At 43.5% G+C, this 144,179-nt stretch overlaps 1 protein-coding gene and 2 non-coding genes across 3 annotated transcripts; 1 reads left to right on the plus strand and 2 right to left on the minus strand.

Annotated features, from left to right (window-relative positions):
* Window positions 1-19,672: 19,672 nt before the first annotated feature.
* LOC124803335 (serine-rich adhesin for platelets-like) lies at window positions 19,673-84,916 on the minus strand. Its single transcript, XM_047264519.1, has 4 exons — window positions 84,642-84,916; window positions 30,463-32,591; window positions 26,380-26,506; window positions 19,673-19,925 (listed from the first exon to the last, which is right to left on the minus strand). The coding sequence occupies exons 1-4, from the start codon at window positions 84,914-84,916 to the stop codon at window positions 19,757-19,759; spliced, it is 2,700 nt and encodes an 899-aa protein (XP_047120475.1). The 3' UTR covers window positions 19,673-19,756.
* On the minus strand, window positions 59,705-59,779 carry Trnas-cga. The gene has a single exon. It is a non-coding gene; the product is annotated as a tRNA-Ser (tRNA).
* Trnaa-cgc lies at window positions 67,569-67,641 on the plus strand. The gene has a single exon. It is a non-coding gene; the product is annotated as a tRNA-Ala (tRNA).
* Window positions 84,917-144,179: the final 59,263 nt, after the last annotated feature.

Raw genomic sequence — 144,179 nt, forward strand, 5'->3', positions numbered from 1 at the left:
TGAGTCGGGGTGCTTCTATGGTCCTGGCACCGCAGATTAACCGTAAGTTTTGGACACCATCGCTAGTTTAACCGGTTCATTTGATTTTCTATAACTGAAAGATAATTAAATTTCAGGATCTTTAACGAAAGCATATTTTAAATTCGAATTGTAAATGTCTATTTTTTAACATTTGAATATAGAAAAACATGCCGAGTAAGTGATATGTTTTTCAAATAGCTTCCATTTTTTGAACTATTTTTCAAAACTCCGTGATGGCCCGCCAGATTCATTCCAATTAAAAATTTTTTTTTATTTTTATGTGCCCCGGAAACAGCCACAAGTCTGTACAACGCTAAGCGCAAACCAGTACGCGCCGCGTGGCGCATGCTTTGACAAGGGCTGCAGCCCTCATGTTTAATTTTGTTATGGAATAATTTCTTTTAAATTTGAATGTATTTGTAATAAAGTGGTAAAACTCCATTTTAATAAGAACTCTGCTTGTATGAAAAAATTAAATTTCAGCCATTTTTCGTGCCTCTGGACAAGAACCTTTCCTCAAGAGAGACAAGTGACCGGAAAGAGAACGGCGTTTATGTACATTTCATTTCAAAACATTTTCGAGTATACGTGAATTATTTACGTATGTTCGTAATTGCCATGTTATTGGCGAAAAGCGCTCCTGAGCTCATTAGTTTTCGATATAAAGTTCATATAAAGTTCACTCCAATTTTTTTAAATTTATTTTATTTTTTTTTTATTTTTTATTTATTTATTAATATTTTGTTGTTGACCGTACCAGCCTCGACTTTTCAGTCACTATGAATAGCCCCTAATGTTTGTTGACTGATGACTGCATCAGAATACGGTATGGGTGCACATATCCTCCAGTGCCCTGTTAGATAACCGTATGACGAACTGTTACAAAATGAAGGCAACTAATATTCGAAAGGATTCATTAAAATTTATTCGGGGTGTGGAAGACTACGTACTTTTATCATTCGACCAGTACCTCTTTTAGGGTGCATGAATTATTTTCAAGGCTGAGAACTGGACATTTTCAACTGCTCCTCCACAACGTTTAATTACATTCTTGATTAATAATATATCACAATTTGAGAAGAGTAGTGATGGAGACAGTTACCATAATACAAGAAAAATTATTTAATGAAAATTAGTTTTTAATATACCACGTTGTGAATTGGATCAACCATTATAAAACGATTTCTCCTAGCCGCACAAAGATTCCTTACCCTAAATAGCCAGTCGTGAAAATTTGTAAATTTTTGATAGCTATGAAAATTCTTGTAAAATTTAAACCCAAAACATGGGTCGCATGCGATACGTAATTGATGTGCAAACAGTTCACCTCCTTACTGTTATCTATTGCACGTGACCCACGTTTTCCATTTTAAACCTTACAAGTATTTTCACAGCTATTAAAAATTCAAAACCACAAATTTTCAGGATTACCTCGATGGAGTTAGGAATGTGTATGGGGCTAAAAGAAATGTTTCATACTTTTTAGTCCAATTTAAAAAGTAATATATTAAAAGTTTATATTTATTTAAATAGTTATTTTCTACCTTTCTGACATGTGTGTGTGAAATTTCTCAACCAATTTCAGACAATTTGATCAGGTTACAACAAAGATGTGGTAAATTTCAGGTTTACTTTGTTTCTCTTGACTTGAGTCAACCAATATATTGCTTCCTCCTCCGTACATCCTTCGAAAAGACAGTGAAGATAAACATTGACAGAGATTCGAGCCACACAGAGGCTTACAAGCAACCGTTCTTCCCGCGAACAGTACGCGACTAGAACACGAAAAGGGGGAAATGGCAGTTTTACACGAAGTAACTTTCGCGACACACCAGAAAACAAAAGCTAGTTAATACTGAATTCTCATCCACTTCTGATCTATTTTGATAGTTTCAGGTCTCTAACTCGTCGGGAAGTTAGTTTAAAATCAGTTTTGATAGTTTAAGTTCTCTAGCTCATCGGGAAATTAGTTTAAAATCAATCGCAAACAGACTAGAAAGCGACCTCATAAAAATGTGGTAATAATCACCTGTAGTGCTCATTACTACAGATGTCAGAGGTTCAGAAACTAGTTCAGTATGCACTCACAAAAATATTTCATCATGCTCGCATTGATATGAAACATCTGTTAAGCAGGAAAGAAAATTTTTAATATAGCCTAAAGACTTTTTTTCTGGACAGCTCCAATTCCGTAGACGATTATTTCTTAAGAATTTGTAGTTTGTGTAGCCAAGGCAAAGTTTTTTTAAGTGTATCGCTAGTCATATGCGTAGTACTGAAGAGTAATATATTCGTTTCAATTAAAATGAAGTTAGTAAGGTATTTAGTAATCTAAGTAGCCATAGTCACGAACAAGTCATGTGTACATAATATTAGGAAAAACTCCGCTAACAGCTAGTAAAATTGCTGTTTATTAAAAAAACGATTGGTTTCGCGGCCTAAAGCAGCATCATCAGGGGCAACAGCGTTCAAATATCATAGGCATACCCGTCTAGTCAAAGTTTACTATTCAGAGAATATCGTCGATACTACGGCGAGCGTAAGGTAAAGAGGGCATCCTCCATTCTTAAAAATGTACCTGTGTCAGCGGGACGGCAGAGCAGCTCTGTGCAGGGAAAAGCAAAAGCGACCCGTACAAACGGCATAGAGAGACTCATACAGACACAATAATGCGGCAGGGGACTTAAACGGCACGCAGGTGACGCCATGCACTACCTGATATGTTCCAAAACGCCGCGCATAAAAACGGGATTGGGTAGCCCTTGGGCTAGGAACCATTTATATACCCAACAGAAGGATCGTCTTACTGTAACAATCCTACAGTATAGGTTCAAAGATTGAATATTACACGCTTTCTTGAGCTTGGGGTAATGGAGCAAATCGGTTGACCCTTTTTGCATTATATATGGCCTATACAGCGGCCAAAGGGCTTATGAGGCACAATTTAGTCCATGTGTGGTTTCTGAGAAAACCCGAAAAACATAGTTTTGGGTACCAAAACCGAATCGCAGATTCCAAGATGGCTATGCACAGCAAATTGCTGACATTCTTACTATATATTCCTAAGATCCCGATCTTGAATAAACTTGAAAATTGTCTTCGTACTTATATGCATTTGCGATATACAGAAGTTCAGAGTTACCCTACTTGTACACGTAAAATACGCATCTAAAATCCAGTGTCAGGCGAAAACGTAGTTCACAAAATAACGTACCACGGAGAAGTATGCTGCAAAGTGTCTCTGTCATCACAAAGAGTTTTGCAGACTCTTACTGTAATACTGAAGCACACGAAAAATCGCTGCGCACAAAATCCGGCTCGAGACGTAAAAATACTTTTGTGTTATTTCTACTTCATATAAGTAAAGTATCAAAATTTTACTGACCCATGAAGTTATTTTCATGTGAGTGGCAAAACCAGCTGTGGCAGGAAAAGAAGGGAACCAGGGGTAAAATGCCGCTATCGGAGCACAAAAAATCCGAATATGCCTGACTGAAAAGTAAGGTACCAGCTGCCTCATTATTCCTTCCTCAGCACTTTTATTTTTTCCAAAAATATTGGCATGCAAACATACTTGCACTTAATTTTCTGAAAGAGAAGGAAACGATAGCAGGGGGGAAAGAGACCGAAAAGTAATAAATACTGGATGATAGGAGACGTCGGTTGTGTTATGGAGGGAGTGAAGGAAACATTGGCAGTGTGTGAGAAAAGGAGAGACACAGTAGTAGTAGAAGATAGTCGACAGTGACAGAGCAGTACCCACAGAAGAAGAAATGGAGACAGTGCCAGTGGGAGAGGAATAAAGAGAAGGAGGAAGCGAAGAGGGTGAGTGACGGTGGTCACAAGAGACAGAATCTAAGCGAATGACGACGAGGAAGAGATTGTCAGTGACAGTGACAACAGACAACAGCAGTGGGATGGAATGAACGAGGTAGTTGCAATAAGACAGGACAAGAGGGAGACAATGACAGTAAGAGGAGACCAGTAATAATATGACAGAACGGAGACAGTAGCCCTGAGTCAGGAGACAGTGACAGACAGACACAAAGAGATAATGACCATGAGTCGGGCTGAATGAGTGAGTGAGAATGGGCAAGTGGGAGTGGATGTGTGTGAGCGACTTACAGCGATGGACTAGTGGGTGTGAGCGAGCTACGATTAGAAGAGCTTGTGGGAGTGAGATGTGAGCTGTACGTTAAAAAGAGTGCGAATATGTTTGCATGCCAAAATTTTTGGGAAAATTTTTAAAGGTGCAGAGGAAGATAGAATGAGGTAGCTGGTACCACACTTTTCACTTAGTCTGTTAAACAGGAGTATATTCAGCTATATTGTGCTCTGATATGAGCATTTTTTCGCTGGTTTATAACATCTATTGGCTATTCCAAGGAGTCCTGCCGTTCAGCGGTAGATGGCAATGGTATCGTTTACACAGTGCCAGGGGACTTAAATTCATCATAGTTCAGCGAGTTTGCGTGAAACATTTGTAAATTATACAGGTAAATCTTTCTCGTGAATCACTCCATCTATTAATGAAAACATATCAGAATTCGTGCGGTAGTTTCTCGAGCATGCAGACAGAAACAGCGAGGAGGTTCTTTAATTTATATTTGTATAGAAGAAGAAGAAGAAGAAGAAGAAGAAGAAGAGGGAGATAAATATGTACAATAAGTAAAATTTCGTTATTTACTAATCTTATGGTGATGTTTTTAATGGCCAAAGCATAGTTGACTGGTGGCTTACACAATCGTTCCACTTGCAAATACTGATTGTGCCAACAATCAGACCCGTCGGAGGTTCGAGTCTTCCCTTAGGCATTGGTGGGTATGTGTTGTCCTTAGTGTAAGTTAGTTTAAGTTAGATTAAGTAGTGTGTAAGCCAAGGGACCGATGACATCAGCAGTTTGGTCCAATAGAACTTACCACAAATTTCCAGTTTTCAACAATCAGACTCTGGACGACCCTGATACCTCTAATTAACCACGCAGCAGCAATTTTAAAATGTGTTGTGTGTTGTGAGATGGTTGAGCAGTATGTGTTGCTCTGTGACCACAGGTGAGCCGTGCCCGACGTCGCTGTTCCGCCTGCTGAAGCGCACGCCGTCTCTGGGCAGCCCCTCCCAGCCGCCGCCGCAGCCGCCCCCGAGACTGCCGCCGCTCACTGATGGAGGAGACGAGCACAGCTGCTCACAAGTCATGCTCAGCAGGGAACCCGCAGGTCAGTCGCCATTGCGCACAAGCAACGCCTGTTTGTTAACACCACGCCATCTTCAGAACTCGGTGGTGTTTGAGACGAGCCCAGCTAGACTGCCACTATCTGGTGACTTTGCGGCTCGATTACGAAGTGAGGAAATGTCATACAACAATTCCGTAGGTCCGCGGTTCAATCCTCGTCTATCCCACGAAAAATGACAACGGTTCACATTATAACTTAAACAGTAACTATCCTTATAAGTGGATGGTTAAGTCAGTTCAAAGGTTGGGATGTTAGGCTGTAGCCGATGGTGAAACTCATATAGGGACATGCGATAACACGACCTTGGTTCGCTGCCAGGCCACTTGGAGCGCTGCAAGTTTATCAGTCCACCAGCTCGCTTTCTTATTGGATGATTCTTCTAAGTCTTCATGTTTGTTTTCGTTTCGAAGTCAACAGAAGTTGGTGTCATCACATTGCGCTTCTTATCACGACTTCTCCCGTGTACTGCACACTTCGAACTGCGTTGTAAAAATGTTGCTCGTATTCTGATTGCGTTTCGGTCTCACCCGTAATATTGGACGGTTCAAATTATTCCATTTTTTTTTTCTTTTCATATTAAACAGAAGCTGCTCTCCTTGCATAGTGTTCTTTGGACTTAGGTGTACTTGTTACTACTTACGAATCTGTGTGAGAACTGTTCCATTTAAATGCATTGCAAGTATATTAATGTTGAAACTTCCTGGCAGATTAAAACTGTGTGCTGGACGGAGACTCGAACTCGGTACTTTTGCCAGTGCTCTACCAACTGAGCTACCCAAGCACGACTCATGCTCCGTCCTCATAGCTTTACTTCTGCCAGTATCTCGTCTCCTACCTTCCAACCTTTGCAGAAGCTCTCCTGCGAACCTTGCAGAACTAGCACTCCTGAAAGAAAGGATATTGCGGAGACAAGCCTTAGCCACAGCCCAGGGGATGTTTCCAGAATGAAATTTTCAGTCTGCAGCGAAGTGTGCGCTGATATGAAGCTTTCTGGCAGATTAAAACTGTGTGCCGGACCGAGACTCGAACTCGGGACCTTTGTCTTTCGCGGGCAAGTCTTCTACCAACTGAGCTACCCAAGCACGACTCACGACTCGTCCTCAGGTTCGCAGGAGAGCTTCTGTAAAGTTTGGGAGGTAGGACACGAGGTACTGGCAGAAGTAAAGCTGTGAGGACGGGCCGTGAGTCGTGCTTGGGTAGCTCAGTTGGTAGAGCACTTGCCCGCGAATAGAAAAGTCCCGAGTTCGCGTCTCGGTCCGACACACAGATTTAATCTTCCAGGAAGTTTCATATCAGCGCACACTCCGCTGCAGAGTGAAAATCTCATTCTAGATATACTAATTTTGATTGCGTCCATTCTCCGTACTTCCTCGCATTCAATGGAGAACTCCATGTAAGCAGGTTTTGACAGAACTACTATTCAAGTTTATTACATCTTGTCATGGGGTGAGGATATAAATCTGCTTCGATACGTTTCGTTTTTTGCTGCTGAGTGCCAAGCGTTACAGAATGGTTTGCAGAGAATGGGTGTACAGTAGATGTAGATGAGTACTACTATGCTTTGTAGTCATAGTGACTACACTACTCTTTCTTGTATATGCTAAAAATGCGGCGGTAGTTACGCAAATGTGTTCGTACTTCATTAACAGGCAACCCATACATTTTGCCTGAAGTCAACTAAAATTTGGATGGCATCCATTAAATGCAAGACTATGAAAACCGGATGAGAACAAAATTAAGGTAGAATACGAGAAATATACCTACAATGCATCTAAATCGAGCATATCACACACGGATTCGTAAGCAGTAAGAAAAAGACACGAAATGACGGACTACCATGCAACGAAATCAGATTATGTTTTATATGAAACAAAAACAAATGTGGAATCAATCATTTGCCCCAATCATTATTATTGATACGAGCAAAAATTAAACAGAACACTAACATTACATTTACAATGCAATTCAAAGAGTACAATACCCACAAGAAGGTCGTAATCAGGAGCGTAATTTCCACCCGCTAACGGCCACACGGTCGAAGTTGCACTACTGGGTTTTACAAATAAATAATTTTACAGTGAAAAGGCGACCACGATGTTACTTATTATCAGCTCTAGCTAGGAGATGTTAATCTTAGTTTTTGATTGAGATTTCTCCAATATATTATTTTTCAAAGTAAGAAAACCGTTTACAGTTACACACTTCCACATCAGACTACCAGGTCCACCTGTAAAGTATAAATGAAAAATATTAACATCTAGTACACTTATTTCACAAGAATACGGATTCTTGCGTCATATTTCCCGTGTTCGAAGTTCACTGCCAGACCACTACCAATGCTATTGTCGGTCTCTGTTTCCGTATCGTAATAGGTGTCTTGCCCTACTGACATTTCGGTGTTCTGTGGACCACACCATCTCCACCACTTTGTCGAACAAAGCAATGTGGTATTCAAAACTACCTTTGGGTTCGTGACAGCTTTGCGTCAGCAAGGGAACAAGATAAAAAGAACCGAATAACTGTTTGTTGTTTGACCAAGAACAGGTAATACATTGTTCACAATCTTAGGAAATTTAGGTATATGCACAGCCAGCTGCGATATACTCTGGATTTAACGATGGAACGGGTCTGAGTGCCTCAACTGGTCACATTATGCTTGTCTGCCGTCTCGGACGTGGAGGGATAGCTGTTTTATTGCAATAGGTTGTTGAACCAAACGGATATCTACCTGTTGTTGTTGTCTTCAGTTCTGAGACTGGTTTGATGCAGCTCTCCATGCTACTCTATCCTGTGCAAGCTTCTTCATCTCCCAGTACTTACTGCAACCTACATCCTTCTGAATCTGCTTAGTGTATTCATCCCTTGGTCTCCCTCTACGATTTTTACCCTCCACGCTGCCCTCCAGTGCTAAATTTGTGATCCCTTGGTGCCTCAGAACATATCCTACCAACCGGTCCCTTCTTCTTGTCAAGTTGTGCCACAAAATCCTCTTCTCCCCAATTCTATTCAATACCTCCTCATTAGTTATGTGATCTACCCATCTAATCTTCAGCATTCTTCTGTAGCACCACATTTCGAAAGCTTCTATTCTCTTCTTGTCCAAACTATTTATCGTCCATGTTTCACTTCCATACGTGGCTACACTCCATACAAATACTTTCAGAAACGACTTCCTGACACTTAAATCTATACTTGATGTTAACAAATTTCTCTTCCTCAGAAACGCTTTCCTTGCCATTGCCAGTCTACATTTTATATCCTCTCTACTTCGACCATCATCAGTTATTTTGCTCCCCAAATAGCAAAACTCCTTTACTACTTTGAGTGTCTCATTTCCTAATCTAATTCCCTCAGCATCACCCGACTTAATTCGACTACATTCTATTATCCTCGTTTTCCTTTTGTTGATGTTCATCTTATATCCTCCTTTCAAGACACTGTCCATTCCGTTCAATTGCTCTTCCAAGTACTTTGCTGTCTCTGACAGAATTCCAATGTCATCGGCGAACCTCAACGTTTTTATTTATTCTCCATGGACTTTAATACCTACTCCGAATTTATCTTTTGTTTCCTTTACTGCTTGCTCAATATACAAATTGAATAACATGGGGGACAGGCTACAACCCTGTCTCACTCCCTTCCCAACCGCTGCTTCCCTTTCATGCCCCTCGACTCTTATAACTGCCATCTGGTTTCTGTACAAATTGTAAATAGCCTTTCGCTCACTATATTTTACCCCTGCCACCTTTAGAATTTGAAAGAGAGTATTCCAATCAACATTGTCAAAAGCTTTCTTTAAGTCTACAAATGCTAGAAATGTAGGTTTGCCTTTCCTTAATCTATTTTCTAAGATAAGTCGTAGGGTCAGTATTGCCTCACGTGTTCAAACATTTCTGCGGAATCCAAATTGATCTTCGCCGAGGTCGGCTTCTACCAGTTTTTCCATTCGTCTGTAAAGAATTCGCGTTAGTATTTTGCAGCTGTGACTTATTAAACTGATAGTTCGATAATTTTCACATCTGTCAACACCTGCTTTCTTTGGGATTGGAATTATTATATTCTTCTTGAAGTCTGAGGGTATTTCGCCTGTCTCATACATCTTGCTCACCAGATGGTAGAGTTTTGTCAGGACTGGCTCTCTCAAGGCCGTCAGTAGTTCCAGTGGAATGTTTTCTACTCCCGGGGCCTCGTTTCGACTCAGGTCTTTCAGTGCTCTGTCAAACTCTTCACGCAGTATCGTATCTCCCATTTCATCTTCATCTACATCCTCTTCCATTTCCATAATATTGTCCTCAGGTACATCGCCCTTGTATAAACTCTCTATATACTCCTTCCACCTTTCTGCTTTCCCTTCTTTGCTTAGAACTAGGTTTCCATCTGAACCGTTGATATTCATACAAGTGGCTCTCTTTTGTCCAAAGGGGAGATCTACCTACGTATAGTTAAATACACAGTTGGCATTTACTTATACCCCATTCGTCGTTCGAAACTGTGCGTTGGAAAACAGGTTTCACTCCTGCTTCACAGACCGTAGTAAACGTAGTGATCCAATTTACTCCAGTCAAAGATATGTAGACTTTTTGCCTGTGTGGCTATGAAGTCCGTAATCATTGTGCAGCCTGTCAGGTTCCATCTCTGCAGAACGTAACAAACCTTTTTGTAATAATAATAACAATAATAATAATAATAAGCAGCTATTTCAATTCGTAGTGAGACAGTGGAGGTGCTATTAATTTTAAATTTCGTACTTTCGAAGTACCTGAGAAAACATCAAAGTGCGAATCTCGCTCTTCAGCGAATTTTGTGAGAAAAGCCACAGTCGTGAGCTAGCAGGAACAATCCAAACATAGCTGGTGCGAAAATTCAAAAATTCAAAATAATGGCAAGGCCGTATACAGCAAACAACGAATGGAGCAAAACGAAAAGCGCCGTTTACAATATATTGTGACCGACTGACTTCTGACTGTGCCGTAGATGATTAGAAAAATGTGGAAATAATATCTGTGTCTAGTGTAACTGTTTGTATACTCTGTAAATGTGTGCTAGTCCTAAAATGTCATTTCATGGTCAGCTTTGGTCGTTTATGAAGAGAATTTCAGGGTTCTTGGCCACGTGAATCAATGGGATCATGGAGCTAAAAATTAGTTTTCATATAAAATCTAATGGATATTTCTCTGAATGACTTTGTAGATCAGTGGCTAGCCTACATATTGCCAAATGTGAGCATTCAGAATACAGCCGGGAGCATTCGTCTTTACCCGGAATAGCTCATTTTGAAGAGTTTCCAATCGTTCAGACGAACGTCGGCGGCCGCTGAGCACACTTCGGAATCATACAAGACGGCTGGAAGTATGATGGGAAGCCGAACTGCTCGTTTTGTGTTATTTGATAGTAATCGCTGAAGAGCAGATACACTTGACAAAATAGATCACAACCCGCACTAGTAATGTCCGACCTCCAAGTTGCTGTCTTGTCCATGCTAGGCCCAAGATATCTGAGTTGGCGATTGTGGAACTTGGGCTGGGAACTGAACAGAATTACTTGGCTCTCGTTAAGATTAACTTTCACCATCCGGACTGTGCACCGTTGGGTGAGTTTGTCCAGATGTCTCTGGAACCGCCTAACAACGTATTTCAGTTTGAGGCAGCGCTTGAGTAGCGTAGTGTCATTGGCATAAAGGGCTATTTCCCCTCTGGCCTGCTTGGGTATGACACTGATGTAGATGTCAGACAGCATGGGTCCCAGAACCGAACCCTGCGGAACGCCAACCGTAATCTATTTTATGCTGCAGCATTGATTGCCATTCCTGGCGAATAATCTCCTCTCCCTCGAGAAAAAAAATCAGTCAGTTTCTGGATAACATCTACATCTATGTGATTGCTCTGCTATTCACAATAAAGTGCCTGGCAGAGGGTTCAATGAACCACCTTTAAGCTGCCTCTCTACCGTTCCACTTTCGAGCGGCATGCGGAAAAAGAACGAGCACTTAACTTTTTCAGTGGGAGCCCTGATTTCTCTTATTTTATCGTAATGATAATTTCTTTCCTATGTTGGTGGGTGCCGACAGAACGTTTTCGCAATCGGAATAGAAAACTGTTGATTGAAATTTCATGAGAAGATCCTGTCACAACGAAAAACACCTTTGTTTTAATGATTGCCACGCCAATTCACGTATCATGTCTGTGGCACTATCTCCCCTATTCCGCTATAATACAAAACGAGCTGCCCTTCTTAAAACTTTTTCGATGTCATCCGTCAGTTACACCTGCTGCAGATCCCACACCGCGGAGCAATACTCCAGGATATGGCGGACAAGCGTGGTGTAAGCAGTCCATTTAGTAGACCTGTTGCACCTTCGAAGTGTTCTGCCAATGAATCGCAGTCTTTGGTTTGCTCTAGCCACAACATTATCTATGTGATCGTTCCAATTTAGGTTACTTGTAATTGTAATCCCTAAGTATTTAGTTGAATTTACAGCCTTCAGATTTGCGTCACTTAACGCGTAATCGAAATTTAGCGGATTTCTTTTAGTACTCATGAGAGTAACTTCACACTTTTCTTTATCCAGGGTCAATTGCCCCTTTTCGCACCACACAGATATCTTATCTAAATCATTTTTTCAATTCGTTTTGGTCATCTGATGACTTTACAAGTCAGTAAATCTAATTTAAATATCAAGCCATCATGCCAAAAAGGATCAATAGCCTTTTCTGTATCTAGCAATACACGTCCAGTGTTCTCTTCTTGAGTAACTTGGACGTGGTGAGTGGCTCGCTCAGTTTAGTGGCTCTGCCCTTAAACACGTGGCTCCTGCATACAGCGACAGCTAGGGCACCGGCGTAAATCACAATCGACGGGAAGTCGATATCTCTACGCAATTTGTTCTGCCTAGCGAGGTCATTTCCTGGTCACTGCTGCTGCCCAGCGTGCATGCAATGCTTTACTTCTCCCAGCAGTCTGGTGGACTTCCTCACGGACGGTCCCCGTCTCTTTGCTTTCACTCGAGGATTGTTTTCGCGCCCACCTTCCATCATTTCATCTTGAGCATGTCTGGCCCATTTCTATTTCAGTGCCTTTGCTTGTTGTATTACATAGCTGACATAATCTATTCTTTTGCGCTCTCCTAAGATTACGGCTAGAGTTGAACATTCAAGTCTCTGCTTGGAATTCTCAGTTTTCCGTTGGTGAATGCACTTACTTTACATATTTCGCAGTTGCAACACAGTGGGCGACAAGTCTTCCTTTCACGTCCACTGGCATTTTGGACCTGTAGGCAATCGTATGTTTTACAAACGTACGCCATTCTAATTTTATACAGTGTAAAATGTCAGATTTAACATAGCCACTGTTGTTGAATATCTCATCAAGGTATGAGCGTTTTCATTAAGCCAAACAATTGGTTTTATTAAGCAAAATATTTTAGTTGTCCTACATTTATGAGAAAATAATATAGCGTACTGCTAGTACGAGCAATTGATGATGTTTTTCTTGAAGAAGTCCCTACTCTTATTACCGATGTGAGTGGTTCTTTACAGAGGAAAATTAAAAGCTTCTTCAACTCCTGTAATCCAATAGTCCTCAGTTGCATGTAATATTACGATATTTTGGTATTTATTACTTTGGAACCTTGTAATCACAACAGAATAAAACACGATTTTGGTACCATACGCTTTTCGTCTTTATTGTTTGCAAAGCATCTTTAGGGGCCTGTAATAATACATATTTTTCTTTATACAGTTTTACATTTAGAAGAGTTCCGGCGATTTTTGTTTTTCTGTGAGAGTCACAGATTTCGTGTTTGTTGATCTATGTGCTGTGTTCTTGTTCCTTTGTTATAGCGGTTCGTTTTCTGATAACTGCCATTTGAAATTTCGTATTTACGCTTCATATCGTTAAGAATTGAACACTTGTTTAGAAGTACTTTTTGAATGGTTTTGCCAACTGTTGATTGTTATTGCCAATTATTGAATGTATTTTTGTTGTATGTGTGATCTCTCTCTCTCTCTCTCTCTCTCTCTCTCTCTCTCTCTCTCTCTCTCTCTCTCTGTGTGTGTGTGTGTGTGTGTGTGTGTGTGTGTGTGTGTGTGTGTGTGTGTGTGTGTGTAAGGGAGAGGGAGAGGGAGATTGAGAGGGAGAGGGAGAGAGAATGTATTTGTTTTAATGTTGCAGCCTGTACAAACTGAATGCTTTTATCTTACCTTTCCACTTATTAAGTTTAGTAGAGAGTCTATATTGATGTGTGTCTGCTCGTTTATTACATGTTTGATCCCACTTTCTGGATGTGTTAGTTTCCCTGCATTTGTGTAAGGCATTTGTTGTGTTTGTTTATTCTGATTATTTTCATATTTTGTTCCATGTTTGCAGGATCGTGGTTGTGGTGTTTTAAGTGTTCTGCAAATGTGAAATGGCTTGTCTCGTACTTCAAACATCTGGTGTGTTCTTTGTACAGTGTTTTAAAATTCATGTGTGTCATTCCTATGTATAATGCATCACAACTCTGACTCTCAAGTATGTATATTACTAATCTCTGGAATTTGCCCCTCTTGCATGTTGGATGGGCAAAGTTTGTCTAGAGGGCTTGTACAATTTTATATGCTATGTGGAGGCCCTGTTCCTTTAGTATGGTCGCCACGCAGTGTGTTAATTAAATTTAAATTTGTAGTAAGTTCCTATGGGACCAAACTGCTGAGGTCATCGGTACCTAGGCTTACACACTAATTAATATAACTCAGACTAACTTACGCTAAGGACAACACACACACACACACACACACACACACACACACACACACACACACACACACACACATGCCCGAGGGAGGACTCTAACCTCCGACGGAGGGAACCGCGCGATCCGTGGCAAGGTGCCTTATCCCGCGCTGCTGCCCCTCGCGACAGTCTGTTAATGAACGTATGTCGGCAACTGAAGATGCATTGCAAATAATAAAGGCGAAACGCGTACAGCACCAAAATTGTGTTTTATTTAGTTGTGTTTAGACGGTCTCAAAGTAATAAATATCATCATACCGGAAAATTAAAAGAATGCAGTATGTTTATTTCTGTTTCTCTCATTATTGTATCCACCCGCTTTCGCAAGGTGCAAAGTACGAGCATCTGCGTCATCACGTAGCGACTTTGGAAGAACGGGTGTACTGACGTATCTGCGACATCTGTCAGATTTCGTGCGGACTTATAAGCTCACTGGAGTCCGTTGTGAAAGCCTTCCTTCAAGAGATAAATCCAATTCCTTTGATGTTTCCTCCAGCCCCATAAAAAATGTTGCAACACGTTAGACTAGCTATTTCTGCGCTGAGAGCAGGTGAGCCAACTAAATATTTTTTGCTCTTACGTTTCCACTTCAGCAAAATTTCCGAAACTTTTACTGGTAGATTTAATGAATCAGAAGGAGAGCGTAAAGCTATGTACCGTACTCAAACTGAAACCTGGAACTTTTCTCACTAGAGGATTGTAGATATTTCTGTTCGCAGACTGGTACAGTCATTTAAATATAGAAATTTTTATTTTTAATCGGAATGCACAACGTTTGAAACTACGTTTGCAGGTGCTCATCTAATTTGTTCTTGTAGATGGGGATAGTGAGAAAATGCTGTTGCATCCGCAAAAAAAAGAAATAAAGCACTTGGAACTAAAAGAAAAAGTGTGCAACTGTTAATGCAAATCCTCTGTGACTTTAGCCTGTTTCAGGTTAGAGAGTTTTCCTGCCACCTACTTGGGTGACATTCTCCAGGAACCTGTTCATTCTGAACGGGGCCGATTAATTTTTGTATCGAGAAAAGTGTTTCGAAGATATCAACTTCCTCATTCAGTCATCCATATTTACGTATTCCTTGAGTTCCTTAAATCAGTGTAGTTCAGCATCGGGAGAGTTCCCTCGATGTTGTCGTGCCGGATCTTACCATCTTTTTACCCCCATTAAGCTAAAATTCCCTGTCTAAGGACGACGCCGTAAAAAACCTTTTATAATTGAAACAAATTCTTTTTAAATAATTTTTCAGTTTTTTACTAACTGTCATACTTATTTTTATATGTTCAAGATTGGTCAGTTTCGATAATCTTCAAATACAATACTACACATTAAATCTCTATAAACGCCCGTCCAGGAATACATTTTGGAAACTGTAACGCTGTCGGAGAAGAAGTTTGTGATTGATACAATGGTTTAACAATCTAAATGCTCAACGCAGCATGATGTTTACAGGATCTGCAAGTTACCGGTGATGACTGAGACAAGTTAAGAATGAGCTAATAACAGTGATTGTATCAGGCAATAAAACTGTTAAAACATTACCAGTCATGAAATTTTCTATTGACAGTGCAATAAACTTCTCTCAAAATCAATTTAATGCGTCTATGTGCAATGGAATTTACATTGAAGCAGTGCGCATTATTAATTGTATCTTTTAAATAAGACTGCAGCTTCAAGTGGACGAAACCTTCACTCGCCCGTCCACACTGTGTCTGGCTTGACCCTTACAAGTGTTCACCGAGAAGCGTGAACTGTCGTGCTATTTCTCTTGTTGGCGACTCTATTGAGTGAGGTGGAGCACAGTCCCTTCAGAGCATGTCTGTCTTTGCGACATGCCCGTGCTGCTGGGTACAGCTTCCTCTCTCCATCCCCGACACCCTCTTACGAAACTATCAATGCAAAAGTGCATGATTAATAAGTGTCTACACATTCCAACGATTTGAAAAGCAGATGGGTTTAAGAACGGACAGATCTCTTTTCACAAAAAAGCGACGGGTAAAATTAGGGTATTTAACCAACTTTCGTAAACACTTTCAAAGCTTTTGACATTGCAAACTATGACCAGTAACAGCACGTAGTCATAAAATTAATGATAGTTTATACATAGTGTCAAAAACTACTTTAGGGAGACGAGAAAGAATGAAACAAACTTTAACAAATACGGAGGGTAATACAGTTGTTTGGGCGCTGAAGACCCGCAGTTGAGCGCCCCACAAACCAAACATCATCAATACAGCTGCCACTACCTTTGACGTTTTATGTAACGGACACTGCGTCTCTATCAGGAACGGTGTCCAGACAGGCGACAGCCACCTAATCGATATAAGTTACTCTCAGAGCTGCGAGGGGGGGGATGTGGAGTGAACACTATTTAGCTCGTCACTTATTCTATCCATTCCATTTTCTGATATACGTTGATCCACAGTTGGGAATATATGGGCCATTTAGCCCCGACCCATATATAAACTTTCTAGTATTCGTATGCGCATGCGCATTCAAGTAACTTCCCTTGTCTTGCGCATGTGCATAGGTAGCGGGTCTGGCATTTAAGTGAGCGACCATTTGTAGCTGCAATTTATGGCGGGTCATTTCCCATCGAACATAGGCCGGTGTGAGGTGGAACGTACACTATTAAGTTAAGTAATGGTTGTCACTTTGTACCTATGTGCTGTTTGTGTTTCCTTTTCTTTTTTGTTTATAAATGTATAACTATGGTGTTCTTTTAATCATTGACAAAGGTCTTCTTAGGCACTTGTGGGTTTTATTGTTGTTCTGAAAAAGGTGTAGTTATCTACGCCGAAACCTGGGTTAACACTAGGTGCTTTTTTCGCAATCGAGGCGGGTTTTTAGTTTTTTAATATATTTTAAATGTTTAATGGTACGCTGACGATGCCTTGGTTTTCCGGGGAACGCAATATGACTTACAATGGCTTTACCGCTTAGGTTATCTGCGTAAAGAGAGGCAGTGATAGCGATGAAGATACTGGCACGAAACTAGCGAAGTTTGAAAACATTTGAGTATATGCGGTTCTTTACTGTGCGAGCTGAAGAACAAGACCAGACAGGAAACGAGAATCAAGTTATGGGTGTACGTGATAGCGAGTGCTGGTTTGCAACAAAAACAACATTGAGTAGAACACACGGGGCACAAGCAAAACTCTTGAGACGATAAAGAAGATATTCTAGCGAGGGTAATGTATGAAACGAAGTTGAATATGAAAACAACAGAAAGTGATGAAACTATATAGCACAACTGGTAACGTGAACATGTGCGATGGGTCGACAGCACAACATGTCCGAAACTGGAGTTAAATTATAAACGAAATGGAAGAAGAGACATAGATAGGTCAGAAATTAGATGGAAAGATAATTTGTGGAGATGGAACAGGCTCCAAGCGTAGTACACGTGTAGAAAAGCGGAAGAGAAAGAGGAAGAAGAAACTGTTTGCATATTGTATTCCTCAGACGTAATTAATGGACTTGTCTTGTATTCGCCTCGCAGATAAGAAAACCGGCGAAGAACCACATGGAAGTGGACTAGGGCAGCAGTCCTGTGCTCACTTCACTGACTAGTCGAGTAGTTGTGTGACTGGATCAACCCCATCACTAGAGCTAGTGCTCTGTGCACTACCCCATGCAAAAATTTAATGATGGAACAGAAATTTTTTCCTTCCTTTGGCTGGCGCTGTCCGACTTTGCAGGACCAACTCGTAATGGTCCTAACACTTGTTTTCGAGCCAGGACGGCCTTCTTAACACAATATATTCACCTTAGCGACAGCAAGGTAGTCTATTTCATCTGTTTGCAAATTAGGTCAGCTCCGCCGTTTATGTTGTAACTGTTCGTGTGTTGTGCTGCTGAAGACATGAGCAGCCAAAGAGATATTTGGCTGTAAAATATAAAATTCTCTCACTTCATCGGCGAGAGAAGATCCTTGACAGCTGACAACATTGTTGCCAGCATCCAAACGTAAAGGACAAAAGGCTGTTGGCAACACTGACTTAAAACCATATTTACCTACAGCTGCAGCAAGCCCCCCTTTTAACTGCCAGGGCTCTTTTCCGGCCGGACGTACTGCAGAGGGTGCTGAGAAACTGCTGATCGGTATACTAGACTGTACTCATCAATCACGCGTGCGAACTGAAACTACACTACTGGCCATTAAAATTGCTACACCAAGAAGAAATGCAGATGATAAACTGGTATTCATTGGACAAATATATTATACTACAACTGACATGTGATTACATTTTCACGCAATTTGGGTGCATAGATCCTGAGAAATCAGTACCCAGAACAACCACCTCTGACCGTAATAATGGCCTTGATACGCCTGAGCATTGAGTCAAACAGAGCTTGGATGGCGTGCACAGGTACAGCTGCCCATGCAGTTTCAACACGATACCACAGTTCATCAAGAGTAGTGACTGGCGTATTGTGACGAGCCAGTTGCTCGGCCACCATTGACCAGACGTTTTCAATTGGTGAGAGATCTGGAGAATGTGCTGGACGGGGCAGCAGTCGAACATCTTCTGTATCCAGAAAGGCGCGTACAGGATCTGCAACATGCGGTCGTGCATAGTCCTGCTGAAATGTAGGGTTTCACAGGGATCGAATGAAGGATAGAGCCACGGGTCGTAACACATTTGAAATGTAACATCCATGGTTCAAAGTGCCGTCAGTGCGAACAAGAGGTGACCGAGACGTGTAACCGGTGGCACCCCATACCATCACGCCGGGTGATACGCCAGTATAGCGATGACGAATACACACTTCTAAGGTGCGTTCACCGCGATGTCGCCAAACACGGGTGCGACCATCATGATACTGTAAACAGAACCTGGATTCATGCGAAAAAATGACGTTTTGCCATTCGTGCGTCCAGGTTCGTCGTTGAGTACACCATCGCAGGCGCTCCTGTCTGTGATGCAGCGTCAAGGGTAACCGCAGCCATGGTCTCCGTGCTGATATTCCATGCTGCTGCAAACGTCGTCGAAGTGTTCGTGCAGATGGTTGTTGTCTTGCAAACGACACCATCTGTTGACTCAGGGATCGAGACGTGTCTGCATGATCCGTTACAACCATGCGGATAAGATGCCTGTCATCTCGACTGCTAGTGATACGAGGCCGTTGGGATCCAGCACGTCGTTCCATATTACCCTCCAGAACCCACCGATTCCATATTCTTCTAACAGTCATTGGATCTCGACCAACGCGAGCAGCCATGTCGCGATACGATAAATCGCAATCGAGATAGGCTACAATCCGACCTTTATCAAAGTCGGAAACGTGATGGTACGCATTTCTCCTCCTTACACGAGGTATCACAACAACGTTTCACCAGGGAACGCCGGTCAACTGCTGTTTTTGTATGAGAAATCGGTTGGAAACTTTCCTCATGTTAGCACATTGTAGGTGTCGCCACCGGCGCCAGCCTTGTGTGAATGCTCTGAAAAGCTAATCATTTGCATATCTTCCCGTCGGTTAAATTTCGCGTCTGTAGCACGTCATCTTCGTGGTGTAGCAATGGCCGGTAGTGTAGATACCTCCCTGCCGTCATACGCCCTACACCGTCCGAGCACGTCACAGGTTTTCATGGCAGGAAAGCGCTCAGAACGGTTAAAAAGAAAGCAAAGATGTCCATAGACAGAATTTTACTTTGTAATCGACTACAAATTTTCCCTGTACGTCGTCGGGCGCGGCGATGGAGACAAATAGTGATGCCGTGGCGCAGCTACTAAGACGCCCAGTAGACGGGGGTGCAGACGCCCCTGCGCCGCCTCTCGGCGCAGAACAGGGGGCGCAGCATCCCGCACAGCCACCAAACGCAGAACAGCCACAGCAACACCGCCACCAGGCCCGGCACGCAGCGGAGAAGCACCCTCTGCCACGTCCAACGACGCTGCCTGCGGATTGATGCTTAACTTAGGGCGCACGATGGCATTGTCGGTAGCTCCCAACCAGAACTAATGAAACATAATAAAAATGGTTGAAATGGCTTTGAGCACTATGGGACTTAACATCTGAGGGATAACGATATGTTTACGAAATGTGTATACATAAACATACAGATATAAATGTCCCCGTTCGTAGTCGCTAATTATAACAATATGTTTACTTTTGTGCTGTAACATATAGCTATAATGAGCGGTGGAAATATATTTGTGAACGCCGACCGTGTGCGGTTGTTTCTTGTTGGATCGTCTGATCAGTCGGAAGTTGCATTGCAGAGGAGGGTAAATGCCTATTCAAAATATAATTATTTTTGGATAGCTCAACATGAATTTCCTAAGGAACCGTAGTTTATCATGCATTTTTTTTTTTTGTCATCAGTCTACTGACTGGTTTGATGCGGCCCGCCACGAATTCCTTTCCTGTGCTACCCTCTTCATCTCAGAGTAGCACTTGCAACCTACGTCCTCAATTATTTGCTTGATGTATTCCAATCTCTGTCTTCCTCTACAGTTTTTGCCTTCTACAGCTCCCTCTAGTACCATGGAAGTCATTCCCTCATGTCTTAGCATATGTCCTATCATCCTGTCCCTTCTCCTTATCAGTGTTTTCCACATATTCCTTTCCTCTCCGATTCTGCGTAGAACCTCCTCATTCCTTACCTTATCAGTCCACCTAATTTTCAACATTCGTCTATAGCACCACATCTCAAATGCTTCGATTCTCTTCCGTTTTGCAACCTGCACAACGCAAGTAACGAGCAGCCGTTAGTGGCTCGCCATCACAGTTTTCTTTATCTTAAATATCTTTGTGACTAATGTCCTTTTGGCATAGTTATTATTTTATAAATGACATATAAGTACTGCCAGTCTGTCACGATGATTCCGTACTTATACCCTATCACACGTTTTTAGTCAAAATTCTGGGACCATGTTATAGAATATATACCATTCTTTGTTTTAAATTCTGAGGAAGACACTCCTAGCAGTGTTGAAACCAGGTTAATTTGTTAAAAATAGTGACCGAGGGCAGTTTTTCTTTCAGTTATAACTATTCACGGTCTCTGCTCGTGCAGCCATGTACAAAATTCTGCGTTACTGACTTAACTTTACCACCAAATTCTGTTGCTTTAACACCAATTTCTCTATTTTATCTCTTGTTCCTCCGTCTATTGAATCAAATACTTTCTTCGTATCAATGGATGATACTATTATGTGTTCGCTGGTTAAAACACAAAGGGGAAAAAATCGATAGGCGTGCCAATTCAAATTTCGCGCCAGTTGCATAAGAGTAGCGCTAGTAGCGCCATTATGAGGATTCAAATCAGGTTTTGCTTTTTAATACACTCTGTAACAGTCGTGAGCGTTAGTTACGTTTGAGATTGTACTTGGTGAGTTGGTGTTACTAAGGATTCCCTTAAGTCGACTAAGACGGCATTATCAGCGCCTCATTGAGTTTGAACGATAGCGTGTAATAGGGCTACAAGAAGCTGGTTGTTACTTCTGCGATACTGCAGAAAGACTTGGCAGGAATGTAGCCACTGTACGTGAGTACTGGCAGTGGTTGGTTGATTGGTTTTGGGGTTTGATGGGGGCTAAACATCGAGGTCATCAGTCCCCTGTTCCAAACAGACATACTTGTAAAAGGCCTATACAGTAAAAGCGTAACCTCTGCACCCAGAGGGAGGGAACACCAAGGGGTACAGAGCTAAAATGAACATCGCAATAACACAAAATAGAGGACACTTAAAAGGAGCAGAGCAAATAGTTGACTAGAGTAAAACACACTACAGTGGTTGATGGATTAGGTAAAAGGTCAACCACTCAACGACAAACGAAGAACCTCCAGCTCTAAAGCGTTGATAGAGGTACCAAGACAGCTTATTACCATGAAAGACACTATTTTGGTATCCACCTCACAATTAAAAGTCGCTGGAGTGGGTGTAGCCTGAGAAATCATGCGAGAGCGCCCACACTAGAGTGAATGATAAAACCCAGCTGCACGGATAAAACGTAAAACTGAGTCAACTTTAGAGGCATCGTCACCTAGAATTACAGGAAGTGCAGCTGGTAAATTAAAGGACTGCCGCAAGGGGGCTAAAAGGGGGCAGTCCATCAGAAGATGGACCACCGTCAGCCCTGCATCACAGCGACACTTGGGCGGGTTCTCACGGCGAAGGAGACACCTGTGGGTCAACTGCGCATGTCCAATTCGGAGACGGCAGAGAACAACTGAGTCCCTAGGCCTGCTCCTCAAGGATGAGTTCCATACGGCCGTGGACGACTTTATCATGCGGAGCTTATTTGGCGTGTTCAAGACAGACCATTCAGAGCTCCAGACATCGCGGACCTTGCGATGTAGGGCTGACCGGAGGTCTCTTTCCACGAGACCACGCTCCAGGGGTGGCGAAGTGGTGGCCTGCTTGGCCAACCGATCGACACGTTCGTTTCCTGGAATGCCGATGTGGCCCTGGGTCCACACAAACGTCGCTGAACTGACATTGGTGGTCACGAGAGTGTACGGTCATAAGAAGCCCGTTCTCCGGACGACCATGTGGCGCCACCGACAGGGTTTGGCGCATCGTATGGCATCTGCAGCTGCAATTTGAGCAGCAGTTGCCACAACAGTGATACAGCGAACTGTTACAGATAGGTTACTTGAAGAACAATTCCGAAACAGAAGCCCTATAGCGTGCATTCCACTAACCCCAAACCACCGCCATTTGCGACTTCAATGGAGCCAAGCGAGAGCTCGTTGGAGGGCAGAGTGGAGGCCTGTTGTGTCTCCTGATGAAAGCTGGTTCTGCCTCAGTGCCAGAGATGGCCGTGTGTTAGGAGGACGCCAGTCGAGAGCCTGCAACCAACCTGACTGCGTACTAGGCAAACTGGATCTATATCCGGATTTATGATCTGGAGTGCAATTTCGTACGACAGCAGGAGCACTCTCGTGGTTATCCCACGCATCCTGACTGGCAAACTGTACGTCAGTCTGGTGATTCAACTTGTTGTGCTATCATTCATGAACAGCCTTGCTGAGGGTATTTTCCAACAGGATAACGCTTGCCCACATACTGCTGTTGGAACCCAACGTGCTCTACAGATTGTCGACGTTTTTCTTGGCCTGCTCGATCACCAGACCTGTCCTCAATCGAGCACATATGGGACATCATCGGACGACAGCTGCAGCGTCATCCATAAACAGCAATAACCGTCCCTGTATTGACCGACTATGTGCGACAGGCGTGGAACTCCATCTCACAAACTGACATCTGGCACCTCTCTAACACAATTCATGCAAGTTTTCATGCTAGCATTCAAATTTTAGCTGTTACACCAGCTTTTAATGTACCAGCATTTCAGATGTGCTACAGCTTATCTTGCGGTTACATTAACCTACAATCTTGCAACAATAATCAGATAAATATGTTACCCAGACTAAAGTGCTCCCTAAATTTCATTACTCTACGTTAGTTATTTTTTGATGTTGCGATTTTCTTTCGTCAGTGTACATACGTCCTTGCATGTTTATAGTATATATCTGTCCGCAGCTAGTGGCCTTGGGGTAGGGTTCTCGCTTCTCGCGAACGGGGTCCTAGGTTCGATTCCCGGCGGGGTCAGGGATTTCCCCTGCCTCGAGATGACTGGGGTTGTTGTGTCATCTTCATCATCATCATCATCATCATCATTCATCCCCATTACGGTCGGAGGAAGGCAATGCAAAAACCACCTCCGCTAGGACATTGCCTTGTATGGTGGTGTGGGTTTCCCGCATCGTCCACTACGCTCCTCGGGGTATGGGACCCCATCATATCATGGATTATTCATGTGGTGTTACTATCGAAACTTATAGCTCTGATGCTGTTTCATTATTTGAAACGAAACTACTTGTTTTGTTTACCCCTATAGTTTTATAACCACTCTTTTTATCTCGTTGGTATAGCTGACACTTTATTGAGACTGATCTATTGTGGGAATGGTATATCTTTCATGCTTATTACTTCTCCGTTTTTGTACTAGTGTAAAAGTGATAATGGAGCACGTTCATCTCATAGCTGCTTTTCCGTTCTTACGTAGTACCAAGATATGCAGACATTGCGGTTTAGCTTTACCGTATACGTGACTCGGTGATTAGTATGTCATTAACTTTTCTACGTTACTTTATCTCGAAATATGTGTAGTCCTGAAGTCTGTTTATATCAATGTCTTCTAAAGAAAAATGGTATCTGCTTGTTCTTTCAGACCTGTGGATGGTTTTCCGAAAAACCGAAACTAATAATAAAATTTAATGTTCTGTATTGATTGCAATCTAGCAATTAAAATATTTTGTATAATTTGTTAAAGAAATTTTCTATAATAGTTAAGATACATTTTCCCTTTTGCTGCTAATGTCAGGAATTAGTAAGATTATTTTTGTTTGTGTTGATCAACTGTCACTCCTTGCACAAAAAGGCAATGCTCCCCAAGTGTTCCTGTATTTCACTACAAGTTCCTATTTGTGTGACTTCCCTAACACAATGAGTGACAGGAAAGTGAGCACGCAGAAGTGGAGGAAGAAACTGAGTGAAATTTCACGGACTGAGAGGGCGTGTGATGTTATTTCAGTGATTTTACTATATAGTCAAATCAACAAAGAACATGATAGTGTGAGTCCAATTGTCATTATGACATTTCACCGCTTCTGCCGCGGATGCTTGCATGATTCGGTTGGAAAGGGCGTCATAAAGACGTTACATTCTCTCCTGAGCCAACCTCGCTCACAACTGTTGTAACTGGCTCTTGATATTCTAGATATTACCTCTGGAACGGAGATGACATATGAACTGGTCCCACACATCTATTGAGGACAGATCTGTGGACCTTCTAGCCACAGGGGGACCTCAGTTCATATTAACAAGTGCCATGTCTGGACGAGCATTGAAGTATTGAATAACATCACCACGGCACTGTCGCATGATAGGTAATAGTTGAGCTGTTCCACCAGTTCCTTCAAACGCTACCAGTCGGGACCTGAAGACACAGTCAATGGTTCCTCACATCGTGACGCCGGGAGTAACACCGTTGTGCCTCTCCGATACATTGGTAGAGTTGGGCCTCTCCCCAGGTTTACGCCATACTCGCCTACGATGGTCATCCGGTGTTGTGGGGAACCGAAATTCATCGCTAAACACAATGCGACGCCACTCATCACCAGTGCATGCTGTCTGGTCGTAGCCCCACTCCAAATGCAGCCGTTTGTGTTGCTGTTTAATGGAAGCCTCTACATGGGACGGTAATTTCCTAGTCCAGACGCCGCTAATCTTTGGCCAGTGGTGGTGGATGTCATAGCACTAATATCGAGTCCATTACTTGTCCTCGGATGTCAGGTGCTCATGTGAAGGGCTTAGGTGTGTTTGGTGTGCAGTATGGTGATCTTCCATTGTAGTGGTCAGGCGTGGTCGACTGGAACCTTGATAACAGTCATGCCTTCTGTCATGTCCCCATGCTGTCCAACATCGAGCCATGATGACATCCGAAAGCCGCCCAGTCTGTATATTGCACTGTTCGGCCAGCCTGCCAAATGGAGACCTGCAGGGAGCCCCTTTCAAACTGTGTCAGGTGCGGACAACGCTGTCTCACATGAGTATGTGGCCTTTCGCTGTCCCTCACTGTGATCATTCAGCATCTGGCGCTGTTCATGCCCCTCATACTGCATAGTCTACAAGGCCCGGTAACCTCACTAAACGCGAACATTACTAATGCAATCTGGTGGCCGTTCTACCTTACACAGAGTATTGCAACACTAATAATTTAGATACTCACCGATGGCGTGTGTTGGTACGAATTTACATTGATATTCGAACGTGTCTTCTGAGCGCTGAACTCTTTTTGTCAGGCAGTAAATAATATCAACCGTCAACTGTCTCATCGAGCATCCGACATCATCTACTAAGTTCTCCACCAACTGGAGCACGATCAAAGTCACTTGCGCATCTGACACTCTTTACTCACTGAGACTGTTTTATGTCTTCCCACATTGTTAACATATTCAGTATTCCCGAATCACTGCAAATTTTGTGATTTTTCGTGTATTTTACGAAAACCAAATCAGTTGTGGCGTAATTTGTTGGATGCATTTAATGAACGTCTTGCGCACCTTAATTTCATCACTTGTCTCAATGTTAAGTATATTACCGACAATGAACCGGGGTGGGGAGGGGGTTGGGATAGGGCGAGATTGTAAAGACCAGTGATAAGAAGCTTCCAGACGTACATCAGTGCACACGTTCTTCTTAGGAGCTCAATTTCTCGAAATGGGACTGAGGAGCGAACACTTCGGCGTCAGAAGCTCTGGCTTGAGCAGGGCGTCCTGATCAGGATCACTCAAAAGTGTTAGAGGTAAGAAGAGCGAGGACTGACTACTGTAGCTTACTGTACGGTTGGAGACGTCTTTCCAGCGGCCTTCTTCTTCCTGGACAGCGGGCGGTCACAGAGGCAGGTCCAGTCCTCCAGCGCTGCTTTGCAGCAGACTGGAACGGATGGCACCGCGGCTGGACAAACTGAAAAAAAAAAAAAAGAATCACACACACACAGGCACCAGAGTAAGTCCCCTCCTCCCACTGATTATCCCCATATAGTTTGTTATCTCATTGACTTACATGCTTGCATTAATGTGACCGATATTAATTTTTTACCGGAGTGTTAGAGGAAAATTCCGCGTGAAGTGCTAAGCACTCCAAAACGTAACTTACTTCTGATAGATTTTTGGAAGTAAAGCACTGCCAGCATAGTTTCAAAAATGTCATTTTACGGTGTTTGATAATCGCAGTAGTACTAACAATGCACGTACAGATGGTTACAAGCGGAGAGGATGGTTGGCTGCTCTGTAACATTTGTTAGCACTGTCCTCTCGATTCACCTTCGCAGTGTATTTGTAGTGTACAGTGCAGAGTTGCTATACGTAATGCTAACGGCGCTGGATCATAAGAGACATTTTTTCAACTGCTCCAAATCCGTTATTGCCCTCTTACTGTTCCGACAGCCGTGCTTCGCATCGTACATCACACAGATAGATCCTTTCTCCTTCTGAAAAAAAAAACAAAAAAAACACTGTTCTGGGCTCAGGAATTTTCTATCTCACTCGGCGTAGGTAGATCACAGATTATGATCACTTGCAGGGGCGGTGACAGGGACCAGAGAAACGAATATCCCCTTCCTGTGGGAGATGATGATGGATTTCACAAACCGAACGGCTAACCAGACGCAAGGAGAAAGCGTGGCGAAATCATCCTTTCAGATAAAATTCCGAGAATGTTTTTATAAATGGCATTTCACCATTAATTGTGCCCATTTTCTCCGAATTTTTCAAAAGTAATGGTGTAGGGAATCGTCGACGGCAAGACTGGTGAAGTGAAACAGACTGTGTATCAACGTGGATGCATCAAAGAAAAAATGGAGAGAGCTTGACTGTCAAACGAGATGTCCACGTGTGTTAATCTACAAGGGGCGTTCAATAAGTAATGCAACACATGTTTTTCTGAAAGCAGGCTGGCTTTATTGAGGATTCCAATACACCATATTCCTCACTCTTTTGGTTACAAATTCCTACTTTTCAACATAATATCCGTCCAATGAGACGAACTTACGCCTACTTATTGTTTGCCTGCATGGTACGAGTCTACTAGTCGATGTCGGAGCCAAAATCTTCCTGCACCAATAATCTCCCCATCATCTACGTACTGCTTCCTGTGGAGTCCATCTTTCGTTGGCTGAAAGAGATGGGAGTCGGACGGTGCGATATCCGGGATGTTGGATCGATGAAACTATGTGACTTCCTCTAGTGTGTGCACATTTGGATGAGGCCTTGCGATGTCATGGAGAAGGAGGAATTCCTTTTTCATTTTTATGGCGACGAACCCGCTGAAATCGTTTCCTCAGTCTCCTGAGGATAGCACAATACACCTCAGAGTTCATCGTTAAACCATGATTGCGGACATCAAATAGAATAACCCCTCCAGAGTCCCAGAAGGCCATCGCCAAGAATTTATCGGCTGAGGGTGCGGCTTTGAATTTTTTCTTCGGAGAAGAGGTGGTGTCCCGCCACCCCATGTATTGCTGTTTTGTTTCCGATTGGAAGTGATGAACCCCATCTTTCATCGCCTGTGACAATGTTCGACAAGAAATTGTCACGATCAGCCTCGTAACCCACAAGCAATTCCGCACATATGTTCCTTCGTTGTTCTTATTGGTCTTCTATTAGGCGGCTAGGAACCCAATGGGCACACACCTTTGAGTACTCCAGTTGTGCATCGACGTGTTTGACTGTCATTCGTCGATCACCTCAAGTGCTGGTATCTGCACGTTCCAACATTGTAGGAGTCATATCTGCGTGCGGCTGACCTCCACGCGGGACATCGAACAGGTTTTCGCGGCTTTCTAGCGACGATGGCAGACCCCTCGCCCAACGGATCACCATGCTTTTGTTCATTGTCAGGTTTCCGTAGTCATTCTGCAAGCACCTATCAATATCTGCGATGCTCTGGTTTTCTTCCAAAAGAAATTCAAATGCAGCTCTCTGCTTGAAACGCACCTCCCTCACGAACGCCGTTTTGAAGATTACGTGTAGCGCCGCCATCCATCGGAACTTCGTGAAACTATAGTGGCTGATGAGGAAAAGAAATTCTGCATTTTTACGACCAAAATTGATCGACAAAAGAAGTGTTATGTTACTTACTGAACGGCCCTCGCAGAATGTAAGAAAGTAATTATAAGAAACGGATGATGTGTCAGGTTGAAAGCCATATTGACTGCTATTCGAGTATGACTCTTTGTTAAAACTTAGGAACAGTTTTTTCAGAGACCACTACCAGTCACAACGTTTCCTTAAGTCGGATAAATTATTCAATACTGCAACATGTTTCAAGGTATGACCTCATCATCCGACAGTCAATACAAAATTACACTACTGGCCATTAAAGCTGCTACACCACTAAGATGACGTGCTACAGACGGGAAATTTAACCTATAGGAAGAAGATGCTGTGATACGCAAATGATTAGCTTTTCAGAGCATTCACACAAGGTTGGCACCGGTGGCGACACCTACAAAGTGCTGACATGAGGAAAGTTTCCAGCCGATTTCTCATACACAAACAGCAGTTGACCGGCATTGCCTGGTGAAACGTTGTTGTGATGCCTCGTGTAAGGAGGAGAAAAGCGTACCATCACGTTTCCGACTTTGATAAAGGTCGGATTGTAGCCTATCGCGATTGCGGTTTTGTCGTATCGCGACATTGCTGCTCGCGTTGGTCGAGATCCAATGACTGTTAGCAGAATATGGAATCGGTGGGTTCAGGACGGTATTAAGGAACGCCGTGCTGGATCCAAACGGCCTCGTATCACTAGCAGTCGAGATGACAGGCATTTTATCCGCATGACTGTAACGGGTCGAGCAGCCACGTCTAGATCCCTGAGTCATCAGATGGGGACATTTGCAAGACAACAACCATCTGCACGAACAATTCGACGACGTTTGCAGCAGCATGGACAATCAGCTCGGAGACCATGGCTGCGGTTACCCTTAACGCTGCATCACAGACAGGAGCGCCTGCGATGGTGTGCTCAACGACGAGCCTGGGTGCACGAATGGCAAAACGTCATTTTTTCGGACGAAACCAGGTTCTTTTTTCGGTATCATGATGGTCGCATCCGTGTTTGGTGACATCGCACATTGCAAGCGTGTATTCGTCATCGCCATACTGGCGTATCACCCGGCGTGACGGTATGGGGTGCCACTGGTTACACGTCTCGGTCACCTCTTGTTCGTACTGACGGCACTTTGAACAGTGGACGTTACATTTCAGGTGTGTTACGACCCGTGGCTCTACCCTTCATTCGATCCCTGCGAAACTCTACATTTCAGCAGGATAATGCACGACCGCATGTCGCAGGTCCTGTACGGGCCTTTGTCGATAAAGAAAATGTTCGACTGCTGCCCTGGCCAGCACATTCTCCAGATCTCTCACCAATTGAAGACGTCTGGTCAATGGTGGCCGAGCAACTGGCTCGTCACGATACGCCAGTCACTACTCTTGATGAACTGTGGTATCGTGTTGAAGCTGCATGGGCAGCTGTACCTGTACACGCCATCCAATCTCTGTTTGACCCAATGGATAGGCGTATTAAGGCCGTTATTACGGTCAGAGGTGGTTGTTCTGGGCACTGATTTCTCAGGCTCTATGCGCCCAGACTTCGTGAAAATGTAATCACTTGTCAGTCCTAGTATAATATATTTGTCCAATGAATACGCGTTTATCATCTGCATTTCTTCGTGGTGTAGCAATTTTAATGGCCAGTAGTGTATTTAAAGTAAGCTAAATACGCAAAGATGTCGAAGTAGCTGTAATTTTTCTTGGCGTATGTTGAGGCCTGCTGTATTCATATGAAACGGCTGTCTCTTGGTATGTGGTAGCGGTCTCTGAAAAAATGAATCTACAAAACATGTGACAGGTACTTGCCTTCTCGGCGGCTCTTGATGTTGCCGTCCTTTGCAGGTGGAAGCGTCTCCTCCCCTCCTAGACACTCACAGTACAGTTCGACTTCCGGATCCCGTTTCTTGACAGCATCTCCTCTAGCGGTCGCCTTCGCTCGTGGTTCGCCACAGTAGCAGGTGTTTTCGCCTTGGGTTGTGTCCCTCGCTACTGCTGGCAGCGCGTTATCGACGTCCTCGTGGCTGGGGCAAGAGCACTCTTCCGAGCCACTGCCGTCCCCCATCCGTGTGTGCAGTGCTGCCTTGCGTTCGGCTCTGCATCGACAGCAACAGAAGTCGCTCGACGACGCTACCTGGTCGCCGACTGACCTCACGCCAGACACACATTCACACGGCCTGCTTTCGACAGAAGGTTTCAAAGATGGACTGGATGCGTGGTCTCCACCAACGCAACAGCAGTCAGCTTCGGAGTGATGTTCCTCCGTCCCCTTTCTGCTGCTTCTCCTTCGCGGTTGCGAAGATTGCTCGGAATCGTTACTGACAGTACGACTTGCGCTGCTCTTCCTGCCAGAATGGCGGGGGCTCGCAAGGAAGGCTCCTATTCCGTTACTACCACCGCCTTCATCGTCGTCTTCGTCGTCACGGCGGCGGCTCGACCACCTTCGCCGCTCCACCGAGTCGCCCTCCTCTATCTGGCTACTGCGGGAGCTCGATCTTTTCGTATCTCCTTCCGAGCCGGACTCCTCGGCATTACTCACCCGGCCAGTCGGTCTGCGGCTTTCTGCCCTGCTTTCTCTCGCCTCTGGAAGCTCCCTGTGTGTGCTGCCACGAGAGCTTCTCCGCTGTGAATGACGAGGCGCATCATCAACACTGTGCCTCGAACTCGTCCGTTCGTCCGCTTCAGTATCGACGCTAGAACTTCGACTTTTGCGCCTGGGCCAACCTGTTGGTCTCCTGGTGCTAATACTCCTAAGTGGAGCTGGCTCCTCATCCTCATGGTACACAGACCTAGCAGCAGAACTTCTTCGACTTTCAGACTGGCGAGGTGCTTCACTGGCTCTCCTTTCAGTACTTTTGCGTTCACCAGATCCACTGCGGTGTCTGGGACGTGTCCCCTCCTCTGATTCATAATCGTCAGAGTCAACGCCAGAGCTGTGGCTGCCGCTTCTGGCTTCCATCGACCAGCTTGCAGCTGGCTTCTCATCCTCATCGGACACGACGCCTGCAGCACTACTGCGCTTCCTGCCGAAAACAGAACTGTCTGCCCTCCCTGATGTCGACCGTCTGGTACTCCGCCTCTGTGATGGACGAGGTGCCAGCCGGGACTCACGGTAAGTAGATTTCGGAGCCGTACTGAAGCTCTTGCCGAAGATCGAGCCAAATTTCTGACTCAGTCCAGTCTTTCGAGGAGCTTGTGACTGCCGTTGTTCACTTTTCCTGCCACCGACAGCAGAAGCACGGGTTCCACTCATCCTACTTTCAACTGGAAGACCTGAAGTAGACCCCTTAAACCACCTGATGGTTCTCCTCGCCTGTCTGTCCTCGGCGTCTTCACCCATTCGAGTGCTTCTCCGTTGATCTCGTCGCATGATACTTTTTTTGGGTCTGGCCTCAGTCGTTCTTCTGGAAGCGCTCGCCCTTGGCCCTTCCTCAAATTCCTCCACCAGGCTATGGAACTTACTGCCTCTTGCACTGTGGCGTACTCCAGAGGCCCGCCGATCCTGGCTACCGCTGGCTTCTGTCTCTAAATCATCAGTATCTGTCACCTCCCGGACACTACGCGTCGCCCTGCGCAACATGGACTTGGCTGTTGCCCTCCTTTCGACAGGATCCTTGGCGCTCTCCTCCAAGGCGGCGTTGATTACGGCGAGCTTCTCGCCCTCGGACAGTGCACTGGCTCTGAGGATCGACTCCACCTCGGCTCGAGTCTCGTCTCTGTCTATCGGCTTATTTTGCAGCACATCGTCCACCTCCTCCCACACTTGTTCAAGAGGATCTTCCAACACTTCTTCGTCACTTTCCTCTGTACCACTTTCGTCGTCACTAGGTGATGAAGAGCCTGACAATGAAGAGCTTGCCGACGAAGATTCGAGGGATTCTTCATCATCATGGTCTCTAGCTGCTGGTGGTCCGATCGGTAAAGTCCTCGCTCTGCCCCTTAAATAGAAGAAGTCTGCTTTAGAGTAACAAACTGAATGGTTCAAATGGCTCTGAGCACTATGGGACTTAACTTCTGAGGTCATGAGTCCCCTAGAACTTAGAACTACTTAAACCTAACTAATCTAAAGACAGCACACACATCCATGCCCGAGGCAGGATTCGAACCTGCGACCGTAGAGGTCGATCGGTTCCGGACTGTAGCGCCTAGAACCACTCCGCCACTTCGGCCGGCCATTATAGCAACGGAAAAATTCCTATAAACTTATGAAGCTCTAACAAAAAGAACGCTCCGAAATAAATGGTGTGTGTCACTAAAAGTGGCAGATTTATCAGCAGGCTGAGTAGTCTGGAGCCTAGGGCGGCAGATTTTAGTGGTGGAAAATTTGAGATCAAAATATTTTTTTGCGTTTTACAGAAATTAAAGAGATTCGAATTTATATAACTAAATGTTATCACATCCACACAAACACTTCAATTTGCAATATGTTTCACCACTGAGATACATTTTTCTACAGTGTGCGCAATCGCGTATGGTTGCGGCGTTGGAACGAGTGCCATGACCGTTCGTTCTGGCTGAAGCCGAAGGCAGGGTCGTGCTGTTGCAAGCATATGCCGTGTGGTGGCACTGAGCTCGAGAGGGATAGTCGTAGACCGTCGATACAAAACCGAAAGTCCGGACCCGTATTTATTTCAAAAGATAAGTCGCCTCGGCTGATTGCGTCTTGCAATTTCTAATTCTATCTGGTCACGATACCTTGACGATGCGCTAAGTGGTTGCTGGGAAGAACGGCCTTGCCTCCACATTTAAGATGAAGGGAGATGTGCCGTGGCGCGCACAGCCACGCAAATACAACGGGCGGCTACCGCTGCAGAATAAGCCGCACCTGCAACGTAGTTCCGGCGCGTTCCGCCAGCCGGCACTAGAGGCGTTTCCCGCCAAATATGAAAGCAGCCGCGGAATACGCACGCGCGCGACCCCTTTTTCCGACGCGGATGGTAATACGATGACGTCACAATCCGCCAATCGGGTATCGTCAACGGCCTCCAATCCTCACGACAGAATCCGCGTAGGAAGACTAGAGCCGTCGGGTTAAATAGCCGGGAGGATTGGGAACAGGCGTCTTTCGACCCGCCGCGGACCGCCTCCAGGAGGAAACCGTCGCAGCCAGATCGACCAGATGCCCGTCTTCAATACGCCAGTCTTCGACCCAGAAGCGGCGCCCGTGTAACTCCTCTGCATCCGTTGGAGAGCATTGAGAGAGCACTACCAAGGAACGTAAAATCAGTTCAGTTATAAAAGTCAATTTTATTAAGGTTGTATATTCGTGTTTTGATACTAAATTTTTGGGCAGGAGAAAAGCCTTTTTATTTTCCAAAGAAGGTTATCTGTTGTAAAATTAAGTGGTGTCCTGGCTACACCGAATAAAGCAAATTTTATTATCACGTGGGTGTTGATCAGTGTATATAACAAGAGGAGTGGTAAGGGGAGGCAGCGCCTGCCGGTTGCAGCAGTGTTAGTGCCATTACCCCTAACAACGTGTACAGTACCACTTCGCGTTTACGGGCACCTTAACAAAGGCAGCACTCGGAGACAAATGAATATCTTTCAACTAATGCCCATTTTCTCTGGTTGTGCCTGCACAAGCGCAATCGTCAAGTTATCGTGGCCAAATAAACGAATATTTCCCTGGCACATTTTTCTGGTAGTGTACTGTATTTTTCAAAGTGTTTCGTAGAATTGTATGTATAATCTCATAAAATAACATCACCGATGTTTACAAAATTATAGTAGGTTAGTAGTCATAATATGAATAAATCATCCGTAACGAATCAGTAAAACGTACATAAATAGCGGAAGCTAGGATGCAAAGAATTTTCTATTTTTTGTTATATCATACTTAACTAAATTTCTTGTACTTATGTTAGGTAATAAGTCAATGTCTGTAGTCTGAACAAAGGATATTGCTCATTACGTACGAGAAATAAAACTTCCAATGTAATCTTTTTTATTTCAGTTCTTGGATAAAATAAATTGTTAGAATGAGTGACGGGAGAAAGCGACTTAGTGGAACAGAGTCCGTAAAACGATAAAAATTAACATTCTTTTTTTAAAACAATGTGGACGTAGTGTTGAAAAACTGAGAGCTTCAACAACATGCACCGACATCGTACAGCCTGGAAAAGATGAAATGGATTTGAACTCTGAAGCCCAACAACAACAGTCTTCTGTTGAACAATCTACTTTTGAAAAAACGGTTACTTATGTTTTTGACGAAGAGGCGATGACAATAGAAGATGCGTCTCAGAATCGGACGTTGAGGTGTGTGAGGAAGTCTGCCAGTTTATCTCTTCCATGTGGCCAGATAACTCAAACTCATCAGCCAGAAATTTGACGAAGAGACCACCAACCTTCTCAGACATGTTCTGACATCAACTTACTTCTTATTTGACGGTGAATACTACGAGCAGACAGAAGGAGTAGCCATGGGGAGTCCACTCTCACCCATTGTCGCAAATATATACATGGAACATTTCGAGGAGGAAGCTCTTGAATCAGCACATCTAAAACCCACCTGTTTCTTTAGATATGTGGATGATACCTTCGTTATCTGGCCACATGGAAGACATAAACTGGCAGACTTCCTCACACATCTCAACTCCAGACACGAGAATATGAAGTTCACCATGGAGATCGAAACGGATGGGATGCTCCCTTTCCTAGATGTTTTGATTAGAAGATGAGCTGATGGCACTTTGAGCCACAGCGTGTATAGGAAGAAGACGCACACCGATTTGTACCTACATGCAGACAGCTGCCACCACCTGGCACAAAAGAATGGCGTGCTAAAACTCTTGTACACAGAGCTCAGACCATCTCCGACAGGGACAGTCTCCAACAAGAATTGGACCATCTGAAGACCGTGTTTCGAAGGAACGGTTACAAGGAAGGCTCTACATCCCACACCTGCAGCACCGGCGGAAACTGAGGATGAACCTTGGGAGGAGGCGGCCTTGGCTATTATTCCGTTTTGTGGGGCCTTATTCGGAAAAATTGGAGGCATTTTATGTAAACACCAAGTGAGAACCATCTTCCGTCCTCCAAGCAAAACCAAGAGCCTTCTTGATAGTGTCAATGACAACCTTGGTCTACGTAATTCAGGGGTATATCAGACACCTTGCCAATGTAGGAGTGTATACGTAGGTCAAACCATTCGTACCATTCAGGACCGATGTTGAGAACATCAACGGCACACTAGACTGCAACAACCCAGTAAGTCGGCAATCGCTGAGCATTGCCTGTCGGGACACCACAGCATGGATTATGACCAAACCAAAGTCCTGACACAGACTTCCAAATACTGGGACTGTGTCATCAAAGAAGCCATAGAGATCAGAGTAAGGGAGCCACAACTAAATCGTGACAGTGGTTACATCCTTAGCAAGGCGTGAGAACCCGCGATCACCCGCATTAAGAAGAAAAAGGATATTTCCCAGAGAGTACCGACTTCGGGGGAAGAGGGAAGAATAACGAGAGCGGTACCGGCAGACCCTCCTGAACGAGAAGACCTAGGACGCAGCGTCCAGACGGCGGGAGAACGGACGCCGTACCTGGACCGCGCGCGGGGCGCGGACCGCACCGACTCATAGAAAGCGCCCGTGGGAGGAGCGGGAGGGGGATTGTCCTATATATGCATGGCGCCGGCCCGCCGCCGGTCAGTACATCAGCGCACCTGATGATGGCAATGTGGTCGATTGCCAAAATATTGTTTCCTATGCACATTCATACCAGGCTGTTCACCCGAGATTTATTTCGTCAAAGTTCAGATGTTTCACATCCTGCCATCTTCCCACCATAAGGAATGAATTTGTACAAGCAGCCATTTGAAATGCGTAAACACCACAATTTGAAGCCAAATCTGACAGGTTTTCCTTGGATGAACATCTTGCAGGAATGTCTCCCAAAATAAGGGTCCTTTTCCTCGCCAATAGACACATTGCATGAAAATATTCCAAACTGAAGATATTTTTCATTGATTTTATCAAAGATTGGTTTCACTTTAGAAAACTTGTCATTTTTACCCAGTCTGTCATTCTCAGACAAATGGATGTTTTGTCTGATTGACAAAAATTTATTACGACTCATGCAACTTCTTACAATTGGTAATATTTTGTCTTCTTCTTTCGACCAGTACACTTTCGTTGCAGGTAATGTGTGATATCCTGAAAGAATCACTATTCTTATAAATTGCTTCAGCAATGGAACAGTTATTTTAAATGAGTGGCGATTATCATCTTCGGCATATTTATTTTTGTATTCAGTAATTTTTGAAAACACTTCTGAGTCAAAGTAAAGTGAAAAACTTTCATAAGGCAATAGATCCTCTACTCCCTTCTTTATGTCTTCTGTCTTGGTTAACTGCTCTGTTATTGGTGAAGAAGTGTAAGTTGGTTAACCTTCTTCCAGTTCGGAACATCTTCATTTCTTTTCGGTACATTCACACCAATTCGTCTTTTCTTAGCACGTGCACTGGGTTCTGACCTTACAGTTGAATTCTTTTTGTCTTGACCACTATGTGCATTTATTTCAAATGTACCAGCGATATCAGTTGCTTCCTCTTCCTCAACAAGAAGAGCTTCATCAATGTCTTCTTAATCTGTGATCTGATCAATATTTGGTGGAATGTACGTGTAATCGATGCTGTCTGCAACCTCAAGTTCATCATCTTCATTCAGTATGGCCATAAGTTCCGGAGTAGATAAGGGTTTAGTGTAACAATCAGACGTTTCTAAACAAGCAGAAATCCCTGTAGGTACTGTCTGCATTCATTTATAGCAGAAATGTGGTAAATTACGATTCAATGCAAAACTTCAATAAAACTGACTTACCGGTAGCGAATATTTAATCAGAGTAATTGTTCCATCTGTAAACACATTGAAACTGCATCCAAACTGAATGAAAATCTTTCAAACAAAGGCTAACAGTAATCAACAGTTCGGCCCACAATGGAATACCGATATATTATTATGGTAGATGAGCAGCCGTGTTTCGCAAATATACAGGGCGGTCCCAAAATTGCGTAAATAGCAAAAAAATAGTTCGTATTTTAACTGACGTCTCTAATTGGTATGTAGTTATGGTAACAGAAGTTTGAAAGAAGTTCACTGTATAAAATTTGTTAAAAATCATCACGTGCTAATTAGGAAAGAAAATGAAAACTTTCGCAATGAAATACACCAACTTACCTGGAAGTTTGAAAATTCAAAGTGGTCAGCATTATGGTCAGTGATCTAATTAAAATGCCTAAACCAGTTTTCTCAGATGGCCTCTTACTGTTGTAATAAAGAAATTCGAAATATGTACAACTCATTTTATACCAAAAAAATTACGAATGAAATGTTGCATTAGCGCAACTTTGGGCCTTAATGGACGATTCCATTTCAGGCGCCTTTTTTGTGCTCCGGTGGTTGTCCCATGAAAATCATTGCAGTCCAAACACTTTCGCTTCAATCTAAAATCGGCAAAAATCAGAAGCCTTCTGTCAAATAGCGTATCTGCTCCAGCCCCCACTGGCTGACCTCTGAGAGTCTACTATACTGTAGCCAAGCAGCAGCAAGCATTCCATTGCTAAATATGAATTAACTGTGTAGGCGGCACCTGTGTGCACCAAGAGCACTGTTGCCACATTAACCATATTAGCGGTAGATGTCTGTTCGGCAGTAGGGGTCTCTATAGGATGCGAAATGACACAGTGGAAACGGCACAGTGACAGTGACACTTTGTCAATAGAGTACGTATATAATCGCGGGACGAGGAAACGTTTAGTAGCCCGCTGCCATGCCATAGGCATCATATCATACAGTTTGCAGAGCACTCGAGCTCTGACCGGTAGGAACCAACTGAGCCGTGCGCGGCTCGTGTTCATCCCGTTTATTGTTTATCTTTTCTTACCGTACTGCCGCCTCGTTTTCTTATTCCATTTACTGGCGTCACTATCTTCCAGCCTTACCTGCCCGTGAGTGGCAGCAGCAGCGCTTATCGATAAGGGCACTGTAGTACTATCTCTGGAGCGACCGACGGTATTTCCAGGTCGTCGTATGTCTGGAAGTCAGTTGGAGACGGACGAGGATTGCAGTTGGGCACGGAGCAGCATCGGGGACAGAGCGCCAATGAGGTGCTGACAGACAGTGCTTGCTGATCGCTGCGGACACACATTCACCGTCCGACGGAAGGAGACTGGAGCGGGAACGCCCGTTGGTAGATCGTCTCACCGGCCGACGTGTATTCGGTCTTTCGACCGTTTCCGTGTGTGAGGTAGTCGGTCGGTCGGGGCAGAGCAACGAGGAAGTCTCCATGGCGCGTCGTCAGGCCGGAGCCGCTGGCGGCGTGCACGCACGTTTGGAGTTGTGAGGCACTTCTTGCTAGGGTTACGAAGTTCGTCGCCCACTGATCCTGGACACTAATGTTGAGTGCTCACTTAACCTACTATCAAACCTCAACTGCTATCACATCTCTTTGTTTGATCCTGGTTGTCACTGGGAGATTCCCGCGAGGAACAAAATTGTGTGCATTGAAGTCGGCTAGAGCTGCAGCCGGTTTTCTATGTGGTGTTTAACTTAATTTAGTTCATTCCTTCATTAACGAAGTGTACCAGCGCTATCTTCTGCCTTGTAGCCGTTGACGTTCTGGTTACCTGCCCTGGGCGTTGACCTAATTTTCGGCAGTGTATTTTCCTCGTAGTGTTGATGCTGTCCAGCATGGCGTGTAGTTCGACAGCTGAGGTGCTGTTGGTAGTTTTGGGCGTTTATTCTGACGTGGCTGGATTGGGTACCAGTATCCAGAACTTTATGCTATTGACATCATATTGTCGTTTTGCTGGTCGGTTGGAGCAGAACTGATCTTGTTGGTTGGTTCGTCGGCTGGCTTTCGGTTGGGTTGCCTTCCGATTAAGAGGTTGTCGGTCTTGCTGCCTGTCTCACCTAAACGTGCGTTAGTGTTACCTTCCCAGGCTGATCCTTGGAACCTTCTGAGCACCGCTCCTTGTGTTTTACATAGTGATTTCCTTTCTAGTCTTAAGTACTCTGTGTGGCGTTCAGCAGAGTTTTAGCTTATTAAAATTGCAAGGCTTTTCTTCTTAGGCCTTAAGCCATAAAAAAAATTGTTTGTTTGGTACGTGGCCTTCAGCCGAGTTTCAGCCTTTCAAAATTAAAATTGAAAATTCCTTGTGCCTAGGCCTTAAGCCGTAAATTTGTTTCAAGTTGGTATGTGGCCTTCGGCCGAGTTTTCGAGCTTAAATTAAAAATTGGAAATTTCTTTGTCTGGGCTTTAAGCTGTAAGATTGTTTGGGTTTCGTATGCGGCCTTCAGCCGAGTTTCATGTGAAGCGATTTAGCATAAAGCCTTTAGCCTACTTTAGTTGAAATTTAGAAGCTCTTCCCTTTAGGCCTTAAGCTGTAAAATTGTTTTCTGCATGGTGTGTGGCCTTCAGCCGAGTTTCAGTCTCTCTTAAATTAAAAATTATAAATCCTTATCTTGCCCTTAAGTGATACGATTGTTATCCTTTAGTATGAGGTCTTCAGCCGAGTTTTACACGAAATATTTTAAAATAAGGCCTTCCGCCTTTTCAGATCGAAAGCTCTTCTTTCTTGGCCTCAAGCCACTAAATTGTTTTGTTGACATGCGGCCTTCTGCCGAGTTTTCAGCCTATTTAAACATTGAAAATCTTTGTCTCGGCCTTAAGCCGTAACACTGTTCTTGATTAATGTGAGGCCTTCAGCCGAGTTCTATGGGAAAAATTTAAGCTAAGGGTTTCAGCTTATTTATACTGAAGATAAAATTTTTTCTGAAAAAGTGAAACCTTCAGAAGAACTCCTGTGCCTCAATTCCTTGCTTAGGCCTTGTGCCTTGGATTTTCGATGTGGCCTTCAGCCGATTTAAATTAAATCAAAGGCGATCTTTCGTTAAAACCTTGAGAGTTTTGATTCTTGCTTGTGTGATTGTCTGTTTTAAGAAAAAGTTTATATGTTGAGTGCAACTGATAGTAACTTATTTTGGCCCCTTTCCTCAAATATAACCTCATCCGCTCTGTCCTGCTAGCCCAGGGATTTCACCAACGTATTCCGCGAATCATCAGTCGAAGTGAAAACTAATCATGCTTCAAGCTTCCAGTGTCGGCGTTCATGCGTCCTAGCTAATCTGTGTGTACTGTGACTGGCGGTGAGCACAGGTACACGTGTCGGTGACTGACTGTTGCGTCATGTAACGAGGAAGTCTATCCAGATGGTGTACTGCTCGTCAGTTCTTGTAGTCAATTTGTTGCACCGTCGACGGCGACTGCTGTTATCAACACGCTGTAGTCCCCGGCACTTGCAGCCAAATACGAAAATATCAGCCGTTTTGCACATGTGTTCGACTGTTATGCCTGTGGGTTATAGACGGTCTGACGAAATACCAGTCGCGTGACATGCAGAATTATCAGTATATTTTGGATGAATGGCAGCGTCTGTCGTAAAAATTGAAATCCTTTATTTTACAAATCGACCTTGGTCACTGTGTATCCATCTTTAGTGCAAACTATTTGACCCTTTTAGGCCTATATCATAATAACACAACATTTTCTATGACGTGTAACGTGCACTGTGATTATTATTTCCAACAAATACTTCACTTTTACTGTATACAATTGTTTTTGAAATTACAGAAGACTGTATCTTGAGACCTTAGCAGTTGCCGATCCAATTTACAGTGAGCTTCTGTATGTTACGCCGCATAGAAAATATTGTGTTATTATGATATGAGCCCACAAGGTTCGAATAGTTTGCACTGAAGATGGTCACACAGAGCCCGAAATCGATCTGTAAAATAAAAGATTTCAATCTGTAAGACTGCTGCTTCCATTTATCCAAAATAAACTGACAATAATACGATAGCGGTGCACACGGTTCCAACTTGAATTTGACAACAATGCCGCACTATTCCATCTGCCAGGAGACCACTGCGCTATTTCTCCACCGCAGCTCTTGTCCCTAATTCAGTTGCTCATGAATGTACTGTACTTTGCATTCTTCAAAGTTATAGTCAAGATTCTGAAGCGTACTTCCTCGAGCGTCTTTAATCTCAAATCAACAATTGCGGCACCCATCTCATACGCTGTTTCTTCGTATACAGAAACTGATTTGGGATATTGTGCAGTCTTTCGTGCACAGTGCCTACCACGCTAAAGACCACAAATTTTAATGTATCATACTTACAATGCTCATTATCTTTATCAGTTTACAACCATGGGGCAGGACTGTTAGTAAAAACATCACAACCTTAATGCATCCTCATCACCATCACAACCACCACTATCATCACTTTGAACTGTTTCCAGCCTTGGACCAGGTCTGTTGGTAACACAGACCTCTTCATCGTCTTCTTACTTCCCATTTTTTCTCGTCCTCCACCGCATTATGTTCTTTCCGCTTCTCTCTACACTTTCATATACTCTTTTAAACCATCTGCACCTGTCCCTCCTCTCAGTATTATTCCTTGAAACTTAAGGTCGAACGCCATCCCTCCTTCCAACTTCCTGTCTGTCTGTAACACCCCAACCTTGATCATGTGTATCTGTAACACTCCAATCCTGATCTTTCCATTTTTCCTATTGGCGCTCCTCTTCTAGTAGGCCCTTCATTCTTTCATTTCTTCACCTATCTAGTAGTACAAATCAAATTTTACTCAAGAACTTCACTTTCCATGCTTGTATTCTGGATATACCTCTTTCCTTCATTGCTCACTTTTCTGCCGCATACTGTAAAACAATGGTCGTTTGTTTCGCTAGGACAACTATCGATAATTTATTCAGAAAAATGCACAATTAGATGTAATTTCTACAGAAAAATATTCGATATGACGTTCGCAACGTTACGTCTCTGTGTACAGGGTCATTCAGAACAACAGGAAATTTAAAAATTAAATATTGTTATGAAACGAACTGTTTTCAAACAATATTATTTATGTCGATAGTAAAAAGATGTAATTTAAGTTTAGACACAGTAAATTTATTTCTTGGGGATGACATCTTGTATGTGTGTTGTATGTCTGTACAAACGTTCCTGCTGTCTCTTAGATAAATTGTGCATGGTTCCAAGTAATATTTTAACAGGAATTTCGGCATTCACGGGTCTTAGCTGATTCTTCTGTTGTATCAGGTCAACTATAATAGAATGTGCTTTTAAGGTGACCTCAAAAGAAGAAAATCTCACGTTTACAGATCAGGAGACGTGGGAGGTCATGGAGTACCACCGTTTCTCGAAGTTATAGGCTGTCAAACAACTGGCGTACAGCATCCATGCATCTTCGTGCTGTGTGCAACGTTCGTGCGTCCTGCTGAAACCAGCCGATGTCAGTGACGGGTGGACGTTCGTAGATAACAAAGATTTCAGGCATGGCGACGTACCGATCCAATGTGACTACTGCAGTCGCAAGCCGACTGTCATCGTTAAAAAAAAAAAAAAAAAAAAAAAAAAAAAAAAAAAAAAAAAAAAAAAAAAAAAAAAGCCTATATTAACGTCGTATGATGACACAGAACACCATACGGTAATCTTGTTCATGTCCAGTGGACATTGGTGTAGGTGAGTCCAATAACGAGAATTTTGTTTACTGACAAATTCATTAAGGCTGAAATGTCCGGCCCCGGTAGCTGAGTGGTCAGCGTGACGGAATGTCAATCCTAAGGTCCCGGGTTCGATTCCCGGCTGGGTCGGAGATTTTCTCCGCTCAGGGACTGGGTGTTGTGTTGTCCTAATCAACATCATTTCATCCCCATCGACGCGCAGGTCGTCGAAGTGGCGTCAAATCTAAAGACCTGCACCAGGCGAACGGTCTACCCGACGGGGGGCCTTAGCCACACGACATTCCATTAAGGCTGAAATGAGCTTCGTTCGACGTCCTAAGATGTTAACAATCTCATTGTCCTCCGTTATCTTTCCCACCATTCGTTTAGAGAGCTGTCGTCGCATTAGGTGATCGTTGGGTTACAGTTCCTTGGTGAACTGCAACTTGTATAGATTTTAATGTAAGTGCTATACCAATATTCTACGGATACTTTAACTGTGCAACTGCTAAAACGATGCATGACGGATTGAACGATGTGAGCCTAAGGCAGCAGGTCGAAACAGCTTCGATATTGACTGGCATACGAAAGGTTTGCACACGACCTGGAGGTTTCTTTTTCGTCACTGAACCCGTTTTTTCACAATTATGTGACTATTTGTTAATCGCATGTGATTATGGAACGCAATCGTGGCGTCTGAAATTGAAGTGCGGCGAAATTCTCTATGTACAGCCTCCGCACTGTCTTGGTTTTTGCAACAAGTTTTGATGGCACAAGCATGTTAACAACGAAAATAAAAAGTTTCTGTTTTCAAACTTTTCACTACTTTACTGAAAACGAAAATTTATTTGTACAGTTGGTAAAAACAATTTTGTCAGTTATTTAACGAAAAAAAAAAACAAAAAAAACGCTCTGAGCACGCAGTAACTTCAGCGAAACAAGCCTGGGTAGAAAAGAGGAACAATCTGTGTTTGCTCAAGGTGGAACCTATCCGAAAACAAATGTATAATTATTGATATAGACTGTGTGTAATCCAAACAAAGGTCAATCGTAATAGTAACAGTCTCCTCTAACTTTTAACGACAAAGACATTCTACTAAAACACTATCCAGGAACCTAGTCCCTGTTACAGCGTAGAGGCAACAAAAACTCGTTTTTTAATATTTGGCGTGATTATTGACCGAATTTAAAAATCTGAAATGCTGTCATACTCTAATCATTAAAAGGTATTATCTTATGTTGAAAGTTCAGCAGTATACGACGAGTAATAAAATTAGAAATTGTGTGTTTGTCTTGAGGAAGCGTAACTCACGGCGTGCAAATACACGGAATTAATTCATCCAAGATTTGAGAATGAGAGCACTTGGCGACTTGCAACGAACCTTACACATAATTTCCAACCGAGCGAGGTGGAGCAGTAGTTAGCATTCGGGTGGACGACAGTTCAAACCCGCATGCGGCCATCCAGTTTTTGGTTTTCCATGATTTCTCTAAGTGGCTTCAGGTAAATGGGAGGTTGGTTCCTTAGAAAAGGCACGGCCGATTTCCTTCCCCATCCTTCCCTAATCCGAGCTTGCGCTCCGTCTCTAATGACCTCGCTGTCGACGGGACGCTAAACACTAACCACCTCCTCCACATAACTTCAAACTTGTACGTAACTTTTTCCCGCCGACACCCTCCACAAAATAATGAAACGAAAAACCTATATCGCTTACTATAGTTTCGCCCTTCATGAAGTAAAATTTCAGCATCTGTCACGATGTTTTAATTCATTACTTCTTCACTACTTAATCTATACGCAACACACTCTTCAGACAGTATCCACGAATACAGCTTCATTTACCCGCAAAATTATATTGTTGTACGACACGTAGATCAGGAGAGCTATCGCTTGCGCCTTTGTCCCGCATTTAGCGCGAGGTTGGAGTGGTTAAATCGGATTTGGCATGTTAATTTGAAGGGGTGGCCGGATGCCCTTCCTGCCGCCACCCCGTAGCCCCCCCCCCCCCCCCCCCTCGGGACGGAATCAGAGTACCCCACATGTCTGCGTCTATCGTAAATCATGGAAAAGTGCGGATGTGTTTCAAACGTCTGTGAGTCGTGTAACTGAGGCGGGACGTGGGGACCAGCCCGGTATTCACCTAGAAGGATCTACATCTACATGATTACTCTGCAATTCACATTTAAGTGCTTGCCAGAAGGTTCATCGAACCACAATCATACAATCATACTCTCTCTCTCTACCATTCCACTCCAGAACAGCGCGCGAGAAAAACGAACACCTAAACCTTTCTGTTCGAGCTCTGATTTCTCTTATTTTATTTTGATGATCATTCCTACCTATGTTTTTTTTTTTTTTTTTGTGGTTTTCGGGCGCACAACTTCAATGGTCATTAGCGCCCTGACTACTCTAAGAATGCACCGCGAGGCACAAGTTGACAACAACAACTAAAAGGGAAAACACAATAAAAGACAGACTGACAGGCATAGGATTAAAAAATATCATCAAATGTCCTTAGCGAGGTTTGTCAAATTGATAAAACAAAGAACACGAGCAGCTGCTCGTGGGTCATCCGCTAAAATGGCATCTAAAGTATTAGGCAGGTTAAGATCGAGGCGCAGTGTGGTAAGATCTGGACAGGACATTAAAATGTGTAACCGTCAGCAAGTGCCCACATGGGCAGAACGGCGCCGGCGCAGCCGTCAGCAGATGGCGATGGCTGAACCGGCAGTGTCCAATTCTTAACCTTGCTAAAACGACCTCCTCCCGCCGAGAAGGGCGTGAGGAGGACGTGAGGAGGACGTCCAAGCCACGGGAAGAGGTTTTAAGGCCCGAAGCTTGTTGTCGGTAAGTGCAGCCCAATCGGCATGCCACAGCGACACAACGCGCCGACAAATGACCCTGCTAAAATCGGACGAAGGGACACAACAAGAAGCTGTCCGAGGCTGGAGGACCGCAGCCTTGGCCGCGGCATCTGCAGCTTCGTTCCCAGGGATACGGACATGGCCAGGAACCCACATAAAGCTAACCGGCGTACCGACGTCCACCAGCTGCTGAAGAGAGCGTTGGATCCGGTGTACGAAAGGGTGAACCGGGTACGGATCACTGAGGCTCTGGATGGCACTCAGGGAATCTGAGCAAATGACATAAGCAGAATGTCGGTGGCGGCAGATGTAAAGAACAGCCTGGTAGAGGGCAAAGAGCTCAGCTGTGAAGACCGAACAATGGCCATGGAGCCGGTATTTGAAACTTTGTGCCCCGACAATAAAGGAACACCCGACCCCGTCATTGGTCTTAGAGCCATCTGTATAAATGAAAGTCATGTCGATGAACTTCGAACGAAGTTCCAAAAAACGGGAGTGGTAGACCGAACCGGGGGTGACCTCTTTTGGGAGCGAGCTGAGGTCGAGGTGAACGCGGACCTGAGCCTGGAGCCAAGGTGGCGTGCGGCTCTCGCCCACTCGAAAGGTTGCAGGGAGTGAAAAATTAAGGTGTTGAAGGAGGCGACGAAAGCGAACTCCAGGGGGTAGCAGGGCAGAGACATACAACCCGTATTGACGGTCAAGAGAGTCGTCAAAAAAGGAACGATAAGACGGATGGTCGGGCATTGACAGTAGCCGACAGGCATACCGACAAAGCAGTATATCGCGCCGGTAGGTGAGTGGCAATTCGCCAGCGTCAGCATGAAGACTCTCTACGGGACTGGTATAAAATGCTCCGATCGCAAGTCGTAAACCCCGATGTTGTATGGAGTTGAGGCGGCGTAAGATGGATGGCCGTGCAGAGGAGTATACGAAGCTCCCATAATCCAGCTTGGAGCGGACGATCGACCGATATAGACGAAGTAGGACGGTTCGATCCGCTCCCCACGACAGACCACTGAGAACACGGAGGACATTTAAAGGACGGGTACAACGGGCGGCCAAATATGACACATGTGGAGACCAGCTAAGTTTCCTGTCAAATGTAAGGCCTAAAAATTTGGTTGTCTCCACGATTGGGAGAGCAACGGGACCGAGTCGTAAGGACGGTGGGAGAAACTCTTTGTAGCGCCAGAAGTTAATACAGACCGTCTTCTCGGCAGAAAAACGGAAGCCATTGGCGACACTCCAGGAGTAAAGACGGTCAAGAGAACGCTGAAGACAGCGCTCCAGGACACGTGTACACTGGGCGCTGCAATAGATGGTAAAATCGTCCACGAAAAGGGAGCCTGATACATCAGCTGGGAGGCAATCCATTATTGGATTGATCGCGATGGCGAAGAGAGCGACGCTTAAAACTGAGCCCTGTGGCACCCCATTCTCCTGGCGAAAGGTGTCGGACAGGACAGAACCCACACGTACCCTGAACTGTCGATCCATTAAAAAGGAACGAATAAAAAGAGGGAGGCGACCGCGAAGGCCCCATGTATGCATGGTGCGGAGAATGCCCGCCTTCCAACAGGTGTCGTAAGCCTTCTCCAAATCAAAGAACACAGCCGCGGTCGGGCGCTTCCGCAAGAAGTTATTCATAATGAAGGTCGACAAGGTAACCAGATGGTCAACAGCAGAGCAGCGCCTACGAAATCCACATTGTACATTGGTAAGTAGGCGTCGAGACTCGAGCAGCCAAACCAATCGAGAGTTAACCATTCGCTCCATCACTTTACAGACACAGCTGGTAAGCGAGATAGGTCGGTAACTGGAGGGCAAGTGCTTGTCCTTCCCCGGCTTAGGAATCGGGACAATAGACTCGCGCCAGCATGCGGGAACATGTCCCTCAATCCAGATGCGATTGTATGTACGAAGAAGAAAACCTTTACCCGCAGGAGAAAGCTTCTTCAGCATCTGAATATGAATAGAATCTGGCCCTGGAGCAGAGGACCGTGACCGGCCAAGTGCGTTTTCGAGTTCCCGCATGGTGAATGGGGCATTATAACTTTCACAATTCGAGGAGCGGAAGTTAGGTGGCCTAGCCTCCTCTGCCTGTTTGCGGGGGAGGAAGGCAGGGTGGTAATGAGCGGAGCTCGAAACCTCTGCGAAAAAGCGGCCGAAGGCATTGGAGACAGCCTCAGGGGCCACAAGGACGTCATTCGCGACCTTCAAGCCAGAAACTGGTGTGTGGACCTTAGTGCCAGATAGCCGGCGCAGGCTACCCCAGACAACAGAAGGAGTAAAACTGTTGAAGGTGCTCGTGAAAGCAGCCCAGCTGGCTTTCTTGCTTTCTTTGATAATACGACGACACTGAGCACGTAATCGTTTATAATTGATACAATTCGCCACTGTAGGGTGGCGTTTAAATGTGCGTAAAGCACGACGACGAGCACGTAAAGCGTCTCTACATGCTGCGGTCCACCAGGGGACCGGTACGCGACGTGGAGAAGGAGGGTGAGGGATGGAATATTCAGCAGCAGCGAGAATGACTTCCGTGAGGTGTGCGACCTGACGATCGCAGCCTGTAAAGGTTTGATCCTGAAAGGTCGCCCTGGAAGAGAAGAGCCCCCAGTCTGCCTTGGAGATGGTCCAATTAGAGAAACACGGAGAGGGGGTATGCTGCAGGAGATGGATAACACACGGGAAGTGGTCGCTCGAATATGTATCAGAAAGTGCATACCACTCAAACCGGCGTGCAAGTTGGGGAGTACATATAGAGAGGTCTAAATGGGAATAGGTGTGAGATGTGTCCGAAAGAAAAGTAGGGGCGCCAGTATTGAGGCAGACAAGATCGAGCTGGTTGAAAAGGTCTGCTAACAAGGAGCCCCTCGGGCAGGATGCTGGAGAGCCCCAAAGGGGATGGTGGGCATTGAAGTCTCCAGTTAACAAAAATGGTGCAGGTAGCTGAGCAATAAGTTGCATCACGTCTGCCCTGGTAACGGCAGATGACGATGGAGTGTAAACGGTACAAAAGGAAAACGTAAAAGTGGGGAGAGTAATGCGGATGGCAACTGCCTGCAGGCCGGTGTGCAACGTGATGGGATCGTAGTAAATATCATCCCGGACCAGCAACATAACCCCTCCATGAGCTGGGATACCTACCACAGGGGGTAGGTCAAAACGCACAGAGGTGTAGTGTGCCAAGGCAATTTGATCGCATGGGCGTAGCTTCGTTTCCTGGAGGGCTACGACGAGCGGACGATGCAAGCGGAGCAGCAACTTCAAGTCCTCTCGGTTGGAGCGAATGCTGCGAATATTCCAGTTAATAAGTGCCATCGTAAGAAAACGAAGATGAGAGAAGGGGTCACCTCGAAGGCCGCTTAGGGCCTGGCTTCGAGCGAGCACTGCCGCCGCTAGCAGGAGGCGGACAGTCATCGTCCATGGGGTCTATAGGGTCATCGGCCATCTCGGGAGGATGGCCGGGAGGGGGAGCTTCCTCCGCCGGTGAACGGCCAGATGTTCGGCTACCAGCGGTGCGGCCAGGCGAAACGGATGACGGCCTGGGGCGGCAACCGCTGGGTGGCGCAGGAGAAGAAAGGCGCCGTGGCGGAGAAGGAGAACTGTGCTTCCTATGCGCCTTTTTAGAAGGACGTTTGGTGGAAGTACCGGTCGAAGGCTGGGAGGTCGAGGGACGGAGAAAGTCTGCACGGGATGGTTCCTTCTTGAAGGCCCGTGCATCTGACTTCGGGGTCTTCGACTGAACAGAAGCTGAGGAAGTGGCTGGTGTCTGTGGGGTGATGGGAGGAAGAGGAGACGTCGACCGCGCGATCTTAGCACTGGCCGAACGGACGACCGTGGTGCTGAAGGTCAGATCGCATGTCTGGGTTGCTACCTCCCGGGTAGTCCGAGGAGAGGCGAGGACAGTGCTGTATTTCCCCGCTGGGAGCAGCGTGGGCTTCCTACTAGCCAATAGCTTGCGAGCAGCCGAGGTGGACACTTTCTCTTTGACTCGAATTTCCTGGATACAGCGTTCTTCCTTATAGACAGGACAGTCGCGGGAGGATGCGGCATGGTCACCCTGACAGTTCACACAACGAGGAGACGGAGGTGGACAGTCACCCTCATGGGCATCCCTGCCACAAGTGACACATTTAGCCGCATTGGAGCAAGACTGTCGAGTGTGATTGAAACGCTGACACTGGTAGCAGCGCGTAGGTGTCGGGACATAGGGGCGAACAGAAATAACCTCGTAGCCCGACTTGATGCGCGATGGCAGCTTAACACTATCGAAGGTTAAGAAAAGTGTCCGGGTCGGTACAAGGTCATTGTTGACCTTTTTCATGACCCGATGGACAGCCGTCACGCCCTGCTCAGCGAGGAAAGATTGAAGCTCCTCGTCAGTCAATCCGTCGAGAGAGCTACTATAGACTACACCACGAGACGAATTCAAAGTGCGGTGGGCCTCCACCCGGACAGGGAACGTGTACAAGAGTGTGGCCCGAAGCAGTTTTTGTGCCTGAAAGGCACTCTCAGTTTCTAGTAATAAGGTACCGTGACGCAACCTGGTACAAGATTTGACAGATCCGGCTATGGCATCTACGCCCTTCTGGAAAACGAAAGGGTTGACAGAGGAAAAATCCTTTCCGTCCTCAGATCGAGAAACTACGAGGAACTGTGGTGCAGGCGGTAGTACTTTTGTCACTGTTGACTGGTCACGTTTCCGTTTGTGGGTCGAAATCGAAAGCGATGGAGTAGAATCCATTGCGGAGGAATCCCCCATGATTGCCAGCGTCTCCGATGGCGCGCTCCTTCCTTGTGGGGACCCTCTCAGAGGGCACTCCCGCCTTAGGTGAATGTTTACACCTCAGGTCACACCTCCCGAGAAACAGACGGAGGGACCAATCGGCATGGTCAGAAGGTATCAGCTCAGGCAATCACCCCTCCCCGGGCCTGGCCTTTACCAGGGGGTACGCGCGTGCCTTACATGTCTACCCAGGGCGGGGACTTACGCGTTACCCCGTCACCGGCTACGCGTGCGAACGCGTGGGTCGGCCTTCAGACACGCACAGGGACGAAGGAAGAAGAGGAAAAAGAAGAGAGAGGGAGAAAGAGGACAGACTGTCTCAAACGCCGAGGCGGAGACCAGAGAAGGCAAGGAGAAGAAGGCAATGAGAAAGCAAGGAGAAGGAGGCAATGAGAAGGCAAGGAGAAGAAGGCAATGAGAAGGCAAGGAGAAGAAGGCAATGAGAAGGCAAGGAGAAGAAGGCAATGAGAAGGCAAGGAGAAAAAGGCAATGAGAAGGCAAGGAGAAGTCAAGGGAAAGAGTAAGGAAGACAGTGAAGTAGAGAAGAGCAAAGAAAGGAACCAACAAAAGGAAGGAAGAAACGAGAAGAGAAAAACCAAAAAGACCACGATTATAGGTCGTGAAACCGTCCGTCTCCGGACGCAGGCGCTAACTACCCCCGTGAGGGGGATATTCCTACCTATGTAGGTTGGGCTCAACAAAATATTTTCGCATTCAGAAGAGAAAGTTGGTGACTGAAATTTCGTAAATAGATCTCGCCGCGACGAAAAACGTCTTTGCTTTAATGACTTCCATCGCAGCTCGCGTATCATATCTGCCACACTCTCTCCCCTATTACGTAATAATACAAAACGAGCTGCCGTTTTTTGCACCCTTTCGATGTCTTCCGTCAATCCCGCCTGGTAAGGATCCCACAGCGCGCAGCAGTATTCTAACAGAGGACGAACGAGTGCTGTGTAAGCTGTGTCTTTAGTGGACTTGCATCTTCTATGTGTCCTGCCAATGAAACGCAACCTTTGGCTCGCCTTCCTCACAATATTATCTATGTGGTCTTTCCAACTGAAGTTGTTCGTAATTTTAACACCCAGGTACTTAGTTGAATTGACAGCCTTGAGAATTGTACTATTTATCGGGTAATCGAATTCCAACGGATTTCTTTTGGAACTCATGAACCTAAGAGAACCGCTCAGATTGTCACCCAGGTCATTTATGTAGATCAGGAACAGCAGAGGTCCCAGAACGCTTCCCTGGGGAACACCTGATGTAGAAAACCGCCTAAAAACCACATCCAGGCTGGCCGGCACATCGGCCCTCGTCGTTAATCCGGCGGGCGGATTCGATCCGGGGCCGGCGGGTCTACCAGAGTCCAGGAACATGTAGATCAGGAGATATGACGTTACAAATATTAAGGTGCGTGAAATACTAGCATTTGCTAAAAACGGAGCGCACATTACCAGGTTTATTTTCATCCAGTGTTTCATAATGACACCACTTTGAGATTTCCAATAACCTTTAAGAATAATTTCAAGCCTTTCCTCAACTTTTTTCACGCTTACATGCTTAACGCAAACATTTAACTCATTAACACATTTGTAAAGCAATAAGATATTTGATGCTGTTTCATAAACGTGAAAAAGTGGATTTGCACTGTTTAGTATGTGTCCAGCAAATGTAAACAGATGGTTCAAATAGTTCAAATGGCTCTGAGCACTATGGGACTTAACTACTGTGGTCATCAGTCCCCTAGAACTTAGAACTACTTAAACCTAACTAACCTAAGGACAGCACACACATCCATGCCCGAGGCAGGATTCGAACGTGCGACCGTAGCAGCCGCGCGGTTCCGGACTGCGCGCCTAGAACCGCTAGACCACCGCGGCCGGCTGTAAACAGATCTGCTACTTTGTATTGTATTTGTATCATGTAACAAGCGTTGTAAGCAATATGTATATGGACATGGCCTTTTGGGAAAGATGCTGCGTGTTTTTAAATTTTTGGCAATGAAAAACACTTATAAAGTGCTGAGTTTTATCCTCCTGACATCTTGTTCATGAGGTTCAGCGTAAAATGAAGTTGAAAAATTTTTAAGACCTGAAGATAACAGCTAAGACTATTGCAACCGGTAAATATTTTGTGCGCTCTTGGCTTTTAAATGGTTTTTAACAATTAAAATGGATAGCCATTCAATACCCTCATAATGAGAACATTCGATTAGACGTGTGAGTTCGATTCCTTAAAGAACCATAGGTTTAGGTGCGTGGCTAAGAGGCCAGAAGGAAGTCGTCCATAAAAATCAGTTATCTGTATGAATCACAGGGAGCAATTGCAACAGTGAGCAAGTGATGGTGTGTGTGTGAGAGAGAGATGGTCTGTGAGACGAGAGAACGCGGATGCTGGCCCCAGCGCCGTGGAGGGCCTTCTTCAGCTCTGCAGCATTCCAGAGCATTAAGCAGAGTGAAGGCGCCGAGTGTGGGACGCACAACGGGCGCGTTGTAGCCTCAGATGCCATCGCGCAGAGAAACCCGGCTCTCCGATCACTGTGCTTCTGGCGGGCGGGCTGGCTGGCTGTCTGCCTCATCCTGTCGACGCTGCAAGAGGCAAGTGCGTCGCCGTAGAGACCAACCTCTGGCGACGGCACCTCTTTTGAAATACACGTACACGGTGGGGCCAGAAATCACAGTACACTTCCTGTCGTCCGATTCGGAAACGCTAGACGTGCAATATCTGTCTCAAAAGTTTCAACAGTAATTTTTTTAGACGTTTATTACTTTTTAAACGAACAAAGATACAAATCTTTAAAGTTCATTCTGTTCGCACCTATGCATCGCTGTCACCACTTTGTCCAGTCCACATACGCTTCCTCGAAGGCGTCAACAAGAACATCCACAGAGCGTTGCATAGAAGCCTGTGTAGCCCTTCCAGCGATCTGGCATTCAGGATTGTACCTGAAAATTCAAATCTAGTCGTTTGTCAATCTCAGTCCAAAAAATTGGGATAGATTCCGTGGCGTTCCAGGAACGCGCGACACTTTGGTACATTGATTCCTTCTATTTCACGGACGCCACTTTTGAGATCATATTTGTGCACACCTTCCCATCTGCCCATGGGACCTGGCGGTCCTATCGGTACCGACCGACCGCCGTGTCATTGGATATACACTACTGGCCATTAAAATTGCTATACCACTAAGATGAAGTGCTACAGACGCGAAATTTAACAGACAGGAACAAGATGCTGTGATATGCAAATGATTCGATTTTCAGAGCATTCACACAAGCTTGGCGCCGGTAGCGACACTTACAACGTGCTGACATGAGGAAAGTTTCCAACCGATTTCTCATACACAAACAGCAGTTGACCGGCATTGCCTGGTGGAACGTTGTTGTGATGCCTAGTGTAAAGAGGAGAAATGCCTACCATCAAGTTTCCGACTTTGATAAAAGTCGTATTGTAGCCTATCGCGATTGCAGTTTATCGTATCGCGACATTGGTGCTGCGTTGGTCGAGATCCAATGACTGTTTGCAAAATATGGAATCGGTGGGTTCAGGAGGGTAATACGGAACGCCGTGCTGGATCTCAAAGGCCTCGTATCACTAGCAGTCGAGATGACAGACATCTTATCCGCATGGCTGTAACGTATCGTGCATCCACGTCTCGATCCCTGAGTCAAAAGATGGGGACGTTTGCAAGACAACAACCGTCTGCACGAACACTTCGATAACGTTTGCAGCAGCATGGACTATCAGCTTGGAGACCATGGCTGCGGTTACCCTTGACGCTGCATCACAGACAGGAGCGCCTGCGATGGTGTACTCAACGACGAACCTGGGTGCACGATTGGCAAAACGTCATTTTTTCGCATGAATCCAGGTTCTGTTTACAGTATCGTGATGGTCGTATCCGTGTTTGGCGACATTCGAAGCGTGTATTCGTCATCACCATAATGGCGTATCACTCGGCGTGATGGTATGGAGTGCCATTGGTTACATGTCTCGGTCACCTCTTGTTCGCACTGACGGCACTTTGAATAGTGGACGTTACATTTCAGATGTGTTACGGACCGTGGCTCTACCCTTCATTCGATCCCTGCGAAACGCTACATTTCAGCAGAATAATGCACGACCGCATGTTGCAGGTCCTGTACGGGCCTTTCTGGATACAGAAAATGTTCGACTGCTGCCCTGGCCAGCACATTCTCCAGATCTCTCACCAATTGAAAACGTCTGGTCAGTGGTGGCCGAGCAACTGGCTCGTCACAATACGCCAGTCACTACTCTTGATGAACTGTGGTATCGTATTGAAGCTGCATGGGCAGCTGTACCTGTACACGCCATCCAAGCTCTGTTTGACTCAATGCCCAGGCGTATCAAGGCCATTATTACGGCCAGAGGTGGTTGTTCTGGGTACTGATTTCTCAGGATCAATGCACCCAAATTGCGTGAAAATGTAGTCACATGTCAGTTCTAGTATAATATATTTGTTCAAGCATTTCTTCTTGGTGTAGCAATATTAACGGCCAGTAGTGTAGTATGGAGGAGCTTGCGGTCATCACACTGCTTTCCTGGCCGTTGCCAGCTTTCGTGACCTGAAGTTAGGGGAACCATAATTCAAGGAGGGCTTTTTACTGACCTTATTTTATGGTAGTTGACTTTACTTCATTATAGTCTGTAAGTCATATTTATTTATTTTCATGACTAAAAATAGGTCTTTGTCTCTAGTTTCCAATGCTTACGACAGCTCCTGATTCCGATGCTTTGACGTTTCATGTTCTTTGAAGTTTAGTTACTCTGTATGACACTTTTAATAATATAATTTGATTCGCTTTTCTACATGTCATCATTTTCCTTATTTTTTCTGCTTTATACAGGGGTATCTCAGCATACTTCTGGTTCTGATTGAAATGGTCTGGATGTATGCACCTTAATTTTTTAGCTTTTCGTACTACTTGTATTTCGTAAACATGCCTCACGCCGGTCATGCGCGCCACCTGAATACCTCTTGTCGCAGTGTACGCGGCCTTTATATCTTGATCTGCCACAGTAACATTTGCGTGGACACCAATCGGACATTGTGCTGTGTGCGGCTCATACCGCGTTTATTTTGTAAGCGTGGCCCTATTCTGTACTGATATGGCGGAGCCAGCGAGTGTACTCATGGTAACATGCGATAGTCTTTGAAATTTTTCCGTCGCCTTCTGGATGATGTACTCACTGTTTTCTTTCCTTTTAACTAGGTGTACTTTACATTTTATACGTTTTATAATGTATGGATTACCTATCTAGTTACTGTTGCGTCTATTTTCCATTTTCTATGGCTTTATGATGGATGGTTTATATATCCAGCTACATATATGTAAGTTTCTATTACTTTTAGTTCATTTCATGTGAGCAGTCGTAGAAGATAGAATCATGCACCTTCTTCTGGTTGGCCGGCAGATGTGGCCGAGCGGTTCTAGGCCCTTCAGTCTGGCACCGCGCGACCGCTGCGGTCGCAGGTTCGAATCCTGCCTCGGACGTGGATGTGTGCGCTGTCCTTAGGTTAGTTAGGTTTAAGTAGTTCTAAGTTCTAGGGCACTGATGACCTCAGATGTTAAGCCCCATAGTGCTCATTTGAACCATTTTTTTCTTCTGGTTGTTTATAATTGATTGGTTTCCAGTTTTTATAAACAGTCTTATGTTGCCCCAAAAGGGTGAAACGCGTCATTGATATTAAATAACTTCGCAACGAAGACTGTTTTTATTCTGAAAGCAACTTACATCATACTTCCTGCAAAACAGGTGCACGATCAGGGAACGATGATGGAGCTCGATAGCGATCACACACTCTTCTCTCCAAAGTAGACCACAAAGGGTCAATAATACTGAGATGTGGTGACTATGTGGCCAGTAGAGAAGCGATAATTCATCCTTCTGCCCACAAAACTGGCCATGGACGATGAGGTCAGAGGCCCTCTCGTCTTACAACGCAGAATCACCACAGGGGAAGAAACAATGCACAATGGAATGGACATGATCAACCAAAATGTTCACACAATCCTTGGCAGTAATGCGATCTTGTAGTGTAGCCACAGGGCCTATGGAATATCACGAAGTGGCTGCCCAAATCATCACCGAACCCCGGCCATGTTTCACTCTTGGGACGTAAATTCTAAACAATGTCCGACAAGATTCATGCGACCAAATGACTAAATGGCTTACATTCATTGCTCCATAGTCCAGGTTTCATGGCTTCGGCATCACGTTCTGCTGTTATGGGCATTTGCATCACTGATGTGCTGATTTGAAATCTCAGCTCGTCTTGCAATTCTCTGCCTATGGAGCTCTCTTTGTGTTGTGTTGGTGCCGACGGAATCGCAGGTGCGACATTCATTGCCGAAGAAACCTTTACAGGTGTCGTCCACATGTTTTTCGTCACAATCCCCTTCAACGACCGTCCGACATGATCACTCAACGCATACTTCCCTCTGCATTGTGACTTAGCAGATTTCCGCTTTCCCTGCATACGGTATAAATCTTCGCTCCCTGAAACACCGAACACTTCGGCTGCCTTGGTTACGGAAGCACGCGCCATACGAGCACCAACAATTTGCCCACGTTCGAATTCACTTAGCTCTGACATAAAGCACTTACAGCTACACAGAACATGGTTCTGAACACCAGTAACACTCGCAACGCTTTGAAGACATTGATAAGGAGCCGTATGTGGTCTAGTATAACAGCGTAACCTGCACATTTCGCTAGCATATGCATTTATGCTCAACCATGAATATCTCGCGGTGTTACCATATTTTTGTCCAACCCATGTACACTGAAATGCGGACCGGAGCCATGGTACAGCTTGTTATTTTTCACATTCGCAAAACACTGCCAAAACTGAAAGAAGCGGCAACTGATTGAAAAAAATGACTGATGACTTAACCTCCGATCTTTGTATTTCAAGTCACGCTTGTAGACACTTACCAAGTTAGTCACGGAGCGATACTTGATACATTTACAGAGATTCACCTTGAGGTAACGCTAACGTCTGATATATTAAGAGCGGAATTTCTCTCTAGTCTTTCTACTTCATGAGGAACAGCCTTTAACCTTCGTGTATATGCACTGTACAGCACATGGAGGGCACTGTGCATCAATATAAACGATTTTCTGTTCCTTTCCGTCTGCGCACTGAGCCAGGGAAAGATGGCTGTCTGTATGCATCATTACGCCTTCTAGTCTGCATTGATCCACATCTGGAGAGAGCTACCATTCTCTGAACCTGCAATTGCTCACGATCGTCTAACGAAGGAACTTCCCTAAGAACATCAACATTGTCGCCTAACAATCTGATAGTCTTGCGAACATTATCACTTTTATTTTTCCTGTATTATTATTTCGTCCTCCTCGCCCCATATGAGCGGACGGTGTGAGATGGGGGGAATTGGGGGGGGGGGGGCGGACTCTCACTACTACAACATTCCGCTCTTCAGCCAAAAGCTTTTTAAAAATATAAACAACAAAGATGGAACGAATGTAATTAAAAGGTGAAAAACATATAGATTATTTTAAAATGTATAAAATGATGTGACTACGTAGTAAGTGAAAGGGACAGGAAAGGCCCACTATGGTTTCATAACGAGATTCGGAAAATGCTGAGGAAACAGAGGCTGTTGCACACTCGGTTCAAAAGAGAAGGCACAAATGACGGAAAACAAAGGTTAGCAGAGATTCGTGCGTCTGAGGAAAGATCTATGCGCGAAGAATGCAACTACTACCACCGCCATACCGTAGCAAAAGATCTGGCAGAGAGCCGGAGTACATTTTGACCCTATGTAAAATAGCTAAGTGGCTGTAAGGGTTCCGTCCAGCCTCTTGTTGACCATTCTGGTGTGGCAGCTGAAGACAGCAAAACGAAAGCTGAAGTTTTAAATTTCACGTTCAAGAAAACGTTCACGCTAGAGAATCGTAAAAATATACCTCATTTGACAATCGAACACACTGCCTTCAGCTGAAATCGCTTATCACTTTCGATGAAGTAGCATTTGACCAAAACGTTGACTTTTATAATCTGTATATGGCACCCCTGCATCCATAAAGCGAGACTTCACGTCATTTTCTCCATCTCTAAACACTATAGTCTAGTATAATGAAGCAAAGCCGTTATTTATTCGCGTAACATTTTACTTTTTGGGATTGGTGTGCTGTCTTTGCTATACAGTGATTCTTGCATTATTTTCAGGAAACCATTTGACAAAATAATTATTTTCCTGTTTTCATTGTTTGATACTGTGCTGGCTGCTGACACCAGCCGACCCGCAGCCTGAATCTGGAAGTCTCATTCTCTAATGTGGCATTCGCATACTCGACGTCACTTCCCGAGAAGACGTTTGAATCGAGAACTTGTCAGTTCTCGAATTGCCAACACTCGGTGCGTGTACCGATAAAAATATAGAAGGACACCTAATTTACAGTAACAGTCCAACTGGGAACATGGGGGTATAACAGCGCTCCCCGCTCCTGTTCACTGAAAGGATAACCAATACCCAAAACAGAATAATCTTAATCCTGTGGTTGGAAAACAGCATCCACGACGCAATAAAAAATCCCGCTGTTCTCTCCAACAGGGAGAATGAAATGTGAAAAAAGGCATACCTCATTATTGTGGCGACTACCGCCACCACTCGACTAGTTGAACTGTCATTCATAAAATTATCGTAATCGAAATATAGTCATCTGAAGAAGGAAGTAGTTCACGTTGCCGAAAATTCGTTTCAGCGAGGGAGAACAACCGAGAAAAAAATTAAATTACTTTTAGAATGAAATTTTCACTCTACAGAGGAGTGTGCGCTGATATGAAACTTCCTGGCAGATTAAAACTGTGTGCCGGACCGAGACTCGAACTCGGGACCTTTGCCTTTCGCGGGCAAGTGCTCTACCGACTGAGCTATCCAAGCACGACTCTCGCCCCGTCCTCACAGTGAGTCGTGCTTCGGTAGCTCAGTCGGTAGAGCACTTGCCCGCGAAAGGCAAAGGTCCCGAGTTCGAGTCTCGGTCCGGCACACAGTTTTAATCTGCCAGGAAGTTTCATATCAGCGCACATTCCGCTGTAGAGTGAAAATTTCATTCTAGAAACATCCCCCAGGCTGTGGCTAAGCCATGTCTCCGCAATATCCTTTCTTCCAGGAGTGCTAGTTCTTCATGGTTCGCAGGAGAGCTTCTGTAAAGTTTGGAAGGTAGTAGACGAGGTACTGGCGGAATTAAGGCTGTGAGGACGGGGCGTGAGTCGTGCTTGATTAGCTCAGTCGGTAGAGAACTTGCCCGCGAAAGGCAAAGGTCCCGAGTTCGAGTCTCGTTCCAACACACAGTTTTAATCTGCCAGGAAGTTTTAAATTACTTTTTTTTCTTCGGAATTTGGCAAACTATGGACCGCGTAGGAATTAAGGCTTTTTGACCTTTCTTTTCCTCTCTTCCCAGAAGCTCTTCATGCTTTCACTGTTTTCTTTCTCTCCTCCTCGGAAATGTAATATGTAGACTACTTCGTTAGTGGCTTCTCTTTAAACGATATCATACGTTGACTTTGCTTCTGAATTCTTCTCATCTTTGGATCATCTCTAATGAAATACCAGTTTCTTATGTATCTCCTCTGATCTGTTCTACACAGTTAGAGATGGTTTTTAATTAGGTGATTTAAATGGAGCTCTTTTAACTCGGCGGGTTTTCGTCCGTTCTTGCTGGGCGTCCATAAAATTTCTACCGTCGTTTCCGTATTGTGTACGTTAATTTTTAGCTGTGCTTGTACAGCTACTCGCTTTTTCTATTCTTCCAGGTTTCACCAATTGTCTTCTGAGGTCCCAGAATTTTCCTGTTGATCTTCCTTTCCTTCGTTTCAAGTTCTTACAACTGCCCCTTTTTATTTAGCATAAGAGTCCGAAGCATAGAGCCCTTCTGGTTGTACATCTGAATTATAGTGTCTGATTTTGGCCTTGTAGGCTATCGCTCTTTTGTTATACCTGTTCTGTGTTAGGTTGTAAGCAAAATATAATTTTTAGCTCTTCCTTTGAATGACTCTGTATCCAGTCCACTGGATTGGATGCATTTTTGTAAGTATTTTGCACGTCTTTGTGGTTTCTGGCTACAAGAGCAAGGTCATCGGCAAAAGCTAAACGTCGGATTTGAAAGGTATTTTTTTCTTATTCCTTCGAACTTCAGAACTTCTTCCCAGGTTCTCATTATTTCCTCCAGGACTATATTGAAGAGAGCTGGGAATAATCCGTTTCTTTGCTTCAAAGGGCTCGGAGGTTTCTCCAAAACAGTTAACTTTCGAGAAGGTGTCTGTCAGTGTTTGTTTTATTTACGATTTCCCTCGGTCTTCTACCAAATCCGAACTCCTGTGAAACGTTAAAGTTTGTCTGTAAACTGAGTTACCTGCTTTTTTTAAGTCGACAAAAATCATAATGCGTTTTGGCTTCTTATTGCTCTGGCTCTCACAGTGCTCTTGAGGTTGAATACATATACATATTCGCCTGGAAATTGTCCGATCGTTCAAATGACACTCCCATCAACATCTGTCGAGTGAAAACTACACGCTTTGGAAACTGCTACGAAGGCAGTTAATTCAGTTATGTATGCAGCGTATATGATCAGCAGTGAACCGCGAACTGTTAGCAGAGGTAATAAATTTTGAACCTACAAAATGGTGGAAGAAGTGTAGGCCGTATCATCATCCTTCGATCATTTTTCACTTGAGTCCCATTACAAGTAAAATCAACGAATGGCGCTTAAAAACTACGGCTAGTATCTGTTCAGATGTGATCGGTATTTGATGTCCTTGGCACAGAAGCTGTCCTAATCACCAGTGTCGTGTATCTTGCTTCTGCAGGAGGCTGGAAACGAGTGGAGATAGATTTTTCAGAACGGCTCCTGTGAACACGCCGCCACGTGGGCTGCGCTGTTTTGCGCCCGTTCACCCCAAACACAGCCCTAGACAGCTGCCGTGCCCCTCCAGTGAATATACGACACGACGCGGCTGGCAGGGGAAGTCGTAACACGGTGCCCTTCCCAAAGGAGATATCTACTGGATACATGTGTTGCGACTCCCTGCAGGTTTTTTCGAAGCTGTTTGCTAAGAGGAAAGAATAAGAGTGGAGAAAAATTTCAGGAGCTCAGCGACAGAAAACGTACTCGCTAGAGGTCTCAAGAGAAGATATATTTCGAAAAGATAACGAGATACGACTACGTAATGGCGATTGGAGAAAGATTTTGGAAACTTATGCTGAGCAGCAAAATGCATCCAACTGCAGATATTGGCTCACATTACAATTTGGTAATGATCAATGCAGAGCTGAAAGCTGATTGAGTACACAAATGATATACTACGAAACATATTCGCATTTTACGAGCGCAGGCTGATGTCAGCTGTTCGTGACAGATGAAAATTTGTGCCGGACCGGGTATCGAACCCGGATTTCCTGCTTATTGTGAGCGGTTGCCTTAAACTTCGGCTACCCGGGCACGCCTCCGGGACCGACTTAAACTTCCATATCTCACGGAGTCGACTACCCTTACGCTCGCACATTTCGTGAATCCTGCAGGGAGAAACAAATATTTTATCGTAATTTTAGTCCATCGAAGCGTGGATACATCATTGATGGTTACAATGCCTGTGTTTATATACCGTGTTTACCTCCTCACATTACAAAGTCCTTGAGGCATGCATGTATGCATGTCTGAAGGACATTGTAATGTGAAGAAACAGACACTGTGTAACTGCAGGCACTGTAACCATCAGTGTTGCAAAAGATATACCCTTCTAGGAAGCAGAACATGGCAAATTCAGAAATATTTAGGTAAAATCGAACTCTCGGCCGAATATTTTTGGTGAGTGTAGTATCCTCACTAAGCTGGACTTACTGAAGCGAAACAGAGAACAATTTTGTGGTTCGCACTAGTTTGTTTCGTGAGTTTGCGAGCTTCACAAAAATGCTCAACAGTCTACAATAGGGGTATGACTTGTCAATGACGGAGATCCTTCCTGTCAACATTCTCAGGGCGATCTTTCCGAGAAGAGATAAGAAACGTGTTACTTCCTGCCGCACACAGCCCGTGTGATTACCAAGCCTCTGGACTAAAAATGGTTCAAATGGTTCTGAGCACTATGGGACTTAACATTTGAGGTCATCAGTCCCCTAGAACTCAGAACTACTTAAACCTAACTAACCTAAGGACATCACACATATCCACGCCCGAGGCAGGATTCGAACCTGCGACCGTAGCAGCAGCGCGGTTCCAGACTGAAGCGCCTAGAACCGCTCGGCCACACCGGCCGGCTCGCCTCTGGACAGAATTGGAGCTTTCTCAGAGATACACAGTCATTATTTCGTGGATAGAATACGAAGGGAGTAAATGATAGTGCTGTACCAAAGACCCTCTGCCATTTATTATGCAGTGACTTATGGAACACACATGTACAAGTAAACGCTGTAAACACTAGCGAATTGTTAATGTATTGATTTACTATTCAAAATTGTAAAAAATAAGCACATCGGGCAAAATATTAATCACCCTCAGTGGACATCAGGTTAATACTGTCTAACATCGCACCTAGCATTTACAATGGTCTCTATTCTGCGAGTGAGAGTGTCCTCAAGTTTGTTCGCGTATATCATATCCGACTCAAGCCGTGATTAAATCGATTAGAGTTACAGAATTTCAGTGAAGCAGCCTGGCACACACTATCCGCTGGTCAAAATAGTAGTAGAACATCCGTATCATGCCGGGAACGCTGTCAGTATGAAGATGGGATGGCCCACAGCATACTCATAATGAATGTGTAGAAGAATGGGCAATAGTTTGTCACTGTGAATGGAGAAATAATGATCCTGGTTCATGTCCACGGTAACCAGAAAGAGTAGGCCAAGTCATGGCACGAAGAAAATCACCGCCAAAACATCACAGAACCACACTGAACTACAACCTCCACACACTGCAGATTGAATGTCTCATTGGGGGGTCGGTGCACTCGAAACCTTGCATCAGTTGAAAGGAGGTAAATACGTGACATATCGGAACACACCATACGCTTCCAGTCAGCTAATGTCTTGTTTTTGCGTTGCTGGACTGAAGACGCGTCGCTTTATGTGCTGCTGTGAGGAACTGCCTTTTGCGAGGTGCCTCACGCCAAACGTACAATGTAAGCTCACCGGACAAAAAATTGGTCACCCCAATGTTCATGCGCAGATGAATCGTTAAAACTATACAGATGGTGCAGCGATCGAGTCACGCCCTCAACCTGGGGCCTACTGCCTCTCCGTGACAACAAGGCAGTAGCGATCAGTGAGACATTTATGTTTCAAAATGACATTATACGTAAACGTGGGTAAATGTAAGGATATTATAGAGTGGCAGAAAGAGGCAATAATGTTTAGCCGCGCCCATGACCGTACAGTGTGTGAAATTACCGGATTTGTTGGTGTTCCGCAGCAGACTGTTCAACGTGTCTACTATCAGTGGTGTATCGCTCGTGGCCACGAAATATGACGTCAGAACTCTGTTCGGAGAAAAACACTGACTGAAAGGGACTGGAGACGCGTTTCACGACTTGCGAATTAAAATCGCTTCCAAACCCGACAGCAATTCTTGCACACAATGAATGAAGGCCCATCCACACCTCTTAGCCAGAGAACGTTGCGACGGAAACTCCGAGCAGTGAACGTCTGGAGTCGGTCGCTTCGTAAAAGGCCGTTGCTCACGCAGGCATATAAAGCTGCGCGTCTTAAACGGGCTAGAAATTATCGCTCATGGACAGCATCTGACTGGTGGAACGTAATGTGTATTCAAATGACGCACGTCGTCGAGTGCACCGAAGGCCAAAAGAAGCATTTCATCCCGAAAGTGTGCAAGGTCGATTTCAAGCCAGAGGTGGGTCTACGATGTTTCGGGGGCGTTGTTCCGATCATGAATTGGGCCCGCTCTCTGTGGTGACCACTAACAAGCAGCAGTATGTCTATTTAAACGTTCTGATTTATCAGGTGATGTCTTTCAGTCAACATCAGCATGGTGGGTATGCTATTGACACCCCTGTTTTTCATGACGACTACAACAGAGTTCACCGGATAGGATGAGCATGTAATTGATTTTCTGAATACTCTTCCACCCTATTACATCTAGACTGGCCTGCGAAATCACCTGACACTCCAAAGAAAATCTATGGGGTATGTTGGAACAGCAGGTAAAACGCTGACGTAATCATCCCCAAAATTTGGCGGTATTACTCGAACAAATCCTCAGCGAGTGGCTTAACTTGTATGTGACGTACCCGCACAGCCAGGCAGACTCACTACCTGATTGAATCCAAGCGGTTATCAAGTCCAGGAGAGCAATTACACGGTATTAAATGCCACTTGTAATGTTTTCCATAGGGATGCCTAATTTTTTTGTCCGGTGATCTTATCCTATTCCCTTTGCAATATTCAATCGGAAATTAGTCGAGATGGACCTGCATTCATAGACAGCACCCACTGCTGTGGAGTTCGCGTGGCATTCTTTCTGATCTCTGTCGGCTAGGGTCATTTTACGACCGCTTTTCTAACGCCGTGTTACAAGGCTGCGAGTGGTGCACGATTCCTAGTAGACCCGATGAAAAGAAATGACTGTGTGTCATTACAGGCCGGAAAACACTGTCTGGGGTTCTTCGGCCGCCTGGTGCCAGTCTTTCAATTTGGCGCCACTTTGGCTTCTTGCCCATTGATGAAGATGAGACTGGATGCTGAGGACAACAAAATAACCGGTTCACGAGCGAAGGAAATCTCCGACATGGCCAGGAATCGAAACCGGGACCCTGTGCTGTAGAGGCAGCGACGGCCACCACTACGCCGTGAGCGGTGGAAGTAGACCCGTTGACGGACTGTTTTGATACACCGACAGATCAGACAACTTCATTCATTGTCTGCTTAAGGGTTCGTCCAAACACGATTGCTCCTTCTCTGCATTGTCACGTCTTCACGTCAACCCATACTACTGTGCCGACTGCATTCAACAGACTGGCACACACAGACAGACACACACACACACACACACACACACACACACACACACACACACACACACACACACACCATTTCGTCCTTTCTTCAGCTGTCTACGGTAACTTGACCGTCTGCTGCTAGTTCTGCATCCTGTGACTAGTGTGCTCTTTTAAGCGACTGAAGCAAAATTTTGTTTGGTGAGCATAGATGACAATTACAGCCAATTCTGTTGACTCTGAAGGTTGATTTGATGCAGCTTCCCCTATTAGTGTATTCTGTGTCAATCTCTTCGCCTCTGCATAACTTGTGCAACTTACATCCATTTGAATCTGCTTATTGTGGTCTCTCTCTACAATATATTTGTACCACATTGGCAGCAGGGACAAACCTTTCCTCCTTATCCCAGGGAACCCAGATTATAGCTTATAAAAAGAAACGGACATGAATCTGTTAATGTGTCGCAGAAATGGCACGGAAGTCTATGGTGAGCCGCTAGATGGACCAGGTACAGCTTCATCGATCATTTTTATCGATAATAACAACCACTACGCGAAACACTGCACATGAATGAACACCATTTCCGCCGGCCGCTGTGGACGAGCGGGTCTAGGCACTTCAGTTTGGAGCCGCGCGACCGCTACGGTCGCAGGTTCGAATCCTGCCTCGGGAATGTGATGTCCTTAGGTTAGTTAGGTTTAAGTAGTTCTAAGTTCTAGGGGACTGATGACCTCAGAAGTTAAGTCCCATAGTGCTTAGAGCCATTTTTTTTAACACCATTTCCACATTGGCTACTTTAACGCTACGGCATACAGTACTGATATATATAGCTAAGGTTGACAGTGGAGTAATCCACTAAATTACAGGCCCACATCGTTAACGTCGATATGCAGCAGGATTTTGGAACATATATTGTGTTCGAACATTATGAATTACCTCGAAGAAAACGGCCTATTGACACACAGTCAACATCGGTCTAGAAAAAATCGTTCCTGTGAAACAACTGGCTCTCTATTCACATGAAGTGTTGAGTGTTATTGACAAGGGATTTCAGATCGATTCCGTATTTCTGGATTTCCGGAAGGCTTTTGACTCTGTACCACCACAAGCGGCTCGTAGTGAATCTGCGTCCTTATGGAGTATCGTCTCAGTTATGTGACTGGTTTTGTGATTTCCTGTCAGGCAGATCACAGTTCGTAGTAACTGACGGAAAATCATCGAGTAAAACAGAAGTGATTTCTGGAGTTCTCTAAGGCAGTGTTACAGGCCCTTACCTATACAAACGATTTGGGAGACAATCTGAGCTGCCGTCTTCGGTTGTTTGCAGATGACGCTGTCGTTTATCGACTAATAAAGTCATCAAAACAAACTACAAAGCGATATAGAAAAGATATCTTAATGGTGCAAAAATTGGCAGTTGACCCTAAATAACGAAAAGTGTGAGGTCATCTACATGAGTGCTAAAAGGAACTCAAACTTCGGTTACACGATAAATCAGTCTAATCTAAAAGCCGTAAATTCAACTAAATGCCTAGATATTACAATTACGAACAACTTAAATTGGAAGGAACACATAGGAAATGTTGTGGGGAAGGCTAACCAAAGACTGCATTTTATTGGCAGGACACTTAGAAAATGTAACAGATCTACTAAGGAGACTGCCTATACTACGCTTGTCCGTCCTCTTTTAGTGTCGCGCAGTGTGGGATCCTTACCAGATACCGAGCGAGGTGGTGCAGTGGTTAGCACACTGGACTCGCATTCGGGAGGACGACGGTTCAATCCCGTCTCCAGCTATCCTGATTTAGGTTTTCCGTGATTTCCCTAAATCGTTTCAGGCAAATGCCGGGATGGTTCCTTTGAAAGGGCACGGCCGATTTCCTTCCCAATCCTTCCCTAACCCGAGCTTGCGCTCCATCTCTAATGACCTCGTTGTCGACGGGACGTTAAACACTACCCACCACCACCTTACCAGATAGGACTGATGGAGTACAAGGCAGCACGTTTTGTATTATCGCGAAGTATGGGAGAGAATGTCACGGAAATGATACAGGATTTGGGCTGGACATCATGAAAAGAAAGGCGTTTTTCGTTGCGACGGAATCGTGTCTCGAAATTCAGATCGCCAACTTTCTCCTCTGAATGCGAAAATATTTTTTTGACACCGACCTACGTAGGGAGGAACGATCACCACGATAAAATAAGGGAAATCAGAGCTCGTACGGAAAGATATAGGTGTTCATTCTTTCCGCGCGCCATAAGGGGTTGGAATAAAAGAGAATTGTGAAGGTGGTTCGATGAACCCTCTGCCAGGCACTTCAATGTTCTTTTGCAGAGTATCTGTGTAGATGTGAATGTAGATATAATGATCGAAAACATTCCGTAGTGGGCCAAAGTCAGCCGAATTTCAGCGATCATAGTAGTGTCACCTTAAATTGTGCGATTAGTACGTATAACTGAGGGCAGCGAGGGTATAGGTAACACTTCTAGTGTGAGACAACAGTTGACACGTCATTACTGAGCGCTGTGGCTCAGTGGTTAGCACGTTGGACTCGTATTTGGGAGGACGAAGGTTCATATCCGCGTCCGATCATCCATATTTAGGTTTTCTGTGCTTTCCCTAAACCGCTCCAGGCAAATGCCGGGATTGAGTTCCTCTGAAAATCTACGGCCGATTTGCTTCCTCATCCTTGAATCGTTCCGAGATTGCACTCCGTCTCTAGTGACCTCAATGTTAACGGGTCGTCCTACATCTACACACACACTCCGCAAGCCACCGCACGGTGCGCTGCGTAGATACTTTGTACCACTATTAGTCATTTCCCTTCTTGTTCCACTCGGAAACAAGGCGACGGAAAAATGACTCATTACACTGTTGAGCCAAAACATTATGACCACTTTCCACCGCAAAATTGAATGCCTCCTGGTGGCCTGGTGATGCAGTAAGGAAAGAATGTAAGCGGAAGAGAAACGGATGGGCAGTCATTATAGCGAACATACGGGCCGCAACTGTAGAAATTCACTGGTATAAGTGGTTTTGACAGAAGGCACATTGTTATGGCCCTGCGGCTGTGAAACCTGGTAATTAAGGAAGGCAGGATTGTGTTACGATTGTGGACGGGGCCCGAATCAATTAATATTGGTGTGCTTTGCAATTTCACTCATTTATTTTAACAAATAATTTTTGGAAACAAGCCAATGAGGTTGCAATCAGACTTTTAAGGCACGTAATCACAATCACGGCTGAAGGCCTTTAACGCGAAAAATGGAAATCATTTAATATTTAAGAAATACATAAAATACAGACAGCCAATAATTTTGAAGACAAGCCAATGTGGTCGCAATCAGAATTTTAACGCAAGTAACCACAATCACAGCTGAAGGCCTTTAACGTCAAAATGGCAACTATAAAAAATTAAACAAATATACTGTGAAACGACGAATGGTATAGCAAAAGTTAATTTAAAAAACAAACAACAGATCACCAAACAGATGAAACAAATGATTGTAACTTAATAATACAATAATAAAATAAAACACAAGGGTCAACGACAGACGGTGCTCCAGGTATCGACCTCTGAGTAGGTCACACCAAAAACACTTTTGTGAGCGAAGAGAAAGGCAGCCAAGAGTCATTCAGATCACAAGATGGTAACTCTGACTAGAGGCAGTCTAACAAGCGACTAATGATAATCTTGGTGAGGCTTCCTGATTTCTAACAACCCAAATGCAAAGATGTAAAATTACGCCAAAGCCGGAACTGGCGGTCTGGGCTCCGCCCGCAGCATACTGTGCTTAGAGTGCCCGGAACAAGAAGGAATGACTACTACTAAGGTAGAAGAACGCCACCCAACCTACGACCAAGAAGCTGTCAAACTTACACGCCTCACCGGACAGCAGCTGCAAGGCAAGGAAATGTACACTGCTGTTACATACACTAATCCCCAGGGCAGGTAACTGGGGCGTTAGCGGCCACAAGACAGAAAAATACCGCTGGTTGAACTTAACAATGTAAGAAGCTGAAAATAGTAAATAGTAATTAGAGGCTCAGGAAGGTTAATCAGATCCGCCTTCCCCAGGTACTCCACTCGCTGCTTTTCGCCTCTGCGACACTACGAGCAGCAACTCGAACCCAAGTCACTGGAGAATCGCGAGATTTCACAATGGTGGAGGTTTCTCTGCGCGAATTGCAATGAACTCAAACGTGCAGCATCCAGTTTCGACAAGGTCGTGTACCCTCGTGACCACAGCCCATCGACCCGGCAGTCCATACACGCCGCCAGCGGTCCCGGTGTGTTGCCGCTCTGCGCGGACCCAGCTGCTCCTGCGTCTACAACAGAACTCCAGACTCACACCACACGGAAGAAGCACGAGGTCGCCCCAAAGATAGGGCAGCAGAACTACATAGCGATAAACGCCGGTGCTGCCACTAGCGGACAGGCAACGCTTACGAAACCGAGTGGCGCCAGTGAACACGAGAAGAAGACAAAGAACGCAACCATGCCAACTAAACGATACGGTCTGGCAGAAATCTACACACGGCACCAACGCGAGCCACAGCACGGCCCAGGCTGGTAACGAGAATCACTGAAACGGCGAAGCTGGTCACCTGTTGATGTACCACTGTCGTGAGAACATATGGAACGTGGCTGAAGGATAGTGAAACAACGAGTTGGCCGTATGGTGTTGGACGACGACTCATCATCACAAAACAGAGGTCGAAGGATCCCGCACTGTGTAATCCAGGATAGGCAGCGATTTGTGGCAGATCTGAGGACAGTGTGCAATGCTGGTGCAAGCACAGGTGTTTCGGAACACCACTGTGTTTTCATCGTGGATCAACAGAAACGTGTCGCCTGTTGAATGAATCGCATTTCTTGTTACACCAGGTCAATGACTGGGTCGTTACACGCCATCATCTAGGCAAATGGCTGCTGTGCAAACATGCACCGCGCCAGAGATGCAGGCCGGTGAGGGCCGAATTATGCTACAGAATACAATGAGTTGGGTTTCCATAGGATCTGTGGTGGTGATCGAAGGCATCTTGACAGCAGTGAACTACGTGAGAGTTATTGCGGACCACCTGCATCGCTTCATGCTTGAAGTCTCCCCCTATGGCGATGACATCTCCCAGCAGGGTAACCATCAGTGTTGCAAGGTCAGAATCGTGCGTCAGTGGTTTGAGAGTCATTATAGTGAACTCACATTATATCTTGGCCAGCAAATCGGGCGCCAGCTGCGTACCCGAAACCACCATCCTGTAATTTGGGGGAATTGGTTGACCTGTGAGTAGACATCTGTTGCCACATACTTCTAGAATTCTGCTAAGGACTTGTAGAATCTATGCCAAGCGCTAACGCTGCTGTACTGTGTTTGGAAAATGGAACAACACGCTATTAAACAGCTGAACATAATGTTTTGGCTCGACGGTGGATATGCCTTTGTTCGAGCCGTTTCTCATATTTTAACATTGTTGTTCTCATGCGAAGTGTACGTTGGCGGCCGTAGCATCGTTCAGCAGTCATCTTTAAATCCCGCTTCTCTAAATTCTCTCAGTAGTGTTCCTCGAAAAGAACGTCGCCTTCCACCCAGGGATTCCCATTTGGGCTCCCGATGCGTCTCCTTTTCACTTGCGCGCAGTTCGAAACTACCGGTAACAAGCTTACCAGCCCACTTGTGAATTACTTCAATGCCGCCCTTTAATCCAATCTGATGTGGATCCCAAACACTCGAACAGCAATCAAGAATGGGTCGCACTAGTGTCCTACATGTAATCTCCTTTACAGTTGAACGACATTTTCCCAAAATTCTCCCAATAAACTGAAGTCGACCATTCGCCTACACCGCTTAAATACTCGTTCCATTTCATATCACTTCGCAGCGTTACGCCTAAATATTTCACTGATCTCACTGTGTCAAGCAGCACACTATTAATGCTGTACTCGAACATTATGGATTCATTTCCATAGTCAGCTGCATTTACTTACTTTTTTCTACATTTAGAACTAGCTGCCATTCATCATGTCAACTAGAAACTTTGTCTAAGTCATCTTGTATCCACCTACAGTCACTCAACGACGACATCTTCCCATAAACACAGCATCATGAGCAAACAGCCATAGATTACTGCTCACCCTGTACGTCAGATCAGTTATGTACACAGTTATCCTGTCACACTTCCATGAGGCATTCCTGACGATACATTTGCCTCTGATGAACATTAAACCCTAATCGTCCATCCTTGCTTTTTGGCACACCATTAACACACAATAAGAACAGTAATGGACCCAGTACTGGTTCTTGTGGCATCCCTGATGATACATTACTTCATTTTCTTCTTGTTACTCCGATGATTAAACATTGTATTTTTTTATTTTTTATTTATTATTTTCTTGTAGCTATAAGTCTTCTGACTGGTTTGATGCACCATGAATGCCTCTCCTGTGCAGACTCTTCATCTCAGAGTAGCACTTGCAACTTACGTCCTCAATTATTTACTGGATGTATTCCAATCTCTGTCTGCCTCCACAGTTTTTGCCCCTACAGCTCCCTGTAGTGCCATGGAACTCATTCCCTGATATCTTAACACATGTCCTGCCATCCTGTCCATTCTCCTTGAAAGGTCTCTGTTGGATTCCTTTCATGTTTGATTTCTTAAATCTGTTGTCATTTATGGAATAAATTCCTCTTCTAAATTTACTGTGACGTTTCTGACTACCTGGGAGGAGACTGAGTAGTGGAACGTTACTTTTACACGTAAACAAGAACGATCTGACACACTACTACACTTTAAAACACAGTTTATATGTAATTCATGTCACACAGTCTCATACGGAACCTACATCCGCTTTCTGTTATATACTGTATATGATAAGATACTGTCATCCCCCTTCCCTTCTGTGTGAGAGGATGAATGATCAAATGTGTTTGTAGTTGCATGCTTGAGGGTAGCAGACAAGCCTGTCTGCTAGAGAACAGTAGGACCAACGTCGGAACAGGTAGCTACGCTTCCTAAAAGCAAAGAGGTTTCTATCCTTAGTATGGTTCTGTCCGTCCGTTGTCATGTTGGTATAGGAAGCTGCCCCTCTGGCCACTTCCGTTTGTCTTTGTGAGCCACCCTGCAGGAAGCACGCTGGGCGGTAGGCAGTGGCAGTCTGGCGGTGGCGAGCGTCTGAAGTGGTAAGATCTCCGGCTAAGCGCGTGTCTGCTAAGTCCATAGGACAATGGATTTGTTAAGTTCAGCCTAACTGAAAATTTAATCATCTTTATCTCGGGTTTAGCTCTAAAATATCTAAGGTTATCTTAAATTGCAGCGTAGTGTAATTCTCGTGTGAAGTTCAGATTATTTTGGGGTAGTTGGTTTGTCATTACTTTGCGAGTAAAGTGGAACCACGTGTTGATCAGTAACTCTAACTAAGTTCATCAATCTTAAATGTGAATGCTTGTGTGATTATAACGTCTCGTCTGGACAATATTTTACAATATAGCAACTTTTCTTTATGCTTTTCTTTATGTTCAACCCACGTGGAGTGTACTTTGCGAGACCAGTACCACGTGCTTATATAACTGTTTGACCCATCAGGTTAATAGTAAGACGTTAGTAACCAGTTCAAGGTTTTGCTTTTGTCAATTGCTTTTCGATCTAATGTATTTTAATTATCAAAATTATTGTGGAGTTGTACGCTTTGTGTAAACCAAATTGACCACGTGGAGCATGTGGTGTAATCATCAAAGTAGCCCTCAGCTATTCTTTTTGCGAAGACTTCACAAAGAGTTAATATGAATTTAGTATACCAGTGTGTGGTAATTACATGACGGACAGGATTGTGGTATGAACGTAATTTCTTTGGGTATAAAAACTGAATCTGTTGGTTGTGGTTAATTTCTTCTTGCTTATGTTTCAATGTTCTCCGTGAGTTATTTTATGAATGCAGTGTCGTATGCAGTCTCCCAATCTTGGCTCCATATTTTATGTGTTCCGTAAGATTACAATCTCACATTTTTCAATCGTAAATAAGGCACCAGCTCAGTTATAACTCACGTATAATATGCTGAAATTTCAATGAACAATCTTAAAATAAATTTCCAAATATAAACTGATTTCTTTCTTTTTATTTAAATTCTCTTGATATATATATATTACCGGTTTTGTATGACTATTAAAAGATTATCATTAATGTTAGTCTGCTTGGTAAACCTAGACTAAATATCTGATGAAACAGTTGCCCTGTAATCCACGGTTAACGTCCCCAGACAGATCACGGCTTTTAACCCACTTTCATTGTCAATTAGCACCGATATCAGCATAGCAAAATTCATGTAGCAATATTACATCCTTGTCAGTGTTTCCCACATACTCTTTCCCTCTCCGATTCTACGCAGAATCTCCTCATTCCGTACGTTATCAGTCCATCTAATTTTCAACATTCGTCTGTAGCACCACATTTCAAACTCTTCAGTTCTCTTCTTTTCCAGTTTTTCTACAGTCCATGTTTCATTACCATATAATGCCGTGCTCCAAACCTACATTCTCAGATATTTCTATCTCAAATTAAGGCCTATGTTATATCAGTAGATTCCTCTTGGCCAGGAATGTTCTTTTTGTCAGTGCGATTGTGCATTTGATGTCCTCCTTGCTCCTTCCGTCATTGGTTATTTTTCTGCCTAGGTAGTAGAATTCCTTAACTTCAACTACTTCGTAACCATCAATTATAATGTTAAATTTCACACTATTCGTATTTCTGTTACTTCTTACTACATTTCTCTTTCTCCAATTTACTCCCAGACCATATTCTGTACTCATTGCACTGTTCATTCTGTTCAGAAGATAATGTAATTCTTCGTCACTTTCAGTCAGGATAGCAATGTCAGCGAATCGTATCATTGATATCCTTTCACCTTGAAATTTTATTGCACTCCTGAACCTTTCTCTTATATCCATCATTGCTTCCTAGATGTACAGATTGAACAGTAGGGGTGAAAGACTACATCTCTCTCTTACATCCTTTTTAATCCGAACATTTCGTTCTTGATCGTCCACTCTTGGCTCTTGTACATATTGTATATTACCCGTCTATCCCTATATCGTACCTCTATTTTTCTCAGAACTTCGAACGTCTTTGACCATTTTATACTGTAGAACGCTTTTTACAGATCGACAAATCCTATGAACGTGTCTTGATTTTTCGTCATTCTTGCTTCCATTATCAACCGTAACGTCAGAATTGCCTCTCTTGGCATTTGTCTTTGCTAAGGCCAAATTGATCGTCATTTAACACATCCTGAATTTTGTTTTCCTTTCTTCTGTATATTATTCTTGCCAGCAACTTGGATGCATGAGCTGTTAAGCTGATTGTGCTATAATTTTTGCACTTATCGGCTCTTGCAGTCTTTGGAATTGTGTGGATGATATTTTTTCGAAAGTCAGATGGTATGTTGCCAGACTGATAAATTCTACACATCAGCGTGAATAGTAGTTTTGTTGCCACTACCCCCAATGATTTTAGAAATTCTAATGGAATGTTATCTATCCCTTCAGCCCCATTTGATTTTAAGTCCTCCAAAGCTCTCTTAAAATTTGATTCTAACACTGAATCCCCTATCTCTTTCAAATCGACTCCTGTTTCTTCTTCTATCACATTAGACAAATCTTTTCCCTCATAAAGGTCTTCAATGTACTCTTTCCACCTATACGCTCTCTCCTCTGTATTTAATAGTGGAATTCCCGTTGCACTCTTAATGTTCTCGCCCTTGCTTTTAATTTCACCTTTGGATGTTTCGACTGTCTTATATGTGGACTCAGTCCTTCCGACGTCATGTCTTTTTCGATTTCTTCACATTTTTCATGCAACCAGTTCGTCTGAGCTTCCTTGCACTTCCTATTTATTTCATTCCTTAGCGACTTCTATCATCGATCAACTGAAGTAGTTCTTGTGTTATCCATGGTTTCTACGCAGTTACCTCTTTGTAGCTATGTTTTTCTCTACAACTTCTGTTATTGTTCTTTTTAGATATGACCATTCCTCTTTAACTGTACTGCGTAATGAGCTATTCATTATTGCTGTATCTATAGCCTTAGAGAACGTCAAGCGTATTTTGTCATTCCTTAGTACTTCAGTATCCCACTTCTTTGCATATTGATTCTACCTGAATAATTTCTTAAACTTCAGCCTATTCTTCATCATCACTACGACATGTTGATCTGAGTTTATATCTGCTCCTTAGTACGCCTTACAATCCAGAATCCGATTTCGGAATCTCTGTCTGACCATGATGTAATCTAACTTAAATCTTCTCGTATCACCCGGCTTCTCCTTTCGTGATTCTTGAACAGAGTATTCGCTACCACTAGCTGAAATTTGTTTTAGAACTCAACTAGTCTTTCTACTCTCTTATTCCTTGTTGCAAGCCCATGTGCTCCTGTAATCTTTTCATCTGCTCCTTCCCGTACAACTGCATTCCAGTCCCCCGTGATTGTTAGATTTTAATCTCCCTTTACGTACTGTATTACCCTTTACATATTCTCATAGACTTTCTCTGTCTCATCATCTCCAACTTGCGGAGTTGGCATATACACCCGAACTATCGTTGGTGTTGGTTTGCTGTCGATTCTGATAACAACAACTCTATCACTGAACTCTTCACAGTAACTCTCTGCCCTACCTTGCTGTTCATAGCGAATGCTACTCCCGTTGTACCATATTCTGCAGCTGTTGATATTGCCTATACTCATCTGACCAGAAATACTTGTCTTCTTTCCATTTCACTTCACTAACCCCTACTATACCTAAATTGGGCCCTAGCATTTCCCCGGCCGCGGTGGCCGTGCGGTTCTAGGTGCTGCAGTATGGAACCGCGGGACAGCTACGGTCGCAGGTTCGAATCCTGCCTCGAGCATGGATGTGTGTGATCTCCTTAGGTTAGTTGGGTTTAAGTAGTTCTAAGTTCTAGGGGAGTGATGACCTAAGATGTTAAGTCCCATAGTGCTTAGAGCCTTTTTTTTTTAGCATTTCCCTTTTTCAGATTTTCTAGCTTCCCAAACGCGTTCAAGTTTCTGACATTCCACGCCCCGACTCTTAGAACGTTATCCTTTCGTTGGTTATTCAACGTTTTTCTTATGGTCACCCCCTTGGCAGCCCACTCCCGGAGATCCGAATGGGGGACTATTCCGGAATCTTTTGCCACTGGAGAGATCGTCATGACACATTTTTAATTACAGGCCACATGTCCTGTGCATACACGTGCCTTTAATGCAGTGGTTTCCTTTAGCTTCTGCATCCTCATGCCGTTGATCATTGCTGATTCTTCCGCCTTCAGGGGCTTTTTCCCACCATAAGTACGAGAGAGTGTTCTGAACCTCTGTAGGCTCCTCCGCTTTGACAGGGCAGTTGGAAGAATGTGGGTGGCTTCTTATGCCAGAAGTCTTCGGCCGCCAATGCTGATTATTAATCAAAATTTAAGCAGTGGCTGGTTTCTAACCCGAAACCGAAGACTTTTTGATTGTTAATCAAAGGCGCTATCCACTTTTTTCCAGTTTTTTCCTTACAAAACTCGAACGCTAACCATTTTTTTTTTTTACGGGGATGAACGGACCCGGTCAGTTTCAGGCCGGGTGGAGACAAGGTGTGCAGGGTTTGAAACCCAAGACCTGGCCACGATGCCTTCCCCCCGCCTGTCACTGTGCTGGTCCATCGCATGGACATGGTACTAGGTTGCTTTTTTTAATTTCACGTTTTTTATTCATTTTTTATTTTCTTAAACTTTTTCTTTATTTTTGTTATTTGTTTCATGAAAAGAAAATTTGAGAGAAAAAATCCACAATTCTGGGTCTCAAAAAGAAACTTTTTCTCTAGGAAGAACACAATGAAAAAAGGCTCCAGAGAAAAAAAGGCTGTCCAATTCCTTGACGGTTAAAGGGAAGGTGCAACATCTTGGCAAACAGAGCATGATAACGTGAAAGGCTCTGCCAATTCCAATAAGCGTTCACCATATATTGACGAAAAACGAGGGGGTCGGGGACGTTATCACACCTGACTACATAGAGGGCATAGTGTCCGAGGAGCCAAACGATCGAATTAGTCTTGGTCCGAGGGAAAACGGAGAAGTCGGGACACAGAAGTAGTTCAACCGAGAAATCTGGTGAGGAAAGCCAGTTTTGGGCGAATCCAGTGCCAGTGTTCTCGTCCACAAGAGACAAACCTGTGTGGTAATGTATCAGGTTGATGACATGTGTCACAAAGACCAGTCGGACTATGACGAATGCGATGGAGGCGTTCGTCGGTCGGGATCAGATTGTGAATGACCCTACACCACGATGACGCAACTTCCATCCGGAGGATAGGAAGACTTACGTGAAACCACACTGCTTTCCAGGATATCATTGGCGCCGCCATTTCAACTAGGGAGAGGGATGATTGTACTCCCCAACGAGAAAGCAAGGGTCTGGTGGTAAGGTGTGTCACTGGTAAAATGTCACCTCCCAGAAGACTGATTATACTATAAAACGTGCCGCAGTTTAGAGTTGATTCAGCCAACATTGGCAGGCGGAGTCAGACCCACCAGAGAAGACACGTAAATAAGCAAGATGTAATAGAATGAATAGAATGAGTTGCTCGAGTACATGTTAAAATGGTACGCCGTGTAAACAATACTGAAGCCTTCATTTTGACATTGGGAAGTCCCAAACCTCCAAGGGGACGGGGTCTTGCAACCACATCCTACTGAAGTCGAAAAATATGTTTTTTCCATAGGAAACGACCGGACATTTGCATCACTTTGAGCGCCATCATCACGGGGAGCGGGAATATTTGTGCAACGCAGTACACTTTGCTGAAAATGTAGGAATCTAGGACCCGCACTTTGTGAAGAAGACTAAAGGAACGGCGTTCGTGCTTACGAATTGCTACTCGTACTTGTATTCGGTTCGTCCCCTCCCACCAATTGAGTGCAGCCATTTTCATCGCACAGCGATCCATCGTAATTCCCAACGATTTATGGCGAGCAACAACCATTGTCCATGGAATGACATCTTGAAAACCTTGCAGTGGTAATAGGGTACATTTCCGTTCATTAATGCGGGCCCCAGAGAGAGAGAGAGAGAGAGAGAGAGAGAGAGAGAGAGAGAGCATAAGGAATCCAATATGTCCTTGAACAAGGATATATCACCGACATGACGTAGCAATACCGTAACATCATCCGCATACCCTCATCCGAGAAGGCCAGCGACTTAGTTGATCAGCAATACGACAATCAAAGGTTCTAAGAAAAAGACAAAAAGCGACATGGAGAGGGGTCTACCCTGCGGTAAGCCCCGTCGGATGGTGATCTGGGCAGTAAGTTGTCCGTTCACAACCACAGACGCGTGAATGCCAGTAAAAAGATTCGGTAATACCCGACAAGCAGTATGACTGAGATCAGAGGCATAAGTCGCTGGAGCCACCGAGAGACGTCCCGGCATTCGACTGCAGAAGATAGAATCGTGCGCCCAGGCACACAGCTTTGGTGGACAGCAAGAATTTTCTCTAACAGTATCGACAAACGGTTATTAACCGCCATGGCTACAGTTTTGTAATTGAAATTAAGTACTGTGATCGGACGGAAATTATCGATGTCTGGACTTCCGGTTGTCTTCGGAACTAGAACGATTTTACCAACCTTGAAGGGGTCAGAAATCCAATCCCCCCCCGGATAACCTCATTTACCAGCGACGTAATGGTATCACCTATAAGAGGCCAAAAATCTACATAAAATTCCTTTGGAATACCGACGAGTCCTGGCGATTCTTGCGATGGTGAATCAGCAATAAGGCGATATATATCATCGGTAGTGAAGTCACTTGGAAAGCCATCATTTAATGCTGGAGTAACCACGCAATCAAGGAGAGGAGTAAACCCATCAAGGACAATCGTATCAGTTGTAGGGTGATTATAAAGATCGGTCAAGTAATTACAGATAGCTGTGGAAGTTTCACGTTATGATTTCAGTATGTAACCATCGGTGTGAGCAACGAACTTGAAATATGCTCGTCTTCGACACGTCCGCAACTGGATAAGGTGATACAAGGAGGTCAGTTCATCCTGTAGGATTTTGATCGCACCCTGAGTCCTTCCAGTTGTTGCCTCTGTAAGTGAAGAAGTTTCACCTTAACATGGTGGACATCCATAATCCGTGAGGGAGCTTGACGGGAACCGTCATAAAGTTGACTCAAGACGGAATAATAAAATTAACGTTTTCCGGAGCAAAGGTTTGGCATGCCCCGACCACCATTCCATAAGAGAAGGATAACGGTCCAGCAAACCCAAGATACGGGTCCAACCGTCTCTACCGATAATCTCGAGGGTAGAATCCTTAAAGAGGGAGGTGTTCATCGTCCAGGGGAGGTGATACAGATTTACTGGTTACGGCACATGATTTGAAGTTACAACTACGGCGCATTGATCAGTGGAACAAGTGGGTATCACGTCAATCGTTAACAGCTGTCCACATAAAGAATCAGAAAGATAGAAGTGATCGAGGCTGCTGCTGGAAGTAGCTGTAAAACGTGTATATCTGTCTAGAATGGTATACTGACAGATCCACGCATCGCATATCTGCGAAGAGCGCACCAAGTCGAATAGTTCCTTACTGAAATTAAAATTAGGGATCTTATTCTCAGGACGGAACACAAATAAAATCTCCGCCTAGCAGACGTTTCTGCGAAGTTTCACGAAATAGATCAACAATATCCTCTTTATAAAAACGCCCGTGATCTGTGGAATGGCCAGATCCTGAAGGAGCAAAAAGAAGAATTAAAGTAAGGTCACAAAAATTGCATCCTCTTCCTCGGCCAAGTAGAAAAGCCAGGAATAGAAAAATGGTCAAATAAGACCTCTTGCAAAAATATCACGTCTCCACTCGAATCGTAGATAAATTGTTGCAGCGCCGCAACTCTAAGCTCGGAACTAATTCCGCTTACATTCAGGGTAAGACAGGTATAGGCCTGCATGTATTTATTACAAGACTAGGCAGTTTATTGCTTGGAAATGACCTTTCACAGTCCATGGCAGAGTCAACGGATGAATCTGAATGTGAAGAGGTGGATCCCTATATTCCACCCTCTTTCTATTTTCTCTTTTTTCGCGATGACGCGCGCTCAGGTTGAAAGTATTTTGTTGCGGCTGTGCGGGAAGGCGACTGCCACAAGGGGAAACTTGGGGGGTTCCTGCGGAAATTCAGTATCAGGTACAGGAGATACACCCCAATCTTCCACAATTGGGTGGTGCGGCTCCTGGGAATCAACAGAAATGGAAACTGACGATACGTCTTTTACCACCACCACATGTCGAACTGGAACAGTTGTACCGAACTGGTTCTGATCAGCAGCGGTCTGTGGAATGCTTTCCCCACACGGGGTCACAGAAGAAGGGTGGGAATAAGTTACAGACACAAGGATGTCTGGTAGGACTGAAGGTAGAGTACGGAGTCCCAGAGTTCTCGACCTCAGGAGTTACATCTGAGGCTGGACGCTTCCGAATCTTAAACAGCAACCGACATGTTATCATCCGGTCTGAACTAGGGGAAGGAAGAGGCCTCCACCAACGGAATCTTCGCAGTCGAGAGGAGAAGGGAAAAGGAATGCTTGGTTAGGCACAATGGCTGTCACTTGGGGAACCAGGTCCGCTAAAATTAGCCTTTTAAGTTGTTCATAAGCCTATTTTAAGACCGTGACACGACACTGACAATTTGTACGGAGATGTCCACTCTCATTACATATAAAATAAGTCCCTTCTTGTTCTGTGTAAACTATATGTAGCCGGTATCCACATATCTGCAAATGAGAGGTAATATTTTGTTTGACGATGATGTCCACGGATCGAACTCCATTACAGATTCGTAAACTATGTTGAGCGGACCACCGTTCCCGCCGCATCTTCCGTATATCTCTAAACGGAAACAGGACGGTCTTGAGAAAACTGTCTTCAGCTTCGGGCGGAAGGTTAAACACCCAACATTTGTATATTCTACCTCCGCGTTCGTCAGAATAACCATTCTATTAGAGTCATCGCGATGAGCGAAAGGGACTCCTTGTCCATGTCAAAGAAGAAGCCTGTCAACCTGAAGCGGGTGTATAAACCTGAAGCAAAACGCATACGATTCTGAATCGAAGTAAGCCGTGTTAACGTGTTCTGAAGTGATCTTGATCGTATCTACACTGAAGAGCCAAAGAAACTGGTACACATGCCTAATATCGAGTAGGGCCCCCGCGAGCACGAAGAAATGCCACCAAACGACGTGCCATGGGCTCGACTAATGTCCGAAGTAGTGCTGGAGGGAACTGACACCATGAAACCTGCAGCGTATCCATAAATCTGTAAGAGTTTGAGGAGGTAGATTTGTTCAGAACAGCATGTTGCAAGGCATCCCAGATGTGCTCAATAACGTTCGTGTCTGAGGAGTTTGATGGCCAGCGGAAGTGTTTAATCTCAGAAGAGTATTCCTGTAGCCACTCTGTAGCAATTCACGACGTGTGGGGTGTCACATTGTGCTTTGGAATTGCCCAAGTCCGTTGGAATGCACAATGGCCATGAATGGATGCGGGTGAACAGACAGGATGCTTTCGTACGTGTCACCTGTCACAGTCGTATCTAGATATATCAGGGGTCCCATATCACTCCAACTGCACACGCCCCACATCATTACAGAGCCTGCATCAGCTTGAACAGCCCCCGATGACATGCAGGGTTCGTGGATTCACGAGGTTGTCTCCATACCCGTACACGTCCATCCAATCGATGCAATTTGAAACGAGACTCGTTCGACCAGGTAACATGTTTCCAGCCATCAACAGTCCAATGTCGGTGTTGACGGGCCCAGGCGAGGCGAAAAGCTTTGTATGGTGCAGTGATCAAGGGTACACGAGTGGGGCTTCGGCTCCAAAAGCCCATATCCATGATGTTTCGTTGAATTGTTTTCACGCTGACAATTATTGATGGCCCAGCAATTTGCGGAAGGGTTACACTTCTGTCATGTTGAACTATTCTCTTCAGTCGCCGTTGATCCTGTTCTTACAGGAACTTTCTCCGGCAGCAGCGATGTCGGAGATTTGATGTTTTACCGGAATCCAGATATTCACGGTACACTCGTGAAATGGTCGTACGGGAAAATCCCCACTGCATCCCTACTCGGAGATGGCTCGTGGGCCGACTGTAACATCACGTTAAAAATCACTTAAATCTTGATAACCTGCCATCGTAGCAGCAGTAACCGATCTAACAACTGCGCTAGACACTTGTCTTATATAGGCTTCTCTGACCGCAGCGCTGTATTCTGCATGTTTACATATCTCTGTATTGGAATATGCATGTCTACAACAGTTTCTATGGCGCTTCAGTGTACAAGCCACTCACGTATTTCTAACGAACTCTGCTGCACATGACGCGTGGACCTGTTAGAGCTGGCGGTACTGTGATGATGGAGACGGTTTTAAGGGCGCACGACGACAAGGTCTTCAGCGTCCACTCAGTAACAGATTTAGACAGGTGTCAAGAAAAGACTCAGAACAATAAGATTAAACAGAACATAAGACACAGGAAACAAGCTTGGAAAACTATGTGCCTACCCACACCGAAGCGTGGGACGAAGCATGCCGTCAGCAGTGAAACATGGACAACTCAGGAAGAAATTGGTAGAGGGAGCTAAAGCCATATAGCAGATGGTAGTGGCTGGCTGACCGCAAGGAGAAGGGGAGGAGCCAGCCACTGTGCTAAACACTAAAACCACCAGCCTAAAAGTTTAGGCCAGAGTCCAGAAACATCACAAAACTTTAAAACCCTAGACACGTCTCATCATCAGCTAAAACACAGGGCAGATCCCGATCAACTTGTGCTTCTGCCCTTGCATCACGATATGAAATGGAGTCTGTTAAAATGTGCCGGACAGAGATATGCACACCACAAGCATCACAAATCGGGGGATCCTCCCGCCGTAATAGAAAGCTATGTGTGAGAGGACAGTGCCCAATCCAAAGACGCGTGAGTGTCACTTCTTCCCGCCTGAGCACCCGGCAGGAGGAACGCCACGGCCGAGTTGTTGACTTCACCAACCGCAGTTTATTGGCCGTCACCGCCAGCCATTCTTCCTCCCACAACTCCATGCACTTCTTGTGGACTGCAGAAATGATGATGATGATGTGTGACGAGGGCCTCCCGTCGGGTAGACCGCTCGCCTGGTGCAAGTCTTTCGATTTGAAGCCACTTCGGCGACTTGCGCGTCGATGGGGATGAAATGACGATGATTAGGATAACACAACACCCAGTCCCTGAGCGGAGAAAATCTCCGACCCAGCCGGGAATCGAACCCGGGCCCTTAGGACAGTGCAGAAATGACAGACTGCAAGGGAATAGGACATTGGACCACATCCTGCTCTCTGCAGGCCTCCTTGAGAGCCCGAGCGGCCTGATCATTGCCCCATATTCCTACATGACCAGGCTCCCAGCAGAAGGACACCTCCTTACCCCGCCGTTGGAGCAAGTACAGTTCGTCATATATCAGCTGTGCGTGGAATGTTCCTGGGAGACATGAATGATATCACGGCGCAAGATAACGCGGCGTCAAATGAAGTCACAAACACGAGACACCGAGAGACAAACGACGACGCGACGCTCACGACTCACTCGACACTGAGGATAAACGAGGAAACTGCCGCAGCGCAACGATAGGGACAGAAACTGGCGGAACCTTCTAGCCCAGCGCGCGAAGCGGGAGTGACGCTAGGATGTGTAGACCGCGAGTGGTGTAAGTCGGGAGGAGTTGTACTGTACCTGAGGGCAGGGCGCTCGCTGCCGGTGGAGGAGACGGTGGTGTGGGGCGTGGAGTCGGGGTCCCAGCAGGCAGCGATGGAGAAGCGCGACCCGCTGGTGGGCTCGACGGCCTCCACGGACACGCGCAGCGTGGCCTCCTGCCAGCGGCGCAACTGCGCCTGGCGCTGCTCGCGCGTCGGCTCGGCCGCCGCCTGCCCCTCTCGCGTCCAGGGCGCGGGGTCCGGACCCGAGGCGGCGTACTCGGGCTGCGCGCCCGGCCGGTTGCGGCCCGCCATCGCACGGATCTCGCCCGGCGACGGGTTCCTGTCCCAACCAGCGCAGCCGTCACACGGGCCCAACACACTCGCTCAACGGGCTTCTGAAACAAGAATCTTATACGACGGTGGTTTCATAACTCTGGCAAATCTCCAAAAAAGCATAGGGTACATTTTGTTGCGCCTTCGTGGTTGGTAAGCTCGATTATTCCAAGGATCGTATACAGAGTTTCGACAATGTGCAGCTTACAGTTCATTGTTGGCACTCGTCTGGACTGGTCAGTGTGTCGACTGCAATTGGAAACAGAGTTTACTGCTGTTACACTAATGGCCATTAAAACTGCTACATCAAGAAGAAATGCAGATGATAAACGGGTATTCATTAGACAAATATATGATACTAGAACTGACATTGATTACATTTTCATGCAATTTGCCTGCATAGATCCTGAGAAACCAGTACCCAGAACAACCGCCTCTGGCCGTAATAACGGCCTTGAAACACCTGAGTCAAACAGAGCTCGGATGGCGTGTACAGGTACAGCTGCCCATGCAGCTTCAACACGATACCACAGTTCATCAAGAGTAGTGACTGGCGTATTGTGACGAGCCAGTTACTCGGCCACCATTGACCAGACGTTTTCAATTGGTGAGAGATCTGGAGAATGTGCTGGCCAAGGCAGCAGTCGAACATTTTCTGTATCCAGAAAGGCCCGTACAGGACCTGCAACATGCGGTCGTGCATTATCCTACTGAAATGTAGGGTTTCGCAGCGATCGAATGAAGCGTAGAGCCACGGATCTGAAATGTAATGTCCACTGTTCAAAGTGCCGTCAATGCGAACAAGAGGTGACCGAGACGTGTAACCAATGGCACCCCGTACAATCACCCCGGGTGATACGCCAGTATGGCGATGACGAATACACGCTTCCAATATCCGTTCACCGCGATGTCGCCAAACACGGATGCAACCATCATGATGCTGTAAACAGAACCCGGATTCATCCGAAAAAATTACGTTTTGCCATTCGTGCACCCAGGTTCGTCGTTGAGTACACCATAGCAGGCGCTCCTGTCTGTGATGCAGCGCTAAGGGTAACCGCAGCCATGGTCTCAGAGATGATAGTCCATGCTTCTGCAAACGTCGTCGAAATGTTCGTGCAGATGGTTATTGTCTTGCAAACGTCCCCATCTATTGACTCAGGGATCGAGATGTGGCTGCACGATCCGTTACAGCCATGCGGATAAGATGCCTGTCATCTCGACTGCTAGTGATATGATGCCGTTGGGATCCAGCACGGCGTTCCGTATTACCCTCCTGAACCCACCGATTCCATATTCTGCTAACAGTCATCGGATGTCGACCAACGCGAGCAGCAATGTCGCGATACGATAAACCGCAATCGCGATAGGCTACAGTCTGACCTTTACCAGAGTCGGAAAGGTGATGGTACGCATTTCTCCTCCTTACACGAGGCATCAGAACAACGTTTCACCAGGCAACGCCGGTCAACTGCTGTTTGTGTATGAGAAATCGGTTGGAAACTTTCCTCATGTCAGCAAATTGTTGGTGTCGCCACCGGCGCCAAGCTTGTGTGAATGCTCTGAAAAGGTAATCATTTGCATATCACAGCATCTTCTTCCTGTCGGTTAAATTTCGCGTCTGTAACAAGTCATTTTGTGGTGTAGCAATTTTAATGGCCAGTAGTGTATTAAAGATTTTAATTTGAAGGGTTGGACTGCCACGCAGATCACAACAAAATTGGATGAACTTCACATGGGCTTTGCGTCATCATCATAGACAATTTAATTTTGGTTTAGTGAATTTAAACGTGGTCGGACAAGCACCGAAGACGATGCATGCTCCAGCCGTCCAAGTGAGGTCACCACAAAGCAACTACTGGCACCGCGGTTGTTTACGGTGGACCAAAAGCGCAACCGGAACAACATTTCAACACAACGTCTGGCGATGTTTAACCACAATCCGCAAGACTGTCTGCCCCGATTTTTAACTGTTGATGAAACCTCGATGGTCCATATTTCCATACCAGAATGAAAACGGAAGTCAGAAGAATTGACAAAGGCTGGTGAAAGTGCACCGAAGAAAAATTGGAAATTTGTGGTAAGTTCCTATGGGATCAAACTGCCGAAGTCAGCGGTCCCTAGGCTTTCACACTATTTCATTTAACTTAAACTAACTTACGCTAAGGACAACACACACACACACACCCATGCCCGAGGGAGGACTCGAACCTACGGCAGGGGGAAGCCGCGCGAACTGTGGCAAGGGGCCCTAGACCACACGACTACCCCACGCTGCTGCACCTAAAAAGAGAGACTATTTTGTCAGCTCGTAACGTGATGACCACTGTCTTTTTTTTTTTCAATGAACAATTCTCTTAGATTGCTTGGAAAAGGCACAACCATAACTGAACCGTATTATGTTTTACTGCTGGGTCGTTTGAAATTTACGTTGGCTGGCTGAAAATGACCAATGTTGACACGGCAAACGGGACTCTTTCACCAGAATAATGCTCCATCTACACATCAGCGATAACAATGGCAAAGTGCATGAACTGAGCTTTGATTCCTCATCCACCCGTTTCACCACACTTAGCCCCAAGTGACTTCTCCCTTTCCTCTAATTCGAAAATTGGCTTGCTTGAAATAAATTTTCATAAAATGTGAGTGATATCTGTAGTCAATGAGTATTTTGCAGAGTTTGACAGATCCTTTTTATCCAATGGGTTGAAAAAATTGGACAAAGTGTATATCCATCGAAGGAAAAGTAAGGGAGTTGTTTATGAAATAAAGATTTTTTCTTGCTTTTTTACCAGATTTATCAAACCACACTCGTATCCATACATATTATAAAAATGTATGGCTGTGTATGTTCCACATCTCCTCCTAAACTACCGGACCAATTGAAACCAAACACATATCATTTACTGTCTGGAAATCATCGAAAGGTGGAGTTGGCGGCGGGGGTGACAAAGCAGTGTAGCCCACGACGCGGGAATACTTGACGCATCTAGGAGTTGAGAATTGGAGCACAAAGAAACTTACAACAAACTTTCTACATAGTTTCAGACCTTCACCAAACATTTTTTCGCTAACAACCCATGCAATATGATGAAAGGAAAAAATTTCATCGCTTCAAATGGCTCTGAGCACTATGGGACTCAACTGCTGTGGTCATAAGTCCCCTAGAACTTAGAACTACTTAAACCTAACTATCCCAAGGACATCACACACATCCATGCCCGAGGCAGGATTCGAACCTGCGACCGTAGCGGTCGTGCGGTTCCAGACTGTAGCGCCTTTAACCGCTCGGCCACTCCGGCCGGCGAAAATTTCATCGCCTACTACATTTTCCCTGTTCGTGCAATAAAACTGTCGCATCTTGCATGATGTTCCAAATTATTACGTCTTTGCTAGTAGCTCCATTAGCAACACATTTCGCAGACAGTAGCCCCGTATACCACTGGATGTACCAGCACAGTTGTATAATTGTATGATACATAGTTCAGGGGATAGGACGTCATAAACATTGATCTGCATGAAAATGAAACTACAGAGCGAAATTCGCTAGAGATACAGGTAAAAATATATGTACATATACGTGTGAAATATATGTGACAACTGCGTGCACGGGCAAAGCCACCAATAAGAAGCTCATTCTAAGCTCCTGGAACGATTTCAACCAAATTTGACACGCATATTAGTTACGATCTGGAAAGAAATACTGTGATGGTAAGAACCACCAGCCTCCTATCGAAATGGGCCTGATAACGTGGAGAGAGAAGGAGAGGACGGAGGAGATGGACAGCCAGAGAGAAGGAAGAAAGAGATTGACACAGGTAGGGGGAGGAGCAGATGTTCAAAGAGAGAAGGATATGGACGGGGAGAGGGGAGAGGATCAGATGGAAAGAGAAAGGAAACACAAAAAATGGTCAGAGAGAAGAGGGAAGTGGAGATGAACAGCGGGAGGGGTGAGGAGGAGAGGACAGAGGGGGGGGGGGGGGGGAAGTAGGGGATCGGATGAAGTGGAAGAGCTGGACAAAGACATTTGATCAAATATTCATCATATTTCTTTCGCAAAGACATTTTACGTGGTTTAGAAAGGGGTATCACACTGTTCTCAACTATTTCTTTATAGTTCCTTCAGAATGGCGTGATATCAACTGAGAAATTACTAATTTAATGGTGTTGTTTCATGGTCCCCAGTCACTAAACGATACAGTGATTTTTCCGACACAAATACAAAATGTAATTAAACTAGTATCCTTCCTCTTGTTAATGTTAGCATATAATAAAAACATGTAATATAATAACATACGATAATAAAAGCTGAGTGTAATGTAATGCGTACAGTTTACTGGAGCCGAATCGTACCATCGAAATCCTTTAAGACCAGAAATAAATAGTGACCTGACGTGTTTAAGTTCAAAAGGAACTGGTTATGGGTACGGTATATCTGTATGCTTGCCAAACACTTTCTGAGGCTTTACGTCGATTGTCATTTGTTTCGCAGATTTCTTTACGAATTTCGAACTCATTTTAATAATTCAAAACTAGGCAGTGGTTTTACATTCTTGGACGTTATTCTTACAAAAGACCTTTCGATCTTGTCCTTGTTTCTATGCTTTACTGCGATATTCAGTTCTCTAGCACGTCCGCCTTCACGTGTATGTCTTAACACACGTGCAGCACATGTTCCATTAGATTTAGCACAAAACTCAGTTCCTATTCACTTTCAGCTAACACTGCTGCATCATTAACGAATCGTATTGTGTTAATTTTCTGTCCTTGACAAACAATATAAGTTCTTTAATTCCCTTTTGAAAGAGCAAATAAACATCAGTGGTTACCGCGAATTTGCTTACATGTTTCCTGGTTTTGACTTATTATACAAATATGTAAGTGCAGACTATTGTAATTCGCTATTGTAATTCATTTCCATCTCCCTTCCAAAAAAAAAAGAAAAAACTTTTTGTTTCAAACCAGTTTAGAAAACACCTCTTCATATTGATAGCGCCGCAATAATCTCCGACATACTACCTCCTCTCCTTTGCATTTTGAATTTGCTTCTCCACCCCGTATACACGACACAGTATGGTTTCACACTGTGTATATACATGTCAGCCACTTGCAGTAAACACGCTTTCTTTGATCAAATATATTGTGGCGCTAGGTTTGATCAAATAAATTTAACGAAAGACAATATTTGACAAAAGTTCCCTATTACACTAAGTCAAATATATTTGACAAAGTAGCTTTGTCAAAGAAATTTGACAGTCAAATACCGGCCTATGACAGGAACATTAATTATTGCTGCAGGTAGGCGTCGACTAGTCGTCAAGTAATGTATGACCGTAACGTTTGGAATGTTTTTTTAATTGCTACAAATGATTCGTCAAATTATGTAAGTATATTTTCCGTTTATGATAAGTAAGATTATATTTGATCCTAAAATACAGGGTGTTCGGAAATTTCCGTTAAAATTCCTAGGACTTGTAGGTAGAGGGGAATGAGTGCATAATTTTTTGAATAGGATCCCTTGTCCGATTTCAGTTCAGATGTGTAACGTGACCACGTCTGCTGAGGGAAAGAGGAAAGTGTCAGAGCTACTTGTTCTGGTGTGCAAAAGGTGTAGGATGACGTGCTCTACATCAGACTGTCACCTGATGTCACTTAACGCTTGTGTTGTTGAGAGGTTCCTGTGGAGATAGAGAAAGATCATCTGGCACGAGTTCTGGCCGCTACACTAGAAACTGAAGAGACACCAGCTGGTATGCGGAGTGTGCACCACAACTTGCTTCGCAGGTAAAAAGTCTGTGACTCGTTGGCGGTCGCCACATCGAGCCGGTGTTGTAATGCACCAGTACTGTTCTGCACTTGCATTGTGCTGCGTTATTTTTTGTTTTGGAATAATGTAAGCACGTAATGTTTAAGTGTTAATACAAACAAATGTCCTTAAGTGATAAATGGATGGTTTTCTATGTTTCCTTTCGAATTGTTGCTTAATAATTACACTGCGTCATACCTGTCTCAGTTCCTCAAGCAGAAGTGGATGAATTGAACACCTTAACTGAAACCGTCGTAGAACGGAAACGATACGTTTCCGGACATGGGTTCCTATTAAAAATATTATGTACTCATTCCCCTATACAAGTCCTAAAACTTTGTAATGGGAATTTCCGAACACCCTGTGTAAGTACTTATATGAAGGAAACCAACACGTCCGCAGCTCGTGGTCGTGCGGTAGCGTTCTCGCTTCCCGCTCCCAGTCCAAAAATTTATGGTTGAAGTGGCTCTGAGCAGTATGGGACTTAACTTCTGAGGTCCTCAGTCCCCTAGAACTTAGAACTACTTAAACCTAACTAACCTAAGGACATCACAATCATCCTTGCCCGAGACAGGATTCAAACCTGTGACTGTAGCAGCAACGCAGATCTGGACTGAAGCACCTAGAACTGTTCGGCCGGCTGAGATGCAGCATACTTGTCCATTTGACCAGCTGGTCGAATCAAGTAAAAGGGCAGGCGCACTTGTCGGCAAGGTTCCGTTCTGTCACTTCTACAAGAGACGATCATCATGTTGTGCACCAAGCATGTCATAACCCCATCACATGTGCACCTGCCATCCCTAAACAAGCCATCCCGGGTCATTGGTCAGAGAGTAGCAGCCAGCCAGTGTGGCCGTGCGGTTCTAGGCACTTCAGTCGAACCGCGCGACCACTACGGTCGCAGGTTCGAATCCTACCTCGGGTATGGATGTGTGTGATTTCCTTAGGTTGGTTAGGTTTAAGTAGTTCTAAGTTCTAGGGGACTGATGACATCAGATGTTAAGTCCCATAGTGCGCAGAGCCTTTTGAACCATTTTTTTCGGAGAGTAGCAGTAGTTGGACTAGTGAAGTCCCTACTCCCCCACAAAGGTCGATGTTAACACCACCTGACAGAAAGCTGCATCCGAAAATGTGCTGTGACCAGGGAGCATGGACTGCTTATTGCATTGTGTTCATGTCACGTCATGGTTCTGGACTACACACATGACCATCATTGGCAAGTATGGTAGGGACCTGGGAACAAGTCCCATTCTTCCAGTGTTTGGAGAGACAACAGTATCACTCTTGGTGTCGTGTTGTAGTGAGCAAACTGGTATGACTTCAGGTCACAGCTGATGGTGATTGAGGGGACTGTGATGACACAACAATGCTCATCCACACATGGCACACATATCTATGAATTGCCTGTGTGATTTTGAGGTGGGCCAGTAAGATCCCCTGATACGTCTGTGATAGTCAATGTGTGGATCCAATTCGAACAATTACTCCATCCCAGTGTCACTATCCAACATATCAAGGATCAGTTACGACAGTTGTGGGCCAGCTTGTATCAACAATTCCCACCTGAATCAGCACATGAACCCATGTCGGAGGGGGTGCAACTGGTAAGTGGGCTCATACTACCAAGTTATTCGTAAATTTGACTCGATTTTGTAATCATTAAAATAACATCACATGTCCTCTCAACTTCCTCTCAACCCATTAAGTGTCATTTTATTTCCTCCGCACATTCTCAATGATTCACTTTTTTTGTTAGGCAGTGTACATGCAGTGTGAGGTTTAACACCCTCACTTTGTGAACCACCTCCAAAATTTGTTGAAGTTCAATTCGGTAACAGAATGCAACATCATTGTACTACAGGCAGACTGGTACTCATTCTCGGGAAATTGTCCATTTAAACTTGAGTGTTCTTGTTGCGCAATCTCTGTGTGTAAAGAGACAGACTAATTAAAAGGCCTCGAGCTTTCGGAGTCAGAGCGACATAGTCAAGAGAAGCGAACTGCAGCATACTAACGCAGGGCGCGCTCGGTCCTGGCTGCCGCGGCGCCTGGATCGGCGGCGCGCTACGTCGGACCAGCGCCTGCGCAGTCGCAGAAACGAGTCTCGCCAATCAGGGGGCGTCCGAGGCGGGCTGCCCGTCCAGTAGCGCCGGCTGCCGTCCTCCGCCTGCCGAGACAAGTGTGCAGCTGTAGCCCCACAATAACTGCGAGGCATCATACAAATATGACCGTCAGCTACTGCAGACTTCTCAAAGCGAAGTACAAGGGGCACCCAGAATGTTAACTGAAGCAAAATGTAAGTCTGAAACGTCCCCTTAGAAAAATTAAGAATGACGTGCTAGTCAACCTCTTACGTTATGTCATTTTCAAACAGCTGAGCAAAACTGAATGTACTCAGATATTTCTCTCTTTACTCATTCTGATCATGACTAAACTGACACACAATATTTTTACCGCAAAACAATCTGACTTTCAATAATCCCTACAAAAGAATGGCCCTGACTAACAATAACCTATACCTTTCATGAATCACTTACCTCACAAAAATCTTCGTTACTCGAACCACTGCAATACAGCGAGCGCCAATACTGCCAGCTAAAAAAAGATTCTAACTACTGAAGGCACTAACTACTGATAGGCATAGTTAGCAAATGAAAGATTTTGACAGAGATCAAACAATGTATTCACCTTAATAATGTTCAAAAGTCATCATATATATATCTATCAATTCATGACATCCATCTTTACAAATTTCCTTTTTCTGACCGACACATGTCCAGATGGTCCACTCTCAAAACTCCGGCATCTCTCTCCCCACATCCACCACTGCTGGCGGCTCACCTCCAACTGCACAACGCTACCCGCTGTTCACATCCAACTGCCCAACACTATACAAGCGAATATCACAACAATGAGTCCAACCAGCTACAGACTGCACACAGCACAGTCAGTGATTTTCATACAGAGCGCTACTTGGCGTTACCAACATAAAAACCTAAACAGCCTACTTACAAGTCTAGTCTACAGAACTATTAGAAAAATAATTAAAAACGCATTAATTCAGGAAAAATTCAAACCATCTGGCGCAAAAATTGAGTTTGTTGTAACAACGATATTGTAAAAACTACCACTACCAAACAGCCTTGCAGGTCAGTTCAATCATCTGCACATAAAAAAAAACTGCATGTCCGACAGTGGATGCCGTGAGACTGAACGACGCGTCGAAAAAATTCGACCATGGTGGAGGGCTATTGGTAGACTGAAGGCAGGGCAAAAGTACAAAAATAGCTGTATTACTGAATAGCGTGGTTCTAATTCACTTTTCTCCATTAAACGAAAATTTTGGGGAAACAAAAATTTTGGTTAGACTATTTAATAATAGTTCCCGAAATCTAGCTTTTAGTTCGTGAATCTACTCTTATGTTCGGAAACAGAAGTAAGAGAAAGAAAAATCCTGGTCACAAGGAAGCGAGTTAAGTCTCTTTGCTACAAAATCACTGGATTTTTCTGTATATTATCGTTAAAAATCAATTGTAGTTTTTATATTTTCAGCGTAAAAAATAACACACCATTCACATCATCTCAAGCAATGTTTAAGTTACTAGATTTAGGAAAAAAAGATTTGTGTTAGTCTGAAAATATCGAAGAGAAGTTGTAAACTTCATACCAAGAGTTCGAAAAATCATTATTTACGGGAAACAGTATTTACTTGGACTATAAAGAAAACAGGTTTAATAATGTGGGTTGATAATGTCCACGAGTTATCCCTAATTTACTTAAAAGCTGATTCGCGTCATCAAATGTTTCATGCTTAAATATTCCGCCGGGTGGCCCCAAATAAACAAAGAGTTTTGAAACTGTTTTGAAATATACTCTTCATACTGTTCTTCTTTCTGGTGATCACAATGGACAGCAACAATCTATAAGATTTAGTAAGTTTGACCGACGATGAAAAAGATTTGTGCAGTGCACTAATGTTTGATATTTGCTATTATCCAATGAAAAGATCAGAACAGCGATCACGTCTAAAAGACTTTGTAGTCTTGCTACTGTCATCAAAAGGTATTGTACAGCACTATTGATCAATGGGGCAAATGATCTCCTGACAGACGACTCCCATATAATCTTGCAAACTGAGAGCAGAAGCATTTTGATTCGTTAAGAAGCCAGTCACCTTTATTGTAGAGGTGGAACCCGAAAGCATTTTTTCAATGGAACACGGAGTAGTCTGTGGAACAAGGAGCAGAAATACATACAGTGAGCGAGCGTAAACAGACCGCAAGTGTTTCAGGAATTTCCATAAAGTAGTCGGTGCCCATTAATCAATAAACGTATGCACAAAGACCGCATTATAGTCAAGAACATTCACTGGAAATGTTCGATACACAAGGAAAGCCAAGTGTCTAGGTGGCTGTATATCTATTGTTGGCTCTGGAGTTGTGGTCCAGAATGTGATTGTCCTTCACTTTTGATATTACTTCCCGTGACGCTTCCGTGAAGCAATATTTGTGGAGACACACTTGATGCGTTACTCGCTGAGTCCATTCGGGATGAATGTCGAAACCCACCAAACATCTGTCAAAGGTACGCTTTCAGAATGTATGGTGCCATATCTTTACATGGACGCACAGATTTCCGAATTGTGAGCTGTGACCCATCAATTCATCTCTGGTTGAAATCGAAGAGTTGCGGAGCTGTCAGAGACAAGGGTGTTGTTAGGGAAGTGTGTGGGACCGCTGTTGTTCTCTATGTACGAGTACATGAATGATCTGACGAACAGGGTGAGCAGCAATTTGTGGGTGTCTGCTGATGACTTACTTTACTTTTTCGTGTCCGGAAACTACAATTTGTTTGCCCAGTATTGGGGAATGTCCAGTGATTCTTCTTTAGCCAGCCATAAATCGTCGCGGGTGCATCTTTGGGGGCAGGCAGGACATTGTAGGAGATGTTCCATGTCCTGTCGAGTGCCGCAGTTGCATTTGTCGTCATTTTCGTCCAACAAACCCCATTTGATCAGATTAGATTTCACAGGAGCCACCCCAGTTCTGATGCGGTTAAGCATTCTCCAGGTTTTCCAATCACCAGACACGTCGCTTGGTGGGTCCTCCCTTAGTGGATAGTAGATGGGGGGGGGGGGGGGGGCTCCCCTAAGGCGCAACTTAGGAAACGGCGTCTGGATTTGAGTCTGCTGGGGCCACGCTCTAGGCCAAATATTGAGTGACGGGCATCAAAGGTTTGTTTTAGCTTCTCAGTATGTTCATGGCCTTTCCTACGTGAGTCAGGGTTTGTGAAACCTGCGGCCCTGTGAAGATTTTCTATGGGGGTAGGTTTCATGCAACCTATCACTATCCTGCATGTTTCATTCAAGCTAATGTCTACCTTTTTTGCGTGGGCGGATCTGCACCATACCGGGCAGGCATATTCGGCAGTTGAGAAGCACAAAGCTTGGACTGAAGTTCTGACCACGGTGGGTTTGGCACCCCATTTGCTGTTGGACAGCTTTCTTACTAGGGAATTTCGTGCTTCTACTTTTTTGCGTGTTTTTTCGCAATGATATTTGTATGTCAATGTTCTGTCCAGCACGACGCCAAGGTAGGTGGGAGTATCTGTGTGTTCTAGTAGTGTCCCATCCCAGGTAACACTGAGCCTGTACTTTGCCTGCCTCGAGTTCAGATGGAATGCACTCACTTGAATTTTGGAGGGATTGGGTTTTAGAGAATTCTTTTTGTAGTAGGTTGACATTATAGAAAGGGCGGTTTCTAGTTTCTCCTCGATGCCTTCAAACCTCCTGCCTTGAACTGTTATTGCCAGGTCGTCTGCATATACAAAAGTTTTGGTTTTGTCTGGAGTTGGTTGGTCATTTGTATATATGTTGAATAGGATTGGCGCCAACACGCTCCCTTGGGCGAGCCCATTTTTCTGATTCCGCCATTGACTCTTTTTCCCCTGAAGCATTACGAAGAACTGTATTTTGGAGCAGGGATTCGATTATCTTGACTAGGTGGTAGTCTTTCAGGGTCTCGTAGGTTTTATGCAGTAGTGTCCGGTGATCTACTGTATCATAGGCGGAACTTAGGTCGACTAGTGCCAGCCCGGTGATTAGTTTATTCTCAAACCCATCCTCGGTATGTTCCGTCAATGCCAGAATTTGACTGGTACAGGACTTTCCAGGTCTAAAACCTGCTTGGTGCGGAATTAGCTTCGAGTCAACGATCTACTCTATTCTGTTGAGGATCAATCTTTCATAGAGCTTAAACAGGTGGAAGAGAAGGGTTATGGGTCGATAGCTCTTCGGAGACTCTGGGTCCTTCCCGGGTTTAAGGAGAGCCACCACTTTTGACTTCCTCTGCTGATGAATCTGTGGTGTGCAGGAAGGTCTCGTCATTGAGTGGTTGTAGGAGCGTCCAAGATGACTTAACCAAAATTTCAAGTTGGTGTGATGAATGACAGCTAGCTCTAAATGAAGAAAAATGCAGCTTAATGCAATGGGTAAGAAAAACAATCCCACAGTGTTCGAATACAGCATTAGTAGGGTGCTGGTTGGCACAGTCAGACCGATTAAATATCTAGGTGTAACCTTACAAAGTGATACGAAACGGAATGAGCATGTAACGATTGTAGTACGGAAACAGTGGTCGTCTTCCGCTTATTGGGAGAATTGTAGGAGAGTTTGGTTCATCTGTAATGGAGAATGCGTATAGGGCATTATGGTCGAGACGGCATGAAAAGGTCCCTGATGGCTCGTAGTGCTGTTTCAACTGCAAAGCGCAGACGGCTGCGGGCGAAACAAATAGTCGGCTATAGCGCTGTGACAACGCTGTGGCGTTGCCGTAGAGTCGTTCACAAAATCGGGTTACATTATTGCTGAGGTAGGCTCGCGAAGCTGCCGCGCCCAGCCCATTGCAACTGTCAGCGACTATCTTAGGCTGACTCAACTTTAGTGCGATCCATTCTTGAGTACAGCTGCATTGTTTGGGATTAAAGGAAGACATCTAAGCAATTCAGATGCAGGCAGCTAAATTTGTTACCGGTAGTTTCGATCAACACGCAAGTATTATGGAGATGCTTCGGGAACTCAAATGGGAATTCCTGGAGGGAAGGCGACGTTCCTTTCGAGGAACGCTGTTGAGAAAATCCAGAGAACTGGCATTTGAAGCTGACTGTAGAACTGTTTTACTGCCACTAACATACATTTCACGTAAGGACCACGAAGATAGGATAGAATTTATGGCTCGTACCGAGGCATATAGGTAGTCGTTTCCCTCGCTCTGTTCGCGAGTGGGACAGTAAAGGAAATGAGTAGCAGTGATAAAAGGCACCTTGCGAAGTGCGTAGACGTAGACACGATTATTTTCTAGCCCAAACTCGGGAGGGTTGACGAGGATGGTCTGCAGGTAAGTGGACTGGAAGAGAAGGATCTGCAGACGACGCTGGAGGAAGCTGCGTCGTCCCGCCTTTGTCTCCAGGCCCAGGGCGACGTTATTCCGGGGTTCAGGGCCGCAACCCTCGCTATTTATACCGTTACTGCACGCGTGTCCCACGTGTCACAGCACGCCTCTCGTGCCAGGCATGGCGTCACACTTTAGATCTGCACTAACTTGATAGCATCCTCAAGCCGTACCACCGATCGAGGACAACGATTAAGTTTATCTGCCTGGCAGTGGAAGGCTGTGATTTTCTGACGGGCGACGGGCTGGGCGAAAGACGTAGAGCAAATTCCTTCGGCATTTCGAAAATCATTGGCGGAAATGGCAACCAAACGACTGTTCATATTGCTAAAGGGTATAAATATTTCGGATGTTATCGTATTTTATATTGTCTTTTTGTATATGTTAATACATTTAATAGTGCCTGATCTCTCCCTAAGAAAATTTATACTAAATTTGCAGAGATGTGTTATGAACAGAAGATGATCTGTATAGATTGAAAGCGGTTGCCACTAATAAATTATTTTAGATTTTACGATCAAGACTGGTTTCTCCATCATAACTATTCTAAATATGTCATCAAAAATGATGGGATTTGTTAAGATATCAGGGAGTAACTTCCATGCTATTCGAGGAAGCTGTAGAGGGCCAAAAGTATAGCAGAGGGCAGAAATACCAAATAATTGTGGACGTGCGGAGCAAATACTGTCTGGGATGAAGAGGAGGCTGGCACAGGACATGAATTTGGGGCGGGCTGTATCAGAACAGTGAGAACGCTGTTTTAAAAAAAAACACTTGTTTTCTTACATAACCCCCTGCAAATCAATGTACTGCGTCCATCATTTCTCAAGTCAGCAGAAACCTCCATGGTAGAGTGTAAACTGCTGCTGCAACGCACATCTACATCTGTACTACGCAAGCCACCTTACAGTGTGTGGAGGAGCGCATTCCGGTAGGGCTGTTGTTTACCGCTGTGGGTTCAAATGGCTCTGAGCACTATGGGACTTAACTTCTGAGGTCATCAGTCCCATAGAACTTGGAACTACTTAAACCTAACTAACCTAAGGACACCACACACATCCATGCCCGAGGCAGGATTCGAACCTGCGACCGTAGCGGTCGCGCGGTTCCAGACTGTAGCGCCTAGAACCGCTCGGCCGCTGTCCCAGTAACGTTTAGGAATGATTCGTGCGAAGAGCAGCAGCAAGTAAACTTCTATACGATCTCTATCTTGTCTAATTATCTCGTCATATACACTTCCCGAGACGTTTGTGGGAGAAATTAATATTTTGCCCACACTCTTGCTGGAACGAACGCTTTAGAAATTTCAACAGTAAACCTCTGTGTGGTACACAATGCCACTCTTGTAGCGTCTGTCACATAGTTCGTTGTTGAGCACCTCCGTAACGCTGTGCTTTTCGGTGCTTTTCTCTATCTGTTCTATTAACCCGACTTGGTTAGGGAGCCAGATTGTCGGTCGAACAACTGTTTTGTGTGACATTTATTTTATTGATAAATGACGTTTCCTATAAGTTCTCAGTGAATGTCAGTCTGACATCTGTTTTTTGTATTATCGGTATTTTTTGTGTTAATTCACTTTAGGGTGTTCCGGGAGGTTACTTCTAGGTATTTTACAGTAGTCACTGTTTCCAGTTGCGATAACTCTGAGGAAGAGGAGGAGATGGGATGTTGGAAGCTGGGTTAGGAATAGTCTTCTGTGGGGAGTTGCTGTGCTGTGAAGTTATTCCGCAATCAACGGCAATAAATACCACTTGTCCTTTACACAAGCAATTCTAACTTCTTTGCCTGCTTGATGGAATGGTTCGTATCCTGTACTTCTACATCTACATCCATACTCCGCAAGCCACCTGACGGTGTGTGGCGGAGGGTACCTTGAGTACCTCTATCGGTTCTCCCTTCTATTCCAGTCTCGTATTGTTCGTTGAAAGAAGGATTGTCGGTATGCCTCCGTGTGGACTCTAATCTCTCTGATTTTATCCTCATGGTCTCTTCGGGTGATAGAAGATTTAGTATTTACCGACGTCCTCAAGGGTTAGGTTATCTCCATCCTTCTTCGGTTACTCCACACATGAAGTCTTGTTTATAAGATAGTAACAAATAAAACGAATTTATTGATGCATTAAAGATGTCACGTAGCAGTGCGCAAAGTGTGTCTTAAAATTAACTCGTACATTGGATCGCACGCAATCAGCAAGTCAAAAACCTTGTCATACTGCAAGTTCAAAATTATACTTTAAGAAAGCTTTGTGAAATATGGGCAGCAGTTGACAATGAGAGATGTTGGATGATTACACACGACGGTGGAACCAACGACGGAATTGTGTTCGTTATATGTCATCGTTACATTACCTGTAGGGGTATACTCACCGACACCGGGAAACATTGATATGTACTTGATATGCAGCGGAATGTGCACATAATTGCAAAAGTTCAGTTACGGGTTCTGCAGCCTTTCCGTTGAGTACTGCTGTTGGTAACGGTTCCTGTGATGAATGATGAGAAGTGAACACGAGAAATCATTAATTCGATGTGGGTAGACTGTCACACTGTTGTTCGTGATTTCATATGCTTCGTAATGAAATTAGCTGGTATTTCACTCGCGACAATTTAATCAGTCAACGAATGAGCCGTGGACACCGCAAGTGCACTTTGACATACTTAAGTTTAAGTTATGTTCTTGAGTCAGTCTAATTTACCTAACCAGCATCGCGAAAATAGCGACATGTTCTGGAAAAGACACCAAACGTATTGTGAGATATATGTGTAAATTGCATTTCTCAATTTTACTTCAATTTGCTGAATAAACTACTTATTCCTATGTACACGGTCCAGTTACATTACTGTGATCACCGCCTATGATCAACGTCAGCGTGCAATAACCAACCGCTGACGACAGGTGGCTGCGCTATCAGCGGACGGTATATAAAACATGTCGGGGGACGCGGAAAATGCAGTCGTTGTAATGCGGAAACGGAGTGATTTATCTGACGTCCAAAAAGGCTTGACCATTGGCTTTCAGGCCAAGAATGGAAGCATTCCCGAACGATTAAGTTTGTAATCTGTTCGCATGCCGCCGTGGTTAAGTATATCGAGTATGGCAAAATGACGCTACCCAAAACTGACGCCAAGAACGTTGTGATCAACTACGGGCCATATAGATGGCGGGAGTGAACGACGGCTGAGATGTGTACGACCTAATAGACACGCAATTTTTTTAAAGGACATCACATTCGGCATTAATTGTAGAAAGTATTTATTTCACAATTGCAATTTTGGCCTTTGAGCCATTTTCAAGTGGTACTGCAAAAAATTTGGTTCAGCACGTCCTCTGTAGTAAACAGTGAGTATGGTGTCCTTTAAAAAATTCTACATGACTGAACACCGACCATGGTAAGCTAATCAGACGTGCAACTATTGAGCAACTGACTACCCTGATGAACCAAGGGGCAACCAACAGTATATCCTCGACGCCCGTTCACCGAAAATTACTGCGTATGGACCTCCGCAGCAGGCGCGTGATTCACGCACTAGTGCTGAATGCTCTTCATCGGCGATGTATGCTGGATTTTGCACGCCGGTACCGCCACCAGATGTCCATTGAGTTGCGACAGATGGCCTTTGCAGGTGAATAACGTGTTATGCTTCATTATTAGACAGATCGCTGTTGGCGTGTATGGCCCTGTAACAATCGTCGTAAGGCTCCAGGTCGGAGCAGAGAGCGTTATGATCTGCGGAATGTTTTCGTAGCATTCCGTGGATGTTCTAGTCATTCTGGAAGGCTCGATGGTTTAACAAAAGTATGCATCAGTCCTTGGGGGCCATGCGAAACAGGAGAATTTCATTGGCTGTTCTGTAGTGTTCCCTGATCATGTTACCCGGATTCGCCTCCCTGACGAATATACTGTTTTTGCAGCGGAGCTCCACGCGATCCTGAAGGCACTGGAGCGGATGAATCGTGTTCGGGGCAATCGATTTCTCTTCTGCTCCGATTCTCTTAGTGCCTTACAATCATTGCAGAATCTATACCCAACTGCAGAGATGGTCCAGCTGATATATGACCAACTGTACTTGCTCCAACGGCGGGGTACGGAGGTGTTGTTCTGCTGGGTGCCTGGTCATGTAGAAACATGGGGCAATGAAAAGGCCGATAGGGCTGCCCAGGAGGCCTGCAGAGAGCAGGATGTGGTCCAGTGTCCTGTTCCCTTGCAGTCTGTCATTTCTGCACTACACAATAAGTGCATGGAGTTGTGGGAGGAAGAATGGCTGGCGGTGACGACCAATAAACTGCGGTTGTTGAAATCAACAACTCGGCCCTGGCGTACCTCCTGCAGGGTGCTCAGGCGGGAAGAAGTGACCCTCACGCGTCTTCGGATTGGGTACTATCCTCTCACACATCTCTGTCCGCCACATTTTAACAGACTGCCGTGATGCAAGGTCAGAAGCACAAGTTGATGGGGATCTGCCCTGTGTTTTAGCTAATGATGAGACGTGTGTGTCTAGGGTTTTAAAGTTTTGTGATGTGTCTGGACTCTGACCTAAACTTTTAGGCTGGAGGTTTTAGTGTTTAGCACAGTGGCTGGCTCCACTTTTTCCTTGCGGTCAGCCAGCCACTACCATCTACTATATTGTTTTAGCTCCCTGTACCACTTTCTTCCTGGGTTGTCCATGTTTTACTGCTGGCGGCATGCTTCGTCCCACGCTTCGGTGTGGGTAGGCACATACTTTTCCAAGCTAGTTTCCTGTGCCTTACGTTCTGTTTTATCTTATTGTTCTGAGTCTTTTCTTGACACCCGTCTCAATCTGTTACTGAGCGGGCGCTGAAGACCTTGCCGTCGTGCGCCCTTAAAACCCTCTCCATCCATCCACATGTCCACCCCAACATGCAGTTGGTTTCTTCCTCGGCACGATGGTATCAAATGGTTCAAATGGCTCTGAGCACTATGGGACTTAATATCTATGGTCATCAGTCCCCTAGAACTTAGAACTACTTAAACCTAACTAACCTAAGGACAGCACACAACACCCAGTCATCACGAGGCAGAGAAAATCCCTGACCCCGCCGGGAATCGAACTCGGGCGTGGGAAGCGAGAACGCTACCGCACGACCACGATGGTATCTATTACCAGGAAAATGCAACGTGTCACACAGCTCACAGTGTACGTACGTGGTTCGAAGAGCACGATGTGTTTACCGTACTCCTCTGGCCACCAGACTCCCCGGATTTAAACCGAATCGAGAATCTGTTGGGCCATCTCGGAGAAACCTATCGCGGCTGGCCACGGCACTGGAGCTTTCAGTACCTTCTGGAACCTCACTGACATTCTAGCACGTCCGCATTGCAAGAGGTGGTTATCCACGCTTCTGATTAATGTCACATTAATGTGACTGGACTGTGAATGTGGGATTTCGAGCAGGCCGCGGTGGTCTATAAGTACCTACGGAGCTCAAACAAACGATAGCCAAAAACTTCAAGATATACCGGAAACACACACACATCAATGGAGAGAGCGTCTCTTCAAGTTTGTAACTGATATTGCAGGTGCTCACTATGAGTTTCATTAGTGATGTGGCAAACGCAGTACGCGCGTGCAATCTGTTGACAAGACGTATCTGGGAAGGAATGACAGCAATTCGCTATGCATATCTTGCAGTTGTGTTGCCTATCTGCAGGTGCGAACTAATGCGATGCAACAATACGGCGGTGTGACTTGACAATGAAACTTAGAGGAGAGCACAACCTACAGGTGCAATCTGTAATTACAACAATTCTGCAACGGTTAGCAGGCTTTCCTTTATCAGAGACACGCTGATAAATAACAAAAACATGCAGCAAATTCTCACTGCCTAGCTGACAACCTATCGTGGGCAACAGACGTCCCGATGATAGTCGTAGGGTTAAAATTTGTGAACTCGCTCCATACGTAGCCTACATATTACAAGGAGGATCAGAATTGTACACAGCAAATGGATAATAGAGTAGGAGATTACAATGTGGGTCAATGAAGCTTGTAAAAATCATTGCAGCTCATTTCACTCATGGCACTTTCAGCTGAGCCCATTAAGTCTCAAACTAAGCATCAGCCCGGAAGTCACTACAAATACCGAAAAAAAATTATCCTATACACCACTTAATAAACTCAGTGCACATCGAGAAGTTCGCGTTTTTTTTTTTTTTTTTTTACTAAATAATTTGCGACAAGACGAGAATAGAAGCTTTCGAAATGTGGTGCTACAGAAGAATGCTGAAGATTAGATGGGTAGATCACATAACTAATCAGGAGGTATTGAATAGAATTGGGGAGAAGAGGAGTTTGTGGCACAACTAGACTAGAAGAAGGGATCGGTTTGTAGGACATGTTCTGAGGCATCAAGGGATCACCAATTTAGCATTGGAGGGCAGTGTGGAGGGTAAAAATCGTAGAGGGGGACCAAGAGATGAATACACTAAGCAGATTCAGAAGGACGTAGGTTGCAGTAGGTACTGTGAGATGAAGAAGCTTGCACAGGATAGAGTAGCATGGAGAGCTGCATCAAACCAGTCTCTGGACTGAAGATCACAACAACAATTTGCAACAAATCCAGTTTACATAATATCTTATGTACAAGAGGCGCTACGTCTGCCCCATTTTGAAGTTATTTCGTAGATTATCCAGAAGAGGCGTTACCATAGCCCTTGTTTATTGTTGCCAATGTTCCTTACGTAATTTTCAAGACTACTTGCAAGCGATATATATCGAACGTACGACTGTCAAAGCGCCAGATATCGATTTTGATCACACCTTTGATAACAACAACGACAAAAGATGGACGATATCGTCTTTATTTACAGTGTTGACAAAAACAACGACAAAAGATGAATGTCTTCCAATGATGGAATTAAATGTAATTAAACTTTCTTTACGCGTCATCCAAACCCCATGGATATTTCTGCCTGTTGTGTACGCAGTCATGGGCAGTCCTTTCTCGCAGTAGCCAGGGTATATTCTACATACATCTGTCAAGAAAATTGGGAAAGTCTCGCAAGGAAGCAGTTTGCCACGTAACCGCCAGTTGCGGAAGTACTGGTACTGAAATATGCACAGCTCGTCTCTGTCTTCCAGTCAGCGTTCTCTTTTAATAGAGGATTTCTGAGATATTTTGCGTATTAACCTACAGATTTCCCAAAGTCATACTTTCCAATGAATGGCTGACAAATTTGTGGTCAAATCCTTCTTTCTTCTGCTTTAAGACTTACAGCCGTCGGTAATTACTTTCATTCCTGGCAAGATGAAATGCTTAACAAGGAACACTAAAGTTTCGTTTATACCTCGAATACACTCTCACTATGAAGTACTTTCGAGCCTCCCTTCCAATGCCACCAAACCCCAAACCCGTTCAAAAGTTGTCGTTTCCTGTACTTGCGAGTTGTGATGTGCAATCTATCTACTTCTACAACCTTGTTTTCTCCACCTACGGGAGCTCTATCATTCTTCACAGTCAAACAAAACGCTCATGACAAAAAACCATAGTAATCGCAAAACGGTTAGAGGATACTCTAGTTTCTGTAGCAGTAATTTCCAGTATATAATTTTAACCCAGCAAGACACTAAAATAATCTACTGTACTGTTAATTTACACGTATCGAACCACGTGTTTTATTCTAATCATAGATCTTTAGTGACATTTGATCAATATAAGTATAGTGCGAAGTCAATATCGCTCGTTTTTGTAACCAGCTTCGCACACATCTGCCCATGTCAATCCAAGCAATTCTTACAACAGTTATTTGGCAATAGATCATATCCCCAACAGAACTGTAAACAACTGTCCACGGTGCTCATCTCGTAATTAACTCACGCCATGTAAAGTAGTACGAATCGACACCGAATCGACTCCACTCATCTCTAGAACACTACTGACATCAGATGATCTGTTGTTGACGGTCGAGTATCATAAACAGTTACGAAACTCCAGCAATTCTTTTGCAACCGCTACTGCAGCGATGCCAAGTGGCTGGTACATGTAAACACACTGCGAAACGACTGCGCATTGTATATATGGAATGCAGAAGCACATTCAAAACGCAAATGAGGTCGTATTTCGGAATTTACTGTGCCACTGTAAATTACAGTAGCAACAAAGTATCTGGTTGTTATTGTATAAAATGTGTCTGAATATCGCAAAGAAGCTTCTGAAAAGAATTACAATCAACGCAAATCGTCACAATCTAGAAAAGACGTGCCAAGCTCTCGGATATATTTGTAATCAGTCCCTTTTGAACTTAAACACATTGTCACAATTCATTTAACATAACGATTACGACTCTGCTACTGAGAACCAAGTATACCTGTTTTACATTACACTGAGATTTTATTTTTATATGTTGACATTGACAGGAGATGGGGTATTACCTTAACTACATTTTCTCTTTCGGGTGGAAAAGTCACCGCCACGTCGTGTAACTTCTGAAAATTGAAGCGATGCTAGCGCTACAAGCCCGACTGTTCGTCGTAGACTGTGGTCGACGCTGTAAACAAAATCGATATCTGCCGGCTCGACAGTCGCGCGTGCGATGTATATGCTTGCAAGTGATCTTGGAAATTACTCCGGATTAATGTGGTAGTGAAGTTTAGGCTGAGAGCAGAGGTGATCACACGGAGCAAGTCAGTACTCACGTCGTCAGCTGCGTCGTCGTGCTCACAGCCGCAGGAGACGGTGCGTCTGCCCCGCGGCCTGCGCCGACGCCTGCGCGCCCCATCTCCCTCGCGGTCCCCACAGCAGCCGCATAGCGGCGAACCCGAGCGCGACCGCCGGCCTACACCAACTGGCATATTCGCCGCGCCCGACCGCGACCCGCTTGTTTACTTCCAAAGAGCTTACATCGCAGTTGCCGCCATTACTCAAAACAGGTGAACGCGCCCGCAGATCACAGACATACATTACCTAAGAACCTACTGATATATACAGACGGCGTACCATGTGGCGTAAGCACCCATCTCTGCCTAGGGCTGTGTATGAACGCGACTCGAACTGTTCGAACAGTTTACGTCACAATTCGGGAGATCTCGGGTTCTGTTCGATCTTTTGATCGACCTGCAATCCAGTGACTTTTGTGGTACTATCACAACGACCAGTCTTAGTGTTTTTAATGCACTATCGATTTTAATAATAAAAATAACTGAAAAACCCGTGCTGAAAAATCTTCTAAGGCATAGATTATGCGTAACAACGACAATTAATAAATAAATAAAAGTTTACAGTCATGATTCTGTCCAATTCTCGAGCTTTCGCTCGTTGCACGATATAGTCTGATGGTACGACGTCCAAGACGGGTCTTGCCGCTGTAATTAATTCTCGCAATAAAAGTTATAGTCACTTTATTACGATACATTTCTTTTTTTCATTTAATTCGTGATTAATTGTCTTGATTATTTCACCTGAATTCTGCCTTCTTGTTTTCAAACTGATTAACATCTGCTACCTGTTATTCTTCTGAACACAGATTGAATTGCTCATTTGGAACCTACTCGATAATTCTTTATCAACTGTCATAAACAAATAAAATATTATACTGAGTTGAGTCAAGTAATACTTTTAGAGGACGACATTTTCGGCTTTGTCTATTTTCTTTACTTAAAAATCAGTGTAAACGTTTATATATCCATACTTATCACTACTGTTTGAGAACTCGTAAATTTGTTCAAACCCAATAGCAGCTTGTGCAGCGGTAGGACTTAATGCTATTTTGCTCCAGTGTTTCAAGAAATTGTCAAGTATTAAATAGATCCATAGTTTTTTGTTGTGGCTAGCTAAGAGTTTCTTGCATATCCCTTCCACTCACGCCGCGCGTGTCAAATGTCATGTGATTGTTCAAAAAAGCTCGATAGTGTATCAAGCGCTTCGGCGATCGGGAAATCATGAGCCTGTTCGAACTCAAGTGTCATTTTCCAAGCCCTATCTCTGTCGCATTGAGGCACAGTCGTCGACAAACAGTCGCGAAACAGTGTAGAGGGTAAGAAAACGCAACCCTCTGATACCTGCAGCTGCCTGCGGCGATGCTAGCGCTCCAAGCGGCTGGCATGTATTAATAGAAGAATGGCATGATACCAACTGAAAACTGCTATTTTTAGTACTGTTAACTCTCTGTTCCACAGTCACTAAACGCAATGGAGATTTTTCCAACACGAATAGGAAAATGGACTTAAACTAATATCCCAGCTCCTACTAATGTGAACATGTAATAATAAAATCTGAGTGCTATCTATATACATTATAAAAGGCAAAGTCCCGATTGACTGACTCGTCATTGCACAACCCAAACTGCTATGGATAGAAACTTCAAATTGCGACGGAATGTTGATCGTGTACTGAAGAAATCGTTTAGTCAGGGATTATTCGAAATTCTATCCCTAAGATGGTGAAGCAGGGGGATGAAAAGTTTTTTGAAAAATGTTGCTATTAAAACAATTTTGAAGCTAGAACTATGGAAATCGGTATTTGGTTTCTTGGTCAGAAATAAAGAAATAAGTGTTTCAGCATTTCGGGAAATTCAACCACTACTGCGTACCTAGGAGACTAATATCACAATTTAGTAGTTAATAGGTTAAAGTGTAAGAGATTGGGCAGGAAAAATCGATGCGCAAAGAAGTGAGATACGAAAGTACTAAGGAATGAGGAGAAATGCTTGAAGTTCTCTGGGGCTATAGATTCTACGATAAGGAATAGCTCAGTAAGCGGGTCAGCTGAAGAGAAATGAAAATCTCTTGAAAGGGAAGTCACGGAAGTTGGAGAGAAAAACATAGGTACAAAGAAGGTAACTGCGAAGAAACCATGGGTAACACAAGAAATACTTCAGTTGATCGATGGATGAAGGAAGTACAAAAATGTTCTGGGATATTCACGAATATAGAAATACAGGTAACTTAGAAGTGAAATAAATGCAAGAATACAAGTCACTTAGGAAAGAAACAGACAGGGAGTGCAGGGAAGCTACAGTGCAATGGTTGTAGGAAAAATATGAAGAAACCGGAAATGAACTGATTGTCGGCAGGACTGACTCAGCATATAGAAAACTCAAACGAACCTTCGGTGAAATTAAATACAAGGGTGGTAACACTAAGAGTGCACTGGAAATTCCACTGTTAAATGCAGAGGAGAGAGAGATATATATAGAAAGAAAGAGAAAGAGAGAGCATATAGATGGAAGGATTACGCTGAGGATCTCTATGAGCGGGAAGACTTGTTTGGTGACGTGATAGAAGAAAAGTCAGGAGTCGATATAGAAGAGTTAGGGAATCCACCATTAGAATTAATATTCAAAAGAGCTTTGAAAGAGTTGCGTTTGAACAAGACAGAAGGGATAGACAACATTCCATCAGAATTTCTAAAATCATTGGGAGAAATAGTAATAAAACGACTACTCACGTTGGTGTGTAGATGTATGAGTCTGATGATATACCATCAGACTTTCGGGAAAACATCATCCACACAATTCTGCAGATAGCAAGAGGCGATAAATGCGAGAATTGTCGCACAGTCGGCTTAACAGCTCATGCATCCACGTTGCTGACGAGAGTAATATACGAAAGACTGCAAAAGAAAATTGAGGATGTGTTAGGTGACGACCAGTTTGGCTTTAGGAAGGGTAAAGGCACCAGAGAGGCAGTTCTGACGTTGCGTTTGATAATGGAAGCAAGACTGAAGAAAAATCAAGACACATTCATAATATTTATCGAGCTGGGAAAAGTGTTCGACAATATAAAATGATGCAAGATGTTCGAAATTCTCAGAAAAATAGGGGTAAGCTATAGGGAGAGGCGGGTAATACACGATATGTACAAGAACCAAGAGGAAATAATAAGAGTGTTAGACGAAGAACGAAGAGCTTGGATTAAAAAGGGTGTAAGACAGGGATTTAGTCTTTAGCCCCTGTTGTTCTGTCTGCACATCGAAGAAGCAATTATGCAAATAAAAGAAATCTTCAAGAGTGGAATTTAAATTCAAGGCGTGTCACAGAAGAATGTTGAAAATTAGGTGGACTGTTAAGGTAACGAATGATGAGTTCCTCTGGAGAATCGGAGACTAAAGGAATATATGGCAAACATTAACAAGAAGATGGGACATAATAGAAGGACATCTATTAAGACATCAGGAAATAATTTCCATGGTACTGCAAGGAGCTGTAGAAGGTAAAATCTCCAGAGGAAAACGGCGTTTGGAACACACTCTGCAAATAATTGAGACGTAGATTGCAAGTGTTACTCCGAGATGAAGAGGTTGGCAGTGGAAAGTAATTTCTGGCGGGCCGCATAAAACCTGTCAGAAGACTGATGATTCAAAAGAGGGGGTAAAATAGAGGATGACAGTCGTTTTTGAAAACAGATCATTATTAAAGAACTTCTAAAGCAATTTTAAAGCTACATCTTCAAAAACAAGCTCTTGACTTCTCGGTTACAAACAAAAAAAGTGTCTCAATGTTTTTCGAAATTCAACCTGCTAAGAGATTGAATTGGCGATGAAACATGTTATGAATTTATTTCATTATGTAAGCATCTTCAAACCTAAATCTATAAAAATTGTATTTGGCTTCTTCGTTAGAAATTTAAAAAATACTTGTTATATTGTTTCTGGAAATTCAACCCATATGGGGGTGAAATAATTCATTATTAAAACATTTGAAGCTACATCTATGAAAATTTGTATTTGGCTTCTCTGCTAGAAATAAATAAATACATGTTTCACTGTTTTTGGAAATTCAATCCCTAAGAGGGTGAAATAGGGGACCAGTTTCTTAAAGAAAATATTTTGTTACGTTAAAGAAAAGTTTAAAGCTAAATCTACAAAAATTGGTATTTCACTTCCCACTTGGATAAAAATAAATATGTGTTGCGAGACGAAAGTTTCTCTGTAAATATCACCACAAGAACGTACAAGGCTTGATTAACAAAGACCCTGCACTCCAGCTACCAAAATCGCTTTTTGATCAGAAATACAGTCGGTAGAAACCATTGTTCTATGGGCGAAATTGGCCTGAGGAATTCATGAGGTGTTGCAATTAGTGAACAACAAAAATATTCGATTAAAGACAAACAAACAAATAAAGTCTGTGCAGAGCGAAGCAGCGGGCACTAAACTAGTCTAATACAACAGTAGTCAAGTGATAATCGAACCACCTAAACTTCTTTTAAGACGAAAAATGAATTGTAATCTGATGTGGTCTCGTTCAAAAGCCACTGATTGTGAGTACATATGCCTGATTGTCACGTACTTCCTGATGCTTTGTGCGGACTGTAGTTCGTTTCACGAGAAACTTTACGGATTTTTGATTCATTTAATACGTTCAAAAGTGGGACATTAACCGCTATTTATTTTCAGGAAAGAGCTTGTGGCCTTGTCCTTGCTTCTATGCCTTGAATGTACCTAACACATTTATCTGTTATGCATGACAGGTATCAAAACGTATATGTCCGTTCGAGATCTCTTTCCCGGCTGTAACATTTAGTCCTCCAGCACCCAGCACATTCACCTCTGACGCATTCTTCGTGTTTATGTGATGCCTTAACCTACGGCTTGCATATATTCCGATAAATTTGGTACAAAACCCAATCCCTGTTCACTTTCGCCTACCACTGTCACATCACCAGTTACATATATTATGCATGTTTTCCGTCCTCGAAAAACAATAACAGTTGTATATTTCCCCCATTTCCACTTCAATGGACAAGAGAACATCAGTGGTGACAATGAATGTCCTTGCCCTACACCTTTCCTGGTTTTCACGTCTTAAGCATGTCCGTCCAGTCTGACTACTCTAATTCGCCTTGAAAAAAAGAGACTTGGTTTCCATCTCTCTCTGTTATCGATACTACACTGCCTTAAAAAGGAAAAACGTTTTACTTCATTCCATATTATAAAACTCCTTACAGTCAACTGCGGTAGCTTTGTACCACTTTTTCCATTTTGTGAAAATGCACGACAATATAAATTACACACCACAACAGACATGTAACACTTTACGCCTACAGTTTCTGAGTCCTTGGAAAAGTGAAAATAACTACACCCTCCTAGAGTAAAATTTTAATTTTAATGCTGGTACGAAGTTACACAGTTATTCAGGGTAACTTTAGAACAGTCTTAAAAAACAAAGATTTTTTTTCCTTTGTCTAATGCTCAAGGTAAATTTAGATCGTGCCAGAAGGAAATCTTGTGTTAATAAGCAGTAAAGATGAACTGTGCTAATTTGGCACTGAAGGTTTGCTTTGAAATATGATGATATTTGTATTGATCTGGTGTTGTTCAACTTAATCACTGTCGCCAGAAGCTCTCGACATAGTCAACGGAATTAACTGATAGTCACAAGCCAAAGAGATTTTAAGAAGTTTTAAAGGTAACTGAAATTCGAACTAGAAATCACAGAGGTTATACAACTGTCACTTCCGTACAAAATAATGCATGTAGGTGGAGCAGTAGCCATTTGAAGCATAAGTGGTAAGTGGCACAAAGACACCATAACTGGTAAAAAGCTGCCCTGATTGAGTGTGCTGTATTTATAGCGCCACAACGAACTTCGAAACACGACCACATTTGCAATCTGAATGGGCTTCTCTATGCCAGTATAAAATCCTCTCACAGTGTGTCATACTTGCCAGTCACTTGCCGACGCTGCAGTAACGAAGTTGCAGAAAAATTGGGAGTTTCGTGACTCATCATCATGGACCCTGGTTGAGGTTAGGAACCAACATCTCAAGGATTTAGTCTAAGAATTGATCGGTCTGCTGTATAATATTATACACTGATCAGCCAAAACATGGATAAATTCTAGAGTCCGATTCTACTCGTCGGCTTTGAGCAATGAAGTCATACCTAAGGCAGAGGCAATCTATGAAGGCACTTATGCAGTTTAGCAGGTACAGAAAAAATTTTTCATTTTTTTTCAAAATTTGATCGATTATAGTCAAATTTGATACGCTGATTACGAATACGATAATTATTTTCGCCCCAGTCAATTATTTACATCAAAAAAATTGTTTTAAATTTTTTTAAAATTTTTTTATTTTTCAATATTTTGTCGATATAGTGAATTCTGATGCGCTGATTTCGAATATAACATCCATTTTCATTTTCCCTTGACCGTCGGTGATATCTTCTGCCCGATAAGCGCGGCGCTGCCGATGACGCAACATTGCGTAATACACTAACTAATCAGTATTTTCAAATCATAGGCGGCCGCTGCCGCGGCCGCATTCCAAAAAAAAAAACTCCCAACCTAACCTCAAGTGGGCTACGCTACAGATCAATTTATGCAGTTTAGCAGGTACGGAAAAAATTTTTCATTCCAAATGTATCTGGCTTGGAGAGCTTTGTGGGTGAATACGTAAAGTTTGTTGGTGATTGTACTTTGTATTTTCATAAATAAAGTGATCTGTAGCGTAGCCCACTTGAGGTTAGGTTGGGAGTTTTTTTTTTTGGAATGCGGCCGCGGCAGCGGCCTTCTATGATTTGAAAATACTGATTAGTTAGTGTATTACGCAATGTTGCGTCATCGGCAGCGCCGCGCAAAAAAATTTAAAACAATTTTTTTGATGTAAATAATTGACTGGGGCGAAAATAAATATCATATTCGTAATCAGCGTATCAAATTTGACTATAATCGATCAAATTCTGAAAAAAATTGATAAATTTTTTCTGTACCTGCTAAACTGCATAAGTGCCGAATTGTGGACGTCCAACCATTCAGCGCCTAGGGGTAGCTTCACTGTCCTACCTCTTTCCGCAGATGCTCACGACGCTAGGCACATGAACATTCGACCAGCTTCGCCGTTCTCGAGATACTCGTTCACAGGCTCTTCGTAGAACATTTAAATGAATATCCCCATCTGCAGTCCACCGTCCGTGTCTGCTCCGCATACATATATTACCGCGTCACGTGCGTGCATCGCCATCAAGCGGCATCCAACGTCGCGGCGTGTACTGGTTATAATATTTTGGCTTATCAGTGTATGCAGTAAATGTAGCAGGCAAAAGGGAATACAAACGTCTCAAAAATGAGATCGACAGGAAGTGCAAAATGGCTAAGCAGGGATGGCTAGAGGACAAATGTAAGGATGTAGAGGCTTGTCTCACTAGGGGTAAGATAGATACTGCCTACAGGAAAATTAAAGAGACCTTTGGAGAGAAGAGAACCACTTGTATGAATATCAAGAGCTCATATGGCAACCCAGTTCTAAGCAAAGAAGGGAAGGCAGAAAGGTGGAAGGAGTATATAGAGGGTTTATACAAGGGCAATGTACTTGAGGACAATATTATGGAAATGGAAGAGGATGTAGATGAAGACGAAATGGGAGATAAGATACTGCGTGAAGAGTTTGACAGAGCACTGAAAGACCTGAGTGGAAACAAGGCCCCGGGAGTAGACAACATTCCATTAGAACTTCTGACGGCCTTGGGAGAGCCAGTCCTGACAAAACTCTACCATATGGTGAGCAAGATGTATGAGACAGGCGAGATACCCTCAGACTTCAAGAATAATATAGTAATTCCAATTTCAAAGAAAGCAGGTGTTGACATATGTGAAAATTACCGAACAATCAGTTTAATAAGTCACAGCTGCAAAATACTAACGCGAATTCTTTACAGACGAATGGAAAAACTGGCAGAAGCGGACCTCAGGGAAGATCAGTTTGGATTCCGTAGAAATGTTGGAACACGTGAGGCAATACTAACCTTACGACTTGTCTTAGAAGAAAGATTAAGGAAAGGCAAACCTACGTTTCTAGCATTTGGAGACTTAGAGAAAGCTTTTGACAATGTTAACTAGAATACTGTCTTTCAAATTCTGAAGGTGGCAGGGGTAAAATACAGGGAGTGAAAGGCTATTTACAATTTGTACAGAAACCAGATGGCAGTTATAAGAGTCGAGGGGCATGAAAGGGAAGCAGTGGTTGGGAAAGGAGTGAGACAGGGTTGTAGCCTCTCCCTGATGTTATTCAATCTGTATATTGATGCAAGCAGTAAAGAAAACAAAAGAAAAATTCGGAGTAGGTATTAAAATTCATGGAGAAGAAGTAAAAACTTTGAGGTTCGCCGATGACATTGTAATTCTGTCAGAGACAGCAAAGGACTTGGAAGAGCAGTTGAACGCAATGGACAGTGTCTTGAAAGGAGGATATAAGATGAACATCAACAAAAGCAAAACGAGGATAATGGAATGTAGTCAAATTAAATCGGGTGATGCTGAGGGAATTAGATTAGGAAATGAGACACCTAAAGTAGTAAAGGAGTTTTGCTATTTAGGGAGTAAAATAACTGATGATGGTCGAAGTAGAGAGGATATAAAATGTAGACTGGCAATGGCAAGGAAATCGTTTCTGAAGAAGAGAAATTTGTTAACATCGAGTATAGATTTAAATGTCAGGAAGTCGTTTCTGAAAGTATTTGTGTGGAGTGTAGCCATGTATGGAAGTGAAACATGGACGATAACTAGTTTGGACAAGAAGAGAATAGAAGCTTTCGAAATGTGGTGCTACAGAAGAATGCTGAAGATAAGGTGGGTAGATCACGTAACTAATGAGGAGGTATTGAATAGGATTGGGGAGAAGAGAAGTTTGTGGCACAACTTGACTAGAAGAAGGGATCGGTTGTTAGGACATGTTTTGAGGCATCAAGGGATTACAAATTTAGTATTGGAGGGCAGCGTGGAGGGTAAAAATCGTAGAGGGAGACCAAGAGATGAATACACTAAGCAGATTCAGAAGGATGTAGGTTGCAGTAGGTACTGGGAGATGAAGAAGCTTGCACAGGATAGAACAGCATGGAGAGCTGCATCAAACCAGTCTCAGGACTGAAGACCACAACAAAACAAACAACATCAGTGTATGTTTAGCAGTACTACTATCTGCTGAACATTTAATATTAATAAGATTTTTCCGACACGCTGTATTTGCAGCTCTTCCTTGGTGCAGTTTTTATATGCTTTCAAATTACGTTTCACTCACAGAATTCTCCCTTTTGCTGCGCTGTGCGACATTTGGTTCTCCATTTCCAAACGACTAGAAGGAAAAACATCAGTTTGGCAGGATGCATTTAGTTTTCAGTTGGTTCCTGGAAAGCACGAGTGAGATGATTCTTTTATGCTACCACAAGAAATGACATCCGATTGTATGTATCAGGTCGTACTGATCAGGTGCGAATAAAGGCGTCTTATAGTTTATTTTCCGAAGCGGACGACGCTTTTTCAGCATTTCTCCGAACTGGTGTTCCATTTTTTTGTTCTTTGGGTGCTAAATGCGGAGGTAAGTAATACAATGAAGATCATGGCAAAGCTTATGGCTTCAGTTTCCTTCTGATACGATACCGAAACTGGCAAAATTTTCAGGCTAAAACTGTTTCCTGGATGGCTTTGTGAGGTCATTCGCCTTATAATTCTTCCTTAAACTCAGGGCTCTGAACTTGCCTTCGTACTTCGTCAGTGCAAAAACTGTTGCCACTGTTGGTATTACCTAAAAAGAAATTACGAAATTTGTATCGTGAACAGTAAAAAAACAGGCATTGAATATTTCATAAATTTTCTACACATTGTTTCGATACAGATACTTGTATATAACCATTGTCATTAAATGCGAAAGAAAACCTAACCCTGTAAAAATGGACCTCGGACTAGACAGCATAAATTCTGGGGAAAAGAAGAAGAAAAAGTTCATTAAATACGTCAAATTTATGCTCAAACTCCCTCAAAGAGAAGATATGTGTAAAAATGGTATAACGTCTTAGCTTCGTCCTGTAGGTCATTCATCTCGAAAACCTTCTCAACGCTTTTGAATTTCAAAACTATGGTACCTGTGCAATGAAATATTACTTTGTTTCACGTATTTTCGGCGCAAGCAAACGCTGCACAAGACTTCAACATTATAATTTAAAAAACCTTTACTAACACTACTATACTATGTTCGGCTCGGCAGCTGAGTGCTCATTGCGGGGGAATGCCATGCGGGGGGCCCGGGTTCGATTCCTAGCTGGGTTAAAGAGTTTCTCCACTCATGGACTGGGTGTTGTGTTCTGGCGCCACCTCAAAAGACTTGCATCAGGCAACTGGTCTACCCAACGGGAGGCCCTAGCCATACGACTTCCAACACTACTATACTAAAGAAAATCGATGTTTACTCATAAAGCAGCTGCAAAAGAATTCCATCGCCAGGTCATCAAGATGTTGCTTTCAATATAATCATCTATGGTCTATCATCTATGGTCTAAGGCCAGTAGCACAGATAATAGCAGCTCGAGGTATTGTGGTTAGTGTTGCTGGCTCTTGATCAAGGCTCTTGAATCCCAGGCAGGTCGAGGTTTTTTCCTCTCAGGACTGTGTGTGTGTTTGTGTGTGGGTGCTTTTGTCCTCATTATTATTTCATCGTCATCGATTCACAAGTCGCTAAAGTGTCATCAAACAAAAAGAAGAGTTGCTGAACTATCCAGATGGGAACTCCCTGACAGGCATGTGGTATACACACTCATTTATGGGCAGTACACATCAGAAAATCTGGAGGTCAGATACAAGCACCTAGGAGGAATATCTATGGTGCAAGCATTGAGGTGTGGCGAACAGAATTTCAGCCGCCAACATTCCAAGTAGTATTCAGAAGTTAGCAAAATATATTTATTTTCAGAAGTTTCGTATCAGCACACACTCTAATACAAAGTGATAATTTCATTCCGGAAACTTCCAACAGATTGTGCTTAAGCCATGTCAAGGCAATATCCTTTCTTCCAGGAGTGCTAGTCTCGCAAATTCCGCAGGAGAGCTTCTGCGAATTTTGGAAGGTAGGAGACAGAGGTACTGGTGAAAGTAAACCTGTGCTTAGTTAGCTCAGCTGGTAGAGCACTTGCCTGCGAAAGGCAAAGGTCCCAAGCTCAAGTTTTGTGTGCCAGGGCGACGTAGTTGTTTGTGCATTTGCCTAGTGGGCAGGAGCCCCAGGTTCAAATCATGGCCTTGGTACAAATAAGCCAGCACAGTAGCTTAGGGTGTTCGGTCAGAGGTAGGCTGCCCTCTGTAATAAAACAATGAACTTTAATTGGTGTCTTATGATGTCTGCCCAGACCAAATAATGATAATAATTATGAACAAAACGAAAAAAAACGTTAGCTCAGTTGGTAGAGCACTTATCCACGAAATGCAAAGGCCCCAAGTTCAAGTGTCACGTCGGCACACAGTTTTAATCTGCCAGGAAGTTTCACACCATGTCTCGATATTTGTCAATGCATAAGGTGTCTCTTACTAGAATGGTAACTGTAATTTGACCTTTGTAGTATCACACCTGCTTTTCCTCCTTTGACATATTTCTATTTACTTCCTTAGATGCAACAGTTATTCGCAGTTGCTGTTACTAATGGCCAGCCGGAGTGGCCGCGCGGTTCTAGGCGCTACAGTCTGGAACTGAGCGACCGCAGGTTCGAATCCTGCCTCGGGCATGGATGGGTGATGTCCTTAGGTTAGTTAGGTTTAATTAGTTCTAAGTTCTAGGCGACTAATGACCTCAGAAGTTAAGTTGCATAGTGCTCAGAGCCATTTGAATTTGTTACTAATGAATAAACAAGTAAAACAGGGCAAATAATTGTAATATTAATGTTTTGTGCTTAGCACGAAATATAAAGAAAAAGCATTGTGCAGAAGTTACGTGACAGTTCCGGTTTGAAGTTCATGACATACACAGTACAACACTATGCTCACTCCATAAATATTTCTATTCCATGGAAACAAACCATTACAACATAAACATCTTCTCAATGGTTTATTTTCAGTGGCATTGAGTCCTCTTCACCAATAATTCAGGGTTTATCTGACTCCAAATGATTGCTGAAAATAGTATAAGGGCAGCGAAGTGTCAATAAATGTCTGTGATATGTGGGCACATAGGTTTAGCAAGGAGGTGGATCAGTCCCATTCTGTGCCAGTATCATGTACAGATGTTGAACCCTTCTCATGGCTAGTGAACTTAATTTGAGACCTGTTTAGTATCATAACAGCATCCTCCAACCTTTTGTCTGGCCCCAGAGACAACATGTTGGTGATAAAGGTTCATCTTGCAAGATGATAATGTCTAAACATACAGTACCCACCTGATGAAAACCTTTCTACAGGAGGTAGGAATAAAATGAATTGAGTGCCACATGGAATCTGTTGGTGTGACGCCAGTTCAGCCAATGACCAGTTGAAAATGGTAGTCTGTTGCTGCAGGAGTCCTCCCACACACTGGATGACTTAAGGAGTGCCAACATCAGAAAACGTGGCAAGTCTGAGCAGCATCTTCTCTATCACCTAGTGAGCAGCCTGCTGTTCATTGCTTGTCTGTGAATTTTTGGCCAAAACCAGTACCATGTTGTTATGATGCTCTATCCTCCATATTCACCAAACATGGCTCCATGTGACTTTTTTCTTTTTCCAAAAACAAAAAAAAAATCCTTCAAGGGCATTTGTTTTACAATCATAAATGAGTTTAAAGAAACATCACTAAGAAAACTAAAAGCTATCCCAAAGATCAGATTTCAGAAGTAGTTCAAAGATTAGAAAAAAATCTGGCATGAGTGTATAATATCTAATGAGGACAATTTTAAAGGGGAGAACACTGATGTACATTAATAAATAAAATTCCCCATAAAAAATTAAAATTCCCGTAATTATTTGGAAACACCTCCTATAGCAAAAATTATATTTTTTCTTTTAGTTTCATAAGGCTTATTCTTTCATTTTCTGCTCCCCTTGAATATAAGACTACACACATCCACAAACTCGCAGGTGGAGCAAAATTTTTGTTGAGCATAATGAGAAATGAATTTTGAGATATATATAATACATGTGTGTTCAAGGGCTGTCTGAACAAGTATTTTATTGATATGTGTTGTGCAAGTAAATTTTTGTAGTAACAGTAATAATATGTTGAAATAGCTCATATGTGAAGTTCTGTATGTTAGTGTGCAACAGGCACTGTATTTCAGCAAATAACCACATTGCCACCATCAGCTATACTGTAGAACTGACGGATGGAGGGCTTGAAACACATTTTTATCTCCTACCCCTGTTGCACTGATTGGCTGCTGCATCAGCTATCTGCATCTACCATCCCTACCCTCACTCCTACCACCATACAGTGTGCTGTCCTAGGTTCACACCCAGGTGCACAGACTGGCAGCAGCTCTGTTGTTCCTCCACCTGCCACTGAAGCTGATCGTATGTCTAATATCTCATTTTCCTTTACCATTCCCATATCTTACTAAGGATGTACCCATTATCACAATTTATCAGTGGATCCATTACTTGAATCTCGATAGATATCTAATCACGTAGCCCAGAAATTGGAAATCTATGTCAGAACCTTGGTGTGGTCATAATCCATACCGTGTGATTCCATCAGTCAATTTTCTGCAACTGCTGGCATGGCATGGGACACTGCTATTAGAATGGTCAAGAAGTGAAATGAGATATCATACACCAAACTGATTTTGGGGGCAGGTAGAGGAACAGCAAGCAGCTGCCAGTATATACACCTTGGTGCAAACCTAGAATGGAACACTGTGTTGTCAGGAGGAAGAGAAAGGGGGAGGGGGGGGGGGGGGGGGAGCTGATGGAGGAGCTGATTAGAAGGAGAGGGGGAGGAAATAAAAATGAAGTGTGACACTGTCCCTCCATAAGTCGGTTCATCAGTGCACCTCATGATGGCAATCGGGTCGTTCACCAAAATATTTTGCCCTTTGGCACTGTATCTGACTGTTCACCTGTGAACTATTTCCACACGAAGTGCACCAGAAGAATCTGAAGAATTACAACAGTATTAACACAGTCCACAACTAGAACAAGGGCATCGTTACATAGATTTATGGAATACATAGACAGAAAAAATGAAATGAAAATAAATGTGTTGATTTTAGTTAGGTTTGAATTTATGTCCTCCTCTGCAAGGAGAAAAATCTGAAGGAATCTCATTGTAGAAATAAAATTTTCATAATGCCTAATCAAAACAGCAAATTTCTTATAGAAGATGTTCTGCAAAAAACAATTGTTGTTTCAGTGCATTTTCTTGAACGTGACAAAATATCATGTTGTGGAATGAGTAATATGATGTAATGTTACCTAAGCTGTCCTGTAAAAGGTGTAATATTTCAAAGCATTCTTCATTTAAGCTTAATTATACAATGTGTGTTTCTTTTTTTCCAACAGCTGTTTTTCCTGAAGTTCACTTTATCGACAGCTGCAAAAAAAGACTGCCAGATCTGCATGAAGATGATGTGATAGAAGAACAGGCTGTTGGACATGATTTCATTCTGTACCAAGGTGGGTAATACTGTTTAGTGTACTTAAGAGCGCATTAGATAGTGAAGATGAAGTTATATGTGACTGGATTTGGTATACTCAATGTCTAACCCTTTCATCATGTTTCTACAGCCCTGTTCCATGAGGTGAGGAGTATTGTACCTCAGTGGGAAGTTCCTACAAATGGAAACAGTATATATTACATGTTAATTGGTTTCAAAACTCGGGACCACAGTCTTTCCCAAGTGAGTCATATACATAATCTTAAATTTATGAATAAATTTGTATTTATCCACAGAAATAGTCAAAGCTTGTGTAAATATTCTGAGCAAGGAAATTCCAGATTTGAGTTCATGAAAAAACTACAAAAACTGGAACTTGTCTAGCTTGAAGGGGGAAACCAGATGGCGCTATGGTTGGCCCACTAGATGGCACTGCCCTAGGTCAAACTGATATCAACTGCATTTTTTTAAATAGGAACCCCCATTTTTTATTATATATTCATGTTGTACGTAAAGAAATATGAATGTTTTAATTGGACCACTTTTTTCACTTTATGATAGATGGCGCTGTAATAATCACAAACATATGGCTCACAATTTTAGACACTCAGTTGGTAACAGGTAGGTTTCTTAAATTAAAATACAGAACGTAGGTACGTTTGAACATTTTATTTCAGTTGTTCCAATGTGATACATGTACCTTTGTGAACTTATCATTTCTGAGAACACATGCTTTTAAAGTGTGATTACTTGTAAATACCACATTAATGCAATAAATGCTCAAACTGATGTCCGTCAACCTCAATGCATTTGGCAATACGTGTGACGACATTCCTCTCAACAGCGAGTAGTTTGCTTTCCGTAATGTTTGCACATGCATTGACAATGCACTGACATATGTTGTCAGGCATTGTCGGTGGATCATGATAGCAAATATCCTTCAACTTTCCCCACAGAAAGCAATCTGGGGACGTCAGATCCGGTGAATGTGCGGGCCATGGTATGGTGCTTCGACAACCAATCCACCTGTCATGAAATATGCTATTCAATACCTCTTCAACCACACACGAGCTATGTGCTGGACAGTATGGTATGGGTGCAATCGATGTTGATGTAGCATTCTCAACACTGACGTTTTTGAGATTCCCGATTCTCACGTAGTTTGTCTGCTACTGATGTGAGGATTAACCACGACAGCAGCTAAAACACCTATTTGGCATCATCACTTGTTGCAGGTCAAGGTTGATGTTTCACATGTGACTGAACACTTCCTGTTTCCTTAAATAACGTAACTATCTGGCAGACAGTCCGGACACTTGGATGATGTCATCCAGGATACCGCGCAGCATACATAGCACATGCCTGTTGGGCATTTTGATCACAATAGCCATACATCCCTCCCCCCATGAAACATGGACCTTGCTGTGGGTGGGGAGGCTTGCGTGCCTCAGTGATAACAGATAGCCGTACCGTAGGTGCAACCACAACGGAGGGGTATCTGTTGAGAGGCCAGACAAACGTGTGGTTCCTGAAGAGGGGCAGCAGCCTTTTCAGTAGTTGCAAGGGCAACAGTCTGGATGATTGACTGATCTGGCCTTGTAACAATAACCAAAACGGCCTTGCTGTGCTGGTACTGCGAACGGCTGAAAGCAAGGGGAAACTACGGCCGTAATTTTTCCCGAGGGCCTGCAGCTTTACTGTATGATTAAATGATGTTGGCGTCCTCCTGGGTAAAATATTCCGGAGGTAAAATAGTCCCCCATTCGGATTTCCGGGCAGGGACTACTCAAGAGGATGTCGTTATCTGGAGAAAGAAAACTGGCGTTCTACGGATCGGAGCGTGGAATGTCAGACCACTTAATCGGGCAGGTAGGTTAGAAAATTTAAAAAGGGAAATGGATAGGTTAAAGTTAGATATAGTGGGAATTAGTGAAGTTCAGCGGCAGGAGGAACAAGACTTCTGGTCAGGTGACTACAGGGTTGTTGTTGTTGTTGTGGTCTTCAGTCCTGAGACTGGTTTGATGCAGCTCTCCATGCTACTCTATCCTGTGCAAGCTTCTTCATCTCCCAGTACCTACTGCAACCTACATCCTTCTGAATCTGCTTAGTGTATTCATCTCTTGGTCTCCCCCTACGATTTTTACCCTCCACGCTGCCCTCCAATACTAAATTGGTGATCCCTTGATGCCTCAGAACATGTCCTACCAACCGATCCCTTCTTCTGGTCAAGTTGTGCCACAAACTCCTCTTCTCCCCAAACTACAGGGTTATAAACACAAAATCAAATAGGGGTATGCAGGAGCACATTTAATAATGAATAGGAAAATAGAAATGCGGGTAAGCTACTACAAACAGTATAGTGAACGCATTATTGTGGCCAAGATAGATACGAAGCCCACACCTACTACAGTAGTACAAGTTTATATGCCAACTAGCTCTGCAGATGATGAAGAAATTGAAGAAATGTATGATGAAATAAAAGAAATTATTCAGATAGTGAAGGGTGATGAAAATTTAATAGTCATGGGTGACTGGAATTCTGTAGTAGGAAAACGAAGAGAAGGAAATGTAGTAGGTGAATATGGATTGGGGCTAAGAAATGAAAGAGAAAGCCGCCTGTTAGAATTTTGCACAGAATACAACTTAATCATAGCTAACACTTGGCTTAAGAATCATGAAAGAAGGATGTATACATGGAAGAACCCTGGAGATACTAAAAGGTATCAGATAGATTATATAATGGTAAGACAGAGATTTAGGAGCCAGGTTTTAAATTGTAAGACATTTCCAGGGGCAGATGTGGACTCTGACCACAATCTATTGGTTATGAACTGTAGATTAAAACTGAAGAAACTGCAAAAAGGAGGGAATTTAAGGAGATGGGACCTGGATAAACTGAAAGAACCAGAGGTTGTACAGATTTTCAGGGAGAGCATAAGGGAACAATTGACAGGAATGGGGGAAAGAAATACAGTAGAAGAAGAATGGGTAGCTTTGAGGGATGAAGTAGTGAAGGCAGCAGAGGATCAAGTAGGTAAAAAGACGAAGGCTAGTAGAAATCCTTGGGTAACAGAAGAAATATTGAATTTAATTGATGAAAGGAGAAAATATAAAAATGCAGTAAATGAAGCAGGCAAAAAGGAATACAAACGTCTCAAAAATGAGATCGACAGGAAGTGCAAAATGGCTTTGCAGGTATGGCTAGAGGACAAATGTAAGGATGTAGAGGCCTATCTCACTAGGGGTAAGATAGATACTGCCTACAGGAAAATTAAAGAGACCTTTGGAGATAAGAGAACCACACATATGAACATCAAGAGCTCAGATGGAAACCCAGTTCTAAGCAAAGAAGGGAAAGCAGAAAGGTGGAAGGAGTATATAGAGGGTCTATACAAAGGTGATGTACTTGAGGACAATTTATGGAAATGGAAGAGGATGTAGATGAAGATGAAATGGGAGATACAATACTGCGTGAAGAGTTTGACAGAGCACTGAAAGACCTGAGTCGAAACAAGGCCCCCGGAGTAGACAACATTCCATTGGAACTACTGACGGCCTTGGGAGAGCCAGTCCTGACAAAACTCTACCATTTGGTGAGCAAGATGTATGAAACAGACGAAATACCCTCAGACTTCAAGAAGAATATAATAATTCCAATCCCAAAGAAAGCAGGTGTTGACAAATGTGAAAATTACCGAACAATCAGTTTAATAAGCCACACCTGCAAAATACTAACACATATTCATTACAGACGAATGGAAAAACTAGTAGAAGCCGACCTCGGGGAAGATCAGTTTGGATTCCGTAGAAATACTGGAACACGTGAGGCAATACTGACCTTACGACATATCTTAGAAGAAAGATTAAGGAAAGGCAAACCTACGTTTCTAGCATTTGTAGACTTAGAGAAAGCTTTTGACAATGTTGACTGGAATACTCTCTTTCAAATTCTTAAGGTTGCAGGGGTAAAGTACAGGGAGTGAAAGGCTATTTACAATTTGTACAGAAACCAGATGGCAGTTATAAGACTCGAGGGACATGAAAGGGGAGCAGTCGTTGGGAAGGGAGTAAGACAGGACTGTAGCCACTCCCCGATGTTATTCAATCTGTATATTGAGCAAGCAGTAAAGGAAACAAAAGAAAAATTTGGAGTAGGTATTAAAATCCACGGAGAAGAAATAAAAACTTTGAGGTTCGCCAATGACATTGAAATTCTGTCAGAGACAGCAAAGGACTTGGAAGAGCAGTTGATTGGAATGGACAGTGTCTTGAAAGGAGGATATAAGATGACCATCAACAAAAGCAAAATGAGGATAATGGAATGTAGTCAAATTAAGTCAGGTGATGCTGAGGGAATTGGATTAGGAAATGAGACACTTAAAGTAGTAAAGGAGTTTTGCTATTTGGGGAGCAAAATAACTGATGATGGTCGAAGTAGAGAGAATATAAAACGTAGACTGGCAATGCCAAGGAATGCGTTTCTGAAGAAGAGAAATTTGTTAACATCGAGTATAGATTTAAGTGTCAGGAAGTCATTTCTGAAAGTATTTGTATGGAGCGTAGCCATGTATGGAAGTGAAACATGGACAATAAATAGTTTGGACAAGAAGAGAATAGAAGCTTTTGAAATGTGGTGCTACAGAAGAATGCTGAAGATTAGATGGGTAGATCACATAACTATTGAGGAAGTATTGAATAGGATTGGGGAGAAGAGAAGACTGTGGCACAACTTGACCAGAAGAAGGGATTGGTTGGTAGGACATGTTCTGAGGCATCAAGGGATCACCAATTTAGTATTGGAGGGCAGTGTGGAGGGTAAAAATCGTAGAGGGAGACCAAGAGATGAATACACTAAGCAGATTCAGAAGGATGTAGGTTGCAGTAGGTAGTGGGAGATGAAGAAGCTTGCACAGGATAGAGTAGCATGGAGAGCTGCATCAAACCAGTCTCAGGACTGAAGACCACAACAACGATAACAGCCATACATCAACACGATATCGACCTTTTCCACAATTGGTAAATGGTCTGTTTTAACATGGGTAATGTATGATGAAGCAAATACGGTCCGCAATGGCGGAATGTTACGTGATACCATGTACTTTTACGTTTGTGACTATTACAGCATCATCTGTCACAAAGCGAAAAAAGTGATCCAACTAAAACATTCATATTTCTTTATGTACTACACGTATATGTTATAAAAAATGGGGGTTCCTATTTTTAAAAAATGCAGTTGATATCTGTTTGACCTACGGCAGCACCATCTAGCGGGCCAACTATAGTGCCATCTGGTTTCCCCCTTCAAGCTAGATGAGTTTCGTTCTTTGTAGTTTTTTCGTTTGATGCTTATTTCATGATATATTTGGCCCGGTCACTATCAATGGACCACCCTGTATATAAAGATGAGCAGATACACAGAAAAATGAGTATTTTTTTGAGGTTAGTACTACTGCATGGAGTCTTTTAAGACCAAAGAAGTTCATGAGAGCAGATTTCAGAAACGTTTTATGCATACTTTATGATTTAAGAATTTATTATTTTTTTTTACTGGTGGAGGCCTATTCCATTTTGCTAATACTGAGAGTTGATAGGTATGGACCATGTGCTTTTACTTGACAGCATTCAAAGAAAAGGAGCATGTCACAAACTTCAGTTATTATTCTTCTCACCATTTATTTGAAGAGGGTTTGGAAACAAAATTGTAAATAGGGCAAGCCTCACTTGTATTCTGTGCTTGCTGGTAATGAGGATCACCCTGTGGCTAAACATGCCTTGGTGCACGGCCAGCACATCTTGGCACAGTATTACACCGTCCAGGTTATCTGGATACTTCCCACTAACACTAACCTGTCAGAACTCCGGAGATGGGAACTTGCCCTTTAGTATATCCTCTCTTCTCGTTACCCGCCAGATCTCAATCTCCGCCAATTCCAATTTGCCGCCACTCATACCTCACCTGTCTTTCAACATCTTTGCCTCTGTACTTCTGCCTCGACTGACGTCTCTGCCCAAACTCTTTGCCTTTACAAATGTCTGCTTGTGTCTGTGTATGTGCGGATGGATGTGTGTGTGTGTGTGTGCGAGTGTATACCCCTTCTTTCCCCCTAAGGTAAGTCTTTCCGCTCCCGGGATTGGAATGACTCCTTACCCTCTCCCTTAAAACCCACATCCTTTCGTCTTTCCCTCTCCTTCCCTCTTTCCTGATGAGGCAACAGTTTGTTGCGAAAGCTTGAATTTCATGTGTATGTTTGTGTTTGTTTGTGTGTCTATCAACCTGCCAGCACATTCGTTCGGTAAGTCACATCATCTGTGTTTACCGTATTTACTCGAATCTAAGCCGCACTCGAATCTAAGCCGCACCTGAAAAATGAGACTCGAAATAAAGGAAAAAAAATTCTCGAATCTAAGCCGCACCTGAAATCTGAGACTCGAAATTCAAGGGGAGAAAAAAGTTTTAGGCCGCACCTCCAAATCTAAACAAAGTTGGTCCATTGTAATATGAGACACAATTTAGGTCGAATGAATGACGATGCAGCTACAGTAGTTTGGTTCGAGTCGTAAGCTTAGCAGTTAAGCTTTACCAGGTAGCCATTGCTATGCGTCAGGCGCTCCATCCGTATTTATACGGGTACCCTTCCTTTTTCACGCGCTTTGTCTGGTTGGAATCGATTGCTTATTTTGCTTTGATCTGATAAGTGCCGTTTTCTTTGTTATAGGTGTTTACGTCACTCTAAGCTGAAAATGCATTACTGTACTGCGTCATGCATTGTTTGTCGCATTCTGATAGTTTGTGCTTACGGCCTGTCGCCGCTCGCGGCGTGGCTTGCTTTTGTGCGCGCTACCGCCGCTTACAATAATAAAAAAGAGAGGAATTGTCTCATAACCGAAACAACGGCAAGAGACTGCTATTTGTTGTTACTTACACTGCTGCTTTCTTTGATAATGATCAACAAGAACCAAATAATAGACTGTGTATGATAGAACATAGTTCTGAACGAGAGTTAGTCGAAAATTTTTCTCCGTTTGAAAATCTTTGCGGCCGCTTCTTAAGTACATCAAATTCTGCACAGAAATTAGAGTCACCTTAGATTTAAAAATCTAATCAATTGCCGTACTTCATTTCTGACTTTGTCACTATTAGGCATAAGAATAATACGAATATAATCATGAAACGATACGTATATTCTTCCGCGTTTGCTGTTGTCGCACTCTAGTTTCGTAGTTTATTAGGCAGACAGGATTTAAATGAGATAGCAGCAAACACGAAAGAATACTTGGCAAAATGTTTATATTCATATTATTCTTATAGTGAAGAGAATACCGCATGTGATTCACATTTCATCAGGTTCCTATTAGCAACCATCTCTTCTCACAGGTAGGAAAAAATTCAGAACGTAGAGTTGGCCATATTGACAGACATCCCAAACAGTCTTGCCAGTCGGATTTTCGTATTACATTGAAATTCTGCTACATTCGAAGATGAACAATACGGAATTTGTATTTACTTCGTTGAATAATGTATGAAAATGCAGTGGTCAAAACTCGGGGCGGAGAAAAAAAGCTCGTCTTCCAACTTTTTAAAAAAAAAAAAAAATTTATCTACTGACGCAGAGGTTTTGGCGTCAGTATTTATCTTTGTGCCTACAAAGCATGCCTGTGTAGCGCTACATATATTCGACGGCAGAAGTTAGCTGTGGCGGCACCTACCAACATTTTTCAGAACTTCCGCTTGCTTTGCACTTGATTCTAAGCCGCAAGCGGTTTTTTGGATTACAAAAACCGGAAAAAAAGGACGGCTTAGATTTGAGTAAATACATTCTTTTATTCACAGTAATGAGAATCGTATGACCTGTGTTAGCTTCCCAGGTAACTGTAACTGTCAAGAATAAATAAATACAAGGATACAAGGGACAATCACAAAGTTTCCATTTGAGGGCATTTCTTCAGCATATATGCAAAATAGTATGATCCCAATGTGTATATACAAGTACCAGCATGTAAGCAAGTGATTAACATGGTATTCATGTCTTTCCGAGTTGCATGTGATAAATGCAGAAGCACAGACTGTGGAAATCTTATTACCTAATGTATCCAAAGAGAGCCAGCATGCTATTATTCCTTTCTTGGCTGCCTAAGGACAAACACTGGTTGATATCCATCAGGGATTCATGATAATACACATCCTTGAATCGCAAATGTCGTAACACACAAGCTATGTCAACCCAAGTGGGAGACACTCCACCACCCGCCCTATAGTCTGACCTCTGCCCATGCGATTATCATGCCTTCAGCCTGCCCGATGTATTTCAGGCAATTGTGAACTCTTCACACGGCAGGATGCAATGTTTCACCAAACATGTATCTTGAAACTAGTCTCTCAGAGCAGTGATTGCTTCAGTGCTCAGCAATTTTATCTGATTGAAATACCAGTTCAGGACTTTATGGTCTTTGAATGGAAACTTTCTGGTCACCTGTTGTAAGTACTGAGGTGACTAATTGAGTCCTCTGCCATATCGCTGATCGCGGTTGGAATGTCATCGCTATAGCTGGAGAATAATTATGAAGCTAAAATAATCATGTTATTTTTATGGAAAATATTTCTTAGTATTCATTTTTTTTTCAATACTAGCTTTCAAGAGCAGAGCAAATAAGGCTGAAGTGAAACTCTTGTGATGTTTGTGGCTGCCCTGACAGCCATATTCACTGACATTATATGCAGTGGATTACAGCACATGTTGGCTTTACCAGTACGTGAATCTGCTGTTGTTCCTAGAGAGAAACTGTTGCAGGGTTTATTGAAGGGAAACCTTGCCAATCATCCCTTAGCCACAAACACACCACTTGTGTGCTTCATAGCAGTTAAGTCTGCTGTGGATACATTGTTCACCAATCACCAAGTGTTATAATGGTTAAGACATTGTATTTAGAAATAATAGAGTTCAAATGCCCATTTGGCTAATATGACTTAGTTCTTCTGTCACTTTCTAGAATTACTTCATTAAATGCCAGATCATTCCAGTTATCGAGATCATAGCAAATTTCATTTCTCATCCCTACATTTCTCAGCACTATGCTGCATCTCTAACCTCACTGTTGACAAGTTGTTAAATTCTGGTCATCTTCCTTTTCCTTGGCAGTCCAATATTGTACTCCAATAATCACTGCTTCACTAGATGTCCTGCACATTTGGAGAGATACCATTATCATAGAGACTTACACTATGTGCTCAAAAGTATCTGGACACCCCCAAAAACATATGTTTTTCATATTAGGTGTATTGTGCTGCCACCTACTGCCAGGTACTCCATATCAGTGGCCTCAGTAGTCATTAGACATTGTGAGAGAGCAGAATGGGGTGCTACGCGGAACTCATGGATGTCAAATGTGGTCAGGTGATTGGGTGTCACTTGTATCATACGTCTGTATGTGAGAGTTCCACACTCCTAAACATCCCTAGGTCCACTGTTTCCGATGTGATAGCGAAGTGGAAACATGAAGGGACATGTACAGCACAGTAGCGCACAGGTATGTTGACTGACAGAGACTGCCGACAGTTGAAGAGAGTCATAATGTGTAGTAGGCAGACATCTATCCAGACCATCACACAGGAATTACAAACTGCATCAGGATCCACTGCAAGTGCTATGAGAGTTAGTTGGGAGGTGAGAAAACTTGGATTTCGTGGTCAAGTGGCTGCAAATAAGCCACACATCACACTGGTAAATGCCAAACACCACCTCACTTGGTGTAAGGAGCACAAACATTGGATGATTGAACAGTGGAAAAACATTGTGTGAAGTGATGAATCACAGTACACAGTCTGGCAATCTGATGGCAGGGTGTGGGTATAGTGAATGTCCAGTGAACATTATCTGCCAGCGTGTGAAGTGCCAACAGTAAAATTCGGAGGCAGTGGTGTCATTGTGTGGTTGTGTTTTTTCATGGAGGGGGCTTGCACATCTTGTTGTTTTACACGGCTTTATCATAGCACAGGCCTACATTGATGTTTTAAGCACCTTATTGCTTCCCACTGCTGAAGAGCAATTTGGGGATGGCAATTGCATCTTTCAACACAATGGAGCACCTGTTCATAATGCACAGCCTGTGGCAGAGTGGTTACATGACAATAACATTCCTGTAATGGACTGGCCTGCACAGCAGCCTGACCTGAATCCTATAGAACACCTTTGGGATGTTTTGCAATGCCGATTTCATGTCAGGCCTCACCAACCGATGCTGATACCTCTTCTCAGTACAAAATTCCATGAAGAATGGACTGCCATTCCTCAAGAAACCTTCCAGCACCTGACTGAATGTATGCCTGCAAGTGTGCAAGCTGTCATCAAGGCTAAGGAGGGCCAACACCATACTGTATTCCAGAATTACCAATGGAGGGCGCCACAAACTTGTAAGTCGTTTTCAGTGAGGTGTCTGGATACTTTTGATCATGAAGTACATTTGAGTAACTGTGATACCATATGGGACCATACATAAGTTAGTGTATTCTTTGTGAAAAATGCTGCACCAAATGCCACACCTGCATAGCATACCGATTGTTTTCTATTGTACTGATTGATGGTGATATGCATGGTACTTTTTACAGAGAAAGGTGAACTCATCTGCAAAGTGATCTGTCAGTCACGACTCCCAACTATCACACTCTTTTCTATGGTGCTGCTTAATAACGTCACTTCCACTGACCTACTGAAATACATATCACCTTCTTGAAAGCATCCATAAATTCTTTTTATTGATGCAAGTTATCCAGTGGTAGTTATAATGTCTGAAAATCATTGGTGTGATGCTGTTAATTTATATCCTTCTGCATTCATTTGAATGTATTGATTATTATTATTATTGTACTTATACAGGGGCCTCCCATTATTATACCAACTGATACTTATATTACAGTCCAAGGACTATACTGAATGAGTATTTGGGCATCTTGTAACAAGTTCCTATCTTTATTTGCTTCCAATCCTGCCATTAACAACAATTTCATTAGCCAAGTGTAACATTAATTATATATTAATATAATAGAGGGAAACATTCCACGTGGGAAAAATATATCTAAAAACAAAGATGATGTGACTTACCAGTGTGTGTGTGCGAGTGTATACCCATCCTTTTTTCCCCCTAAGGTAAGTCTTTCCGCTCCCGGGATTGGAATGACTCCTTACCCTCTCCCTTAAAACCCACATCCTTTCGTCTTTCCCTCTCCTTCCCTCTTTCCTGATGAGGCAACAGTTTGTTGCGAAAGCTTGAATTTTGTGTGTATGTTTGTGTTTGTTTGTGTGTCTATCGACCTGCCAGCGCTTTCGTTTGGTAAGTCACATCATCTTTGTTTTTAGATATATTAATTATATATTGTTTGATTGCCTTTTCTCTCTGGTGTATGCCTCAGAGTCTTGTATAATCTGATACTGTAGCATGAAGTCAGGCAGCATTAATGTAACTGCCATGTCATAGACATGAAGTGTTTTTGTCTACATTGGCTTGCTTTGTTAATATTCTGTCAGGCACAGTGTTCTCTGCAACAAAACTGGGTGCTGATCACATTGTTTCTTCACTTGCTTTTTTATTAAATTTCGCTGTCTAAACATAATAAGGCTAATATCTTTACAGAAAGACAAAGTTAACATAAGAGCATGACAACAATAGAAATATTAATCTTTCAATTTCCGTATCATCACTGTTGGATTATGGTAACAAAGATGAGTTTCATTGTTATCAATGCAAAAAGTTTCTATGTGCATCAAACAGATGAACACACAAACAGTGCAACAATATTTTGGCAGTCTTTTCTGTAATGTGCAGGAACTACACTTTTTCCTCTTGACTTCATTCTCATTTTCTTCATTTCTGCTTTCTTCTTCTGCTTCTTCTTTACATGTTGGCTTATAACATTTTGACATCTGTTGAAGATGTATGTGAATTCTTGATGTTTCTAAACTTCTTTGAATGAAATGATGTGAAACTAATGCATGAGATAATTGTTTCAGAAATCATTATCTTGTGATATAACTTTCATTGTTGCAAAAATAAATTCCACATGGATTGATCACACTCATATTGATCATTGCAAAAAATATAACCACTAACCAATAGTGTACATTTCCAGCAAAGCTGTACCGTTATCCATATTGTTGACTTCATCTTTGGTGCCATTGCCGAGAGTTGGATGATTATCAAATCTTAAGGCACTGCATGATGAATTCAAAATTTTTGATGTTCATTACAATTTAAAATTTTTCAGTACTGTCTCCACCAGTCCTCCACAAGGCCTCTAAGCTTGTATTTTAGTTTTGTTAATGCCAGCTAAAAACAAAACAATGAAGATGGCTTTAAATTCAATAGCATCTGTTGGTTTTACATCTCTTTCATGCTAAATTAAGCTTCAGCATTCTCTGTGTGCTGGTTTTCAAACAGAACTATAATGAACAAAATGTCATCAAATAGGAGGCAATTCCAGGATTCCAAAGGAATTCTCACTGTTTTCATCACATCTTTACATCCAAGTAACTTATGAATCATGTTATAGTCCCTGAAAAGCACTATCTGTGGTGGTGAAAACTTATTTATTTTGTCCCTTTGTAATTTCCAATCCAGTAATGATTGTTTTCCTCGAGTACTTCCTCATCAATATCAGTGAAATTTTCCTCACTTTCTGAATCTTACTGCTGAATTTAAATTTTGTCAACACAATCTATGTCCACTGCATCTACAAGATTCTCTTGAACTTCATTATTACCCTTTTTATACAGCATCTTTTACATTTCTTCAACATATTTCAGGTTGATGATATTACACTTCTTACTGTGGCTACCATGATCCATTATAGCCCACATGAAACAAAAAACATCCCATGAAGTAACACAATGAGATGTTGTGTACAAATTATTCAGACAGCCTTCACAAATTATTAAATGATCCAAAAAGAAAATAAATGTATTTTACATTCTAATGTAACTTTCTACTACTTGTGAAGTTTTGTTGATAACCAAACAAAAGTGCTATTGGAATGAAATGTGCATGGACACAGAATATCAAATTGAGCAATCAGTGCATATTTTGACAGTAGAGCAGTCACTGCGATACTGAAGCACACAACAATGAAAATGGTTCAGAGAAGGAAAGCTACTGGGGAGGGGGCATCCTGTTGTCAAAGATTTTTATAAGCTGCTCAAGAATAAAGTAAAAATAAATCAAAACTGTTAGACATTGAATCCAATACACTGGCAATATTTATGACAGAGAAACAATTTCCTATTTCCAGATACTTTCATAGGAAACACTGACTTCACACATGAATTTAAAAAGAAATGTTTAATCTGTAACTTGCCCGCATTTTTAAAATTATTCAACCACACACAATAAAACGTGGATAACAGGAGAACTAATGTTCACAATACACACACACACACACTTAGGGTTCCTCCAAACCCTTGATCAGGAGAGAAAATATGCAACAAACAAACCATTGTTACTAAATAGATATGAAACTCATTCCTGCTGTTAGTAGAAGATAGTATTACTCTGTCTCAAAAACTATTAATGTTATGTTTCATTTTACTTTCATTATAATGAAAATACATTTGAAAGTACTGTGAAATTTCTATAGTGTGTATAGTAACAACTGCAAGTTTCTCCTATTCCTTCTCTTTATGTTGCTTGATATACAGTGAACAGCATCTGTAGGTGATAATTATTCAAGAAACTGTTCACTGCAAAGCAACAAGTGACATTATTCATTCTTTCAATGTAAGAAAACAATCCTGGTAAGAATATATATTCAATATGTAATAATTAATATGTTATTTTTTCTTTAAAAGCTAATAATCAGAAAGACTTTTTGTTCTGTTTCTACGTGTTAACTTCTAATTTATTTGGTTCAATGAATCTTCCTTTGTTCAAGGTTATGGAAGACTCCTGGAGAGAATGGACATCAGCTCGTTACATCTACCTTAACCTACCAGATGAACTTGGACTGACACGGATCTCTCTCTATAGACAGAAAATCCCTTGGTCAATAAACATATTTTCATATATTGTTCTAGTAGAGTGCCAAAATGTTTCAAGCAAGGATGATCAGGTATGGATTCTGACTATCCTAAGTACCAATACTATCACAACACAATAATTTTGTTTACAGTGTGTGTGAAAGTAACAAAAAGTCATTTATTTGACAACAGAAGGATTTTTAGTAATAAATAATGTTGGTTTTGAGATAAATGCTGAAAAAAGACATATTATCAGTGTTTTCTTTCAGAATAAGTTACTGGTAACTGCCACCAAAATCTGTAAACTGCCATGAAGAGCACACTCAATTGAACTTGTGTTGTACCATTAGATGTTTTTTTCATAGATAGAGACACATGAAAATAATTACTGCTTTGTATGCAGGATAATCAATTAACAAACCAAGTTTTACATGTTCTTGCTATTCTTGTAGGAATAAACTCAGTGTACTACTTGAAATAATTATAGCTCACTCCATTTGGATTACACCTTTATTGTCAACTGAACACACAAAATCCACATATGGATACTGCCATTATTTAGACACTCAATAGAGAATTGTATATACAACATTCACAGAGTTTAGTGCCAAGCTGTGATTTCATTATGTTCACTACTGACTATATTATTTATTACTGTTTACTCATCTGAAATTTTTTGAACTTAGACCATTATCAGGTGGTAGGTGCTGAAGCACAGCAGTTGTCAACATTAATTTAAAAAAAGGCATGTGAGGCTCTATATCGCATGTCAGCATTCACTGCATACACCACCGGTATGTGACAAATGCTGATATGATCCATAGGAGCTCTCATCTGCTTTAGTCAGTGTGTTAATGTTGATAACTGTTGTTTTCAGCCTGTTACCACTTCATAATGACTCAAGGTCAAAACTGCAATCAGGGGTATTGTAGTAAATAATACAAATTATTGTAAACAGGTTGTCATTTTAAAAATTCTACAAGACAATGATCCTAAACGAAATACAGCCTTGTACAAATATTTACGTTATTTCAGATTTGTGCACTGCTCATTATTCCACATATTTACACTACATAAATTTATATTTTAATATAAGCACCATGCTGACCATATATGATATCCAAGTCACAGACAGTATGGGCTCAGAATAACACTCTTAATGTGTTCCTCAGCTGATTTCAAACTTTGGATACAGTAACTCTTTCAGCATATTACTTTCTTCAGAGAATCTGGAAGACAAATTTCAGGAGGAGTGGTAACAATAATGTGTAGGAGGGCATTCTGCTAAAAGTCTATGATTTCTCAGTCATTTTGTGATGACTTATTGTGTGCAGGCAATCAGGTCCCTTGAGTCAAGATGCAGAATATGCTCACCAACTGGATGCTGGATTACCCAAAGCAGATAACTTTTGTGTGGACATTAATATCATCAACAGGCTTAGTAGTGGTCTATCTATGTGAAAAGATGTGCACTTAATACTTTTTCAGATGTGTAGAGGTCAAGATGTGGTCCTAAGGTGGCAAGTGAATTGGCTGCTTTCAAGACAGTTTAGAGTGCTGTTTCCTTGCCAGGACATGGGCTGCAGAGCTGGTGGTGTCTGAAATCTTATTTAGAATCATCAGTAAAACATTCCTGTTTAAAAAAGTCTTCTATTCATGTCAATTACAGGGACAGAATTGCAGCTGGAGAGAAGGTTATTGTCCTCTGTGACATAGGTGGCCATAGCTCTTGGCTTCCCATTATCAGTGGTTTGCACACCAGGCAGGCATCAGCCATGAGTGGTGATGGCTGCCACCATTAGTGCAGCTGTAGAGGCCTGATACAAGTGGTGTACCATCAGTGAAAGATCACAAAGATGGCCCCAGACAGCTTGGCCGCCATCTATCGACGACGTTTAAGCCGAGGTGCCCAGTGTGACTGAAGGCGATAGCTTGCGCACACCCTGACAGTGGTCAGCAACAGTGTGGGCCCACACAGGCTGAATAACAGTGACAGTGCATCTGGGCAGCCAGATGGCCCATTCTTGAAATCACAGCCCCAGGGAGGTAGCAATCAGTAGTAGGAAGTCACCAAGTGGGTGACCCAGTGGTGTGGAGGTACCAAGATGACTGTATGCAGACTTTCAGCTCAGGTAGGGGCCTGCAACTACTCATGGCAAAGTCCACAGAAGGTGGCTGGGTTCTGTACCTTGTAGTGCAAGTGGCCTCTGTCTTGTAATCATCGGCTGTCACACACTGTGTTGCATGGCATATCATACACACCTGTATGCAACTGGATACAATGAGCATCTGAGAGTGAGGGTCTAACTTTGGAGGTACAAATGGGAGAGCCAGACTGGCTAATAGTCCTCCCATGCCAGCACTTGAGCCCAGAAGTCATAACAGGCTCGAGTGCCCTACCATAGCCATTAGGCAAAAACGACTTCATTTGTCTTGGTGTTTTTTTTTTTTTTTTTTTTTTTTTTTTTTTTTTTTTTTTTTTTTTTTTTTTTTTTTTTTTTTTTTTTTGCTTGGGCAGTGCTTCCAGATGGCCTGCCACTGCCATAAGGTGTCCCGACTTTGTCTTTTAGAGGCAGTGGCTGTCATATGCTGCAGTGTCAGCATGCTGAGTGAGTACCCTTGCACTCTGAAAATACTTTCTTTCTCCATAGTGGCTGGCCTTCAGGCTGATGGACACTTCGCCCTCCGTGACATCATTTTACTGATTTGATGCTGGGCAGTTCATTACACCACGCTTATCCATTGCGCAACATTCCTCACTCCTCTGAATAAATCTAGTCTTCAGATTGGTTCATTTTTATATTTCTGGACAAAAGAGATCTCAACACAACATTCTCCACTACTCATTATTCCAATTTAATTTAAAGCACATGGTTCTATTAAACCAAATGCTATATCCTATGATTAACCCAGTCTATTGGTAGCTAGCATAATGGGAGCTCCTTAGACTGAGTGGTTCTCCACTTAAAGTAGATGCAGGTCTTGCAAAGCAGAATCAGAGCCACAGCGGTACCAGAAACTGAATCAGTCAAGGTTATGATTTTATTGCTTTGTTTATCATGGTACAGCCTTACATGGTGCAGGATCTGCTCAGCACTAATACAATCTTTGTGCATGGCTTTGAGCACTAAATACATCATCCATCAAACAGAGAAGGTCAGGCTTCAAGGCGTTATTCAGGTCAGTTCATTTCTGAGTGGGAAACAAGTCCAATGGTTGTTCAGGCCAGTACAGCAACAACTTAACAACTGTGTCACATTCATTATAGTGGTCCCAGTGGTAGCAGCTTGGAGATTGAAAGTAAATCCTATTGTATCACAGATTGTACCATTAACCCACTACCTCACAGTTCCAATCTCATGATTCCCTCGGGTCAACCCTGTTCGTAACAATTTATAATCACTTCTTCCAGTGCAAATATGGATTAAATCTAGTGCATATCAACACTTTGGAACTAAGGGTTTGGTGTCAGGACATCCCTTTAGCATCCTACAGCACCCATTTTACCTAGGAATAACTGTACCTTACATATTTTTGTGTCAGACTGGACCATCCTCATTGGGTATATACACACGTCAAAAAAAATTTTGCATCACCTCGGTTCTGAGAGTTCCGGAACCTGTACGGAAAATTGGAATAGAGATCAACATAAACATCATTTCCACCCTTTTTATTGCTCATGAAAACCACACATTGCATGTTGTACCACCATACAGTGAGAACTTCAGAGGTGGTGGTCCAGATTGTTGTACACACCGGTACCTCTAATACCCAGTAGCATGTCCTCTTGCATTGATGCATGCCTGTATTTGTCATGGGATACAATCCGTAAGTCCATCAAGGCACTGTTGGTCCAGATTGTCCCATTCCTCAATGGCGATTCAGTGTAGATCCTTCATAGTGGTTGGTGGGTCACCTCATTCATATACAGCCCTTTTTAATCTATCCCAGGCATGTTCAATAGGGTTCATGTCTGGAGAACATGCTGGCCACAGTAGTTGAGTGATGTTGTTATCCTGGAGGAATACATTCACAAGATGTGCATGATGGGGGCATGAATTGTCATCCACAGAGATTAATGCCTCTCCAGTATGCTGCCGAAATGGTTGCACTGTCAGTTGGAGGATTGCAGTCACGTATCGTACAGCCATTACAGCACCATCCATGACCACCAGAAGTGTCTGCACCTTGCTGGACACTGTGTCTAAGGCGTTCAGCCTGACCAGGTTGTCTCTAAACATGTATCCAATGATTGTCTGGTTGAAGGCATATGCGACACTCATCAATGAAGAGAATGTGATGCCCAGTCCTGAGAGGTCCATTCAGCATGTTGTTGGGTCCATCTGTACTGCGTTGCATGGTGTCATGGTTACAAAGATGGACCTCGCCATGGATGTCCTGCACATTATGCAGCCTATTGTGCACAGTTTGAGTCATAACACGACATCCTGTGGCTGCACAAAAGGCATTATTCAATATGGTGGCATTGTTTTCAGGGTTCCTCTAAGCCATAATCCAGATGTAGTGGTCATCCACTGCAGTAGTTGCCCTTGCGTGGCCTGAGCAAGGCATGTCATCGACAGTTCCTGTCTCTCTGTATCTCCTCCATGCCCAAACAACATTGCTTTGGTTCACTAAAAGATGTCTGGACACTTCCCTTGTTGAGAGCCCTTCCTGGCACACAGTAACAATGCCGATGTGACTGAACCATGGTATTGACCATCTAGGCATGGTTGAACTACAGACAACACGAGCCGTGTACCTCCTTCCTGGTGGAATGACTGGAACTGATCGGCTGTTGGACCCCCTCTGTCTAATAGGTGCCACTCATGCATTGTTGTTTACATCTTTGCGCAGGTTTACTCACATCTCTGAACAGTCAAAGCGACTGTTTCTGTGATACAATGTCCACAGTCAACGTCTATCTTCAGGAATTCTTGGAACGGGGGTGATGCAAAACTTTTTTTGATGTGTGTAGTAACTCTTTCCCTGTGGCATTGGTATAACCCATCCTCAACATCAACGTGTAGCTTCTCCCTCTACGTAGGGACCAACATTACTTCTTGGATCTTTACTTGTACATATTTCCTCAAAACTTTCCATTTTACTGGATTGGAATAGGCTGTAAGACGTTTGTAACATGCATCAACATTTGCCACTGAAAACTGTAGCAGTATCTATATGGAATATGGAGTTGTGTTCTATTGATGATAATTTTTACTGTTGCCATACTATAAAATAACAACAAGCTCTGCTCTGTTCATTTCACTACATGCTGCAGGCCAGCTGTTAGTTCTTCCTGGAGCTTCTATCACTGGTTGTGAACTGTCCTGGAGGTAGTGGTGTAGGACTCAGTTGTCTATGTAATGCATGGTGTAGTGTTTCCTGTAAGGCAGTCACTTCTACTCTTGCATTCCCAATGCTATCAACTAAGTCTCATTACTGATATCCTAACACCCAGCAGATCTGTATCATGTTTAAATGCTGATTTACTGTACCCATGACTATTTTCCTGTACCCAGTTAGCTCTGTAGTTAATTCTTGCATCAGTCAAGAATTATTTAACACATTATTTCCCAGGCTTGTTGATTTTGTGGTCTGCCATTCCCTGGCTGCTCTGTTATTACTATTTCTCTGAATGTTGTCAGTGCCTATAATTAAGGAAAGGATAGATTGCTTCTAACCATAAAGATGACATGTTGAGTCACAGACTGGCACAATGAAAAGACTGTCAGATGCTGAGGATTTAGCCAAAACACACACGTACATTTACACAATCTCACACACACTTGACCGCTATCTCCAGGTGCTCTGGCCAGATTGTAACAGTCTTTTTGTTGTGCTTTTCTGCTATTCAACAGTTCATCTTTACATTGAGCATCAATCTATTCCATTCATAATTGTTGATATTCCAGCCTGGACTTTCCATTATTGCTGGTACCTGCCATTCCAAATACTGTCCTTAACAATTTCTCACCTGTGACTAGCCCCCACTTCCTTGACACCACCATGCATATGGTGCTAGGTTATCACATGGCACAACGGCTCTCATAGCTCCTCATATCTCTCCTCATATCTCTTCTAATATTGCTTTCCATTCAGCCTCAAGAAGCAATCTGGTGAACATCTCCTCCAGCCTCCATACCTCATTCCTTACTTCCCAAGCATTTTAAGTCAACCTCAGTATCCAATGATGGCTGGTTAGTATAACACCCTCCTGCCTGGACAAGATTACTCCTCCCTCGAATTGCTGTGTCCATGGCATGTTCACCACTTCTCCACTGAATAGGTGTAGCACCACCACAATTATTGCATGAGTCATGATTGCCCTTGGTGGTAACACTACCTGAGGGCAATGAATCCATATCATTCTCTCTCTCTCCCCCCCCCCCCCCCCCTCTTAAAAGATCAGACACACGTTTTCCATATACCAATAATGATATGACTGACCCTAATGCATTGTTGCATTTACACACCATATTATCTAACACCCCCCCCCCTCCCCATGAACCATGGACCTTGCCATTGGTGGGGAGGCTTGCGTGCCTCAGCGATACAGATAGCCATACCGTAGGTGCAACCACAACGAAGGGGTATCTGTTGAGAGGCCAGACAAACGTGTGGTTCCAAAAGAGGGGCAGCAGCCTTTTCAGTAGTTGCAGGGGCAACAGTCTGGATGATTGACTGATCTGGCCTTGTAACGCTAACCAAAACAGCCTTGCTGTGCTGGTACTGCAAATGGCTGAAAGCAAGGGGAAACTACAGCCGTAATTTTTACCGAGAGCATGCAGCTTTACTGTATGGTTAAATGATGATGGCATTCTCTTGGGTAAAATATTCCAGAGGTAAAATAGTCCCCCATTTGGATCTCCGGGCAGGGACTACTCAAGCAGATGACATTATCAGAAGAAATAAAACTGGCATTCTACGGATCGGAGTGTGGAATGTCAGATCCCTTAATCGGGCAGGTAGGTTAGAAAATTTAAAAAGGGAAATGGATAGATTAAAGTTAGATATAGTGGGAATTAGTGAAGTTTGGTGGCAGGAGGAACAAGACTTCAGGTCAGGTGACTATAGGGTTACAAACACGAAATCAAATAGGGGTAATGCAGGAGTTGGTTTAATAATGTATAGGAAAATAGGAATGCGAGTAAGCTACTACAAACAGCATAGTGATTGTATTATTGTGGCCAAGATAGATACGAAGCCCACCCCTACCACAGTACTACAAGTTTATATGCCAACTAGCTCTGCAGATGATGAAGAAATTGAAGAAATGTATGACGAAATAAAAGAAATTATTCAGATAGTGAAGGGAGACAAAAATTTAATAGTCATGGGTGACTGGAATTCGTCAGTAGGAAAAGAGAGAGAAGGAAACATAGTAGGTGACTATGGATTGGGGGTAAGAAATGAAAGAGGAAGCCGCCTGGTAGAATTTTGCATACCGCACAACTTAATCATACCTAAGACTTGGTTCAAGAATCTTAAAAGAAGGTTGTATACATGGAAGAAGCCTGGAGATAGTGACAGGTTTCAGATAGATTATATAATGGTAAGACAGAGATTTAGGAACCAGGTTTTAAATTGTAAGACATTTCCAGGGGCAGATGTGGACTCTGACCACAATCTATTGGTTATGAACTGTAGATTAAAACTGAAGAAACTACAGAAAGGTGGGAATTTAAGGAGATGGGACCTGGATAAACTGACTAAACCAGAGGTCGTACAAAGTTTCAGGGAGAGGATAAGGGAACAATTGACAGGAATGGGGGAAAGAAATACAGTAGAAGAAGAATGGGTAGCTTTGTGGGATGAAGTAGTGAAGGCAGCAGAGGATCATGTGGGTATAAAGACGAGGGCTAGTAGAAATCCTTGGGTAACAGAACAAAAAATTGAATTTAATAGATGAAAGGAGAAAATATAAAAATGCAGTAAACGAAGCAGGCAAAATGGAATACAAAGGTCTCAAAAATGAGATCGACAGGAAGTGCAAAACGGCTAAGCAGGGATGGCTAGAGGACAAATGTGTGGATATAGAGGCTTATCTCACTAGGGGTAAGATAGATATTGCCTACAGGAAAATTAAAGAAACCTTTGGAGAAAAGAGAGCCACTTGTATGAATATCAAGAGCTCAGATGGAAACACAGTTCTAAGCAAAGAAGGGAAAGCAGAAAGGTGGAAGGAGTATATAGAGGGTCTATACAAGGGCGATGTACTTGAGGACAATATTATGGAAATGGAAGAGGATGTAGATGAAGATGAAATGGGAGATCCGATACTGCTTGAAGAGTTTGACAGAGCACTGGAAGACCTGAGTCGAAACAAGGCCCCCGGAGTAGACAACATTCCATTAGAACTACTGACAGCCTTGGGAGAGCCAGTCCTGACAAAACTCTACCATCTGGTGAGCAAGATGTATGAGACAGGTGAAATACCCTCAGACTTCAACAAGAATATAATAATTCCAATCCCATGGCTCTGAGCACTATGGGACTCAACTGCTGTGGTCATAAGTCCCCTAGAACTTAGAACTACTTAAACCTAACTAACCTAAGGACATCACACACATCCATGCCCGAGGCAGGATTCGAACCTGCGACCGTAGCGGTCGTGCGGTTCCAGACTGTAGCGCCTTTAACCGCTCGGCCACTCCGGCCGGCTCCAATCCCAAAGAAAGCAGGTGTTGACAGATGTGAAAATTACCAA

The sequence above is a fragment of the Schistocerca piceifrons genome, chromosome 6 (assembly GCF_021461385.2).
Source record: "Schistocerca piceifrons isolate TAMUIC-IGC-003096 chromosome 6, iqSchPice1.1, whole genome shotgun sequence".
NCBI classification, from domain to species: domain Eukaryota; kingdom Metazoa; phylum Arthropoda; class Insecta; order Orthoptera; family Acrididae; genus Schistocerca; species Schistocerca piceifrons.

Coding starts and splice junctions, on each gene's coding strand:
- LOC124803335 (XM_047264519.1), bottom strand. CDS start 84,916: ATGGCGGGCCGCAACCGGCCGGGCGCGCAGCCCGAGTACGCCGCCTCG. Junction 26,507..30,462: donor CATCAAGAGCCGCCGAGAAG/GCAAGTACCTGT, acceptor TTTTTTTTTCAG/TTTGTCCAGCCGCGGTGCCA. Junction 19,926..26,379: donor AAGACGTCTCCAACCGTACA/GTAAGCTACAGT, acceptor ATCAATCCGCAG/GCAGCGTCGTTGGACGTGGC.